This window comes from Ranitomeya variabilis, chromosome 2, assembly GCF_051348905.1.
Source record: "Ranitomeya variabilis isolate aRanVar5 chromosome 2, aRanVar5.hap1, whole genome shotgun sequence".
NCBI lineage: Eukaryota > Metazoa > Chordata > Amphibia > Anura > Dendrobatidae > Ranitomeya > Ranitomeya variabilis.
This window is the reverse complement of record NC_135233.1, coordinates 683,696,416-683,840,594: the sequence shown is the minus strand read 5'-3', so window position 1 is coordinate 683,840,594 and position 144,179 is coordinate 683,696,416. Positions and strand designations below refer to the sequence as shown.

Sequence of the window (144,179 nt, the reverse complement as noted above, 5' to 3'; positions counted from 1 at the left end):
TTTTATAGAATTGCAGGTAAATCTAACTTTTATATTAATGAGATGAGTTATCTTTCTCATAAGGCTAAGAAGAAACAGTACAATGATAAATATAGCTTTGCTACAGTACATCACAACTTCTGCATTTATGCATAAAGTTGATTGATCACTACGGATTTCCAATGGCACAAATGTAGGCTATTTCCTGCAAACTGTTGAGGCTGTATGACACAAGCAAGTATTTAATATTTCTATTGAAGGCAAGATGTCTATTTGCCATGAAGTGAATCTGTTATATTCTATTGTTCTTATGCAGCCATTGATAATGGTGGAGAAGACCCTGGTGGACCTATCTAGGCTTGTCCGAGATGAATCTTCCTACAAAGCATTCATCCAACAAGTTGCCATGGCTCGAGATCAAGATGAAGACCACTAAATATTGATAATAGAAATGTTGGAAACAAGAATTAGTAGGTGTCAAACATAATCTTATGCACCACCTTAGAAGAATCCTTGGTCACTATTAGGAAAGAAACAGAGCTCAGGTCAGAAATCAATGGAAAGATTTGCTGGCATAGTTGTCTAGCACCTCCAAACATCAGCAGATCATCTGCAATACCAAGTGCCCAATGTAAAGTACAATTACCTGACAGTAGCATGTAGTCTGGTTGGGTACAGTAAGCACCACAGATCTCTACACCATTATTTTATATGATAGTGTTGGATGTCAGGAGACATGTGACTGGGAAATACAAATTATTTACTTGTGATAATGACTTTTCCCCATGGACTAAAAAAGCTGATAAACAGGGAATAGAATTGCAATAACATAATTATTAGTGTGAACAACTACAATTATCAGTTAAAGTCAACTCGGGCTGTTAAACAAGCATTATATTAACCATACGATTGTCAAAAAGAAAATCTGTGTTTTAGGCTAAGTGCACATGTTGCAGAATTGCCGCGGAAATTTCCACTGCAATTCCGCATGCGATATACATTCGACAGGATTTGCGGAATTGCAGTGGAAATTTCCGCGGCAATTCTGCAACATTTGCACTTAGCCTAAAACACAGATTTTCTTTTTGACAATCGTATGGTTAATATAATGCTTGTTTAACAGCACAGTTGACTTTCACTGATAATTGTAGCTGTTCACACTAATAATTATGTTATTGCAATTCTATTCCCTGTTTATCATGTGCATTCCCGCTAAACACTAGCATTTTGCAAGCGTAATTAGCTTGCAGAATGCTAGCGTTTTCCAAACGATCTGAAGCATCGCTTGGAAAGGTGATTGACAGGTTGGTCACACTTGTCAAACATTGTGTTTGACAAGTGTGACCAACTTTTTACTATTGATGCTGCCTATGCAGCATCAATAGTAAAAAGATCTAATGTTAAAAATAATGAAAAAAATAAAAAAAATGGTTATTCTCACCTTCCGGCGTCCCGATCTCCTCAGCGGTGCACGCGGCAGCTTCCGTTCCCAGGGATGCTGTGTGCGAAGGACCTGGGATGACATCACGGTCACGTGACCGTGACATCATCGCAGGTCCTTCGCACACAGCATCCCTAGGAATGGAAGCCGCCTCGAGCACCGCTGAGAGGCGGGAGGACTCCGAGGGCCATCAGAAGGTGAGTATATCACTGTTTTTTATTTTAATTTTTTTTTTACAGTGATATGGTGCCCAGTCCATTGAGGAGAGTCTCCTCTCCTCCACCCTGGGTACCAACCGCACTTGATCCGCTTACTTCCTGCATGGTGGGCATAGCCCCATACGGGAAGTAAGCGGATCAATGCATTCCTATGTGTGCGGAATCCCCGCGATTCCGCAAATTAATGAACATGCTGCATTTTTTTCCGGAATGCGTTTCTGCTCAGGAAAAAAGCCCAGCATGTGCATACAAAATGTGGATTGCATTCTTTTCACAGGATGCTTAATGTATGCTTTTTTCGCGGTTTTATCGCATTTTTATAGCGAAAATATGCAAAAAATCCGGAACATGTGCACACAGCCTTAAAGGAAAGGTGCCGCAATTTTGTTTTTGTATTAAAAATGATTGTTTATAGAAACAATTATCTTTAATACAAAATTATTTTTTTTAACCTTAATATCTTTTTTATTATTAATAATTTTTGCAGCCACTGGGCGCCGCCATTTTGCTTTGCAGGAGTGTAAGAGTCCCAGCACGACAGTTTCTCTCTGCACTTACGGCAGCTCTGTGCATAGGACTCAGCAGTCGGGAGCCGACCTCATTATCTCCTGCTCTGATCTGGCCACGCCCCCTGGGCTGTCTCCACATCACAGCAGAGGCAGGAGGTCGGCGCCATGTTTCTTCAGCCCACAGTGTGTGAGCTCCACTGTGACTGAGAGCTGTGCTGTTGGAGGGGCAGCTCCAGCTGCCTCTCCTCTCACACTGTCAGCAGTCGGCTGTTCCCTGTCCTCTGGTGCCTGGTGCCCTGGCTCTAATCTCTAGAATCGCTAGAGAGGGTGAAGTGCTGGGGTCTGATGTCCTCTATCAGGAGCTGCAGAGAGGTAACAGGGGGGGAGGGGGAGGCTCTGTGCTGCTCCGACCCTGACTCACTGCAGCCACTGATCAAGGACATCAGACCGTGTATCTATCACTACACTGTGCTGAGCCATGTATCTAATCCTCTCCTGTATGATACTGTCTGCTGTGCCCTGTACCTAATCCTCTCCTGTGTGATACTATGCTGAGCCATGCATCAAATCCTATACTGTACTGAATGCTGAGCCGTGTATCTAATCCTGTATTGTGTGATACTGTCTGCTGAGCCGTGTATCTAATCCTATCCTGTGTGATACTGTGCTGAGCCGTGTATCTAATCCTATCCTGTGTGATACTGTGCTGAGCCGTGTATCTAATCCTATCCTGTGTGATACTGTGCTGAGCCGTGTATCTAATCCTATCCTGTGTGATACTGTGCTGAGCCGTGTATCTAATCCTATCCTGTGTGATACTGAATGCTGAGCCGTGTATCTAATCCTATACTGTGTGATACTGAATGCTGAGCCGTGTATCTAATCCTATCCTGTGTGATACTGTGCTGAGCTGTGTATCTAATCCTATCCTGTGTGATACTGTGCTGAGTCGTGTATCTAATCCTCTCCTGTGTGATACTGACTGCTGAGCCGTGTATCTAATCCTCTCCTGTGTGATACTGTGCTGAGCCGTGTATCTAATCCTATCCTGTGTGATACTGTGCTGAGCCGTGTATCTAATCCTATCCTGTGTGATACTGTGCTGAGCCGTGTATCTAATCCTATCCTGTGTGATACTGTGCTGAGCCGTGTATCTAATCCTATCCTGTGTGATACTGTGCTGAGCCGTGTATCTAATCCTATCCTGTGTGATACTGTGCTGAGCCGTGTATCTAATCCTATCCTGTGTGATACTGTGCTGAGCCGTGTATCTAATCCTATCCTGTGTGATACTGTGCTGAGCCGTGTATCTAATCCTATCCTGTGTGATACTGTGCTGAGCCGTGTATCTAATCCTATCCTGTGTGATACTGTGCTGAGCCGTGTATCTAATCCTATCCTGTGTGATACTGTGCTGAGCCGTGTATCTAATCCTATCCTGTGTGATACTGTGCTGAGCCGTGTATCTAATCCTATCCTGTGTGATACTGTGCTGAGCCGTGTATCTAATCCTATCCTGTGTGATACTGTGCTGAGCCGTGTATCTAATCCTATCCTGTGTGATACTGTGCTGAGCCGTGTATCTAATCCTATCCTGTGTGATACTGTGCTGAGCCGTGTATCTAATCCTATCCTGTGTGATACTGTGCTGAGCCGTGTATCTAATCCTATCCTGTGTGATACTGTGCTGAGCCGTGTATCTAATCCTATCCTGTGTGATACTGTGCTGAGCCGTGTATCTAATCCTATCCTGTGTGATACTGTGCTGAGCCGTGTATCTAATCCTATCCTGTGTGATACTGTGCTGAGCCGTGTATCTAATCCTATCCTGTGTGATACTGTGCTGAGCCGTGTATCTAATCCTCTCCTGTGTGATACTGTCTGGTGAACCGTGTATCTAATCCTCTCCTGTGTGATACTGTCTGGTGAACCGTGTATCTAATCCTCTCCTATGCACTCCTCTCCCCCCTGCATATCTTTCCCCATTGCACACACAACTCAATGCGTGCGATAACAGGAGCTGCAGGGGTCATGCTGTATTATGGCATTATGTGAGATCTATATGACGGTATTATGTGATCTGTATGGTGGTGATTATGCTTGATCAGTATTGTGAGAATTATACGGTGGTATTGTGTGTGATCTATATGGCGGTATTATGTGAACACTGGCAGTATTGTGTGATCTATATGGTGGTATTATGTGAGAACACTGGCAGTATTATGTGTGATCTATATGGCGGTAAGTGAGAACACTGGCGGTATTGTGTGATCTATATGGTGGTATGTGAGAACTGTATGACAGTATTGTGTGATCTATTTGATGGTATTGTGTGTGATCTATATGGCGGTATTATGTGTGATCTATATGGTGGTATGTGAGAACTGTATGACAGTATTGTGTGATCTATTTGATGGTATTGTGTGTGATCTATATGGCGGTATTATGTGTGATCTATATGGTGGTATGTGAGAACTGTATGACAGTATTGTGTGATCTATTTGATGGTATTGTGTGTGATCTATATGGCGGTATTATGTGTGATCTATATGGTGGTATGTGAGAACTGTATGACAGTATTGTGTGATCTATTTGATGGTATTGTGTGTGATCTATATGGCGGTATTATGTGTGATCTATATGGTGGTATGTGAGAACTGTATGACAGTATTGTGTGATCTATTTGATGGTATTGTGTGTGATCTATATGGCGGTATTATGTGAGAACACTATGGCAGTATTATCTTCAGAAAGCAGACCCATTCTATGGTGGTTCTGGCTGAGCACCTGCACACGGGTCTGGGGTAATAGAGGGGCAGCATGACCTTCAGTTAGGTGCAGTCAGGGGAAGGCTGGTGAGGCAGCTGAAGAGAGGGGTCTCATTTTTATCGTTACTATATGGCTACATTTCCTTCCCAGCGTCACCCCGTACTTCGCCTGTCGCCTCACTTTCACACATCGCCAGGACAGGATGGAGAAGACAGGATCTAAGGAGGGGAATGGGGTCTGCATGCAAAGTCTGGATCAGAACAGGCCATCAATCCACAGAAATGTTTCCTGGATTTCTGTGGAGCAGACGGTCCATCCACGTGTATAAAAGACAGTGCTCTATGTACAATCCCTGGCTGCTCCGCACACTGAACATGGTGCCTTCCCATAGACCAGCACACTGCTCTCCTGAAATACTCTGTGCTGCTGTCACCCTGCTCCCTCCACCACATATCTCCCAGAATCCTTGCTGCCTGCCATCCTCGGTGACTGTCTACTTGTCAGTGTAAGGCTGCTTTCACACTATCATCGGTACGGGCCCATCGCAGTGCGTCGGGCCGACATACCGACGCATGCTGTGAAATAAATGCCCGACGTGGTAGCGGATGTAGTCTTACGACGCTTCCGCTGCCCCATTGTAAGGTCCGGGGAGGAGGGGGCGGAGTTTCGGCTGCGCATGCACGATCGAAAATGGCGGACTCGACGCACAAAAAAAGTTACATGTAATGTTTTATTTGTGGCGGTGGTCCGCCAAAACAGGACGCAACCATCGCACAATGGTTGCGACGTGTGGCAATACGTCACAACGCGTCGGAAATGTAAGTCTATGGGGAAAAAACGCATCCTGCAGACAACTTTGCAGGATGTGTTTTTTCTCCTAAACGACGAATTGCGATGTACAGCCAACAACGCTAGTGTGCAAGTAGCCTAAGGCTGCCGTCACACTAGCAGTATTTGGTCAGTATTTTACCTCAGTATTTGTAAGCCAAAACCAGGAGTGGGTGATAAATACAGAAGTGGTGCATATGTTTCTGTTATATACTTCTCCTCTAATTGTTCGACTCCTGGTTTTGGCTTACAAATACTGAGGTAAAATACTGACCAAATACTGCTAGTGTGACGGCAGCCTTACTCTGCAGTCACCAACAAAATGGCTGCTCACTGGGTTCCTGAATATCATCCTCTCTTATCCCTTAGCAGACACCCAGAAGGGAAGGAGAGGAGACATCACACAGGTCAGCAGACTCCGCCCATAATTACTGCAGTGCAGTAATGTGAGCTAGTTGTACACGAGGTTTTTCTGAAATTTCAGCAGCTGCTCCCCCTAGTGTTTAAAAGTGGAAATTCCAAAACTTTTCAAATTATTTTTCATATTTTACTAAATTATAAACAAATGATAATATTTTTTAAGAAAATGTAAACATTAATTCTCTACATTTTTACAATTTCTGTAAAAAAAAATTTTTTGATGGCACCTTCCCTTTAAAGGAACTGACCTTTTGCTCAGCAGTTTGGTGAACTTACAGTTTATCTAGACTCATAGTTACATTACCATTTCTTTAATCTTTTGACATCACAGCCAGTTTTGGTCTTTATGACACTTGTTTTTCACTTTTCTATTATTGCTTTCCAGGAGCCATAATTTTTTTTTGTTTTTTGCAACATAGTCATATAAGGATTTGATTTTTGGGGAAGGGCTGTGTTTGTCAATGGCATAATTTTTAGGCACATTGACAAACTTTTAATAACTTTTTTTGTGTGTTTAAATTTTGCGCTATTCGCCGTGCTGCACAAATAATGTTATCTTAATTCTGTAGAGTCAATACTAATATGACAGTCCACAATACAGTAAAAGACTGAAAGATGCAGCACTCACCCAATTGATGCTGTGTGATTCGTGAATTTTATTGAAGACAAGCTTTAAACATCCATCAGGACAACAGGTGCATACGGAGGGTGCGGTATTGGAGTACGGACGACGGCCGTTTCGCACGAGTAGTGCTTCGACGGGTCCAGGTGCTGCACAAATAATGTTATCTTAATTCTGTAGAGTCAATACTAATATGACAGTATCAAATTTTTAGTGGAGATGTATGAGAGATTTTTTTTGCGAGAAAAGCAATAGTTTTCTTTTGTGCTATTTTGTGGTACATGTGAATTTTTAATAATTTTTTATTAACTCCAGGAATCAGGGCACCAGAGGTCCTCTTTTGTTAACTTTATTGGTACATAAAAATCACAACGTTATAGCCCTGCTGGGCCTTTATCAAGCCATTAAAATTAGAGATATGCAGACATTTTTTATTGCTACATAAAGGCCCTGCAGGGCTGAAACGTTGTGATTTTTTTTTGTACCAATAAAGTTACCAAAGGAAGATGTCTGGTGTCATGGTTCTTGGATTTCTCTGTACTGCCAAAATCTTGTGGAGGGTTGCACCAAGTGTGCATGGACAACAGAGTGGTGTACAAGACTCATCTATTGCAAGTATAAAAAAAACAGTAATTCTATTTTTTTTTTTTTTAACACCATACACAATTCTTTCTAGTAGTTACGGTAACGTTACGCTGTTGGTTGACACAATCATGGTGATATCAGATTTATAAACCTAAAATTTCTTTATGTGTTGTTACTTTTGCACAAGAAGTGACTTTAAAAAAAAATCCATGATTTTTTTGACACCATATTCTGACACCCCTAACTTTATTAATTTTCAGTAGATGAGTTGTATGCAGGCTTGTTTTTTTGCAGGACAAACTGTGATTTTTAATGGTTACTTTTTTGGGTATACCTTTCGCTTTCATCACTGTTTAATCCTTTTTTTTTTAGAAAGGGCTAACAAAAAAACATTAAATCTTGAATCTAATATATAAAGCTGAATGTATGTGTGTATGTGTGTGTGTGTATGTCCGGGATTGGCATCTGCACCGTTGCAGCTAGAGCCACAAAATTTTGAACAGTCACACATCTGGACCCCGAGAGCGTCATAGGCTATGTTGTGAGGCAAAATTTTAACCCCGCGTGTTCCAATTCACCAAACAATCTTGCCCCTATCTACATAATGGGGAAAAAGTGAAAGGAAAAGTGTTGGAGGCAAATTGACAGCCAGGAGGAGATGGCATACAGGTATATACTATATACAGGGAAGATGATATACAGCTATATATTATATACAGGAGGAGATGACATACAGGTATATACTATATACAGGGGAGATGACATACACGTATATACTATATACAGGCGGAGATGACATGCAGCAATATATTATATACAGGAGGAGATGACATACAGGTATATACTATATACAGGGGAGATGACATACAGGTATATACTACATACAGGTGAGATGACTTACAGGTATATCTAATATATAAAGCTGAGTGTGTGTGTGTATGTGTGTATGTGTGTATGTCCGGGATTGGCATCTGCACCGTCGCAGCTACAGCCACAAAATTTTGCACAGTCACACGTCTGGACCCTGAGAGCGTTATAGGCTATGTTGTGAGGTGAAATTTTAACCCCGCGCATTCCAATTCACCAAACAATTTTACCCCTATCTACATAATGGGGAAAAAGTGAAAGGAAAAGTGTTGGAGGCAAATTGACAGCTGCCAGATGTGAACAAGGGGGACTTAAAGAGTGAGAGCGATGGCGCCAAAGAGAATATACCGTACATTTGCTAAGGTGGGGCCCCAACATGGGATACTCAACACACATGGGGATATGAACACACACACAAAATGCGCCACACACTACCACGTGCTTGAACACATATCACCCTCAGCACACATTTCACCACACATACACCAACTTCGCCACATAAAAGTCGAAACACAAAAGTCGCTGCTCAAAACTTGCCACGTGCAAAACTCGCAACATGCAAAACTAGGGTCACGCAAAACTTGCCACGCGTGCAAAACTCACCTCATGGAAAACTCGCCACATGCAAAACTTGCACACGTGGAAAAATTGCAAAATAAAAATCTGATTAATAAGCAGACAAACTACAAGAGCAACAACTGTACCATATAGGAAATACGGCAGCTGTCAGTCACATGACCTGTCTATTATGTGTATGTGTGAGCTAATACTGTATATACTGCCAGGGGGGAGGGCTTCCTGTTGGCTGGGGATTTATGAGGCTGCCAATTTAGCTTACAAATACTGAGGTAAAAATACTGAGCAAATAACATGTGAATGAGGTCTAATACAGGAGGAGATGACACACAGATATATACTATATACAGGAGGAGATGACACACAGGTATATACTATATACAGGGGAGATGACACACACATATATACTATATACAGGGGAGATGACACACAGGTATATACTATATACAGGAGGAGATGACATACAGGTATATACTATATACAGGAGGAGATGACACACACATACACTCACCGGCCACTTTATTATGTACACCATGCTAGTAACGGGTTGGACCCCCTTTTGCCTTCAGAACTGCCTCAATTCTTCGTGGCATAGATTCAACAAGGTGCTGGAAGCATTCCTCAGAGATTTTGGTCCATATTGACATGATGGCATCACACAGTTGCCGCAGATTTGTCGGCTGCACATCCCAAAGATGCTCCATACAAGGCAGGATGGATCCATGCTTTCATGTTGTTTACGCCAAATTCTGACCCTACCATCCGAATGTCGCAGCAGAAATCGAGACTCATCAGACCAAGCAACGTTTTTCCAATCTTCTACTGTCCAATTTCGATGAGCTTGTACAAATTGTAGCCTCAGTTTCCTGTTCTTAGCTGAAAGGAGTGGTACCCGGTGTGGTCTTCTGCTGCTGTAGCCCATCTGCCTCAAAGTTCGACGCACTGTGCGTTCAGAGATGCTCTTAGGCCTACCTTGGTTGTAACGGGTGGCGATTTGAGTCACTGTTGCCTTTCTATCAGCTCGAACCAGTCTGCCCATTCTCCTCTGACCTCTGGCATCAACAAGGCATTTCCGCCCACAGAACTGCCGCTCACTGGATTTTTTTTCTTTTTCGGACCATTCTCTATAAACCCTAGAGATGGTTGTGCATGAAAATCCCAGTAGATCAGCAGTTTCTGAAATACTCAGACCAGCCCTTCTGGCACCAACAACCATGCCACGTTCAAAGGCACTCAAATCACCTTTCTTCCCCATACTGATGCTCGGTTTGAACTGCAGGAGATTGTCTTGACCATGTCTACATGCCTAAATGCACTGAGTTGCCGCCATGTGATTGGCTGATTAGAAATTAAGTGTTAACAAGAAGTTGGACAGGTGTACCTAATAAAGTGGCCGGTGAGTGTATATACTATATACAGGGGAGATGACACACAAGTATATACTATATACAGGAGGAGATGACACACTGGTATATACTATATACAGGGGAGATGACATACAGGTACATACTATATACAGGGGAGATAACACACAGGTATATACTATATACAGGGGAGATGACACACAGGTATATACTATATACAGGAGGAGAACACACACAGGTATATACAGGTCCTTCTCAAAAAATTAGCATATAGTGTTAAATTTCATTATTTACCATAATGTAATGATTACAATTAAACTTTCATATATTATAGATTCATTATCCACCAACTGAAATTTGTCAGGTCTTTTATTGTTTTAATACTGATGATTTTGGCCTACAACTCCTGATAACCCAAAAAACCTGTCTCAATAAATTAGCATATTTCAACCGTCCAATCAAATAAAAGTGTTTTTTAATAACAAACAAAAAAACTATCAAATAATAATGTTCAGTTATGCACTCAATACTTGGTCGGGAATCCTTTGGCAGAAATGACTGCTTCAATGCGGCGTGGCATGGAGGCAATCAGCCTGTGACACTGCTGAGATGTTATGGAGGCCCAGGATGCTTCAATAGTGGCCTTAAGCTCATCCAGAGTGTTGGGTCTTGCGTCTCTCAACTGTCTCTTCACAATATCCCACAGATTCTCTATGGGGTTCAGGTCAGGAGAGTTGGCAGGCCAATTGAGCACAGTAATACCATGGTCAGTAAACCATTTACCAGTGGTTTTGGCACTGTGAGCAGGTGCCAGGAAGCATGAAGTGCTCCAAAATCTCCTGATAGCTAGCTGCATTGACCCTGCCCTTGATGAAACACAGTGGACCAACACCAGCAGCTGACATGGCACCCCACACCATCACTGACTGGGTACTTGACACTGGACTTCAGGCATTTTGGCATTTCCTTCTCCCCAGTCTTCCTCCAGACTCTGGCACCTTGATTTCCGAATGACATGCAAAATTTGCTTTCATCAGAAAAAAGTACTTGGGACCACTTAGCAACAGTCCAGTGCTGCTTCTCTGTAGCCCAGGTCAGGCGCTTCTGCCGCTGTTTATGGTTCAAAAGTGGCTTTACCTGGGGAATGCGGCACCTGTAGCCCATTTCCTGCACACGCCTGTGCACGGTGGCTCTGGATGTTTCCACACCAGACTCAGTCCACTGCTTCCTCAGGTTCCCCAAGGTCTGGAATCGGTCCTTCTCCACAATCTTCCTCAGGTGTCCGGTCACCTCTTCTCGTTGTACAGCGTTTTCTGCCACATTGTTTCCTTCCAACAGACTTACCATTGAAGTGCCTTGATACAGCACTCTGGGAACAGCCTATTTGTTGAGAAATTTCTTTCTGGGTCTTACCCTCTTGCTTGAGGGTGTCAATGATGGCCTTCTTGACATCTGTCAGGTCGCTAGTCTTACCCATGATGGGGGTTTTGAGTAATGAACCAGGCAGGGAGTTTTTAAAAGCCTCAGGTATCTTTTGCATGTGTTTAGAGTTAATTAGTTGATTCAGAAGATTAGGGTAATAGGTCGTTTAGAGAACCTTTTCTTGATATGCTAATTTATTGAGACAGGTTTTTTGGGTTATCAGGAGTTGTAGGCCAAAATCATCAGTATTAAAACAATAAAAGACCTGACAAATTTCAGTTGGTAGATAATGAATCTATAATATATGAAAGTTTAATTGTAATCATTACATTATGGTAAATAATGAAATTTAACACTATATGCTAATTTTTTGAGAAGGACCTGTACTATATACAGGAGGAGATGATATACAGGTACATACTATATACAGGAGATGACATACAGGGACATACTATATACAGGGGAGATGACTCACAGATATATACTATATACAGGAGGAGATGACACACAGGTATATACTATATACAGGAGGAGATGACACACTGGTATATACTATATACAGGGGAGATGACACACACATATATACTATATACAGGGGAGATGACACACAGGTATATACTATATACAGGAGGAGATGACATACAGGTATATACTATATACAGGAGGAGATGACACACATATATACTATATACAGGGGAGATGACACACAGGTATATACTATATACAGGAGGAGATGACACACTGGTATATACTATATACAGGGGAGATGACATACAGGTACATACTATATAAAGGGGAGATGACACACAGGTATATACTATATACAGGGGAGATTGTTGTGAATTCTGTTTTTGGGCTCCCTCTGGTGGTTACTGGTGGTACTGGCTGACTTTTGTCTTGCACCTGTTCCCATCAGGAAACTGGGAGTTTCCTATTTAGTCTGGCTTCTCAGTCATTCTAGTGCCGGCAATCAATGTTACCAGAGCACCTCTGTTGCTTGCTACCTGCTCCAAGTCTGCAATTCAGCTAAGTTGGATCTTTGGCATTTTTTGTGTTTGTTTGTCCAGCATGCATTTATATTTCTCTTGCTGCTGGAAGCTCTAGTGATCTGAAATTACTACTCCGGTGTCATGAGTTGATAACGGAGTTAAAGTAATTTCAGGATGGCTGTTTAGGGTTTTGAGGTGACCGCGAAGTCCTCTTTTGTATTTTCTGCTATCTAGTCAGAGGGCCTCTCTTTGCTGAATCTATATTCATACTGCGTATGTGTTTTCCTCTTACCTAACCGTTATTATATGTGGGGGGCTACTATCACTTTTGGGGTTTCCCTGGAGGCAAGCCAGGTCTGTGTATTCCTCTACTAGGGGGTAACTAGATCTCCGGCTAGTGCGAGGTGTCTAGGGATAATCGTAGGCACACCCCCTGGCTACTATTAGTTGCGTGTTAGGTTCAGCGTCGCGGTCATCAGAGATTCCATCATTCCTAGAGCTAGTCCGTTTTTGCCTGAGTCCCTGCCATTGGGAACCATGACAGTATTGCCGGCCGCAAATGTATTAAAGGTATTGGCTTAAGAAAGAGAGAAAAGAAGAAGTTTCTGACACTTTTTTTTTTTTTTTTTTTTTTTTTAACTTTACTCAGAAGTTCTGTCTAGCCATAATTGCAATCTGCTGCTTTTTTCTCTCCTCTTAACCCCTGAATGGCTCAGATCTCAGCTGTTGAGAAATGGATATCCAGAGTTTAGCTACAGGCCTGAGTGCTCTTGCTTCTAAGGTTCAAAATATCCAAGACTATGTTATACATGCTCCTATGTCAGAACCCAAGATTCCTATACCTGAGTTCTTTTCTGGAGATAGATCTCGTTTTTTGAATTTTAAGCACAATTGTAAATTGTATCTTTCTCTGAGATCTCGCTCCGCTGGAGACTCCGCTCAGCAGGTTAAAATTGTGATTTCCTTGTTGCGGGGTGACCCCCAGAATTGGGCATTTGCATTGGCACCAGGGGATCCTGCGCTGCTCAATGTGGATGCGTTTTTTCTGGCACTGGGGTTGCTCTATGAGGAACCTAATTTGGAGATTCAGGCTGAAAAGGCCTTGATAGCCCTCTCTCAAGGGCATGATGAAGCTGAAATATATTGTCAAAAATTTCGAAAATGGTCTGTGCTTACTCAGTGGAATGAGTGCGCCCTGGCGGCGAATTTCAGAGAAGGTCTCTCTGACGCCGTTAAAGATGTCATGGTGGGGTTTCCTACGCCCACAGGTCTGAATGAATCCATGACTATGGCTATTCAGATTGATCGGCGTTTACGGGAGCGCAAACCTGTGCACCATTTGGCGGTGTCTTCTGAGCAGACACCGGAGATTATGCAATGTGATAGAATTCTGTCCAGAAGTGAACAACAGAATTATAGGCGTAAAAATGGGTTGTGCTTCTACTGTGGTGATTCTGCTCATGTTATATCAGCATGCTCTAAACGCACAAAAAAGGTTGATAAGTCTTTTGCAATTGGCACTTTACAGTCTAAGTTTATTTTGTCTGTAACTTTGATCTGTTCATTATCATCTATTACTGTGGATGCCTATGTGGATTCTGGCGCTTCCTTGAGTCTTATGGATTTGTCCTTTGCCAGACGCTGTGGGTTTAGCCTAGAGCCTTTGGAAGTTCCTATCCCTCTGAAGGGTATCGACTCCACACCATTGGCTAGGAATAAACCACAATACTGGACACAAGTGACTATGTGTATGACTCCTGGCCATCGGGAGGTGATTCGCTTCCTTGTGTTGCATAACTTGCATGATGTCTTAGTGCTTGGATTGCCATGGTTGCAAACTCATAATCCAGTCCTTGACTGGAAAACAATGTCTGTGTTAAGCTGGGGATGTCAGGGGGCTCATGGGGAAGTACCTTTGGTTTCCATTGCTTCATCTACTCCCTCTGAAATTCCGGCATTTTTGTCTGACTATTGTGATGTTTTTGAGGAGCCCAAACTTAGTTCTCTCCCCCCTCACAGGGATTGTGATTGTGCTATAGACTTGATTCCGGGCAGCAAGTTTCCCAAGGGTCGTTTGTTTCATCTGTCTGTGCCTGAGCATGCTGCTATGCGGGAGTATATTAAGGAGTCCTTGGAAAAGGGACATATCCGTCCATCCTCATCCCCTTTAGGAGCAGGTTTTTTTTTCGTGGGTAAAAAAGATGGCTCCCTGAGGCCCTGTATTGATTATCGCCTGTTGAATAAGATTACAGTCAAATACCAGTATCCTTTGCCACTATTGACTGATTTATTTGCTCGTATTAAAGGGGCAAAGTGGTTCTCTAAGATTGATCTTCGGGGTGCGTATAATTTGGTGCGGATTAAGCAGGGAGATGAGTGGAAAACTGCATTTAATACGCCCGAGGGCCATTTTGAGTATTTGGTAATGCCTTTTGGTCTTTCTAATGCTCCTTCAGTCTTTCAGTCTTTTATGCACGATATTTTCCGTAAATACCTGGATAAATTTATGATTGTGTATTTGGATGATATTTTGATTTTTTCGGATGACTGGGAGTCGCATGTTCAACAGGTTAGGAAGGTTTTTCAGGTTTTGCGGGCCAATTCTTTGTTTGGAAAGGGTTCAAAGTGTATTTTTGGGGTTCAGAAGATCTCCTTTTTGGGGTATATTTTTTCCCCTTCTTCTGTTGAGATGGATCCTGTCAAGGTTCGGGCTATTTGTGATTGGACGCAGCCTACTTCCCTGAAGAGTCTTCAGAAGTTCTTGGGCTTTGCTAATTTCTATCGTCGATTTATAACTGGGTTTTCAAGTGTTGCTAAACCTCTGACTGATTTGACAAAGAAGGGTGCTGATGTTGCCAATTGGTCCTCTGCGGCTGTGGAGGCCTTTCGGGAGCTTAAGCGCCGCTTTTCTTCCGCCCCTGTGTTGCGCCAGCCTGATGTTTCGCTCCCTTTTCAGGTCGAGGTTGATGCTTCCGAGATTGGAGCGGGGGTGGTTTTGTCGCAGAGAAGTCCCGATTGCTCAGTGATGAGACCATGTGCATTCTTCTCTCGAAAGTTTTCGCCCGCCGAGCAAAATTATGATGTCGGTAATCGGGAGCTCTTGGCTATGAAGTGGGCATTTGAGGAGTGGCGTCATTGGCTTGAGGGTGCTAGACATCAGGTGGTGGTCTTGACTGATCACAAGAATCTGATTTACCTTGAGTCTGCCAGGCGTCTGAATCCTAGACAGGCGCGCTGGTCGTTGTATTTCTCCCGGTTTAATTTTGTGGTTTCATACTTGCCGGGTTCAAAAAATGTGAAGGCAGATGCCCTTTCTAGGAGTTTTGAGCCTGTCTCCTCTGGTGATTCTGAGCCTACGGGTATCCTTAAGGATGGGGTGATTTTGTCTGCTGTCTCCCCAGACTTGCGACGTGCTTTGCAGGAGTTTCAGACTGATAGGCCTGATCGTTGTCCGCCTGGGAGACTGTTTGTTCCAGATGAATGGACCAGTAGAGTCATCTCAGAGGTTCATTCTTCTGTGTTGGCAGGTCACCCTGGAATTTTTGGTACCAGAGAACTGGTGGCCAGGTCCTTCTGGTGGCCTTCCCTGTCTCGGGATGTGCGTGCCTTTGTACAGTCTTGTGATGTTTGTGCTCGGGCCAAGCCTTGCTGTTCTCGGGCTAGTGGATTGTTGTTGTCCTTGCCTATTCCGAAGAGGCCGTGGACGCACATCTCTATGGACTTTATCTCGGACCTCCCGGTTTCTCAGAAAATGTCCATCATTTGGGTGGTGTGTGACCGTTTTTCTAAGATGGTTCATTTGGTACCCTTGCCCAAATTGCCTTCTTCATCTGAGTTGGTTCCTTTATTTTTTCAGAATGTGGTTCGTTTACATGGTATCCCGGAAAACATCGTTTCTGACAGGGGGTCTCAATTTGTGTCTAGGTTCTGGCGAGCGTTCTGTGCCAGGATGGGCATTGATTTGTCTTTTTCGTCTGCATTCCATCCTCAGACTAATGGCCAGACGGAGCGAACTAATCAGACCTTGGAGACTTATTTGAGGTGTTTTGTGTCTGCTGATCAGGATGATTGGGTTGCCTTTTTGCCGTTGGCAGAGTTTGCCCTCAATAATCGGGCCAGTTCTGCCACTCTGGTTTCTCCTTTCTTTTGCAATTCAGGGTTTCACCCTCGTTTTTCATCTGGCCAGGTGGAATCTTCGGATTGCCCTGGAGTGGACACGGTGGTGGATAGACTGCACCGGATTTGGAGTCATGTGGTGGACAATTTGAAGTTGTCTCAGGAGAAGACTCAGCAGTTTGCTAATCGTCATCGTCGTGTGGGTCATCATCTCCGCGTTGGGGACTTGGTGTGGTTATCTTCTCGTTTTGTCCCTATGAAGGTCTCTTCTCCTAAGTTTAAACCTCGGTTCATAGGTCCTTATAAGATTTTGGAGATTCTTAATCCTGTATCTTTTCGTTTGGACCTACCAGCATCTTTCACCATTCATAATGTCTTCCATCGGTCGTTGTTGCGGAGGTACGAGGTACCGGTTGTTCCTTCTGTTGAGCCTCCTGCTCCTGTGCTGGTGGAGGGTGAATTGGAGTATGTTGTGGAGAAGATTTTGGACTCTCGCGTTTCCAGACGGAGACTTCAATATTTGGTTAAATGGAAGGGATACGGTCAGGAGGATAATTCTTGGGTGACTGCCTCCGATGTTCATGCCTCTGATTTGGTTCGCGCCTTTCATAGGGCGCATCCAGATCGCCCTGGTGGTTCTCATGAGGGTTCGGTGCCCCCTCCTTAAGGGGGGGGTACTGTTGTGAATTCTGTTTTTGGGCTCCCTCTGGTGGTTACTGGTGGTACTGGCTGACTTTTGTCTTGCACCTGTTCCCATCAGGAAACTGGGAGTTTCCTATTTAGTCTGGCTTCTCAGTCATTCTAGTGCCGGCAATCAATGTTACCAGAGCACCTCTGTTGCTTGCTACCTGCTCCAAGTCTGCAATTCAGCTAAGTTGGATCTTTGGCATTTTTTGTGTTTGTTTGTCCAGCATGCATTTATATTTCTCTTGCTGCTGGAAGCTCTAGTGATCTGAAATTACTACTCCGGTGTCATGAGTTGATAACGGAGTTAAAGCAATTTCAGGATGGCTGTTTAGGGTTTTGAGGTGACCGCGAAGTCCTCTTTTGTATTTTCTGCTATCTAGTCAGAGGGCCTCTCTTTGCTGAATCTATATTCATACTGCGTATGTGTTTTCCTCTTACCTAACCGTTATTATATGTGGGGGGCTACTATCACTTTTGGCGTTTCCCTGGAGGCAAGCCAGGTCTGTGTATTCCTCTACTAGGGGGTAACTAGATCTCCAGCTGGTGCGAGGTGTCTAGGGATAATTGTAGGCACACCCCCTGGCTACTATTAGTTGCGTGTTAGGTTCAGCGTCGCGGTCATCTGAGATTCCATCATTCCTAGAGCTAGTCCGTTTTTGCCTGAGTCCCTGCCATTGGGAACCATGACAGGAGATGACACACAGGTATATACTATATACAGGAGGAGATGACACACAGGTATATACTATATACAGGAGGAGATGATATACAGGTACATACTATATACAGGAGATGACATACAAGTACATACTATATACAGGTATATATACTATATACAGGAGGAGATGACACACAGGTATATACTATATACAGGAGGAGATGACACACAGGTATATACTATACACAGGGGAGATGACATACAGATATATACTATATACAGGAGGAGATGACACACATATATATACTATATACAGGAGCAGATGACACACAGGTATATACTATGTACAGGAGGAGATGACACACAGGTATATACTATATACAGGAGGAGATGACATACAGGTACATACTATATACAGGAGGAGATGACACACAGGTATATACTATATACAGGAGCAGATGACACACAGGTATATACTATATACAGGAGGAGATGACTTACAGGTTATACTATATACAGAGGAGATGACACACGTATATACTATATACAGGAGGAGATGACATACAGATATATACTATATAAAAGAGGAGATGACACATATATAGAGGAGGAGATGACATACAGCAGGTATAAAATATATACAGGAGATGACATACAGGTATATAGTATACACAGAAGAGATGACATACAGGTATATACTATATACAGGAGGAGATAACACATAGGTATATACAATATACAGGAGGAGATGACATACAGCAGGTATATACTAGTTACAGGGGAGATGACATACAAGTATATACTATATACAGGAGATGACATACAGGTGTATACTAAATATAAGGGAGATGGTAAACATGTATATACTGAGGGGAAAATGAGAGGTGTCAGGGGAAAATGAGGGGTGTGAGGTGAAAATGAAAAGGTGTGAGTGCAAAATGAGATGAGTGAGGGAAAATAGTGGAGTGATCGGAAAATGACAGATGTGAGGTCGAAATGACAAGTGTTAGGGGGAAAATAAGAGGAGCGAGGGGGAAAATTAGAGGTGTAAGGGAGAAAATGAGAGATGTGAGGGGGAAAATGAGAGGCGTGATGAGAAAATAAGAGAAGTGAGGTGCTATAACTAACCACAGATATTTACTATGCCCAGGCAACGCCGGGCTCTTCAACTAGTTGGTTATAAATTGTCTACAGAGTTCACTGCGCAGTATATTTGACATTTTAACTTTTGACATTTTGTGATTTGATACGATTATTGTGATACTCAGATTGTATACTTTTTTATATTTTACTGCTTTTTCACAAGAAAAATCACTAACGCATAAAATGATAACCTTTTACTCCTGATCTCAAAACCTAAAACTGCCTTCCCTAATCTCTAAGATTTATTTAATGAGTTCGGTATTATCTCAAACTTTAAAATCAATATGAGCAAATTTGAAGTCCTAAACATCTCGGTAGCGGAGGCAGAAGTCGAGAATCTTAAACAAACTACCCCTTTCAAGTGACCTTCTGAGAAATTAACCCCTTATACGCCTTTTAACGGCGGCCGCTAAGGGTACGTTAATTAACGGCGCTGTGGAAAAAGTGAATAGCGCCCCCCAGAGTCGGATTTTCTCTGGGGTCTCGGTTGCCGAGGGTAGCCGAGACCCCAGAGAACATGATTCGGGGGGTTTTTACCGACCCCCAAGTTGCGATCGCCGGTAATTAACCGTTTACCGGCGGTCGCAACAAAAAAAACGCGATTTGCCATTTAATTTCTCTGTCCTCCGATGTGATCGCACATCGGAGGACAGAGAAATAGGGTCCCCGATGGCCCACGATAGCCCCCCAATACTCACCTATCTCCCCCGGTGCTCCTCGTGGCTCCCGATGGGCGCCGCCATCTTTTTCCGGGGAAAAAATGGCGGGCGCATGTGCAGTGCGCCCGCCGCCCGGCCCCCGGACCCGACCCCAAAGAACATGATCGGGTCGGTTTTTACCGACCCCTGTTTTGCGATCGCCGTTAATTAACTATTTACCAGCGACCGCAAAAAAAAAAAAAAGCGATCTGTAATTCTATGTCCTCTGATGTGATCGCACATCAGAGGACAGAGAAATAGGGGGATTCGGGGACCCTATCATACTTACCGGTGTCCCTGGGTCCTCCTGCGTCTCCTCCTGCTGGCCGGCTTCTTCCTCGGGAAAGAAAATGGTGGGCGCATGCGCAGTGCGCCCGCCATCTGCTGCCATCTGCCGGCCGGCAGGAGAGATGAGTTGGGGCTAAAATTAGGGTTAGGGTTAGGGCTAGGGTTAGGGTTGGGGTTGGGGCTAAATTTAGGGTTAGGGTTGGGGCTAAATTTAGGGTTAGGGCTAGGGTTAGGCTACTTTCACACTAGCGTTTTTTGGCTTCCGTCGCAATGCGCCGTTTTGGAGAAAAAACGCATCCTGCAAAAGTGCTTGCAGGATGCGTTTTTTCTCCATTGACTTGCATTGGTGACACATTGCGACGGATTGCCACACGTCGCATCCGTCGTGCGACGGACGTGTCGTGCTTTGGCGGACCGTCGGCACAAAAAACCGCTACATGTAACGTTTTTTTGTGCGACGTGTCCGCCATTTCCGACCACGCATGCGCGGCCGGAACGCCACCCCCGCCTCCCCGCACCTCACAATGGGGCAGCCGATGTGTTGAAAAACAGCATCCGCTGCACCCGTTGTGCGACGCTTACAAACAACGCTAGCGTCGGTACGTCGGCCCGACACACTGCGACGGGCCGAGTACGACGCTAGTGTGAAAGTAGCCTTAGGCTTCTTTCACACATGCGTCGGTATGGGGCGGTCGCAATGCGTCGGCCCGACGTACCAACGCACGTTGTGAAAATTGTGCACAACGTGGGCAGCAGATGCAGTTTTTCAACGCATCCGCTGCCAAGTCTATGTCCTGGGGAGGAGGGGGCAGAGTTACGGCCACGCATGCGCGGAAATGGCGGACGCGACGTACACAAAAAAGGTTACATTGAACTTTTTTGTGACGACGGTCCGCCAAAACACAACGGATCCAGTGCACGATGGACACGACGTGTGGCCATCCGTCGGCAATAGAAGTCTATGGGCAAAAAAGGCATCCTGTGGGCACATTTTCTGGATCCGTTTTTTGTCCAAAACAACGGATTGCGACGGATGCCACACGACGCAAGTGTGAAAGTAGCCTTAGGGCTAGGGTTAGGGTTGGGGCTAAAGTTAGGGCTAGGGTTAGGGTTAAATTTAGGGTTAGGGTTGGGGCTAAATTTAGGGTTAGGGTTAGGGCTAAAGTTAGGGTTAGGGCTAGGGTTGGGGCTAAAATTAGGGTTAGGGTTGGGGCTAAAGTTAGGGTTAGGGTTGGGGCTAAAGTTAGGGTTAGAGTTGGGATTAGGGTTAGGGTTTGGATTAGGGTTGGTATTAGGGTTACGTTTGGGATTAGGGTTGGGATTAGGGTTACGTTTGGGATTAGGGTTAGGGTTGGGATTTGGGTTAAGGTTAGGGTTGGGATTAGGGTTAAGGTTAGGGTTGGGATTAGGGTTAGGGGTGTATTGGGATTAGGGTTAGGTTTGAGGTTAGGGTTGAGATTAGGCTTAGGGGTGTGTTGGATTTAGGGTTTTGATTAGGGTTATGGTTATGGTTGAGATTAGGGCTGTTTTGGGGTTAGGGTTGTGATTATCGTTAGGGTTGTGATTAGGATTATGGATCGGGTTGAGATTAGAATTAGGGGTGTGTTGGGGTTAGGGTTGGAGTTAGAATTGGGGGGTTTCCACTGTTTAGGTACATCAGGGGGTCTCCAAACACGACAGCCAATTTTGCGCTAAAAAAGTCAAATGGTGCTCCCTCCCTTCTGAGCTCTGCCGTGTGCCCAAACAGTGGTTTACCCCCACATATGGGGTACCAGCATACTCAGGACAAATTGGAGAACAAATATTGGCATCCAATTTCTCTTGCTACCCTTGTGAAAATAAAAACTTGGGGGCTAAAAAATCTTTTTTGTGGAAAAAATTTTTTTTTTCTATTTTCACTACTCTGCATTATAAACTTCTGTGAAGCACTTGGGCATTCAAAGTTCTCACCACATATCTAGATAAGTTCCTTGGGGGGTCTATTTTCCAAAATGGGGTCACTTGTGGGGGGTTTCTACTGTTTAGGTACATTAGGGGTCTGCAAACGCAACATAACGCCTGCAGACAATTCTATCAAAGTCTGCATTCCAAAACGGTGCTCCTTCCCTTCCGAGCTCAGCCATGCGCCCAAACAGTGGTTTACCCCCACATATGGGGTACCAGCATACTCAAGACAAATTGGACAACTTTTGGGTCCAATTTCTCTTGTTGCCCTCGTGACAATAAAAACTTGGGGGCTAAAAAATCTTTTTTGTGGAAAAAAAAATATTTTTTATTTTCACGACTCTGCATTATAAACTTCTGTGAAGCACTTGGGCATTCAAAGTTCTCACCACACATCTAGATAAGTTCCATGGGGGTCTAGTTTCCAAAATTGGGTCACTTGTGGGGGGTTTCTACTGTTTAGGCACATCAGGGGCTCACCAAACGCGACATGGCGTCCGATCTCAATTCCAGTTAATTTTGCATTGAAAAGTCAAATGGCGCTCCTTTGCTTCCGAGCTCAGCCATGCGCCCAAACAGTGGTTTACCCCCACATATGGGGTGTCGGCGTACTCAGGACAAATTGTACAACAACTTCTGGGGTCCATTTTCTCCTGTTACCCTTGGTAAAATAAAAATTTGGAGGCAAAAAGATCATTTTTGTAGAAAAAATGCGATTTTTTTATTTTCACGGCTCTACGTTATAAACTTCTGTGAAGCACTTGGGGGTTCAAAGTGCTCACCACACATCTAGATAAGTTCCTTAAGGGGTCTAGTTTCCAAAATGGTATCACTTGTGGGGGGTTTCCACTGTTTAGGCACATCAGGGGCTCTCCAAACGCGACATGACGTCCGATCTCAATTCCAGCCAATTCTACATTGAAAAAGTAAAACGGCACTCCTTCTCTTCCAACCTCTTCGGTGCGCCCAAACAGTGGTTTACCCCCACATATGGGGTATCGACGTACTCAGGACAAATTGTACAACAACTTCTGGGGTACATTTTCTCCTGTTACCCTTGGTAAAATAAAAATTTGGAGGCAAAAAGATCATTTTTGTAGAAAAAATGCGATTTTTTTATTTTCACGGCTCTACGTTATAAACTTTTGTGAAGCACCTGGGGGTTTAAAGTGCTCACCACACATCTAGATTCCAGCCAATTCTACATTGAAAAAGTAAAACTACACTCCTTCTCTTCCAAGCTCTGCGGTGCGCCCAAACAGTGGTTTACCCCCACATATGGGGTATCAACATACTCAGGAGAAATTAGACAACAACTTTTGTGGTCTAATTTCTCCTGTTACCCTTGTGAAAATAAAAATTTTGGGGCAAAAAGATCATTTTTGTCGAAAAAATGCGATTTTTTATTTTCACGGCTCTACGTTATAAACTTCTGTGAAGCACTTGGGGGTTCAAAGTGCTCACCACACATCTAGATAAGTTCCTTAAGGGGTCTAGTTTCCAAAATGGTATCACTTGTGGGGGGTTTCCACTGTTTAGGCACATCAGGGGCTCTCCAAACGCGACATGACGTCCGATCTCAATTCCAGCCAATTCTACATTGAAAAAGTAAAACGGCACTCCTTCTCTTCCAACCTCTTCGGTGCGCCCAAACAGTGGTTTACCCCCACATATGGGGTATCGACGTACTCAGGAGAAATTGCACAACAACTTTTGTGGTCTAATTTCTCCTGTTACCCTTGTGAAAATAAGAATTTGTGGGCGAAAAGATCATTTTTGTGTAAACAAATACGATTTATTATTTTCACGGCTGTACGTTATAAACTTCTGTGAAGCACTTGGGGGATCAAAGTGCTCACCACACATCTACATAAGTTCCTTGAGGGGTCTAGTTTCCAAAATGGTATCACTTGTGGGGGGTTTCCACTGTTTAGGCACATCAGGGGCTCTCCAAACGCGACATGGCGTCCGATCTCAATTCCAGCCTATTCTGCATTGAAAAAGTCAAACGGTGCTCCTTCACTTCCATGCTCTGCGGTGCGCCCAAACAGTGGTTTACCTCCACATATTGGGTATCTGCGTACTCAGGAGAAATTGCACAACAAAATTTGTGGTTAAATCTCTGTTTTTACACTTGTAAAAATTAAAAAAAATGGTTCTGAATTAAAATGTTTGCAAAAAAAGTTAAATGTTCATTTTTTTCTTCCACATTGTTTCAGTTCCTGTGAAGCACGTAAAGGGTTAATAAACTTCTTGAATGTGGTTTTGAGCAGCTTGAGGGGTGCAGTTTTTAGAATGGTGTCACACTTGGTTATTTTCTATCATATAGACCCCTCAAAATGACTTCAAAGATGATGTGGTCCCTAAAAAAAAGATGGTGTTGTAAAAATGAGAAATTGCTGGCCAAATTTAACCCTTATAACTCCCTAACAAAAAAAATTTTGTTTCCAAAATTGTGCTGATGTAAAGTAGACATGTGGGAAATGTTATTTATTAACTATTTTTCGTGACATATCTCTCTGATTTAAGGGCATAAAAATACAAAGTTTGAAAATTGCAAAATTTAAAAAATTTTCGCCATATTTCCATTTTTTTCATAAATAATCGCAAGTAATATCAAAGAAATGTTACCACTAACTTGAAGTACAATATGTCACGAAAAAACAGTCTCAGAATCAGCGGGATCCGATAAAGCGTTCCAGAGTTATAACCTCTTCAAGTGACAGTGGTCAGAATTGTAAAAATTGGCTCGGTCATTAAGTACCAAATTGGCTCTGTCACTAAGGGGTTAAAGTTCCTAGCGATCTATCTGTCTGCTGATCCAAACGCACTCTATAAATTTAACTTTCTCCCTTTATTGACCAAGATTCAAACTTTGCTCAAATCTTACGATCTACCTTATCTCTCCTGGATAGGCAGGATTAATGTAATAAAATCCTATATTCTCCCCAAAAAATTTAATGTAATGAATATGGTCCCCATCCCTCTCCCTAGTTCCTTCTTTACTTTCGCAAATAAATTAGGTGCAAATTTTGTGTGGAGAACTAAAAGAGCTAGACTCCCCCCTAAAATCCTTTCCTTACCAAAAATTAAGGGTGGACTTGGCCTTCCCAACTTCAAGACTTACTACTGTGCAATCCACCTCGCTGGATGGTTGCATTTGGCTAAAACTAACTCAGATCACAAAGCTTCAAATCTCGAATTTACCCTGTTGGGAAATAAGGCAGAGATTTTTCTCTGGTCGTCTTATGCGCCCCCCACTCACTCACTCGATGTAATAACTCACAACACCTTAGCTGTTTGGTGCTCTCTGGTCCCTAATAAATTACCTCACTGTCTTTTCTTAGACAATATTCCATTGAAAATCATCCCTTGGCTTATCGACCCCAATTACGTTGATGCTTTTGATCTGTGGGAATTCTTACCCAACTTACCAATTTCACACCTTCTTTCTAACCGAATCCCCTGCATAGATGCTTGGCCAAAGGAAGCCAAGAAACGTCTCCGTGACCTGCTTCAAAAGCTCCATGTAAATTTTATTATGTCCAAATTTAGGTCAGGACTAAAACATTCCTCTGATTGGCGTTGGCTAGAATTTCTGGTAGGCGTTAAATCCCCACCCCCCAAAACTAATATCTAAACTGTATGCTAATCTCATTAATCCACCCACTCAATTCAAACCACTCTACTTATCCTCTTGGGAATCGGAATTAAATCTGTCCTCGTCTCCCCAAGAATCGAAGCAAATTTTGTGTAATTCCCACAGCTTCTCAAGATGTATTTTACTTCAGCAAAATTCCTTTAAAATCCTCTCACGTTGGTACAGAACACCAGAAAGATTATTCCATATGGGTTTAACTTCCTCTCCTCTCTGTTGGAGGTGTTCAGGTTCGGTAGGCTCCCTAGCTCATATATTTTGGTTGTGTCCTATTATCTCTAAATACTGGTCAGATATTAATAAATATCTTCGTCGCTTAGAACTGATCAAACAGGACCTAACACCCCAAGAAATTTTGCTTTCACTTCCTACTAATGTGTTTAAACCTAAAAACATGATTTATTCCCCCTTTTGTTAGCAGCGGCAAAGCATTTGGTTTCAGCTCATTGGAGACAACCCTCCCCCCCCACACTTGGCAGCCTTGGGTAAAAAAACTCCCACCCCCTCCCATGATGTTTCTTGAATCTGCCTCTGTTGCTGAGATCCTGGTGTATCACTACAGCCGAAGTGGAGGAGCCCGACCTCAACTAAAAGAATCATTCTAATTCAGTTACAGCTCACCACCCACTTGTATGTTTTCTCACCTGTTTGTTCTCTTGCTTTTAGTTGTCTTTGGTGTCCTGCTGACTCACTTTTACAGGTTTCTGGAAGATGCGGTTTCGTTCTTTTGAATCCGTTACTATAATTACTTGTTTACCTTGTGATTAGCAGTTGTGGACCATCAGCCTTGTTTATTGTTATGTTTTGTTATGAAAAATGACTTAAATAAAGAATTTTTTTTAAAAAATGCAATTATGCCATAGTGTATCTTTCTTTTTTTTAACAGCATTCACCAAACAGGATCGAAAATTATTTTAAGAGTCTGGGCCGCTACAAACTCCACAATTCCAAATATTTGTTGCCTTTGCAAGCAGTTGTGTTTTAGACTAATAAAGCAATTTTTTTTCATAAAAATTGCGATTTTGGGTTTTTTTGTACATTTTTACCTATAATACAATTTTTTTATATTTCTTTTTACAATGCTTACTACTCCCTAAAAAAGAAATTGGACATGCAATCCTTTGATCGCATTGATAATACACATTAGTTTTTATGCATTACAGTGCATTATCTAATTTTTTAGGGTTTAACTGACAGCCACCTATCAGAGCCCTCCCCATTGGGGATCTAATAAAATGAGTGATAGGGATGAGCCAAGGCTTGCATTCCTCTGCATTAAATACAATTCCACCTCTGCCCCTAGTCCATCATCTTTACAATTATAACATCATACATTCTTCCATTATTGATAATTGTAAAGTAAAAATGTCGAAAAAACGCATCAACAATGTGCAGCTACAGTAAACAGGTTTCTTTAACTAGTGCCTCAGCATAGGAGAAGCAGATGTAAGACTTACGGTCATGGTAATTTTATATATCAAAATGTGGATTGTTTTTAATATTCATCTTGCGCAACACACAGTATTCTATATCTCTCAACATCTGAATACTTACTGTATTTGGGGTATTTAACATCCCACCATTGAACCACTAATACCCAAAGCATTTTGAAATATTTACTTTCTCGGTTTCATAAACCTTGTCACTTTGAGTTGTATTTTACAGCATAATCCCGTAAAAACAGTACAGTTTGGAGCACTGGTAAACTGCAATAATATGCATCAGTCATACAGTGACTGGAGATTGTTACACTAGTAAAGCACAGTACATGGTACATTAATTTTTGCAATTTAATTAACATTATAATGCGACAAGCAACATATCACTGTAAAGAATATTTAATGGATGTACTTTAATAAATGCATATCAGTGTACATACTGAGATGAAAATATAATGTTTTTTTTCTTTTAGTGGACCTTTTCTGCAGAAAGTGCTAGAATCTAGACCCCCAAGGAAGCAATGTGTGAGCATACACACTCTCTTTATTTCCTTATCATTTTTCATAATATGTTTGCAGCTTCTAAACTCTTTTTATTCCCTAAAGAAATGATAACAATAAAATACAATTTCTATTATTATTTCCAAGATATAGAAAATCACAGACCAAATATAATTAAATACACTTTAAGCTATGCAGTATATGTTATGGTGTTTTTCAGATCACTGTCACATATTTCACACAGTTTTTTATGTTGAGATTTGCTAAGACTCCTAAACTATTCATAGAATTGTCTGTAATAACCTTGCATGTAAATTGTGCATTGTAACAGTCAGATAAGTCTACCATAAAGTCCAACATGGAAGTTATTTTTTTATGTGAAAATTAAGTGCTGATTAATTTCATGAATTATCTTTATTATAATTGCTGCTCCACACTTTTGGGCGCATTCAGACCTCCATACAAATTGGTCTGAGATCACAATGCATGGACTTGCCTTGGGTTTCCCAACTCGAGCATGACAGCTTCATATATTTCTGTGAATCTTTCACTTTCTGGTTGGGAGACCGGCAGTCAGTTCGTGCATTGCGTTCCGATCTCGGACCAATGTATGGATGTAAGAATGCACTTTTACTGATATAAAGGCTCCAAATTTCTTGCATAGACATGTCAGGTATTTTTCTGCCTTGCATCTCCCCACACCTATCATGAAGTTGTTCGTCAGGGCACTGTAAAACAGTGCCCATGTGTTGACCCATGTTTGAGAAAATTTTTTTAAAGAAATGTTATGACAGTGCAGCGCCCCAGGGTCCTGGTCATTGCAATAATGTCGCTTTCCTTTAGGGGAGAGTGATATGTTTGGAGGCAAAGAAGGACAACTGCATCCAGGTATCACAAACATGCAACACATTTCATACTCCAGGCCACCAGGGGGAGCCCTGCTCCTATTTATTAGGTCACACTCCACATTTAGGTAAAACTGGTAGCCTGGAGAGGAAGTGAGTTAGTTGCTGAGCTTTGCTCAGGTAGTTGGTCCCTGACAGGGGTGGGATCCTGTCAGAGATAGAGAAGGACACGGAGCTGTGCCTGCCCTAAGTGCGGCAGCTCCTAGAAGGAGACCCTAAAGGAGAACTGTATTGCAGAAAGGGTGAGAAGAAGTCGTGGCAAAGGAGTGGATACCAGGAGGGGAACAGCCCTACACAGGCTGCCTCCTTCTGAGGCGCAGGATCCCTGTAGCCAGACCACCAAGGGAGCAACAACCCTTTATGCCTTGCTCCAGAGACTGGCAGGAGAGCTAATTTCACATTACCTGCCCGCCCCTACACCCAGGAGGCAAGGTAGCACCCCTTAGAGGCTGGGGCATGATAGAGTCCCTGTAAAACGCCTCAAGCCACCAGTCATACGGGTTTGTCCTATCCATCTGGGGGACAGAGAGAGAGACATAACATCTACAACATCTGTGAGAACCTTATGAGAAGCTTAGCAGTAATGGACTACAACACTATGGCGCTAGAGGAAGGCTACTGATTTCCAACTGGATAAGGGGACTCTGGACTTGCCTCCAAACCGGCCGGACTCTGCCTACCCTGTGGTCTGGTGCTCTGGACTGTGGATGCTGAAGCCACCAGTAAAGGTAAATATACTGCAACTTTGTGTCCTCGTTCCTCACTGCGCCTCTCACCATCTACCATCTACACACTGGGAAGCCCTGGGGATACACTTCACCTGTGGGAAGGTATTCCATCTAGCTGCAATAACATCACCTCAGTGGACCCCTTAAAGCAGCGTTGGTCACCCTGACCGAATACCACAGGTGGTGTCACGAACACTTCCCCTTTAAAGACCTTTCCTGTTTCCACGGATGTCCCTAGGGCCACGGACCGGGTCAGCCACCGTGACATCCCCCTGTGAACCGAGGCACCCGGTACCGAGTACCCCACTGCCCTTGGGGGCGCTCCAACAGCTTGTCTCTTATACATGTACTGTATGCATATGTTAAGAATTCACATTGACTGTTCACTTAACCAACCTAACCTGTATTGACTGAAATCCCAAAGGGCAGGATTTGAGGAAGCCTTGAAATAATGCACCAGGGTCATCAATCAGGCAAAATTTGGAAGATCAAGGTGCAGCCAGCTTGAGTTTGAGGCACATTTCCACTTCCTTGATTGCAAATTAACAATTTACATATGATGCAAAACATCTTTAAAGTACTTGTTTCATCTTGTTAAATGAGAACTATTACATAGGGCTTGTAAAAAGCAGCAACGTTGCAATTTACCTCTTATTAAAAATCCTCTCCATTCTCAAGAATTAAGGGATTTTTCTTTTTAAAGACTGCAGCTTGTTTATCAGAGTTGTCCTAGCAAGCACTGCACTGAAATTTATGGGATCAGTGGATCTGTCCAGCTTCAGTCACGCTGTACCTCTCCAGTGCCAAAGTGGCAAAGCTGCCTCTGCTTGCAGCATGGAAGGTCGCACATTTGGGTCCAGCAGTGCAACTAGGTTGTAGGTCCGAACTGTCAAACTTTAGGAACACACCTCACCCTCAAGAAGCAGGAAACCAGGAGGCAGACGAGTGGTGTTCTCCTGAAGAAAGAACATGAGAATAACCATTCAAAGTTCACAAATAGTGATGAGCGAGCATGCTCGGATAAGGTGTCGAGTCATAATCGAGTATTTTCGGCATGCTTGGAAAAAAATGCTTGAGTCGCCGCGACTGCATGTCCCACGGCTTATCCGAGCTCATCACTATTCGTAAACCACAACTCTGAATTTGATGTAAAACTATAAAAAGTTTTTATAAAAAAATACTTTATAAATCAAAGAAAGTCATTATCTCATTATATCTTATGTATATTTTAGAAAAATGTGTCTCGTAATACAGAATCCCAAAGTGCAAAGAAGGTCTTCTGGAAGTGCAGTATTACTTATTTATCATGCATAGTCAGTCTCATTCTATTTTTCAGTGTTCACTCTTTTATTATTGTTTATCTTTTTGCTTGATGAATTACTCATAATATAAAATAGTTCTAGAAGACTCAAACTGAAAAACTTTTCCAAACAAAATCATTTTTAGTGCTTTTCGGAACCACAAATAAAAGAAAGCATAGACCATTGGGTTGAAAGTTGAATTTAAATATCCAATCCATACAAATGCATCAATGACAATGGACGGAATTCTATAGTTCATAAAAGGACCAATAGCCGTGGAGAAAAAGAAGGGAGACCAGCAAATAAGGAAAACTCCCATAATTGTTCCCAGGGTTTTAGCAGCTTTCCTCTCTCTACATCGGGATTGGTGTTTTCCATCTAGATCAATCTGGAATTGAATCTGATTGGTAGTGTCTTTAATTAATCGTGCCTGTCTTCTTGCAATTAAATATATTTTGCCATAAATACAAATCATAACAAATCCAGGAATAAAGAAGGACAACATCGAAGCCACTATGCCTGATGTTTCACTGAAAAATACAAAGCAGCCTCCGATACAACTGACTTGATTATAGAAATATGATTCAGATCCTTTTATATTAAGCTCAAGAAAGATCATACCAAAGGCAAAAATGCCAGGTAGCACCCAACTGGCAATGATCATTATGAGCACAGTAAAGCGATTTATTCTTGACTTATATCTGAGTGGATCGCATACTGCATAGTATCTATCCACGGAGATGAACGAGAGGTGGAAGATGGAAGCTGTACTTAGCATTATATCCGTTCCCGTATGGATTTTACAGAAGAGGTCTCCAAAATACCAAGAGTTCTCCACTGATCTCACCATACTATATGGCATCACAAGGCAGCCTAATAGAAAGTCCACAGTGGCCATGGAAAGGATCAGATAATTTGTTGGAGTGTGAAGCTGTTTGAAATGAGCTATGGAAATGATCACAGCAAGATTTCCTGCCATTGTGGCCAAAATGGTGCATACCATAAACACATACATGGGAATCCTTATGTTGATTGGCCAGTTATGCTTTTCACATGACTTGTTCATTGTCTCAAGACAGTTCTGTAGCTGCATTGTACTTTCAGATGCCATGTTTCACCTTGACACATTGGTTGCAGCGGCTAAGGGTACAATAGCGAGGCATCCGATGTATAACTTTGCTTTCTTCTGCTGTTGTCTGTTGTCAAAAACTATAAAACAAATAATGCATTGATTGTTAATATGGTTAAACAGTAGTAAAAGTTATGCTGCTGTGTTAATAACCTCTGTATTATTGTGAGTCCAGTATGTATACTTTCTGCTATTTATTACTAGAGCTGAGTGGATTGTTTGACATTTGAATTCGTCCCCTTCAAAAAATTTTTGATTTACGACAGATATACTTGACCATAGAATAGCAATGCTCATAGCCTTTAATTGCCTGGATGCCTGTATAACACCCTAATATCTTCTAGGACTGTACTGAATCCTTTCTAAGCACTTTAGTCCAAACACATTACTAATGCTCACGTGACCGCAAACCATCCAGTAATGAAAAAACAGATGGTTCCTGGCCGTAACCATCAGTGGCATTTGGGTGATGTATATGGGCTTAGTAAAGGTATTACAACAAGGAAGTGTGCAAAGTAATATATATTTTTTACAACATGCACACTTCGTGAGGTAAACACTTGTGTTTAACATGTTGAATTATGGATACTTTTCTTTTGTCCTTAAAAATAATATATATGTCAGAGTAACAGCCAGGAGATCAAGCAGATATCCCACCACTTCCACCAGCTGGTAACAAACAAGCACCTCACTGCATCCAACAGTCAGAACAATTACACAATTTAATGACAATTGATGAAAAAGGCCGTGGCTGCTTTCGCTACTAGTCCAGCTATTGTACACTTCCCAATGAGCTGATAGCATATATACATATATATACAGTACAGACCAAAAGTTTGGACACACCTTCTCATTTAAAGATTTTTCTGTATTTTCATGACTATGAAAATTGTACATTCACACTGAAGGCATCAAAACTATGAATTAACACATGTGGAATTATATACTTAACAAAAAAGTGTGAAACAACTGAAATTATGTCTTATATTCTAGGTTCTTCAAAGTAGCCACCTTTTGCTTTGATGACTGCTTTGCACACATATGATCTCACGAGCCTTCAGGGATGCGGCTTATAGAGCAAGAGGAAAAAAGCTGTTACATTTTATATATTTAATCTGACAAGTAGGTAGTGCTTATAAAAATATACAAAACCAAAGACAAAAAATTGGGTCACAGCATATGTTGGTATATGTGCAATGCATAGTCGTGCATTTACACTGTGGCCATTTAGCAAACCGGAGCTATGTTAAAATAAGTTGAGAAAATACCATGCAGAAAGCAAATAAATAGTAATAGTACATCTAAATAACATAGGGTCTTTTGTTAACATTGTTTTGATAAAAAAAAGTGAAAGTTATACCACCACGACAAGGTGTGCCTTAACTCCTTTCTGACATCGGACGTACTATCCCGTCGAGGTGGTATGGGCCCGTATGACCACCGACGGGATAGTACGTCATCACCGATCTGACGCGCTCATGGGGGGAGCGTGGCCGATCGGGGCCGGGTGTCAGCTGACTATCGCAGCTGACATCCGGCACTATGTGCCTCCCTGCTGTGCCTGTGCGATCATTGATCTGACACAGTGCACAGCAAAGTATCAGATCAGCGATCTGACCCTATATAGTCATGTTCCCCCCTGGGACAAAGTAAAAAAAAAAAAATACATGTGTAAAAAAAAAAATTCCTAAGTACAGAAAAAAAAAATATGTTGTTCCAATAAATACATTTCTCTATCTGAATAAAATAAAGCAATAAAAGTACACATATTTAGCATCACCGCGTCCGTAAAGACACACGTACAAAACTGTCCCCCTAGTTAACCCCTTCAGTGAACACCGTAAAAAAAAAACAAAAAAAAACAGGCAACAAAACAACGCTTTATTATCATACCGCCAAACAAAAAGTGGAGTAACACATGATCAAAAAGAAGGATATAAATAACCATGGTACCGATGAAAACGTAATCTTGTCCGGCAAAAAACGAGCTGCCATACAGCATCATCAACGAAAAAAATAAAAAAGATATAGTTAGTGACAGTGAAAGTTATACCACCACGACAAGGTGTGTCTTAACTCCTTTCTGACATCGGACGTACTATCCCGTCGAGGTGGTATGGGCCCGTATGACCACAGACGGGATAGTACGTCATCACCGATCTGACGCGCTCATGGGGGGAGCGCGGCCGATCGGGGCCGGGTGTCAGCTGACTATCGCAGCTGACATCCGGCACTATGTGCCTCCCTGCTGTGCCTGTGCGATCATTGATCTGACACAGTGCACAGCAAAGTATCAGATCAGCGATCTGACCCTATATAGTCATGTTCCCCCCTGGGACAAAGTAAAAAAAAAAAAATTCCTAAGTAAAGAAAAAAAAATATGTTGTTCCAATAAATACATTTCTCTATCTGAATAAAATAAAGCAATAAAAGTACACATATTTAGCATCACCGTGTCCGTAAAGACACACGTACAAAACTGTCCCCCTAGTTAACCCCTTCAGTGAACACCGTAAAAAAAAAAAAAACAGGCAACAAAACAACGCTTTATTATCATACCGCCAAACAAAAAGTGGAGAAACACATGATCAAAAAGAAGGATATAAATAACCATGGTACCGATGAAAACGTAATCTTGTCCGGCAAAAAACGAGCTGCCATACAGCATCATCAACGAAAAAAATAAAAAAGATATAGTCCTTAGAAAAAAGCGATGCAAAAATAATTATTTTACATATAAAATAGTTTTTATCATATAAATGCGCCAAAACATAAAAAAATGATATAAATGAGGTATCGCTGTAATCGTACTGACCCGGAGAATAAAACTGCTTTATCAATTTTACCAAACGTGGAACGGTATAAGCGCCGTCCCCCCCAAAAGTAATTCATGAATAGCTGGTTTTTGTTCATTCTACCTCAGAAAAATTGGAATAAAAAGCGATCAAAAAATGTCACATGCCCGAAAATGGTACCAATAAAAACGTCAACTCGTCCCGCAAAAAACAAGACCTCAAATGACTATGTGAATGAAAATATGGAAAAATTATAGCTCTCAAAATGTGGAGACACAAAAACTATTTTTTGCAATAAAAAGCGTCTTTTAGTGTGTGACGGCTGCCAATCATAAAAATCCACCAAAAAAATGCTATAAAAGTAAATCAAACCCCCCTTCATCACCACCTTAGTTAGGGAAAAATAATAACATTTTAAACAATTTATTTATTTCCATATTCCCATTAGGGTTAGGGTTGGGGCTAAAGTTAGGGTTAGGGTTGGGGCTAAAGTTAGGGTTAGGGTTAGGGTTGGGGCTAAAGTTAGTGTTTGGGTTGGGGCTAAAGTTAGGGTTAGGGTTGGGGCTAAAGTTAGGGTTAGGGTTGGTGCTAAAGTTAGGGTTGGGGCTAAAGTTAGGGTTGCGGTTAGGGTTAGGGTTGGGGCTAAAGTTAGGGTTAGGGTTGGGGCTAAAGTTAGGGTTTGGAATACATTTATAGTTGGTATTAGGGTTAGGGGTGTGGTTAGGGTTATGATTGGTATTAGGGTTAGGGGTGTGTTTGTGTTAGGGTTTCAGTTAGAATTGGGGGGTTTCCACTGTTTAGGCACATCAGGGGCTCTCTAAACGTGACATGGTGTCCGATCTCAATTCCAGCCAATTCTGCGTTTAAAAAGTAAAACAGTGCTCCTTCCCTTCCGAGCTCTCTCCAATGCCCCAAACAGTGGTTTACCCCCAAATATGGGGTGTCAGCATGCTCAGGACAAAATGGACAACAACTTTTGGGGTCCAATTTCTCCTGTTATCCTTGGGAAAAAACAAAACTGGGAGCTAAAAATAATTTTTGTGGAAAAAAATAATTTTTATTTTCACGGCTCTGCGTTATAAACTGTAGTGAAACACTTGGGTTGCAAAGTTCTCACAACAGATCTAGATAAGTTCCTTGGGGGTCTAGTATCCAATATGGGGTCACTTGTGGGGGGTTTCTACTGTTTAGGTACATCAGGGGCTCTGTAAATGCAAAGTGACGCCTGCAGACCAATCCATCTAAGTCTGCATTCCAAACAGCGCGCCTTCCCTTCTGAGCTCTGCCATGCGCCCAAACGGTGGTTCCCCCCCACATATGGGGTATCAGCGTACTCAGGACAAATTGTACAACAACTTTTGGGTCCAATTTCTCCTGTTACCCTTGGTAAAATAAAACAAATTGGAGCTGAAGTACATTTTTTGTGAAAAAAAGTGAAATGTTCATTTTTTTTTAAACATTCCAAAAATTCCTGTGAAACACCTGAAGGGTTAATAAACTTCTTGAATGTGTTTTTGAGTACCTTGAGATGTGCAGATTTTAGAATGGTGTCACACTTGGGTATTTTCTGTTATATAGATCCCTCAAAGTGACTTCAAATGTGATGTGGTCCCTAAAAAAAATGGTGTTGTAAAAATGAGAAATTGCTGGTCAACTTCTAACACTTATAACTCGATAACTCCCTAACCAAAAAACATTTTGGTTCCAAAATTGTGCTGATGTAAAGTAGACATGTGGGAAATGTTACTTATTAAGTATTTTGTGTGACATATCTCTGTAATTTAAGGGCATAAAAATTCAAAGTTGGAAAATTTCTAAATTTTCTAAATTTTCTCCAAATTTCCATTTTTTTCACAAGTAAACACAGGTAATATCAAATAAATGTTACCATTATCATGAAGTACAATATGTCTCGAGAAAACAATGTCAGAATCATCAGGATCCGTTGAAGCATTCCAGAGTTATAACCTCATAAAAGGACAGTGGTCAAAATTGTAAAAATTGGCCCGGTCATTAACGTGCAAACCACTCTTTTGGGTAAAAGGGGTTAATCGGGATGGTACCTAACTCTTAAAAATGCAGGAGGTAAGAGCAATCAGCTCAACTATCAGTGCTCGGCAAAAGTACTCTAACAAACGACAATCCAAGAGAAAAAGCTGGAACTCTCTTCTTCATAAAAGCTTCTTTATTCAGTTCAAATTAAAAGCAATTATGGTTGATACAAGCAGTAGACAAAAAAATGTAAGGAGGGTAGCACATACAAGCCTGCAGGCAACGTGTTTTTGACCTACATGGTCCTTTGTTCAACTCTTGTAGTTCACCTCACTATGTGTCAGCAGATGTAAAAATAGATAACGGTAGAGCAGGACTGGGACCTGGCTGTGTTTATGAAAAGATGTAACAAAAAGTGACAAAATACAGTATATGCTATCACATAAAATAAAACGGGAAAACAAAGGAACATTACTAGACCTGATGTCATGGAAATTGCCCAAACCTTTATGGAGGGGAAGTGCTGCCCTTGAAATATGGTACAGTCCTACAGCAAGCTGTATCGCTCAGCATTGAAGATTATAGTGCAGCGCCCCAGAGCCCTGGTCGTTGCAGTACTGTGGCTCCGCCACTATGGGGAGCTATGGTACGTCTGATGGCACTGAAGGAGTTCATCTGACCAGGTATCACAGACACCAATACATTTCACAGCCGGGCCTCCGGGGGGAGCTAAGGGTTCTATTCACTAGGCCACTCCCCACCATAGTGGGTAAACTGGGGGTCAGGCAGGAAGTTAGATTAGAAGCTGACTGGGTTGGAACCAGGCAACACCTTGTGGCAGAGGGTGTTGTGGGGGACGATGCAGTGGGGTCTCTGTCAGGGGTGGGATCCTGACAGAGGCTTGGCAACTTGAACGAACGTAACGGGACCGCGCCTGCTCAGGATAGCGGCGGTGCCCAAGGAGGGACCAGAAGCGAGATAGATTGTGCTGAGTGAGAAACGAGATCAAAGCGATAGGAGAATACCAGTAGGAGTCGTGCTGTAAGACCGAGGCAACATTCTACTGAGGTGCACAACCGGTGGCCGGAACGCCGAGAGAGTATTATAACATTCAGCTTCAAGCAATACTCTAAACAGCGGCAGGACAGTCAGTCTCAGGCGGGCTGTCTAACTCAAATCACCTATGAAGTCTTGGGGGGCAACTTGTGGAGAGGGGCGTCTCTAGGGTCCCGGAAGAGCTCCGAGCCTACCCGTCAAACGGGTGCCGTTCCTACCCGAACCTCAGGGAGGGACGGAGGATTAGCAGAACATCATCTAGTCGAGTTGTGAGGGAACTTAAGAAACAGACACAACAGTTGTGGGGACTTTCCGTAAGCACAGCAGGGAAGGACCACAGCGCATAGCGCAGGCGGGAAGGCACAGATTTCCACCTGTGCAGAGAACTCTGGAGGTGCCATTGGACCGGCCGGACTTGCGCAGCCTGGTGAACCGTATTCTGGACTGAGGACCCAGAGATCTTCAGTAAAGAGGTAAAGAGACTGCAACCTGGTGTCCTCGTTATTTACCGCGACCTGCACCCCACAACTGCACCATCATCACCACTTATTGCACTGGACGCTCCCCACTGACAGACAGGGCCACGGACCGGGTCTAGCCACCGTGACAACCCCAGAACTGAGACTAAGAGGCCCGGCTCCGGGTTCCCCTCGGCCCTGTGGCGGTGTGGGGGCGCTCCAACTTGGCGTCACGAACAGGATTCTACTTAAGCCTGAAGAATCAGGTCATGTGTGCCTTGGAACTGTGATTTGTTGTGTTTGGACTGTACTTTATTGCAAGAACTGTGCTGCGCCATTTGCCACCAAAATCCGCCGCCATTACAGCGCTGAGGAGAGCGCAGGAAGAGAAGAGGGGCGTGGACTGGGCGTAGGTAAGCTGGAGAGCGCGAACAACAATGGCCGCCCAGTCTAAGTATTTCTGTGTCCTGCGGACGTGTCCGTCAACAGCCGAGGTCCGCCTCCTGATCCTGTTTGGAGGGTGGAGACCATGGCGACGGGGCCGCCCACGAAAGAGACCGCGGGAAGAGGACATTGGAGAAGGAGAAAAGATGGCGACACCGAGAGCACCGCGTGGGACTGACCCGATCCAGCCTGAGGCTGCGCCACTTGACATAGCCCCAGACGCGCCAATGTTGCGGGGATTGACCCTCACGGGGCCACCGATGGGCCGACCCCCCTTGCTACCGTCCGAGGAGTGTGTCGCGGCAGCCGAGGCCCGACAAATAGCACGCCGCTTGGAGGCTGATGCCCGCGTGCTCGCTCGGCTGGGTCAGCCCACGGAGATCCGTCTGTCTCCAGTGTCCCCGACTCCTCCCAACCAGGCTGCGGCTGGAGGTACGCTGCAGGCAGAGGGCATGAGGATCTTGCCGGAGGCCGAACACCTGCGGCACCTGATGACGGCGTGGCGGAGCCGGCCCCAGCCTGCAGTTCAGATTGATCTGACCAGCGTTGTGGAGATCCCATCGTCCCGCTGGGGTGTAGTGGTCTCCTTTAACCCCCGATATGGAAGAGGGGTTATACAGGAGATCGGAGAGCCGCTACAAGTTCACGTGGACCGAGAGGAGGTGGAACATTGCGGTGGAAGGTTCGCTCGCGACCTGGAGCCAGGTGATGCCGTAACTTATACCAGGTGGAGGAGAGCAACAGGTGAAGCTGGCTGGATGGCGCGGGGCGTCCAGCGGTGTGTCGCGCTCCAGGCCGCCGCTGCAAACCCCGAAGATGAACCTCCCGCTGAAAAGACAACGGAACCTGACCTTGCGGAGCAGCGGGGGACCCGGACCCACCATGTACCCTGGGGGCGTGCCGGACCCTCGGTGAAAAGAACATCCCGGCGAGGGATCCTGTCGTTGGTGGGGCGGGACCCGATCCTTGAACCAGCAGGACGACCCGTTGGTCTGGTGAGGCCCGGGAGGAAACCACCTTCCTCCCCGAAGAACGAGTAAGCATGACCGCTTTAAATATGTAAATAGTTATTGTTTCCTGATTTCTGCTAAAACCCGTCCAGGGTTAACTTTTTAAAGGGATCCCTTTGTTGACCCGGGATCCCTATTGTTGTTTTGTTTATTTTTTCTGAGTTTTGCACAAGTTTTAAAAACTGCCGCAATCATGAACAGTGCATGATACAAACTTCTTGTACATAGTTTGCACCTTATTAAAGGCGCTCCCTACTGGTTTTACTTAAAGAAGGACTCTTTGTGAAGATACCACACTGGAACCTTTGTTGAGTATGGACTGGTAGCTTGAGAAGACACGCTACCTCATAGAGACTTGATCCCCTCTTAAAGGGGATGTTCATCTACGTACCTATGAGTAATACTGCCTTAAAACAGTAAAGTGATGATGATTAGTGTTGAGCATTCCGATGCTGCAAGTATCGGGTATCGGCCGATACTTGCTGTATCGGAATTCCGATACCGGGATTCCGATACTCTTGTGGTATCGGGTATCGGGTATCGGAACAACATTAATGTTAAAATGTGTAAAATAGAGAATTAAAATAAAAAATATCGCTATACTCACCTGTCCGACGCAGCCGGGACTTCAGCGCAGGAACCGGCAGCGTTGTTTGTTTAAAATTCCCGCTTTTACATGGTTACGCGAAGTCCCGGCTTGTGATTGGTCAGGGCGGCCATGTTGCCGGGCCGCGGACCAATCACAGCAAGCCGTGACGAAAATACGTCACGGCTTGCTGTGATTGGTCCGCGTCCCGGCAACATGGCCGCCATTAACCAATCACAAGCCGTGACGTCACGGGAGGCTGGAAACGCGCTCATTTTAAAAAGGGCGCGTGTCCAGCCTCCCGTGACGTCACGGCTTGTGATTGGTTGCGTCGCGGTCAACCAATCACAAGCCGGGAGGCTGGACACGCGCCCATTTCAAAATGAGCGCGTCCAGCCTCCCGGCTTGTGATTGGTTGATCGCGGCGCAACCAATCACAAGCCGTGACGTCACGGGAGGCTGGACACGCGCCCATTTCAAAATGAGCGCGTCCAGCCTCCCGGCTTGTGATTGGTTGATCGCGGCGCAACCAATCACAAGCCGTGACGTCACGGGAGGCTGGACACGCGCCCATTTCAAAATGAGCGCGTCCAGCCTCCCGGCTTGTGATTGGTTGATCGCGGCGCAACCAATCACAAGCCGTGACGTCACGGGAGGCTGGACACGCGCCCATTTTAAAATGAGCGCGTGTCCAGCCTCCCGTGACGTCCCGGCTTGTGATTGGTCAGGGCGGCCATATTGCCGGGACGCGGACCAATCACAGCAAGCCGTGACGTAATTTCGTCACGGCTTGCTGTGATTGGTCCGCGTCCCGGCAACATGGCCGACCTGACCAATCACAAGCCGGGAATTCACGTAACCAAGTAATAGCGCGATTTTTAAACAAACAACGCTGCCGGTTCCCTCGCTGAAGTCCCGGCTGCGTCGGACAGGTGAGTATAGCAATATTTTTTATTTTAATTCTTTCTTTTACACATTTATATGGTTCCCAGGGCCTGAAGGAGAGTTTCCTCTCCTTCAGACCCTGGGAACCATCAGGGATACCGTCCGATACTTGAATCCCATTGACTTGTATTGGTATCGGGTATCGGTATCGGATTGGATCCGATATTTTGCCGGTATCGGCCGATACTTTCCGATACCGATACTTTCAAGTATCGGACGGTATCGCTCAACACTAATGATGATGCTTTGAAAGAAAATGACACTGTTTACATGTAAAAGTTATATGTATTGAACTGGTTAACTGTAGGAGAAATGTTGATAATGTTGATAGAAAATGGGGATAGAAGGTAAACCCTGAGTCCTCCGTGAAAAGCTAGTTTATTGAAAGAAAGAGTTAATAATGTGTTACCGAGGACAAAAAGTGAACCCGTAGGGGTTAGGTAGTGAGTCCTCCTAGGAGCCATCTGAAGAAGGCTCAGTAGTCCTAAACGGAAAGTATGTTATGTTCTATACTATGTATAGTAGTAGAAAAGACAGAAGGCTCGGGCTGAAAGGAGCGGTCCTGTAAGAAAGGAGAGGCAGTAGGTCTGGTGCCGATAGGACAGGCGGTCCTGCAGATTTAAAGAAGGAGAATGAAAAAGTTAAATTACCTTATAATGTGATTATAGGAAGGTCTTTAGTGGATTTAGAGTGTATGTCCTTAAAGGCAATGTTAAATTATTGTTCAACAATTTTGCACTAAGTAGAATACCCGGTTGGGTAAGAAGAGTTATTTATAGCATGTTGCTATGATATTTAACCATGTTTGTAACGTTCAAGTGTCCTTACCTCTCATAAAGGGAAGCCTGTTCAAGTATACTTACTGTTATTGCACTCAACAAAACTGTATGTCTTTTTGCTAACTTGTATTGTTGTTTTCTTCCCAGTCCCGGAGTACTGTGTTTAACCAGGGGGGAGTGCAGCGCCCCAGAGCCCTGGTCGTTGCAGTACTGTGGCTCCGCCACTATGGGGAGCTATGGTACGTCTGATGGCACTGAAGGAGTTCATCTGACCAGGTATCACAGACACCAATACATTTCACAGCCGGGCCTCCGGGGGGAGCTAAGGGTTCTATTCACTAGGCCACTCCCCACCATAGTGGGTAAACTGGGGGTCAGGCAGGAAGTTAGATTAGAAGCTGACTGGGTTGGAACCAGGCAACACCTTGTGGCAGAGGGTGTTGTGGGGGACGATGCAGTGGGGTCTCTGTCATGGGTGGGATCCTGACAGAGGCTTGGCAACTTGAACGAACGTAACGGGACCGCGCCTGCTCAGGATAGCGGCGGTGCCCAAGGAGGGACCAGAAGCGAGATAGATTGTGCTGAGTGAGAAACGAGATCAAAGCGATAGGAGAATACCAGTAGGAGTCGTGCTGTAAGACCGAGGCAACATTCTACTGAGGCGCACAACCGGTGGCCGGAACGCCGAGAGAGTATTATAACATTCAGCTTCAAGCAATACTCTAAACAGCGGCAGGACAGTCAGTCTCAGGCGGGCTGTCTAACTCAAATCACCTATGAAGTCTTGGGGGGCAACTTGTGGAGAGGGGCGTCTCTAGGGTCCCGGAAGAGCTCCGAGCCTACCCGTCAAACGGGTGCCGTTCCTACCCGAACCTCAGGGAGGGACGGAGGATTAGCAGAACATCATCTAGTCGAGTTGTGAGGGAACTTAAGAAACAGACACAACAGTTGTGGGGACTTTCCGTAAGCACAGCAGGGAAGGACCACAGCGCATAGCGCAGGCGGGAAGGCACAGATTTCCACCTGTGCAGAGAACTCTGGAGGTGCCATTGGACCGGCCAGACTTTCGCAGCCTGGTGAACCGTATTCTGGACTGAGGACCCAGAGATCTTCAGTAAAGAGGTAAAGAGACTGCAACCTGGTGTCCTCGTTATTTACCGCGACCTGCACCCCACAACTGCACCATCATCACCACTTATTGCACTGGACGCTCCCCACTGACAGACAGGGCCACGGACCGGGTCTAGCCACCGTGACAACCCCAGAACTGAGACTAAGAGACCCGGCTCCGGGTTCCCCTCGGCCCTGTGGCGGTGTGGAGGCGCTCCAACTGTAATTCAGAATCTGAATTTATTAGATAAGAGTCACACCCACATACATCCTCTTGGTAACCTCAGTTGCAGGCAAGTAGATGGGATGCAGATAGGTCTCAAAAAATTAGATGATTCCCAACCTTCAGGATATCTCACCCCCTGGAATTCGCAACCAGTAGATATTAATACCATATTTCCCATGATTTTAGCTTTCGATAGAAACTTGGCATATATAACATTATCCAACTTGGCAATATTAATTTGGAGCTAATATGTAGACCGCACAGCGATGTGAGTAAATGCGTTATGTTTGCCACTTCATCACGACACAAAAAATGATTTTAAAATCCAAAAGGTTGGCATACTGAAATGTATGTACAGTAAATGCACTCAATACTTGGTCGGTGCTCCTTTGGCATCAATTACTGCATCAATGTGGCGTGGCATGGAGGCGATCAGCCTGTGGCACTGCTGAGGTGTTATGGAAGCCCAGGTTGCTTTGATAGCAGCTTTCAACTTGTCTGCATTGTTGGGTCTGATGTTTCTCATCTTCCTCTTGACAATAACCCATAGATTCTCTAAGGGGTTAAGGTCAGGTGAGTTTGATGGCCAATCAAGCACAGTGATACTGTTATTTTTAAACCAGATATTGGTAGTTTTGGCAGTGTGGACAGGTGCCAAGTCCTGCTGGAGAATGAAATTTCCATTTCAAAAAGTTTGTCGGCAGAGGGAAACATGAAGTGCTGTAAAATTTCCTGGTAGACGGCTGCGCTGACTTTGGTCTTCATAAAACACAGTGAATCTACACCTGCATATGACATGGCTCCCCAAACTATCACTGATTGTGGAAACTTCACACTAGACCTCAAGCAGCTTGTATTGTGGCATCTCCACTCTTCCTCCTGACTCTGAGACCTTGATTTCCAAATGAAATGCAAAATTTACTTTTATCTGAATACAACACCTTGGTATGAGCAACTGTCCAGTTATTTTTCTCCTTGGCAGAGGTGAGACGCTTCTGGCCTTATCTATTGGTCATCAGTGGCTTGACACAAGGAATGTGACACTTGTAGCCCATGTCCTGGATACGTCTGTGTGTGGTGGCTCTTGAAGCAATGACTCCAGCAGCAGGTTAGTCCTTGTGAATCTCCCCAAAAATTTTTGACCGGTTGCTTGTGCACCTTTCTTTTCCACACCTTTTCCTCCAACTCAACTTTCCATTAATATGCTTGGATACAGCACTCTGTGAACAGCCATCTTCTTTAGCAATGACCTTTTGTGGCTTACCCTCCTTGTGGAGTGTGTCAGTGACTGCCTTCTGGCATCTGTCAAGTCAGAAGTCTTACCCATGACTGTGGAGCCCACTGAAACAGACTAAGGAACAATTTTAAACACTCAGGAAGCCTTTGCAGGTTTTTTTTGCTAATTATTCTAATTTACTGAGATAATTACTTCTGGATTTTCATTGGCTGTAAGCCATAATCATTAACATTGACAGAAATTAACACTTGAAATAGATCACTCTGTAAAGACTCCATATAATATATGAGTTTCACTTTTTGCATTGAAGAACTGAAATAAATTAACGTTTTGGTGATATTCTAATTTTGTGAGAAGCACCTGTATATAGTGCTGGACAGCCCCCCTGATCTAATAGTATGGGCATCATCAACAGGCTGTAAGCCAGACACTGAGCATCACATGTATCTGTGTAACTAGCGTTCAATGCAAGTGTGAGGTGATGGGGACTATGCCGCTGACCATCACCTACCATTAACCATTTGCATGTAATTTGCAGCTGCTATCTGTTTTGTTAATAATATAGAATTGACAATATTATTGCCTGCAGTACTAATCACTTGCCACAGGAGGTCACTGTTTCCACTGCAACTGCCTGATGACTCTGGCTTAACGGAAATCTGTCACCACATTTGTTCTATCTAATCTATTAATATAGACTATATAGACTATATTATTATAGATTATATAGGCTATAGAATGCTGAACACAGCCCTATCTGTATGCCTAATATCAGATACTGTATGTTGTTGCTGAAAAATCATCTTTTATTGCTTTATATAAGTGACCTCCTCCAGGCTCCAGGCTCAGCAACAACAAATCTTATATTTTACACACAGGTATGACTGTCTTCAGCATTCTATAACCTGAATTCCCATATTAATAGATTAGATAGGTCAAATGTGGTAACAGATTTTCTTTAAGCTGGTTTGTGCAGGTGTCATGTCGGACGCTATTCACACTAGGGCGTCCAACAGACAGCGGTAATTCCACATTCGTCCCCTATACGCTCAGTGGCACCTACTAGATTTTATCTAGGTTGTCCAGGGTTAATTTAGCTGGTACTCGGGTTGGAGGCTGGGTCATGCCCACTGCCTTTAAATAGTTCTGCTGGACTTTAGGCGTCGCCGATTATAGCTTGTGCCTTGTGCCTAGTGATTCCGGTCTGGAGTGGTGGTCTTGAAGTAGAAATATCGTATCTGGTGGTGTATTATCCTTTGTCATATTTCTCCTTCCTATATTTGTATTTGTTTTGCCCTGTGCACGTTATAGTGTTTTCCTGTGTCTGTGGCGTGGTGCGTTTTTAGTTTTCCCTGTCTGTGCTTTCTGTTGAGGTTGGTGTGTGGTCTAATCACTGGGTGGCGGGTGGAGGTTTCAGCATAGGGCTGAAACAGGAGTCAGGGTCAGGCCTGGTGGCCCAGACAAGCACACCATTAGTGTAAATTCTGGGAGAGGGACAGACAGGGCTTTCCCTAGCCTGAGGGATATCGCAGGGGCCCGGGTAACCAACCTTAGTCTACCCAGTACCCCCGTGACATTATAATCGGCCCCAAAATTTTGTATTCCATGGATCCCATGACTTCCATAACCTGCCAGTTGGAGGCGCTGTCCTTACAGGTCACTGAGTTGAAGGGGGCGGTTCAGCAACAGGGTCTAGTAGTATCTAATGTGCAAGCTGAAACAGCAGGTAGAGTTGCAGAGCCAAAGATCCCTTTACCTGAGAGGTTTGCTGGGGAATGCAGTAAATTTGTTGTTTTTCATGAAGCTTGCAAATTATTTTTTCGTATGCGCCCGATTTCCTCAGGTAATGAGGCTCAGCGTGTGGGTCTGGTATTGTCCTTACTGAACGGAGACCCCCAAGCTTGGGCATTTTCTTTACCATCTGATTCAGCTGCATTTAACTCAGTGGAGAGTTTTTTTTCTGCTCTTGGGCTCATTTATGATGATCCTGACAGAATGGCTCTAGCAGAATCTAAAATTTGCGCTCTCCACCAAGGGGAGCGAATGGCGGAGGATTACAGTTCTGAATTTCGCCGCTGAGCGGTGGACACACAATGGAATGACCCCGCGCTGCAGAGTCAGTTTGTTCATGGGGTTTCGAGAAGGGTTAAACAAGTCCTCCTGATGTATGAGACTCCTGCTTCTCTAGATTCTGCTATGAGTCTTGTTGTCCGCATTGATCGCCGTTTGTGTCAGGGGTGCAAGAGACGCTGCCTATGGGGGAGGGCGTAGGTGCACGTGAGGTTGCTGCAGGTGAGCCCACGGAGTCTATGCAAATCGCAGGGGTGTCACATCATCGAGCCCCCTCGCTCAGGAAGCAGGGAGCCTGTTTTTGCTGTGGTAAAAATGGGCATTATGTAAATGCTTGTCGTCTGTTATCTAAGAAAAGCGCAACGGCGGAAAACTACTAAGCTCAGAGGGTGTGGAAGAGGCTAATCTGAGCTTATGCATATCTTCCATTGTGGTCTCTCAATGTTAGCTTCCTGCCAAAGTTATGGTCACTGGCAGAGAGCTGCCAATCACTGTTTTTTTGGATAGTGGTTCGGCCACTAATCTCATTGATGAGGAGTTTGCGTGCATGGCCAGGTTCACGGTCGAAAAATTGCCTCATCCTATCCGGGTGGTCACCATCAATTCTGCTCCTCTCCCACAGGGGGAGATTACTGAGTTTGTGGCTGAGGTGAAACTCCATATTGGGGTCCTACATTTCGAGCAGGTTACATGTACAGTAGGGTACTCAGTAATCTTCCTGCACAAATGGTTTTGGGTTTTCCATGATTATCTATGCACAACCCGGTGATTGACTGGAAAACTCAGGACATAATCCAGTGGAGCGGATTCTGCCAGGAGAATTGCCTGGCCACGTGTGTGTCCGCTGTGACTCCTAGCATTCCTGAGTCACTGCTGGATTTCACGGATGTGTTCTCAGAGAAGGGTTGCTCAGAATTGCCACCACATCGCACCTATGACTGTACTATTAGGTTTAAACCAGGGGCCAAATTGCCGAAAACAAGGATGTTTAACATCTCTGGTCCTGAGAGGCAAGCTTTAAAAGACTACATTGCTGAGAGTTTGAGCAAAGGGCACATCAGGCCTTCTTCCTCGCCTGTGGCAGCTGGGTTCTTCTTTGTTAAGAAGAAAGATGGCGGACTACGCCCATGTCTGGATTTCAGGGAGTTAAACCAGATTACGGTTCGTGATCCATACCCTATGCCGCTGATACCTGATTTGTTCAACCAGGTGGCTGGTGCTAAGTGGTTTTCCAAGCTTGACCTCAGGGGGCGTACAAACTCATAAGAGTCCATCAAGGTGATGAGTGGAAGACGGCTTTTAATACTCATGAGGGTCATTTTGAAAATTTGGTGATGCCATTTGGGTTGACAAACGCGCCTGCAGTATTTCAACATTTCATAAATGATGTGTTCTTGCATGTCCTGGGGAAATTAATTATTGCGTACCTAGATGACATTCTCATTTATTCATGTGACCGTGATACTCATTTAGAGCATGTGAGGCAGGTGTTACAGCTACTCAGAGAAAATAAGCTCTATGCAAAACTTGAGAAATGTGTATTTTCGGTTCAGGAGTTGCCTTTCTTGGGTTATATTGTGTCTGCTTCAGGGTTTAAAATGGACGCCGCTAAGGTGCAAGCGGTGCTGCGTTGGGAACAGCCTGATAACCTAAAAGTGCTTTAGCGGTTCCTTGGGTTTTCTAACTATTATAGAAAGTTTATCAAAGATTTTTCTACCATTGCTAAACCGCTTACTGACATGACGAAAAAGGGTACCAATTTCTCCGCCTGGTCTGAGGCTGCTGTGAGCGCATTCGAATTTCTGAAGAACAGTTTTGCTTCGGCCCCCATTCTGGTGCAACTGGACGTGTCAAAACCATTTACCATGGAAGTTGATGCATCTGAGGTTGGAGTGGGGCCGGTGCTGTCACAAGGCTCATCCTTGGGCGAGTTGCGTCCATGCACCTACTTTTCCAAGAAGCTGTCGCCCGCCGAACGTAACTACGATATCGGCAACAGGGAGTTGTTGGCTATCAAGTTGGCTTTTGAGGAATGGCGACGCTTCTTGGAGGGGTCGGTCCACCAGGTTACAGTTATCACCGACCATAAAAATCTGCTATATTTAGAGTCAGCCAAGCGTCTGTCCCCAAGGCAGGCTCGCTGGGCGTTGTTTTTCACGCGATTCAACTTTTTTGTTACTTACCGACCGGGGTCTAAGAACACTAAGGCAGATGTTTTATCCAGGTGTTTTCGGGGGGGGGAGAACCTCAGGAAGATCCGGTACCTGTCCTCCAAAAGGGTGTAGTGGTCCCGGCTCTCATGACAGAGGTTGAGGCTCAGATTGCCGAGGCTCAGGGGGAGGTACCACCAGAGCTTCCCATTAACAAATCATTTGTACCTCTCCATCTTCGCCTAAAGGTGTTGGGTGAGCATCATGATACTGTTCTGGCTGGCCATCCAGGGGTTAGGGGTACCTTGGAGTTGGTGTCGCGTCGGTTTTGGTGGCCCAAAATCCGACAGGACGTGGTCTCGTACGTATCAGCATGTACCACGTGTGCTAGGGCTAAGACACCTCGCTCCCATCCTGCTGGCACATTACATCCTCTAAGGGTACCAAGTAGGCCATGGACGGAGATCTCCATGGATTTTATTACAGACCTGCCCTCCTCAGCTGGGAACACGGTCATCTTGGTGATTGTTGATCGGTTCTCAAAGATGTCGCACTTTGTGTCCTTGCCTTTGTTGCCTAACGCGAAGACTCTGGCTCAGGTATTTGTGCAGGAGGTCATCAGACTTCACGAGGTTCCGTCTGACATCGTGTCTGATAGAGGTACTCAGTTTGTGGCTAAATTTTGGAAAGCATTTTGCTCACGGTTGGGGATCAAGTTATCGCATTCTTCGGCATTTCATCCTCAGTCAAATGGTCAGACCGAGCGTATGAACCAGAATTTGGAGCAGTATTTACGCTGCTTTGTTTCTGACAATCAGGAGGAGTGGTCGACGTTCCTTCCTTTGGCAGAGTTTGCCATAAATAATCACCACCAGGAATCGTCTGGGGAGTCCCCGTTCTTTTGTGTTTACGGGCATCATCCTCAATTTTGTACTCTGCGTCAGGGGGGCTCTGCTGGCGTCCCGGAGGTGGACCAGTTAGGAGCACAACTGTCATCTGTCTGGAGGAGAGTGAAACAGCGCTTGCTGAGTGTGGGTGCTAGGTACAAACGTGTGGCTGACAGTAGACGGGTGCCAGGTCCGGACCTGAGTGTGGGTGACTGGGTGTGGTTGTCCACAAAAAACATAAAACTCAAAATACCATCCCTGAAATTAGGTCCTAGGTTCATTGGTCCGTTTAGGGTCGCCACCATCATTAACCCGGTAGCCTACCGATTGGAGCTTCCTACGGTTTATAAGATACCCAACGTGTTCCACAGATCGTTATTAAAAAAGGTGGTAGGTTCCGTGGACGCGACCCCGATGCCATCTCCAGTTTTGGTGGATGGCAATTTGGAATTTGACGTCTCCAAGGTGGTTGACTCTCGTATAGTGCGCCGCACATTACAGTACCTGGTACACTGGCGTGGTTATGGGCCGGAGGAGAGGTCTTGGGTACCAGCCTTGGACATTCATGCGGACCGGCTGGTCAGTATGTTTCACCGCCGCCATCCAAACAAGCCGGGTCCTATAAGTCGTGAGGGCCCTGGGGTCCCTCGTAGAAGGCGGGGTACTGTCATGTCAGACGCTATTCACACTAGGGCGTCCGACAGACAGCGGTAATTCCGCATTCGTCCACTATACGCTTAGTGGCGCCTACTAGATTTTATATAGGTTGTCTGGGGTTAATTTAGCTGGTACTCGGGTTGGAGGCTGGGTCACGCCCACTGCCTTTAAATAGTTCTGCTGGACTTTAGGCGTCGCCTATTATAGCTTGTGCCTCGTGCCTAGTGATTCCGGTCTGGAGTGGTGGTCTTGAAGTAGAAATATCGTATCTGGTGGTGTATTCTCCTTTGTCATATTTCTCCTTCCTATATTTGTATTTGTTTTGCCCTGTGCACGTTATAGTGTTTTCCTGTGTGTCTGCGGCATGGTGTGTTTTTAGTTTTCCCTATCTGTGCTTTCTGTTGAGGTTGGTGTGTGGTATAATCACTGGGTGGCGGGGGAGGTTTCAGCATAGGGCTGAAACAGGAGTCAGGGTCAGGCCTAGTGGCCCAAACAAGCACACCATTAGTGTAAATTCTGGGAGAGGGACAGACAGGGTTTTCCCTAGTCTGAGGGATATCGCAGGGGCCCAGGTAACCAGCCTTAGTCTACCCAGTACCCCCGTGAAAGCAGGATTTTGATTCTGAGGCGGTGACCCCAGTTCTGGGAGGAGAAATAAAAACAGTGATTATGTTGGCAGAGACTGGTGTTATGATAAATGGACTTTGTTCTTCAGGTTTGAACTGCAGTTTGGACAGAACCAGGCAGAGCCCCAGGCCAGGAGGCAGTACAAGAAATTGGGAAGATGTTCCTGACAGGAAGGGGTTGTTTCAGTAGCCATTTTGTAAAAGCTTGGTGTAATCTGGATGTAGGAGAATGTGTGACATCTCCATGGAGCACCAGCCGCTGACCTGAAATCCCCAGGATCCAATATCCGTGACACACCCAAAGGACCCTCCAGCAAGTCAGCTGTTTTAACATGCACCAGTTTTAAATACGTCATTCCTTGTTAAAACAGCCACTCACAGGTGGGATCATCTGTGCAATGACAGAGCAACTAGACACAGGTCGGTAAATCCTGAGCTCAGGCCCACTGCAAGGATTATGGTGGTAGCATGCACACACATAGTTTGTCGCTAAACTCAGACAGGCAGATACGGGCACTTGAATGAATCAGTGGCCATCAGACTCAGTTGCTGAACCACAAGTGATTTACAGAGACTACAGTATAACAGGGGATCTACCGAAGTATACAGAGGTGATCCGAGGAGAGGCCCATTGCACTCACATGATCCTACTGAGTGATGCAGGCAGAGTTGGTCTTAGACAAAGTGGAGCCCTGGGCACAAGTTTAAAGTGGGGCCTCAAATGCTAACATATTGGACCATCATAGAGAAACATTTAGTTTGTATTTTCATGTGCTGAGTTCAGGCCGTTAACCGAGCGTGATCGATAATAATGAAGTCATTCAAAGCTTGCGTCTTCTTTACACTGGCTGAGGAAGACTCATGGGCACTGAATGATCACTATTAGATCAATCTGTCCCCATACAGTATCATGCTATCAACAGCACATTTGCAGCTTTTACCATGTGATGTCCCCTCATAGAGTACAATGCGGCCCCCCTCCTAGAGTATAATCCAGCCCCCTCATAGAGTATAGTGCAGCCCCCACACACACAGTATAATGCAGCTTCCTCACAAACATAGTATAATGCAGCCCCCCACAGGACAATGTACCCCATAGTCCTCCATATAGTATAATACACCCCATGGTCCTCCACATAGTATAAAGCTCCCCATAATCCTCCTCATAGTATAATGTGCCCCATAGTCCTCCATATGGTATAATGCAGCCCAAAGGCCTCCATGTAGTATAATGCACCCCATAGTCCTCTATATAGGACAATGCACCCCATAATCCTTCATACAATATAATGCATTCCCCATAGTCCTTGATACAGTATAATGCAGGGCCGGACTGGCCATCGGGCAGTTCTGGCAAATGCCAGAAGGGCCAGTGGCAGTAGTGGGCCGCTTGATCCGTTATTGGTGTCAGGGAAGTCGGTACTATAAATCGTTACAACTTGCGATAAAGGTAAAGGACCTTCGGTGATGTCACTACTCACGAGCATGTGATCAATCACATGCGTGAGTAGGCGGGATTAGAATACCAGCAGCCGGGCTGGAGCCTGGCTGGAGGTCACATGATCAATTCCTGACAGAGAATAGAACGATGTGTCTGCACTCTGCACTCACTGCAGTGTCTTCCGGGATGGGGCACCGCAGGACAGTGAAAATGTGTGCGGGTGCTGCGGTCACCTGACCAGGATGGGGGCAGCGCCAGACAGGAGTGTAAAGGTGTCGCAATAGTGGCTGCAGCAAGACCTAATAGGAGCCAGCATCGGGTGTGCAGTGCGAGGAGCTGTGGTGGTGAACTACAGGTACGTACCACGGTAACAGGGACAGGGAGGGAGCCTCTGCATGCCAAGCACAAGCAGTGTAGAAGTGTGTGGGACAGGGAGGGGGTGAGGAAAAACACAGCAGAAAAAGGGCAGCTGTGCCATCACCAGGGCTTAATACTAAGGCATTGCAGCAGCTGCCATGATAAAAGGGGCAATGAACTGGTGAGAGATGAGTAACCACCATGGAGGGGGTCTGCCTAGTAATATAACTGCACTTGGAGGAAGCGTGTATAGGGTGCTTGTCACATGCTGCGACACTGTCAGCGGCGCAATCCTGCAGAATTCTGCATCGTCACTAGTCCGCCTCCTACAGCTATGGGTATATTCTGTGGTTACTTTACTTGAAGTACCTTTGATTTGTTTTGATAACATCTGTACTCCTGTTTTTCATGATATATTGAGTTGATTTATCTACTATATACGTGGCAAAACGGCCACGACCAATCAGCGACGGGCACAGTCCGGCGGCAAAGTGGCTGCTCCTTACTCCTCTGCAGTCAGTGCCCGCTCCATAATCCCCTCCAGTCAGCGCTCACACAGGGTTAATGGTAGCGTTAACGGACCGCGTTATACCGTGGTGTAACGCAGTCCGTTAACGCTGCTATTAACCCTGTGTGAGCAACTTTTTACTATTGATGCTGCCTATGCAGCATGAATAGTAAAAAAATGTAATGTTAAAAATTTTTAAAAAAAAATCATTATATACTCACCTTCAGGTGCCTTTCCTGCTACGTCATCATCTTGCGAGACCGCAATGCACTCTTGGAACCGGGGCGTTACGAGGAGCATCGGTAAACGCTTGGGTTGGATCCGGGGGGCCGACGGAAGGTGAGTATATAACTATTTTTTATTTTAATTATTTTTTTTAACAGGTATATGGCGCCCACATTGCTATATAGTACGTGGGCTGTGTTAGATACTGCGTGGGCTGTGCTATATACTACAAGAGAACAAAGAAAGAGAGAGATATTGTCCCAAATAAAATCCAAATAATTTATTATATAAATACAATTTTACTTTTGACATACATCAGTATACAATACCACATATAAACAAGGTGAAAAGATATAACTTCACAGGTGTAACACCCAGGGCCAGCAATTGTAAATGGATGGGCGGGCCAGGCAGAAATTTAAACCCACACTATTACTCACAAACGTGGTGGCACAACCGCTAAATGGATTATATAGTAAATAGATATCAATCTTTAAAGTGCCAAGTACAAAGGAATAGATCCATATAAATAAAGTGTCTGTCTTACCAAAAGCGGCTAAGCCATACCACATGTCCTACACAAATCATTAATTTGGAGGGGACCAAAGTCCTCTCAAGGGGTAATGCCAGGCAAACTCACCCATAATTCTCCACGCTGGAACCTGAGCGAAGCAGCCCCAACGCGCATTTCGCGTTTGGCTTCCTCGAGGGGAAACGCGCGTGTGTGTGTGTGTTATATCTGTAGTGTGTGTGTGTGATATCTGTAGTGTGTGTGTGTCATATCTGTAGTATGTGTGATATCTGTAGTATGTGTGTGACATCTGTGGTGTGTGTGTGTGTGATATCTGTAGTGTGTGTGATATCTGTAGTGTGTGTGTGTGTGTGTGTGTGTGATATCTGTAGTGTGTGTGTGATATCTGTAGTATGTGTGTGTGTGATATCTGTAGTATGTGTGTGTGTGATATCTGTAGTGTGTGTGTGTGTGTGTGTGTGATATCTTTAGTATGTGTGTGATATTATTATTATTATTTATTGTTATAGCGCCATTTATTCCATGGCGCTTTACATGTGAGGAGGGGTATACATAATAAAAACAAGTACAATAATCTTAAACAATACAAGTCATAACTGGTACAGGAGGAGTGAGTACTCTGCCCGCGAAGGCTCACAATCTACAAGGGATGGGTGAGAATACAGTAGGTGAGGATAGAGCTGGTCATGCAGCGGTTTGGTCGATCGGTGGTTACTGCAGGTTGTAGGCTTGTCGGAAGAGGTGGGTCTTCAGATTCTTTTTGAAGATTTCGATGGTAGGCGAGAGTCTGATGTGTTGTGGTAGAGAGTTCCAGAGTAGGGGTGATACGCGAGAGAAATCTTGTATACGATTGTGGGAAGAGGAGATAAGAGGGGAGTAGAGAAGGAGATCTTGTGAGGATCGGAGTTTGCGTGTAGGTAAGTACCGGGAGACGAGGTCACAGATGTATGGAGGAGACAGGTTGTGGATGGCTTTGTACGTCATGGTTAGGGTTTTGTAGTGGAGTCTTTGGGCAATGGGGAGCCAGTGAAGGGATTGACAGAGGGGAGAGGCCGGGGAATAGCGGGGGGACAGGTGGATTAGTCGGGCAGCAGAGTTTAGAATTGATTGGAGGGGTGCGAGAGTGTTCGAGGGGAGGCCACAGAGCAGGAGGTTGCAGTAGTCAAGGCGAGAGATGATGAGGGCATGGCCTAGGGTTTTTGCAGATTCTTGGTTGAGGAATGAACGGATTCGTGAAATATTTTTGAGTTGAAGTCGGCAGGAAGTGGAAAGGGCTTGGATATGTGGTTTGAAGGAGAGATCAGCATCAAGGATTACCTTGAGGCAGCGAGCTTGTGGGACTGGGGAGAGTGGGCAGCCATTTACTGTAATGGTTAGGTTCGTTGGGGGGGTCGCATGAGATGGGGGAAAGATGATGAATTCTGTTTTGTCCATGTTAAGTTTCAGAAATCTAGCGGAGAAGAAAGATGAAATAGTGGACAGACATTGAGGGATTCTGGTTAGTAGGGAGTTGATATCTGGTCCAGAGATGTAGATCTGTGTGTCATCAGCATAGAGGTGATACTGAAAGCCATGAGATTCTATGAGCTGTCCCAGGCCAAAGGTGTAAATGGAGAAGAGCAGGGGCCCAAGGACTGAACCTTGTGGGACTCCGACAGATAGGGGGTGAGGTGAGGAGGTGGTGTGTGAGTGGGGGACGCTGAATGTCCGGTCTGTTAGGTATGATGAGATCCAGGATAGGGCCAAGTCTGTGATGCCAAGGGATGAGAGGGTCTGTAATAATACGGAATGGTCCACTGTGTCAAAGGCAGCCGACAGGTCGAGGAGGAGGAGGACAGAGTAGAGTCGCTTGCTCTTGGCGGTTAAGAGGTCGTTGGTGACCTTAGTTAGGGCAGTTTCAGTGGAATGGTATGACCGGAAGCCAGATTGTAAGCGGTCAAAGAGGGAGCAAGAAGAGAGATGGGAGGACAGTTCAAGGTAAATGTGTTGTTCCAGTAGTTTGGAGGCATAAGGGAGAAGTGATATAGGGTGATGGCTAGATACAGAGGATGGGTCAAGAGAGGCCTTTTTGAGGATAGGTGTGATAAAGGCATGTTTAAAGCTTGAGGGGAAAACACCAGTTGTTAGTGATAGGTTGAAGAGATGAGTTAGGGTTGGGATGAAGACTGTGGTGAGGTTTGGGATGAGGTGGGATGGGAGTGGGTCAAGTGCACAGGTGGTGAGATGCGATCTTGAGAGTAGAGTGGAGAGTTGATCTTCTGTAATAGTGGAGAAGTTGGTTTTGGAGGTGGAGGGCTGGGAAGTCGGGAGGAAGGGCTCTGGGGGTTGTTGACCAAAACTGTCTCAGATGCTATCAATCTTCTGCTTGAAAAATGAGGCAAAGTCTTCAGCGGAGATAAGTGGGGATGGAGGAGGTGCTGGGGGACGGAGGAGAGAAATGAAGGTGTTGAATAACTGTTTAGGGTTGTAAGACAGGGAGGATATGAGAGATGAGAAGTAGGTTTGTTTAGCTGTGGCGAGTGTGGTCTTGAAAGTAGTGAGGGACTGTTTGAATACGATGAAGTGCTCGTTGTAGTGGGATCTTTTCCATCTGCGCTCAGCAGCCCTGGAAGCTCGCCTCAGTTCTTTGGTCAGGCTGGTGTGCCAGGGCTGTCTGATGATTTTGCGAGCTTTGGTATGTGTAAGTGGGGCAGCAGATTCCAAAGCTACAGCTATTGTGGTGTTATATAGAGCGGCAGCGTCATCTGCATTGTGTATTGAACTTATGTCTGTGAGAGGGAGGAGGGATTCAGAGAATGAATGTAGGTCAAGATGTTTAAGATTTCTGCGAGGGTGTGAAAGTTTGTGTGGTGGGGATTGTAGACATGGAGTGGAGAGAGATGAGAATGTGAGAAGGTTGTGGTCAGAGAGAGGAAGAGGTGAGTTAGAGAGGTTAGATAGGGAGCAGAGGCGGGTGAAGATGAGGTCCAGTGTGTGACCATCTTTGTGAGTGGCTGCAGAAGACCATTGAGTGAGGCCGAAGGAGGAAGTGAGATGGAAGTTTAGTGGCAGCTGAGAGGGAAGTGTCAATGGGGATGTTGAAATCGCCCATGATGATAGTGGGGATGTCCGCAGAAAGGAAATGAAGTAGCCAGGTGGTGAAGTGGTCAAAGAAGGTGGTGGCTGGCCCTGGGGGGCGGTAAATGGTAGCCAGTTGGAGGTTGGAGGTTGAATAGATGCGCACAGAGTGCACCTCAAAGGAAGGGAGGGTAACAGAGGGTGGCAGTGGGATTGGGGTGAAGGAGCAGTTATCTGACAGGAGAAAACCAACTCCTCCGCCATGCTTGCTGCTGGGGCGGGATGTGTGAGAAAGGTGGAAGCCACCATAAGAGAGTGCAGCAGGGGAGGCTGTGTCAGAAGGGGTGAGCCAGGTTTCGGTGATGGCGAGGAAGGAAAGTTTGGTAGTAACAAAAAGATCATGGATGTAGGAAAGCTTGTTACAGACAGAGCGAGCGTTCCACAGAGCTCCTGTTAGTGGGACAGGGGAAGCGGTGGCTGGGCGAATGGGTATAAGGTTAGAGAGGTTACGGAAGTTTGTGATGGAGCGTGGATGGGAGGTAGAAATGACTGTGGGAATATGGTGAGGAGGACCAGGATTTGGAGAGATATCACCAGTAGTGAGAAGGAGCAGAGATAGTGTTAGCAGGTGGGAGCAGGAGATGGCATGAGGGGGCTGCCTGTGCTTTGAGACAGAGGATTGTATGTTAAGGAACAGTTCTGAGGAGGAGGTGAGATGGATGGGGAGGATTGAAGAAGAGATGAACAGTTCCTTACTTGGTGTGGGGATTGGGGGAGGTAGCAGAAAGTGAAAGATTATAGGGGTAAAAGTGAAAACAAACTGAAACATTGTTTGCAGTGACTGGCCAGTTCCCTTCAGGTTCAATTCAGGTTTTAATTCTAATGTAATCCACACTTTTAGGACACACTTCTAGGGATCACACTGCAGACTAAAGTCTTTGCAGACTTTTGCTATGCAATATATGGAAAACTAAGTGCGTTCAGGTATGAAGCAGAGAGGAGTGGTCTCTGCTCATCTTGGTCAGAGAATTAAGAGTGGACCAGATGCATACAATCAAGCCTGAGTAAACAAGGTCATAAATATCACAGGGTAAGCTGGGGTTAGCTGAAAGGCATACCATGTGAAAGCAAGGAGCAGGGGGAAGTCTATGTGCAAAGCTGGGTGATGTACTATGTGCACTTCATAGACAGACAGCATGAGAGCTGGGTGGATGAACATACCATGTGAAAGCAAGGAGCAGGGGGAAGTCTATGTGCAAAGCTGGGTGATGTACGATGTGCACTTCATAGACAGACAGCAGGAGAGCTGGGTGGATGAACATACCATGTGAAAGCAAGGAGCAGGGGGATGTCTATGTGCAAAGCTGGGTGATGTGCACTTCATAGACAGACAGCGGGAGAGCTGGGTGGATGAACATACCTGTTGGAAGAATAGAGATGCTTGTTAGAGTGCGATGGTGGTAGGTAGCAGGGCACAGTCTGTATACATCTTTCAGGTTTTAATTCTAATGTAATCCACACTTTTAGGACACACTTCCAGGGATCACACATCCCTGTAGTGTGTGTGTGATATCTGTAGTATGTGTGTGTGTGATATCTGTAGTGTGTGTGTGTGATATCTGTAGTATGTGTGTGTGTGATATCTGTAGTGTGTGTGTGTGTGTGATATCTGTAGTGTGTGTGATATCTGTAATATGTGTGTGTGATACATGTAGTGTGTAATATCTGTAGTATGTGAGTGTGTGATATCTGTAGTGTGTGTGTGATATATGTAGTATGTGTGTGTGTGATATCTGTAGTATATGTGTGTGTGTGCGATATCTGTAGTATGTGTGTGTGACATCTGTGGTGTGTGTGATATCTGTAGTATGTGTGTGTGATATCTGTAGTATGTGTGTGTGATATCTGTAGTGTGTGTGTGATATCTGTAGTGTGTGTGTGTGTGTGATATCTGTAGTGTGTGAGTGATATCTGTAGTGTGTGTGTGATATCTGTAGTATGTGTGTGTGATATCTGTAGTGTGTGTGTGTGATATCTGTAGTGTGTGTGTGTGATATCTGTAGTGTGTGTGATATCTGTAGTATGTGTGTGTGTGTGATATCTGCAGTGTGTGTGTGATATCTGTAGTATGTGTGTGTGTGTGTGATATCTGTAGTGTGTGTGTGTGAGGCAGGGGCGTAACTACCACGGTCGCAGCGGTCACCGCTGCAACCGGCTCTGGCAGGTCAGGGGCTCGACAGGTCAGAGGCACACGACTCACCCCGTCGCAGCCACCACAGTGAACTATATCGGCGTCTATGATGACGGTACAGTTCAAAGCAATGATGGAGGAGAGAGCGTCAGCTAATGCTCCCTCTCCCATCATTCCCCTCTGCCTCTGACACTGCGGGTGCGTGATGACATCACTTCATCGCGCACCCGCTGTGTGCAGGGCCCAGGAAGTACAGCATCTGCACAGGTGATGGTGGCTGCCATATTGGCAAAGCCTGTGGCGGCTGCTAGGACCAGGAACAGGTGGCTCCGGAGCTGGTGGGGGGCACGTGGACCGAGCCGCCCAGGAGGGGGATGCCGCTGTGGCTCAGCCATGTGGAGGATCCGGGGATGAACATGGAGGTGTACCGGACCGGCGGAAGTGAGGTGTGTCTGCTGCCCGTGTTTCGCTGTCCTTGGCCCCCAGCGTCCCCGGCCCCCTGTGACACCAGCCCCGTTTCCTCCCTGCTCTCCCGTGCCCCATGTCCTAGTAGGTCCCCAGGTTCAGGTTATGTTATGATCTGGTGGCCTAAGAGCAACATGAGACGTACTCTGGAGAAGGTGGTACCTGTACTGACCGCAGACCCTGAACTTAACACCGCAACTAGAAGTAGCCGTGGAATGTACCTAGCGCTCCCTAGACATCTCGACACAGCCGGAGGACTAATTACCCCTAGAGATAGAAAAGGGAAAACTATCTTGCCTCAGAGAAAATCCCCAAAGGATAGACAGCCCCCCACAAATATTGACTGTGAGAGGAGAGGGAAAAAACATACACAGACTGAAATGAGAATTTAGCAAAGGAGGCCAATTCTAGCTAAATAGAAAGGATAGGACAGAGTACTATGCGGTCAGTATTAAAACACTAGAAAATATCCACCACAGAAAATACAAAATCTCCACAGCTAACTAAAGATATGGAGGGTATATCTGCATCTCCAGAGATACCAGCTTGGCTAAACAAATCCTTATACAGACCAAGCTGGACAAGACAAAAACATGGAAAAGAACTGAACAATAAGGCCACAGCATGTGGACAGCAAAAATCAAGGCCAGAACTTATCTTGTTGAAATGAACTGCAAGCAGAAGAGACCAGGCAGGGATGTGAATCCTCCAGGAACAATGGACAACTGGCACTGACTAAAGGGTGAAGCAAGACTAAATAACCCAGTCAAAATTGCAAAAAGTGAACACACCTGATAAATGCTGCGATTCAGAAACAGCAGCGCTACCACCTACAACCACCGGAGGGAGCCCAAGAGCAGAATTCACAACAGTACCCCCCCCCCTTGAGGAGGGGTCACCGAACCCTCACCAGAGCCCCCAGGCCGATTCGGACGAGCCAAATGAAAGGCACGAACCAAATCATCAGCATGAACATCGGAGGCAACAACCCAAGAATTATCCTCCTGGCCATAACCCTTCCATTTGACAAGATACTGAAGCTTCCGCCTCGAAAAACGAGAATCCAAAATCTTCTCAACCACATACTCCAACTCCCCATCAATCAACACTGGGGCAGGAGGATCAACAGAGGGAACAACGGGCACCACATATTTCCGCAACAAAGATCTATGAAAAACATTATGGATGGAAAAAGAGGCTGGAAGGGCCAAACGAAAAGACACTGGATTGATAATCTCAGAAATCCTATAAGGTCCAATAAACCGAGGCTTAAACTTAGGGGAAGAAACCTTCATAGGGACATGACGGGAAGACAACCAGACCAAATCCCCAACCCGAAGCCGGGAACCAACACACTGACGACGGTTAGCAAAACGCTGAGCCCCCTCCTGAGACAACACCAAATTGTCAACAACATGAGCCCAAATTTGCTGCAACCTGTCAACCACAGAGTCCACCCCAGGACAATCAGAAGGCTCAACCTGCCCCGAAGAAAAACGAGGATGAAAACCAGAGTTACAAAAGAAGGGTGAAACCAAGGTAGCAGAACTAGCCCGATTATTAAGGGCAAACTCGGCCAATGGCAAGAAAGCCACCCAATCATCCTGATCAGCAGACACAAAGCATCTCAAATAAGTTTCCAAAGTCTGATTAGTTCGCTCGGTTTGGCCATTTGTCTGAGGATGAAATGCGGAAGAAAAAGACAAATCAATGCCCAGCCTAGCACAAAAGGCCCGCCAAAACCTAGAAACAAACTGGGAACCTCTATCGGACACAATATTCTCCGGAATGCCATGCAAACGAACCACATGCTGAAAAAACAACGGAACCAAATCAGAAGAGGAAGGCAACTTAGGCAAAGGTACCAAATGAACCATCTTAGAAAAACAGTCACAAACCAACCAGATAACTGACATCCTCTGGGAAACCGGAAGATCCGAAATAAAATCCATAGAAATATGCGTCCAAGGCCTCTTAGGGACCGGCAAAGGCAAAAGCAACCCACTAGCGCGGGAACAGCAAGGCTTGGCCCGTGCACAAGTCCCACAGGAGTGCACAAAAGAACGCACATCCCGTGACAAAGAAGGCCACCAAAAGGACCTACCAACCAAATCTCTGGTACCAAAAATCCCCGGATGACCAGCTAACACAGAACAATGAACCTCCGAAATCACTTTACTAGTCCATCTGTCAGGAACAAACAATTTCCCCACTGGACAGCGGTCAGGTTTATCAGCCTGAAATTCCTGAAGAACCCGTCGTAAATCAGGGGAGATGGCAGAAAGAATCACCCCTTCCTTCAGAATACCGACCGGCTCAAGGACCCCAGGAGAATCAGGCAAAAAGCTCCTAGAGAGGGCATCAGCCTTAACATTCTTAGAACCCAGAAGATACGAGACCACAAAATCAAAACGGGAGAAAAACAGGGACCATGGGGTCTGTCTGGGATTCAGCCGTTTGGCAGACTCGAGATAAATCAGATTCTTATGATCGGTCAAGACCACAATACGGTGCTTGGCCCCCTTAAGCCAATGTCGCCACTCCTCAAATGCCCACTTCATAGCCAACAACTCATGATTGCCGACTGTTGTGAATTAGACTTCTTGGCTCCCTCTGGTGGTTATTAGTGATATGACTCTGGGATTTTCTTTCCTCAGTTTGCACCCACCTGGGTCGTTAGTCCAGGGGTGTTGCTATATAAACCTCCTGGATCCTTAGTCCAGTGCCTGGCATCGTTGTAATCAGATCCTTTTTGTTTGCTCCTATCTGCTGGTCCTGGTTCGTGCAAAATTAAGCTAAGTCCTGCTTCTTTGTTTTTTGGGTTATTTGCTTGCTCTCATTTTTGTCCAGCTTGTACTATATGTGATTCCTGACCTTGCTGGAAGCTATAGGGGGCTGGTGTTCTCCCCCCGGGCCGTTAGACGGTTCGGCGGTTCTTGAATATCCAGCGTGGATATTTTTGATAGGGTTTTTGCTGACCATATAAGTTATCTTACTATATTCTGCTATTAGCTAGTGGGCCTCTCTTTGCTAAATACCTAACTCATCCTTACGTTTGTCTTTTCCTCTTACCTCACCGTTATTATTTGTTGGGGGCTTGTATCCAACTTTTGAGGTTTTTTCTCTGGAGGCAAGAAAGGTCTTTCTTTTCCCTTCTAGGGTTAGTTAGTTCTCCGGCTGGCGCGAGACGTCTAGAATCAACGTAGGCACGTTCCCCGGCTGCTGGTATTTGTGGTGCTAGGATTAGATATATGGTCAGATCAGTTACCACTGCCCTATGAGCTGGTTTTTGTGTTTGCAGACTTAGAAACTATTTCTGAGACCCTCTGCCATTGGGGTCATAACAGTATGCCAGGCCAACATTGAATGTTTATTGCATTGCAGAAGTGGGATAATAAGAAAGGAAATTCTGAGTTGTTTTTTTTTTTTTTTTCCTCTCTTCCTCCCCTTTACCTTTGAGTGGCTTGTGCTTGCTACAGACATGAATGTCCAGACCTTGATTACAAGTGTAGACCAGCTTGCTGCTCGTGTGCAGGGCATACAAGATTTTGTTACCAGTAGTCCAATGTCTGAACCTAAAATACCTATTCCTGAACTGTTTTCTGGAGACCGATTTAGGTTTAGGAATTTCAGGAACAATTGTAAATTGTTTCTTTCTCTGAGACCCCGTTCATCTGGAGATCCAGCTCAGCAAGTGAAAATTGTTATCTCTTTTTTACGGGGCGACCCTCAGGATTGGGCTTTTTCGCTAGCGCCAGGAGATCCGGCATTGGCAAATATTGATGCGTTTTTTCTGGCGCTCGGATTGCTTTACGAGGAACCCAAGCTTGAAGTTCAGGCAGAAAAAGCCTTGCTGGCTATTTCTCAGGGCCAGGATGAAGCTGAAGTGTATTGCCAAAAATTTCGGAAATGGTCCATTTGGTGCCTTTGCCTAAGCTGCCCTCCTCTTCCGATCTGGTTCCTGTGTTCTTTCAGAATGTGGTTCGTTTACACGGCATTCCTGAGAATATTGTGTCTGACAGAGGATCCCAGTTTGTTTCCAGGTTCTGGCGATCCTTTTGTGCTAGGATGGGCATTGAGTTGTCGTTTTCGTCTGCCTTTCATCCTCAGACTAATGGACAAACGGAGCGAACTAATCAGACTCTGGAGGCTTATTTGAGGTGTTTTGTTTCGGCAGATCAGGATGATTGGGTGACCTTCTTGCCGTTGGCTGAGTTTGCCCTTAATAACCGGGCTAGTTCCGCTACTTTGGTTTCGCCATTTTTCTGCAACTCTGGTTTCCATCCTCGTTTTTCCTCGGGACATGTGGAGCCTTCTGACTGTCCTGGGGTAGATTCTGTGGTGGATAGGTTGCAGCAGATCTGGAATCATGTGGTGGACAACTTAAAGCTGTCACAGGAGAAGGCTCAGCGTTTTGCCAACCGCCGCCGCGGTGTGGGTCCCCGACTTCGTGTTGGGGATTTGGTATGGCTGTCTTCTCGATTTGTTCCTATGAAGGTCTCCTCTCCTAAATTTAAGCCTCGCTTCATCGGTCCTTACAAGATATTGGAAATCCTTAATCCTGTGTCCTTTCGCTTGGATCTTCCGGTGTCGTTTGCCATTCACAACGTGTTCCATAGGTCCTTGTTGCGGCGGTACGTTGTACCTGTGGTTCCTTCTGTTGAGCCTCCTGCTCCGGTGTTGGTTGGGGGCGAGTTGGAGTACGTGGTGGAGAAGATCTTGGATTCTCGTCTCTCCAGACGGAGGCTTCAGTATCTGGTCAAGTGGAAGGGCTATGGTCAGGAGGATAATTCCTGGGTGGTTGCCTCTGATGTGCATGCGGCCAATTTAGTTCGTGCCTTTCACGCTGCTCATCCTGATCGCCCTGGTGGTCTTGGTGAGGGTTTGGTGACCCCTCCTTAAGGGGGGGTTACTGTTGTGAATTAGACTTCTTGGCTCCCTCTGGTGGTTATTAGTGATATGACTCTGGGATTTTCTTTCCTCAGTTTGCACCCACCTGGGTCGTTAGTCCAGGGGTGTTGCTATATAAACCTCCTGGATCCTTAGTCCAGTGCCTGGCATCATTGTAATCAGATCCTTTTTGTTTGCTCCTATCTGCTGGTCCTGGTTCGTGCAAAATTAAGCTAAGTCCTGCTTCTTTGTTTTTTGGGTTATTTGCTTGCTCTCATTTTTGTCCAGCTTGTACTATATGTGATTCCTGACCTTGCTGGAAGCTCTAGGGGGCTGGTGTTCTCCCCCCGGGCCGTTAGACGGTTCGGGGGTTCTTGAATATCCAGCGTGGATATTTTTGATAGGGTTTTTGCTGACCATATAAGTTATCTTACTATATTCTGCTATTAGCTAGTGGGCCTCTCTTTGCTAAATACCTAACTCATCCTTACGTTTGTCTTTTCCTCTTACCTCACCGTTATTATTTGTTGGGGGCTTGTATCCAACTTTTGGGGTTTTTTCTCTGGAGGCAAGAAAGGTCTTTCTTTTCCCTTCTAGGGTTAGTTAGTTCTCCGGCTGGCGCGAGACGTCTAGAATCAACGTAGGCACGTTCCCCGGCTGCTGGTATTTGTAGTGCTAGGATTAGATATATGGTCAGATCAGTTACCACTGCCCTATGAGCTGGTTTTTGTGTTTGCAGACTTAGAAACTATTTCTGAGACCCTCTGCCATTGGGGTCATAACAGTATGCCAGGCCAACATTGAATGTTTATTGCATTGCAGAAGTGGGATAATAAGAAAGGAAATTCTGAGGTTTTTTTTTTTTTTTTTTCCTCTCTTCCTCCCCTTTACCTTTGAGTGGCTTGTGCTTGCTACAGACATGAATGTCCAGACCTTGATTACAAGTGTAGACCAGCTTGCTGCTCGTGTGCAGGGCATACAAGATTTTGTTACCAGTAGTCCAATGTCTGAACCTAAAATACCTATTCCTGAACTGTTTTCTGGAGACCGATTTAGGTTTAGGAATTTCAGGAACAATTGTAAATTGTTTCTTTCTCTGAGACCCCGTTCATCTGGAGATCCAGCTCAGCAAGTGAAAATTGTTATCTCTTTTTTACGGGGCGACCCTCAGGATTGGGCTTTTTCGCTAGCGCCAGGAGATCCGGCATTGGCAAATATTGATGCGTTTTTTCTGGCGCTCGGATTGCTTTACGAGGAACCCAAGCTTGAAGTTCAGGCAGAAAAAGCCTTGCTGGCTATTTCTCAGGGCCAGGATGAAGCTAAAGTGTATTGCCAAAAATTTCGGAAATGGTCCATTTGGTGCCTTTGCCTAAGCTGCCCTCCTCTTCCGATCTGGTTCCTGTTTTCTTTCAGAATGTGGTTCGTTTACACGGCATTCCTGAGAATATTGTGTCTGACAGAGGATCCCAGTTTGTTTCCAGGTTCTGGCGATCATTTTGTGCTAGGATGGGCATTAAGTTGTCGTTTTCGTCTGCCTTTCATCCTCAGACTAATGGACAAACGGAGCGAACTAATCAGACTCTGGAGGCTTATTTGAGGTGTTTTGTTTCGGCAGATCAGGATGATTGGGTGACCTTCTTGCCGTTGGCTGAGTTTGCCCTTAATAACCGGGCTAGTTCCGCTACTTTGGTTTCGCCATTTTTCTGCAACTCTGGTTTCCATCCTCGTTTTTCCTCGGGACATGTGGAGCCTTCTGACTGTCCTGGGGTAGATTCTGTGGTGGATAGGTTGCAGCAGATCTGGAATCATGTGGTGGACAACTTAAAGCTGTCACAGGAGAAGGCTCAGCGTTTTGCCAACCGCCGCCGCGGTGTGGGTCCCCGACTTCGTGTTGGGGATTTGGTATGGCTGTCTTCTCGATTTGTTCCTATGAAGGTCTCCTCTCCTAAATTTAAGCCTCGCTTCATCGGTCCTTACAAGATATTGGAAATCCTTAATCCTGTGTCCTTTCGCTTGGATCTTCCGGTGTCGTTTGCCATTCACAACGTGTTCCATAGGTCCTTGTTGCGGCGGTACGTTGTACCTGTGGTTCCTTCTGTTGAGCCTCCTGCTCCGGTGTTGGTTGGGGGCGAGTTGGAGTACGTGGTGGAGAAGATCTTGGATTCTCGTCTCTCCAGACGGAGGCTTCAGTATCTGGTCAAGTGGCAGGGCTATGGTCAGGAGGATAATTCCTGGGTGGTTGCCTCTGATGTGCATGCGGCCGATTTAGTTCGTGCCTTTCACGCTGCTCATCCTGATCGCCCTGGTGGTCTTGGTGAGGGTTCGGTGACCCCTCCTTAAGGGGGGGGTACTGTTGTGAATTAGACTTCTTGGCTCTCTCTGGTGGTTATTAGTGATATGACTCTGGGATTTTCTTTCCTCAGTTTGCACCCACCTGGGTCGTTAGTCCAGGGGTGTTGCTATATAAACCTCCTGGATCCTTAGTCCAGTGCCTGGCATCGTTGTAATCAGATCCTTTTTGTTTGCTCCTATCTGCTGGTCCTGGTTCGTGCAAAATTAAGCTAAGTCCTGCTTCTTTGTTTTTTGGGTTATTTGCTTGCTCTCATTTTTGTCCAGCTTGTACTATATGTGATTCCTGACCTTGCTGGAAGCTCTAGGGGGCTGGTGTTCTCCCCCCGGGCCGTTAGACGGTCCGGGGGTTCTTGAATATCCAGCGTGGATATTTTTGATAGGGTTTTTGCTGACCATATAAGTTATCTTACTATATTCTGCTATTAGCTAGTGGGCCTCTCTTTGCTAAATACCTAACTCATCCTTACGTTTGTCTTTTCCTCTTACCTCACCGTTATTATTTGTTGGGGGCTTGTATCCAACTTTTGGGTTTTTTTCTCTGGAGGCAAGAAAGGTCTTTCTTTTCCCTTCTAGGGTTAGTTAGTTCTCCGGCTGGCGCGAGACGTCTAGAATCAACGTAGGCACGTTCCCCGGCTGCTGGTATTTGTGGTGCTAGGATTAGATATATGGTCAGATCAGTTACCACTGCCCTATGAGCTGGTTTTTGTGTTTGCAGACTTAGAAACTATTTCTGAGACCCTCTGCCATTGGGGTCATAACAGCCGACATCATAATTGCGTTCCGCAGGCGAAAACTTTCGAGAAAAGAAGGCACAAGAAAACTTTCGAGAAAAGAAGGCACACGGTTTCATCAAGGAACCATCAGAATTCCTCTGAGACAAAACGGCCCCTGCCCCAATCTCAGAAGCATCAACCTCAACCTGAAAAGGAAGAGAAACATCTGGCTGACGCAACACAGGGGCAGAAGTAAATCGGCGTTTAAGCTCCTGAAAGGCAGAAACAGCCGCAGAGGACCAATTCGTCACATCAGCGCCTTTCTTCGTCAAATCGGTCAGGGGTTTAACCACACTGGAGAAGTTGGCAATGAAACGGCGATAAAAATTAGCAAAGCCCAAAAATTTCTGAAGACTCTTCACGGATGTGGGCTGGATCCAATCATGAATGGCCTGAACCTTAACCGGATCCATTTCTATAGATGAGGGAGAAAAAATGAAGCCCAAAAAAGAAATCTTCTGTACTCCAAAGAGGCACTTAGACCCCTTCACAAACAAGGCATTATCACGAAGGATCTGAAATACCATCCTGACTTGTTTCACATGAGCCTCCCAATCATCTGAAAAAATCAAAATATCATCCAAATATACAATCATGAATTTATCAAGATAATTCCGAAATATATCATGCATGAAGGACTGAAACACAGATGGAGCATTAGAGAGTCCGAATGGCATCACAAGGTATTCAAAATGGCCTTCGGGCGTATTAAACGCAGTTTTCCATTTGTCACCCTGCTTAATACAAACAAGATTATATGCCCCTCGAAGGTCAATCTTAGTAAACCAACTACCCCCCTTAATCCTAGCAAACAGATCAGAAAGCAAAGGCAAAGGGTATTGGAATTTGACCGTGATCTTATTCAAGAGGCGATAATCAATACAGGGTCTCAAGGAGCCATCTTTTTTGGCAACAAAAAAAAACCTGCTCCCAATGGTGAAGAAGATGGCCGAATATGCCCCTTCTCCAAGGACTCCTTAACATAGCTCCGCATGGCGGTATGTTCTGGCACAGACAGGTTGAAAAGTCGGCCCTTAGGGAACTTACAGCCTGGAATCAAGTCAATAGCACAATCACAGTCCCTATGCGGTGGAAGGGAACTGTACTTGGGCTCATTGAATACATCCTGGAAATCTGACACTGTACTCAGGAATTTCAGAAGAGGGGGAGGAGGCAATTGACATCACAGGAATGTCACCATGAACCCCCTGACAACCCCAACTAGTCACAGACATAGATTTCCAATCTAATACCGGATTATGCACCTGTAACCATGGGAAACCCAGCACAATAGCATCATGCAAATTATGCAACACCAGAAAACGACAATCTTCCTGATGGGCTTTGCACTTTCCTTCCCTTCTTCTGAGATGCGGTTAACTCATTGTTGGCCAGTTGTACTGTTATGATCTGGTGGCCTAAGAGCAGCATGAGATGTACTCTGGAGAAGGTGGTACCTGTACTGACCGCAGACCCTGAACTTAACACCGCAACTAGAAGTAGCCGTGGAATGTACCTAGCGCTCCCTAGACATCTCGACACAGCCGGAGGACTAATTACCCCTAGAGATAGAAAAGGGAAAACTATCTTGCCTCAGAGAAAATCCCCAAAGGATAGACAGCCCCCCACAAATATTGACTGTGAGAGGAGAGGGAAAAAACATACACAGACTGAAATGAGAATTTAGCAAAGGAGGCCACTTCTAGCTAAATAGAAAGGATAGGACAGAGTACTATGCGGTCAGTATTAAAACACTAGAAAATATCCACCACAGAAAATACAAAATCTCCACAGCTAACTAAAGATATGGAGGGTATATCTGCATCTCCAGAGATACCAGCTTGGCTAAACAAATCCTTATACAGACCAAGCTGGACAAGACAAAAACATGGAAAAGAACTGAACAATAAGGCCACAGCATGTGGACAGCAAAAATCAAGGCCAGAACTTATCTTGTTGAAATGAACTGCAAGCAGAAGAGACCAGGCAGGGATGTGAATCCTCCAGGAACAATGGACAACTGGCACTGACTAAAGGGTGAAGCAAGACTAAATAGCCCAGTCAAAATTGCAAAAAGTGAACACACCTGATAAATGCTGCGATTCAGAGACAGCAGCGCTACCACTTACAACCACCGGAGGGAGCCCAAGAGCAGAATTCACAACAGGTTATTGTGTTCCTCCGGGCCCCCCGTACACACCTTGTTCCTCCTCCCCTGGTCCCCCAATGCTCCCCATCTCCCATGCCCTGAGTCCTCCTGCACCCCCATGCATTCCCTGCCCCTTGTCCCCTTGTGACTCGTCTGCCCTGCTCTCAAGTCTCCCCTATCCCCTTTCTCACCGTGTGTTCCCCACCTACCCTGTCCTCGTAATCCCTGTACCCCCTTCTTCTCTCCTCCCAATTCTCCCCCCCGTCTTCCCCGTCCCCTTGCAGCCCTGTCTCCCCGTGCATTCCTATCTACTCTGCACTCGGAGTCCCCTTGTGTCCTCCTGTGCCCTTCTCCCCTTCCTCCTAGTCCCCATGAGTCCCCTTGTGCGTGTGTCCCTTGATCCGTGTGTAGCCTTGTGTCAGTCTCCCTTGCCCACTAGTCCCTGTGTGTACCCTTGAGCCTGTCTCTCTTGTCACCTTAGGCTTGTGTCCCTTGTCCCCGTGTGCCAGTCTCCCTTGCCCATTAGTCCCTGTGTGTCCCCATGTGCCTGTCTCCTTTGTCCCCTTGTGCTTGTGTCAGTCTCCTTTGTCCCCTTGTGCTTGTGTCAGTCTCCTTTGCCCACTAGTCCTTGTGTGTCCCCTTGTGCTTGTATCCCTTGTCCCCGTGTGTCCCCTTGTGTCAGTTTCTCTTGCCCACTAGTCCCTGTGTGTCCCATTGTGCCTGTCTCCCTTGTGCTTGTCCCTTGTCCCCGTGTGTCCCCTTGTGTCAGTCTCCATTGCCCACTAGTCCCCTTGTATCAGTCTCCCTTACCCACTAGTCCCCTTGTGCCAGTCTCCCGTGTCCACTAGTCCCCGTGTGCCCCTTGTGTCAGTCTCCCTTGCCCACTAGTCCCCGTGTGCCCATTGTGTCAGTCTCCCTTGTCTCCTTGAGTCAGTCTCCCTTGCCTACTAGTCCCCTTGTAACCTTCTGCCCTGCCTCCTAGCCCCCATGTGTCCCTTTGTGCCTGTCTTCCTTGTTCCCTAGCCCCCCTATGTTATCCTTGTGCCTGTTCTCCCTAGCCCCCTTGTGCCCTCCCCCCTGCCCCCTCATCATCATTTGCTCGTGTCTTTCTCTGTGCCCCTGTATGGAGGGGCTGCATTATACTATGAGGGGGGTTGCATTATATTCTATGGGGGTTAGATTGAATTGTATGGCAGGGCTGCAGTATACTCTGTGGGGTGGCTGCATTATACTCTGTGGAGTGGCTGCATTATACTCTGGGGTGGCTGCATTATACTATTTGTGGGCTGCATTATACTGAATTGAGGACTATGGGGAATATATTATACTATATGAAGAACTATGGGGTACATTATACTGTGGGAAGTGAATTGTGCGACGTGGATGATGATGACGTTGCATTATACTAAATGGAGCACTATGAGGAGTGTATTATACTATATGGAGGACTGAGCAGTGTATTTTAAGATATGGAGGACTATGTGAAATGTATAATACTAAATGGAGGACTGAGGAGTGTATTATACTATATGGAGGATTATGAGGGGTGCATTATACAATATGGAGCACTATGAACCGTGTATTATACTATATGGAGGACTGAGCAGTGTATTATACTATATGGAGCACAATGAGGAGTGTATTATGCTGTATGGAGCACTATGAGGAGTGTATTTTAACACTAGAACTACCGCAGGTTTAATACCTATAACTACCACTAGGGGTCATTTTGACCCCATTCAAAAGTACTGACTCTGGAGTAAAAATAACTTTTTTGTTGCCTAACAAATTAAAGAACATTTATTTTAACTTGGTAGGAACAGTGTTAAGATCAAGTACAGCACGCATTTTCCTTTTACATGGTTATAGCATGAAGCTGAAGAATGAACTCCCGTCTGCTAATTTTACTCCCAGTTGCTGTTTTATAGAGTATAGTTGCGTTTATAGCTGCTAAATCAAGTACATTACAAAACACCTGAACAGGCCATCGGCGGCTTCCAGATTTTGTGGTGTACTTTCGAGCCATCTAGTCTACTGTGTCCACTCCAACCTTTGTTTTATTGTAAAATTGTACCGTTTCCGGGTTTTTTTTCTTGTTGTTTCCAACTGCTACATGTGGGTGAAGACTACTGAGCAAAATTACATTCTTATTTGGCTTACCTTGGTAAACTGTAAGAGTGATGTCACCATTCTTCATCAGAGTAGTCTCATATGTATTTGTTATTAGGAGACTTGCCACTACTACTTTTATGTATGGGGTCAAATTGACCCCTTCAGTACTTATAGGCATGAATTGTAAAATCCGGACCCCTGAAAAACTTTCAATTCATTTTTGTGTCCTAAAATATACACTACCATGAATAAATAAAAGTCACAAAAACTCAGAACTCATTTGTTAAAATTTTAGAAATTATAGGAAAAAGAAATAGCAAAAGGGTCAAAATGACCCCTCCGGTAGTTCTAGTGTTAATATATGGAGGACTATGAGGAGTGTATTATACTATATGGAGGACTGAGGAGTGTACAATACTATATGGAGGACAATGGGGAGTGTATTATACTATAAGGAGGACTATGGGGAGTGTATTATTCTATAAGGAGGACTATGGGGGTGCATTATACTTCTTATATGGATCCCCATGACTTCTATGTTAGCCCCTGATGAGTATAATGGTTTCTTTTCTTTTATACATTACATAACAATGGTAGTACAGGGGACAAATATACCCCAGGATGGGGCACCGGATAGTTATGCAACTGAGGTCACACTATACAACTTTGCAATAAAGCTATAGTGTGCGAAATGAATAGGGAAAATGTGAATTTGGGAGGAAAATATTTTGGCATGGTGGGGGGGGCCCATTTGAAAGTTCGCACCGGGGCCCATAACTTTGTAGTTACGCCACTGAGTGCTGGGTATTGCAAGTGTGACCCTGGACTTACCGAGAGATACCTAATATGTACGGTCATGCTTAGTGCCTGACAATTTATTGTTGGTTACTTGTTAGCAAATTAGGGTTGATGTGGTGATTGACAGAAGGATCTCCAGAACAATAAAACACAGAAGGTTCTGTTGCAATCTGTAGAGACACTCTGATCTGCATAAAAGATATATACATATATATATATATATATATATATATATATATATATATATATATATATATATATATACTAGATGGTGGCCCGATTCTAACGCATCGGGTATTCTAGAATATGCATATCCACATAGTATATTGTCCAGCCACGTAGTATATTGCCCAGCCACGTAGTATATTGCACAGTGACATAGTATATTGGCCAGCCACGTAGTATATTGCACAGTCTGGTCACAAAAGCATCAGACAGGCACAAATGTGTCAAAGGGGGATGAGAAAAACAGCCACATTGATGCCAACTGCTGCTATAGTCACAGATCAGTTCTCCTAGAGCCTATCATGTAGGACCATCAGGAGATGAGATCCTCGTGAGATGGCACACAGTACCCTGCCCACCGCACCTTGCCCATCGTACCCTGCACACCATACCCTGCACAAAACACATTGCCCACCGTACCCTGCCCATCGCACCATGCCCATCGTACCCTGCACACCATACCCTGCACACAGCACATTGCCCACCGTACCATGCCCATCGCACGTTGCCCACCGTACTCTGCACACCATACCCTGCATACAGTACCTTGCCCACCATACCCTGCACACCGAAATTTGCCCATCGTACCCTGCACACCATACCCTGCACACAGCACATTGCCCACCGTACCATGCCCATCACACCTTGCCCACCGTACTCTGCAAACCATACCCTGCACACAGCACCTTGCCCACCATACCCTGCACACCGAAATTTGCTCATCATACCCTGCACACCGTACCCTGCCCTCGCCCATCAGCCACTTGGACCTCCTGGAGTCTGTGCCTCGCTGTGTTTCCAGCCTCAGCTCAGACACTGGGTCGCAGCAGAGACCTGCAGTACAGTTACAGAGCCTCAGTGTCTTCTGCAGGGAGAAGGGAAGACACCTGCTCAACATGACGAACACCCGGTCCACGTCCGGATAGGTGAGCGGGTCTTGGGGTCTCAGCCACACGTTACACGGCAGCTTCACCTGCAGGCTGCTCAGCGGGTACACAATGAGGGTCCACTGTTTCAGGGGCTTATTCCAGGACTCCGCTGCCCAGTTACATCAGTTCCAGCTGCCAAAGACCACCACAAATGGCTGTGACAGCTTCCGGTCTCAGGGTTGGTATAAGGCGAGCGCAGGACCTGTGATGACGTTGCGGTCCTCATGGAAGGTCCTCGCACCGGAACCTGCCGCTTGCATTGATGAGGACACTGCGCGATGTCGGAGGGTGAGAATAACCTTTTATTTATTATTATTATTTGTAACATTAGATCTTTTTACTATTGATGCTGCATACGGAGCATCAACAGTAAAAAGTTGGTCACACAGGGTTAATAGCTGCGTAACCGGAGTGCGTTACACTGCGCTCCGGTAACGCTGCCATTAACCCTGTGTGAGGGCTGACTGGAGGGGAATGTGGAGCGGGCACTCACTGCGGGGAGGAAAGAGCGGCCATTTTTCCGCCGGACTGTGCATGCCGCTGATTGGTCGTGGGCGTTTTGCCACCACCAATCAGCGACTTGGATTTCCATGACAGACAGAGGCCGCGACCAATGAATATCCGGGACAGACAGACAGACAGACGGAAGTGACCCTTAGACAATTATATATATAGATATGTCTATATAAAATTCTTTACCATGCAGTCTGTTATTCTTTGTCCACAGCTACGCATTAATTTAATCTAACGCATCGGGTATTCTAGAATATGCATGTCCCCGTAGTATATGGACAATGATGATTCCAGAATTCGCGGCAGACTGTGCCCGTCGCTGATTGGTTGAGGCAACCTTTATGACATCATCGTCGCCATGGCAACCATTATGACATCTACGTCGATACTGTGCCCGTCGCTGATTGGTCGAGGCGAATTCGCGGCAGACTGTGCCCGTCGCTGATTGGCCGAGGCAACCTTTATGACATCATCGTCGCCATGCTGTGCCTCGACCAATCAGAGACGCGGGTTCCAGGACAGACAGACAGACAAACCCTTAGACAATTATATATATAGATATATATATATATATATATATATATATACATATATATATATATATATACTGTATATATGAAATATTAGATTTTTTTTACTCAAATCTATTTGTAGCATTGTCTTTTTTCCGCTGACTTTTATGGTTTTGTTTTTTTAATCGCATATTGCTAATACATAATAAAATTAATAAAATCTCATTCCATGATCAAAATCTGCACGTCAAAACAATATTACAATTCAATGCAAAGTCAAACATTTATTTTTGCAGTCTATTATTCTTATTGTATTACAAACATTATTAAATTACTAATTATAAGCAAATCTAACGTATTACTACTAGATATAAATGTATTCTACGTCATTTAAAACAATGGGTTGATAATATGTATTCATTTCAATTCATTTCAGCTTCGCTACTTACCACACAAAAGCTGTTAATTATTAATATATTCACCAGCACACACAATGTTTCATTTTCTATGATACATAAATTCATGTATTTCATTATACACAATTAATATCTGCTGAAAAGCATGCTATAAATCCCTTAAACATACCACCTATATTAGTCTTGTGATGCATCCTCATTTTTAAAATTTTGCAGATAACATTTTATGTTATAATAACTTTCAGTAGTTCTTTTTATCCAAACAATTCTCGTTTTTTAAATAATATTGCACTTTACCATACAAATAATCAAATATAACGACACATAATGCACTATGATACATGTGAACATTGAAAAATGCATTTTGAACAGCATTGTGTAAACATAGACTATAATTAAAAACTATATATACTTGAGAAGCTTAGATACTTAGGAGAGATGAATTTTGAAATCTGAATTCGCAAGTAGTGATGAGCGAACCCATGGATGTTCGTGTTTTTAAAAAGTCTGGTTTGAAACCAGAATTTGACCAAAATTTGGCTCCAAACCCCATATAAGTCAATGGGGATTCGAACTTCAGGGATGTAAAATGGTTAACGTAAAGGCTAGGAGGCTGCAAGAGGAAGAAAAATGGGGGTAAGAACAGGACAATTGCCCTGCAAACAAATATGGATAGGAAAATGACTTAAAGGAGTTCTGTCACCATAGCAATCGTGGTAAAATTGGAAGTAAATGAATAACATAAAAATTTTAATAGTGCCCCCACAAAGACTGAGGATTGCTACCACCAGTCCAGTTAATAAAGTCACACACAGAGCATGGGAGAGAATACCCCCTCAGAAGCAGCTTACAAACTTCATCCCACAGACCATGGGGCAGAGTACCCCCTACAGAAGCTGATTCAAGTTTCACCCACAGAGCATGGGAAACAATATCCTGACATAAGATTCTTAAAAATTTCAGTCACAGAGCATGGTGCACAATACCCACACAGAAGAAGTTAAAAAATTTCAGCCTCAGCGCATGGGGAACAATACCTCCTCATAAGATTACACTAAATCCCAGCCACAGATCATGGGGCATGATACCCAAATGTTCTAAAATGTATGCTACAGTACTATGTGTACTGCAAATGCACCTGAGGAAAACTTAGTAGGTCCAGAATCCCAAAGAGTTTACCTTGAAAAAGTTACTGTCCAAAGCAGGTAACTACTCCAGAATTAGGGCCGTTAACACCAGTCTGGATTAGATGATCATTAATTTTTTGAGGTGGCCTTTAACATTTAACCTATAGAGCATGTTGCATGATACCCCTACAGAAGAAGTTTAAAAATGTTAAGTGCAGCGCCCCAGAGTCCTGGTCGTTGCAGTACTGATGCTCCGCCGCTAAAGGGGGCTATGGTACGTCTGATGGCACTGAAGGAGTTCACCTGACCAGGTATCACAGACACCAATACACTTCACAGTCTGGCCTCCAGGGGGAGCTAAGGGCGCTACGTATTAGGCCACTCCTCACAGTCTGGTAAAACTGGGGGTTGGATAGGAAGTTAGACAGAAAGCTGACTGGGTTGGAACCAGGCAACATCCTGTGGCAGAGGGTGTTGCAGGGGAAGATTCAGGGGGTCCCTGTTGGGGGTGGGATCCTGACAGAGGCCTAGCGAACAGAGAGAACGTTACGGGACCGCGCCTGCACCTGATCGCGGCGGTACCCTAAGAAAGGACAAGAAGCGAAGTTTATTGTGCTGAGTGAGAAACGAGATCAACGCAACAAGGAGAAACACCAGTAGGAGTCGTGCTGTAAGGCGAGGCAACATCCTACTGAGGCGTGCAGCCGGTGGCCGGAACGCCGAGGAAGTGTAGAGCTCCAGGCCTAACTTCAAACCTACGGCAGGACAGTCAGTTATAGGCGGGCTGTCTCACCCAAATCACCTAAGAAGACATAGGGGGCAACAACAGGAGAGGGGCGACACTAGGGTCCAGGAAGAGCTCCGAGCCTACCCGTCATACGGGTATCTCCTAGCCATATCATCTGGGGGACGAAGAAGAACATCATAATCGAGTTGTGAGGGAACTTCAGAAACAGACACAACAGTTGTGGGGACTATCCCGTAAGCACAGCAGGGGAGGACCACAACACACAAGCGCTAGAAGGTAGGCACAGATTTCCACCTGCAAAGGGAACTCTGGAGGTGCCATCGGACCGGCCGGACTTGCGCAGCCCGGTTAACCGTATTCCGGACTGAGGATCCTGAAGCCTTCAGTAAAGAGGTAAAGAGACTGCAACCTGGTGTCCTCGTTATTTACTGCAACCTGCACCGCACCATAACATCACCACCACCAACACCTTTCATTGGGCTCCCCTCAGCAGGGTCACGGACCGGGTCTAGCCACCGTGACAACCCCAGGACAGAGACTCAGAGGCCCGGTACCGGGTACCCCTCGGCCCTGCGGCAGTGGGGGCGCTACAACTTGGCGTCCCCGAACAGGATCTACTTAAGCCTGAAGAATCAGGTCATGTGTGCCTTGGAACTGTGATTTATTATACTTGGACTGTGACTTATTGCAAAGACTGTGCATTGCCACTTGCCGCCAAAAGTTCCCGCCAAAACCACCGCCATTACAGCGCTAAGGAGAGCGCGGGAGAAGAAGGGCGTGGAGTGGGCGTAGACAAACTGGAGAGCGCAAAAGACAATGGCCGCCCAGTCTAAATATTTCTGCCCCTTGAGGACGTGCCCGTCAGCAGCTGAGATCCGCCTACTGATCCTCAATGGGGGGCGGAGACAACGAAAGCGAAACCGCCCACGAAGGAGAGAGCGGGAAAAGGACCAGGAAGAAGAAGTCAGCGACATGGAGGACGCCATGGCCAGCCACCCGGAGCCGGAGCGTGGGGTAGGAGCAGAGGACTCCCCCAGCTACCCGGAGGGGCACCGCAACCAGGCCTCCTCCACTGATATTGACATCCTGCAGGCCGGAGTAGATGAGCTCAGCGACCAACTCCGGCGGACGCAGCTGAGCACTGAGGCCGGGTGGAAGAAGACCTTCATCGGGAGCCTCATCAGACGTCTGTCGGCAGCCTCGTCTGGTCCGAAGCAAGAAAGAAGTTCCAGCGCTCCGAAGCCAGAAAGCAAGGCCCTGACGGAAAGTGAGATGCTGCAAACGGAGATGACAATGCCGCAGCGCAAGGCCCTGCAACCATCGTTCCAGATCCCAACGGAGACGGAGCAAATCGGCACCGGAGGGACCGCATCTGAAACAGGTATGAGGAACGACCCTGCCCCGCCAGCAGAGGACCTGCTGATAGGCCCCGTCGCGGCACCCCCTCTCCCTGGGACCTATAGACTCCGGCGCCTTACACCCTGGGATCGGGCCACGGGTATGGAGCACTTCTTAAAGGCCCCGATCTCGCCGATCACCTTGCCGAGCAAGGTCTATGCGGAGCTATGGCCGCCAGAGCGAGAGTAAACCTCGATGCCATGGATTTGTAAATAGTTAACTGTTTGTTTCCCCGCTTTTTGCTGCTTTAAACCCGACTAGGGTTAACTCTTAAAGGGATCCCTTTGTTTACCCGGGATCCCTTCTGCTGCTTTTGTTTTTGTTTCTCGTTTTATCATTGTTGAAAGAACTGCTGGATCATGAACACTGCATGATTACAAACTCATTGTAAATAGTTTGCACCTTCTTAAAGGTGCCCTCTACTGGTTTTACAAAAGAAAGGACTCTTTGCGAAGAAACTGTTCCTGGAAACAGCACCAGAGTCCTTACTGCATACGGACTTGCAGCTTGAGAAGTTGCACGACCTCATAGAGACTTGGTCCCTTCTTAAAGGGGACGTTCAACGATAGCACTTAGAGAATGATGATACTTTAACAGAAGAAGTAATAATGCTGACATGTAGCAGTTATATGTAGTTAGCTAGTTAATTGTAAGGAATGTTTAATAATGTGTTAGAGAATGAGGACAGGAAGTGAACCCTGTAGGGGGTTAGTCGGTGAGTCCTCCCAGGAGCCATACAGAGATGGCTCGGTGATCCTGAACTGAGAGATGGATGATACGTTCTATACTGTGTATAGTAGCAGAAAGGCAGAAGGCCAGGGTGGAAAGGGGCGGTCCTGCAACAAAACAAGAGAGGCAGTAGGCCTGGGGCAGATAGACAGGCGGTCCTGCAGATGTAAGGATGGAAAATGAAGGAAAAGTTGATTAGCCTTATAGTGTTTTATAAGAAGGTCTTTAGTGGATTCAGTGTGTACGTCCTTAAAGGCAATGTTAAATTATTGTTCAAAAATTTGCACTTAGTAGAATACCCGGTTGGGTCAGAAAAGTTATTTATAGTATGTTATTTAAGGTAATTCACCATGTTTGTAACGTTCAAGTGTCCTTACCTCCCATAAAGGGAAGCTCTGTTCAAATTTGCTTACTGTTACTGCATTTCAAAATTGTATGTCTTTTTGCTGACATGTATTGTTGTTTTCTTCCCAGTCCAGGAGTACTGGATTTAACCTGGGGGAAGTGCAGCGCCCCAGAGTCCTGGTCGTTGCAGTACTGATGCTCCGCCGCTAAGGAGGGCTATGGTACGTCTGATGGCACTGAAGGAGTTCACCTGACCAGGTATCACAGACACCAATACACTTCACAGTCTGGTCTCCAGGGGGAGCTAAGGGCGCTATGTATTAGGCCACTCCTCGCAGTCTGGTAAAACTGGGGGTTGGATAGGAAGTTAGACAGAAAGCTGACTGGGTTGGAACCAGGCAACATCCTGTGGCAGAGGTTGTTGCAGGGGAAGATTCAGGGGGGTCCCTGTCAGGGGTGGGATCCTGACAGAGGCCTAGCGAACAGAGAGAACGTTACGGGACCGCGCCTGCACCTGATCGCGGCGGTACCCTAAGAAAGGACAAGAAGCGAGGTTTATTGTGCTGAGTGAGAAACGAGATCAACGCAACAAGGAGAAACACCAGTAGGAGTCGTGCTGTAAGACGAGGCAACATCCTACTGAGGCGCGCAGCCGGTGGCCGGAATGCTGACGAAGTATAGAGCTCCAGGCCTAACTTCAAACCTACGGCAGGACAGTCAGTTATAGGCGGGCTGTCTCACCCAAATCACCTAAGAAGACATAGGGGGCAACAACAGGAGAGGGGCGACACTAGCGTCCAGGAAGAGCTCCGAGCCTACCCGTCATACGGGTGCGTCCTAGCCATATCATCTGGGGGACGAAGAAGAACATCATAATCGAGTTGTGAGGGAACTTCAGAAACAGACACAACAGTTGTGGGGACTATCCCGTAAGCACAGCAGGGGAGGACCACAACACACAAGCGCTAGAAGGTAGGCACAGATTTCCACCTGCAAAGGGAACTCTGGAGGTGCCATCGGACCGGCCGGACTTGCGCAGCCCGGTTAACCGTATTCCGGACTGAGGATCCTGAAGCCTTCAGTAAAGAGGTAAAGAGACTGCAACCTGGTGTCCTCGTTATTTACTGCAACCTGCACCGCACCATAACATCACCACCACCAACACCTTTCATTGGGCGCCCCTCAGCAGGGTCACGGACCGGGTCTAGCCACCGTGGCAACCCCAGGACAGAGACTCAGAGGCCCGGTACTGGGTACCCCTCGGCCCTGCGGCAGTGGGAGCGCTACATAACCTAAGAGCATGTGGAAAAATACTCCCATATAAGATTACAGTAAATTTCACCCACAAAGCATGTATTCCCTGAGAAAGCTGATTAAAAATGTTACACTCAGACAATGGGGACAGTACCCCCACAGCGCAAAAATGTCTGCTCCAGTAGCATATGTTACAAATGTCTCTTTGCACTGGTAGGCCTCTTCAATGCTCTTACCCTATGGTACCTGGGGCCTAAAGTGTTTCCCTTAAAGATATAAGTATTCAAAGCAGGCAATCACAGTACTCCATTTCTATTTTCTTGTTTGTTCAAACTGGGACCATGATTTAGAGGGGACCCTGTGAAACACAAAGTGAAGGAACTGGAGGCACTATCAGCCATCCAATCTCAAACCCCCACTGTAAGCTCAGGCCATGTGTCCAATTTGGAGACTCAGAAGTAAAATGGGGCAGATCCATTTGTTAGTACGTATGCTGTGGTGTGCTCATAAAGATTTGCCACATTTCAGCCATGCTATCCCTGCCTTCTGAGGTGCTGGCAGTGCCCCAGCTGCATTGGCAACATCCTCCTCAACCTCTGCATTGTTGTTCCACTGAGCCCCCGCTGTCAGATGGGAAAACCATTAGTAGTTTTTCTAACAGCGTGTGCCAGTATTCACGCATTTTGCGATCTCACTGCAGTGACAGAAGTAATGATGGTACATTTTCCTTGTAGCGGGGATCCAGCGGGAAGGCAAGGCTAGCTGTACAGTTGGGTACCTGGTCAATGTTGGGAAAATAATCCACCTTCCGTGCGATGTGTGGAGGACAGGCCTGATAATGGTGTCATTTGAGTCTGCTCCTCTTCCTCCTGTGCCCCCACCTCATCCATCACGTCCTGAATTGTTTTTTTCAGCAGGCAAATAAGTAGTATAATAGCGTTTTTGATGGCAATAGCAGTGCTGGCTGTATTGGTGGAATATTTGAAGCAGCGCCACACGGCACACACATCCCTCATGGAGGTCCACTCATTGGCGGTGAATTGGTGTTGTCTTGCAGAGAAACTCGTGCGTACGTGCTGCAGCTGATACTCCCCTATTGTCTGCAACTGAGAGCACAGTTTCTCCAGCATATGCAAGGTGGAATTCCACCTTGTTGGTACATTGCATATCAGCCGGTGTTCTGCTCATCTGAGAATAGGGCAATAGGTTTGTATTTATGTGCTGGTTTGTTGGTTATAGCACCATCTCATGGAGGCTGAATTTATAGCCTGTGTCTTTAACAGCAGATAAGAGTGTTGCATTGTGGGATTGAAGCAAGATATGCTGGGGAGAATAAAACTCCATTTTCTTCTGTGTACTTTGTGGGACACACGTGTTCATGTGCCCTCCTGCAACTGCTCCAACTTGAGTTTGATATCTGGTAAAGCATATCTGGTAAGATTAGTATCTCTTTCTTGCAATACAGGATTGTACAGAATTGTGATTAACTGTATAGCAGCCAGTACATAGGAGATGTGAGATCTGTGTATTTCCATGTTAAAGTTTGCATCATACTGTATACTTTCCTGTTATTTGTAAAGTGTCAGCTGTGTGATTATTTGCCCAATACTTACTGTACCTATGTTGTTTGTATTCTTATAGTTTTACAGCATGTTCCATACCTGTTAACCAATAAACAAGTTAGATTACAGAGAGCGGTCTGCTTATTTTGGAAGACAGAAGTTGTTTATGCTGTATGTCAGATTGCACATCGTGTCAATTTGTATGAAGACAGAACAGTAAAATAGATGCTAGGTGCCAGTGATAGCGAATACGACTTACGGAGCCGCTTGTACCCACACCGCTCTGCCTGCGGATACTGCAGCGGCTGCCATACAGTCACAAGTACCGAGAATGCAGCCCTCGAACAAGCATGACTCATCTCAGACTGAACTTTGCTTTTATCCGCTCTGAGACTCCCTACAGTCTGCAAACAGACTCATGATGTCCACAAGCCAGACATCTTCACTCAGGATGAGGTCCCATACAAGCCGCTCTAGCAAGTCTTTATCAAAGAATTCCGCAGAAGCTGAGGTGGCAAAAGTACGATCCTCCTTCGCTGCGCAAGAGATGCAGTTAAAGCTAAGACAAGCAGATCAAGAAGCAGAACGAGCATGCCTGCAAGCAGATCGAGAAGCAGATCAAGCATGCCTGCAAGAAGATCAAGAAGCGGATCGAGCACGCCTACAAGCGACTTTGGAAATACTTACTGCAGAAAAAGAGGCAGAAGCCACGATAGCCAAGGCTGAGATTTTAGAAGCTGTGAAGTTTCCTGAATCTGAGAGAGACAGCGATGTACTTGGAACAGACCTAGATCGACAGAATTCAGTACAACGTGTCTCAGAATATGTCTACCAACATCCCAGAATAGATGACAACCTTGATCTATTACACCAACCAGCCTATACAGATTACCAGAGATCCTTACTTGAACCACAGTACTGGAAGCAAGAAAATATGCAACAAAATGACCACATCTACCACTCTACAGAACAGAAGGTACAGCCTCCACCCAGACTGAAAGGGACACCCTTCGCATCAGAATAGTATTATACAGACTATCATAAGCCAGAAGCTCCTATTAGGTATGAGGATGCACCACACACACCGCATGACAACAGCACACCAGCTCATGTTGGTGCTGACCTAGACACTATGAACTTTGCAAAGTTCTTTGCTCGCTAGGAGCTGGTGACCAAGGGACTTGTAAAATTCACCAATCGAGCTGAGAGATATAGAGCATGGCGAGCATCCTTCCAGAATGCCATCAGAGACTTGGATCTTTCCAGTAGTGAAGAGTTAGATTTAATGGTAAAGTGGCTTGGGAACGAGTCTGCCGAACATGCCAAAAGAATCAGAAACATTAACATAAAGTAACCACACACAGGCCTCCATATGGTGTGGGAGAGATGTGATGAATGTTATGGGTCAGTAGAAACTATAGAAAATGCTTTGTATAAAAGAATTGATGATTTTCCCAGAATAGTGAATAAGGGTTATTAAAGGCTCAGGGAACTGAGTGACTTGTTAATGGAGGTAAAGGTTGCTCAGGCAGAAGGAGACCTGCCAGGGTTGGCATTCCTAGATTCTGCCAGAGGTGTGAACCCAATTTTTCAAATACTCACTTACAACCTACAAGAGAAGTGGGTCAGTCATGGTTCCCATTACAAACAGACTCATATGGTCTCATTTCCTCCGTTCAAGGTGTTCTTAGAATTTGTTGCTCCACAGGCAAGAGTTAGAAATTACCGTAGTTTTGATTTCACTATGTCATGTATCACTGCCCTTGGTGTCAAACCCTGTAAAACACTAGTGACAGTCCGCAAAACTGAAGTTACCTCTACAGGATTTCCTTACAGGGCAAGCAAGACCTCTCCAGAGGAAGACAAACCTCAGGATCTCAGCAAACACAGCCCCCTACACAAGAAATCACATCCTCTGATAAAATGCAGAGAATTCAGGGAGAAGTCTCTAGAAGACCGCAAAGGTTTCCTCAAAGAAAACAAGATATGTTTCAGATGCTGCGCAATGACCTCGCACTTCACCAAGAACTGTAAAACCAGTGTAAAATGCAAAGAATGTGGTAGCGTGGAGCATAACACAGCCTTACACCCTGGACCACCCTCAGGGATATAGTCGCAAGTAGAAGAGTATGGCAAAAAGCTGATAGACACCGACATAGACACCCCAGTAATCACTTCTCAGTGTACAGAGATCTGTAAAGAACTGGTAACAGGAAGATCCTGCTCGAAGATTTGCCTTGTCAGAGTCTACCCAACGAGCCACCGGGATAAGGCAATCAAGGTATATGCAATCTTGGATGATCAGAGCAACAGGTCTTTAGCGAAGTCAATTCTCTTCGACACCTTCAACATTGCTGGCCCCGGTTGTCCCTACTACTTGAAGACATGTGGGGATACTGTCGAGACGGAGGGGAGAAAAGCAACCGGATTAAAGGTAGAGTCTATAGATGGTCAAAACTGTTTAGCCTTGCCATCAATACTGGAGTGCAGCCAGATTCCTGACAATAGGTCCGAGCTACCTATGCCAGAGGTAGCAGCTCACCGCTCCCATTTGTAGTGTATAGCTCACCTGATACTAGAACTGTACCAAGAAGCTCCGATTGTCTTACTCCTTGGAAGAGAGATACTACAAGTCTATAAAGCTAGAGGACAGATTAATGGCCTACAGAATGCCCCATATGCACAGAGACTTGACCTGGGATGGATCATTGTAGGAGATGTCTGTTTAGATGGGGCACACAAGCCGACCTCAGTCAACAGTATGATCACCAATATTCTTGAAAATTGATGTCTGTCTATCTTCTAGCCATGTAAGAGTAGCTTCCTGATAAAAGAGTTGCCACGCAATGCTCTTCTACCATGTCCGTTAGCTGATCCTTCCTGTGAAGACCACGCATGTGACAGCAAGCAAGATCATATAGAGTGCAGTTTTTCACAGAACAAGAGAAGACAGCTCCCCTTATTCCCAAAGCCCATAACTTCCCAGAGCCATAACTTTTTTATTTTTTGGTCAAAATGGCCATGTGAGAGCTTGCTTTTTGTGAGACAAGTTGTACTTTTGAACGTCACCATTGGTTTTACCATGTTGTATACTTGAAAATGAAAAAAATTGAAATTGCAAAAAATGTGCAATCCCACACTTGTTTTTTGTTTGCTTTGTTACTAGGTTCACTAAATGCTATTCCTGACCTGCTATTATGATTCTCCAGGTCATTGTGAGTTCATAGAATCCAAACATGTATATGTTCTTTTTTATCCAAGTGGTGAAAAAATCCAAACTTTGTTAAAAAAAAATGTGCCATTTTCTGATACCAGTAGAGTCTCCATTTTTTGTGATTTCGGGTTGGGTGAGGGTTTCTTTTTTGGGCGCCAAGCTGACATTTTTGAGTATACCATTTTGGCACAGATATGATCTTTTGATCGACCGTTATTGCATTGTAGTGCAATGTCACGATGACCAATAAAAGGTAATTCTGGCGTTTTGACAGGTTAATCCTTTTTTTATTGATAGATCGGGCTATTCTGAATGGGGTGATACCAAAGATGTGTATATTTGATTTTTTTATTGTTTTATTTTGAATGGGGGGGTGATTTGAACTCATATTTTTTTATTTTTTTTAGATTTTTAAAAACTTTTTTTTAACTTTTGGTATGGGTCAATAGTCTCCATGGTAGCCTAGAAGCTGCCATTTACCAATCGGCTCTGCTACATACAGGCGATGATCAGGAGCACCGACCACCAGGCGGAGCTCATAGCAATCCAGCAGTGACAACCATAAAGATCCCCAGGAGACCTCTGGTTGTCATGCCAACCCATCAGTGACCCACGATCATATGATGGGGGTCACTGATGGGTGGGTTTCTGGTACGATTGCTGGAAGTGCATATTAAATGTCGCTGTCAGAGTTTGACAGTGGCATTTAATGGGTTAATAGCCACGGGTGGATTTCAATTCCATCCGCAGCTATTCCGGGCACATGTCAGCTGTTCAAAACAGCTGACATGTGGTGGGAAAGATGTGGGCTCACCGCCTGAGCCCACATCAAAGGGATGGAGTCTGACATCAGAATAAATTTAAGCCCGTTGTCGGAAAGTGGTTAACTATGCCTGTCCCTACAGCATGTGACTGGGCAGATCTTCCTTACAAACACTATTCATTACATTGCATAACAAAATATTATACCAGATTATACATATCCCACATTATACATAACAAAATATATCTAAAACTGCATGACACTATTCACATTATAATATAATAATAATTTTATTTCTATAGCGCCAACATATTCTGCAGCACTTTACATTTTAGAGGGGACTTGCACATACAATAGACATTACAGCATAACACATAGATCAAAACAGACACCAAGAGGAATGAGGGCCCTGCTCGCAAGCTTACAATGTAGGAGGAAAAGGGAAGGCACAATGGATGGTAACAATTGCTTTCGTTGTTCAGATCAGCCAAAGTGTAAGAGTCGAGTGTTCATGTAATGTGGCATGAAATGGTTATCAGCCTAAGTATGTAACAGTACAGACCCAGAGGGCTATTAAATGCATAAACCATGTGAGAACATGATGCGAGGAACCTGGTTATGGTAAAAATTTTTAATTGGCAACACAGGGATAGTTAGGATAATGCATTGAGACGGTAGGCCAGTCTGAACGAATGCGTTTTTAGGGCATGCTAAAAACTGAGAGGATTGGGGATTAATCGTATTAACCTGGGTAGTGCATTCCAAAGAATTAGTGCAGCACATGAAAAGTCTTGGAGACGGGAGTGGGAGGTTCTGATTATTGAGGATGCTAACCTCAGGTCATTAGCAGAACGGAGGACACGGCACGGGTAGGGTGGTAAATTGAGACGAGGGAGATGTAGATGCTGAGTCATGGAGTGCTTTGTGGGTGAGTGTAATAAGATTGTACTAGATTCTGGATTAGATGGTTAACCAGTGTAATGACTGGCACAAGGTAGAGGCATTGGTGAGGAATACTGTAAGATCCTGGCTGCAGCATTCAAGACAGATTGGAGAGGAGAGAGTTTGGTAAGAGGGAGACCAATTAGTAGAGAGTTACAATAGTCCAGATGAGAATGAATAATAGACACAGTGAGAGTTTTTGCAGAGTCGAAAATAAGAAAGGGTCAAATTCTAGAAATGTTTTTGGATGTGCAGATAACAAGAGCGAGCCAGTGATTGGATGTGGGGGGTGAATGAAAGCTCAGAATCAAGTATGACCCCAAGACAGTGGGTGTGTTGCTGGGGAGTAATGGAGGAACCACACGCAGAAATGGCAATGTCGGGCATAGGTATATTAGTAGAGGGAGGAAACACAAGGAGTTCAGTTTTTGACAGGTTTAGTTTCAGATAGAGGGAGGACATGATGTTAGAGACAGCGGTAAGACAATCACTGGTGTTATCTAAAAAGGCAGGCGAAGAAGTGTATAATTGGGTGTCATCAGCATAGAGATGGTACTGGAAGCCAAATCTACTGATTGTTTGACCAATAGGGGCAGTATACAAAGAGAAGAGGAGGGGGCCTAGAACCGATCCTTGACGAACTCCAACAGTAAGGGGAGGATGATAGTTGGAGCCAGCAAAAGATACAGTGAAAGAGCGGTCAGAGAGATAGAAGGAGAATCAGGAGAGAATGGTGTCCTTGAGGCTGATGGAGCAGAGCATAGTGAGGAGGAGCTGATGATCAACAGTGTCGAATGCTGCAGAGAGATCCTGTAATGACTCTGCCTGGTGAAGCAGAGTGGCAGTCTAAGGGGGCGCTAGTGGGAGCGCAGGGAGAGGAAGGAATGAGGCATGCAGTGCATACAGGACCTGAACTAGGCAGGTCACATGATTACTGAAGGGAAGATGGGGGCGGAGCTACAGTGTGAAAACAGAGGGTCTACAAAAAAACGCAGGACACAGAGTACTAAGACAGAGACGTAGTGAAAGGGCAAGCCGAGGGTCGGGAGCCAGACGAGAGCGAGGTATCAAAGGGTAAAACAGCAGATTAGTCAGAGACAAGCCAAGGGGTCAGAAAGCCAGGACAGACAGAGAAGTACCAATCAGAAAACAGGGGCAGTAGTCAGGGGGCAAACTGGGTCATACACAGCAAGACACACACGCAAAGAAGCACAGCGATCACAGATGAATAACCTGGGTCAGCTATCTCAAACCGAGTAGACGGAAGTATAACCGTCTCAGAACCAAGGAACTACCATAATTAAATAGCCACCCCAGAACCAAAGAGAGGTGGACTAATTTAACCCAGACCTGACTAAGAAGGAGCCAGAACCAGCCCATCCAGGGTCATGACAGTACTCCCCTCTCAAGAAGAACGATCTTCAGGACCATACCCTTTCCAGTGCACCAGATACTGGAGAGTGCGACAGACCATCCAAGAATCCATGATGCGCTCCACCTCATACTCCTCCTGACTAGGGTTGAGCGAAACGGGTCGATCATTTTCAAAAGTCGCCGACTTTTGGCTAAGTCGGCGTCTCATGAAACCCGATCCGACCCCTGTGCTTGTCGGCCATGCGGTACGCGACTTTCGCGCCAAAGTCGCGTTTCAATGACGCGAAAAGCGCCATTTCTCAGCCAATGAAGGTGAACGCAGAGTGTGGGCAGCGTGATGACATAGATCCTGGTCCCCACCATCTTAGAGAAGGGCATTGCAGTGATTGGCTTGCTGTCTGCGGCGTCACAGGGGCTATAAAGGGGCGTTCCCGCCGACCGCCATCTTACTGCTGCTGATCTGAGCTTAGGGACAGGTTGCTGCCGCTTCGTCAGAAGCAGGGAGAGCGTTAGGCAGGGTCCACTAACCACCAAACCGCTTGTGCTGCAGCGATTTCCACTGTCCAACACCACCTTCGGTGTGCAGGGACTGTGGAAGCTATTTTTTTTTTTTTTTCCCCTCAGCGCTGTAGCTCATTGGGCTGCCCTAGAAGGCTCCGTGATAGCTGTATTGCTGTGTGTACGCCACTGTGGAAACCAACTGCTTTTTTCAAAGCACATATCCTCTTGTTCCTTCCTTTCTGCACAGCTATCTTTTTTGTTTGTCCACACTTTTTATTTAATTTGTGCATCAGTCCACTCCTATTGCTGCCTGCCATACCTGGCTTACATTACTGCAGGGAGATAGTAATTGTAGGACAGTTTTTTTTTTTTTTTTTTGTTTTTTTTTTGTGGGAGATTAAGATTGGCATTTCTGCTACAGTGCCATCCCTGTGTGTGCCATCTCTCACTGAGTGGGCCATAGAAAGCCTATTTATTTTTTCCGTGATTTGTGTTCTAAAATCTACCTCAACACAAAAACACTACATCAATCAGTGGGAGAAAAATATTGGCCTCAGTCAGGGCTTGTGTGCCACTGCTGTGTGTGCTATCTCTCATTCAGTGGGCTATAGCAAGCCTATTTTTTTTTTTTTTTTTTAATATTATTTGGTTTCTAAAGTCTCCCTGAAAAAAAAAAAAAACCTAAAAAAACAGTGGGAGAGTAATATTGCCCTTTCAGCTTGTGTGCCAGTCTTGACTCCTGGGTGTGCCACCTCTCTCCCTCTCATTCAGTGGGCCATAGAAAGCCTATTTATTTTTTTTTTTAAATATTATTGGGTTTCTAAAGTCTCCCTGAAAAAACAAAAAATACATAAAAAAACAGTGGGAGAGTAATATTGCCCTTTCAGCTTGTGTGCCAGTCTTGACTCCTGGGTGTGCCACCTCTCTCCCTTTCATTCAGTGGGCCATAGAAAGCCTATTTATTTTTTCCGTGATTTGTGTTCTAAATTCTACCTCAACACAAAAACACTACATCAATCAGTGGGAGAAAAATATTGGCCTCAGTCAGGGCTTGTGTGCCACTGCTGTGTGTGCTATCTCTCATTCAGTGGGCTATAGCAAGCCTATTTTTTTTTTTTTTTTTTTTTTTAATATTATTTGGTTTCTAAAGTCTCCCTGAAAAAAAAAAAAAACCCTAAAAAAACAGTGGGAGAGTAATATTGCCCTTTCAGCTTGTGTGCCAGTCTTGACTCCTGGGTGTGCCACCTCTCTCCCTCTCATTCAGTGGGCCATAGAAAGCCTATTTATTTTTTTTTTTTAATATTATTTGGTTTCTAATTCTCCCTGAAAAAAAAAAAAAAACCTAAAAAAACAGTGGGAGAATAATATTGCCCTTTCAGCTTGTGTGCCAGTCTTGACTCCTGGGTGTGCCACCTCTCTCCCTCTCATTCAGTGGGCCATAGAAAGCCTATTTATTTTTTTTTTAAAATATTATTGGGTTTCTAAAGTCTCCCTGAAAAAACAAAAAATACATAAAAAAACAGTGGGAGAGTAATATTGCCCTTTCAGCTTGTGTGCCAGTCTTGACTCCTGGGTGTGCCACCTCTCTCCCTTTCATTCAGTGGGCCATAGAAAGCCTATTTATTTTTTCCGTGATTTGTGTTCTAAATTCTACCTCAACACAAAAACACTACATCAATCAGTGGGAGAAAAATATTGGCCTCAGTCAGGGCTTGTGTGCCACTGCTGTGTGTGCTATCTCTCATTCAGTGGGCTATAGCAAGCCTATTTTTTTTTTTTTTTTTTTTTTTTTTTTAATATTATTTGGTTTCTAAAGTCTCCCTGAAAAAAAAAAAAAAAACCTAAAAAAACAGTGGGAGAGTAATATTGCCCTTTCAGCTTGTGTGCCAGTCTTGACTCCTGGGTGTGCCACCTCTCTCCCTCTCATTCAGTGGGCCATAGAAAGCCTATTTATTTTTTTTTTTTTAATATTATTTGGTTTCTAATTCTCCCTGAAAAAAAAAAAAAAAACCTAAAAAAACAGTGGGAGAATAATATTGCCCTTTCAGCTTGTGTGCCAGTCTTGACTCCTGGGTGTGCCACCTCTCTCCCTCTCATTCAGTGGGCCATAGAAAGCCTATTTATTTTTTTTTAAAAATATTATTGGGTTTCTAAAGTCTCCCTGAAAAAACAAAAAATACATAAAAAAACAGTGGGAGAGTAATATTGCCCTTTCAGCTTGTGTGCCAGTCTTGACTCCTGGGTGTGCCACCTCTCTCCCTTTCATTCAGTGGGCCATAGAAAGCCTATTTATTTTTTCCGTGATTTGTGTTCTAAATTCTACCTCAACACAAAAACACTACATCAATCAGTGGGAGAAAAATATTGGCCTCAGTCAGGGCTTGTGTGCCACTGCTGTGTGTGCTATCTCTCATTCAGTGGGCTATAGCAAGCCTATTTTTTTTTTTTTTTTTTTTTTTTTTAATATTATTTGGTTTCTAAAGTCTCCCTGAAAAAAAAAAAAAAACCTAAAAAAACAGTGGGAGAGTAATATTGCCCTTTCAGCTTGTGTGCCAGTCTTGACTCCTGGGTGTGCCACCTCTCTCCCTCTCATTCAGTGGGCCATAGAAAGCCTATTTATTTTTTTTTTTTAATATTATTTGGTTTCTAATTCTCCCTGAAAAAAAAAAAAAAAACCTAAAAAAACAGTGGGAGAATAATATTGCCCTTTCAGCTTGTGTGCCAGTCTTGACTCCTGGGTGTGCCACCTCTCTCCCTCTCATTCAGTGGGCCATAGAAAGCCTATTTATTTTTTTTAAAAAATATTATTGGGTTTCTAAAGTCTCCCTGAAAAAACAAAAAATACATAAAAAAACAGTGGGAGAGTAATATTGCCCTTTCAGCTTGTGTGCCAGTCTTGACTCCTGGGTGTGCCACCTCTCTCCCTTTCATTCAGTGGGCCATAGAAAGCCTATTTATTTTTTCCGTGATTTGTGTTCTAAATTCTACCTCAACACAAAAACACTACATCAATCAGTGGGAGAAAAATATTGGCCTCAGTCAGGGCTTGTGTGCCACTGCTGTGTGTGCTATCTCTCATTCAGTGGGCTATAGCAAGCCTATTTTTTTTTTTTTTTTTTTTTTTTTTAATATTATTTGGTTTCTAAAGTCTCCCTGAAAAAAAAAAAAAAACCTAAAAAAACAGTGGGAGAGTAATATTGCCCTTTCAGCTTGTGTGCCAGTCTTGACTCCTGGGTGTGCCACCTCTCTCCCTCTCATTCAGTGGGCCATAGAAAGCCTTTTTTTTTTTTGGTTTTTTTAATATTATTTGGCTTCTAAAGTCTCCCTGAAAAAAACAAAAAAAACATAAAAAACAGTGGGAGAGTAATATTGCCCTTTCAGCTTGTGCGCCAGTCTTGACTCCTGGTTGTGCCACCTCTCTCTCTCTAATTGTGGGCCATAGAAAGCCTTTTTTTTTTTTTTTTTTTAATATTATTTGGTTTCTAAAGTCTCCCTGAGAAAAAAAAAAAAATAAATTAGGTGGGAGATTAATATTGACATTAGTGCTTGAGTGACAGTCCTGCGTGTGTGTCATCTCTGTGATTTTGTGCCACAGAAAACAGAGTGTGTAACATTGTGCCTGATTTTCCTTGTGGTCTCACCAACCTGTTAAGGGATATTGAAATCATACTGAAGTTATAGCTCACCGTGTAAGTTGTTTGACAGCAACAAATAAAGTTACTTTGGTTAAGATTTTAAAACAATGAGGAAGTCTGGTGCAAGAGGTCGTCGTGGGCGTTCATTGTCAGCTGGTAATGATGGTAGTGGTAGTGGAGCATCAGGTGGTCGTGGGGATAAAAATATTCCACCTAAGTCTGGAGCTGTGGAGCCAGTTTCGTCGTCAGGCTACACAAGGCCTCGAACGCTCTCTTTTCTGGGAGTAGGAAAACCGCTTTTAAAGGCGGAGCAGCAACAGCAAGTTTTGGCTTACATTGCAGACTCAGCCTCTAGCTCTTTTGCCTCCTCTTCCGAAACTGGTAAATGTAAAAGCAGCGCGTCGCTTGTGGATGTTCACGGTCAGGGACAAGTCGCTTCCTTGTCCTCCTCAGCAAAAACTACAACAAGAGAGAAGGATGCAGCAGGCGACACAACGGGTCACTCCATGGAGCTCTTTACACATACCGTCCCTGGCTTAGAAAGTGAAACATTTAACAGGCCATGCCCATTACAAGTATATTCTGACATGGAGTGCACTGATGCACAGCCACAGCCAGAGTACTATGCTGCTCCTTTGACTCAGACCACCACATTGCCCTCTCAGGGTACAGATCCACAATCAGACCCTGATGAGACTATGTTGCCCCGCCACGAACGCTATACCACCGACCGACACAGTGACACAGACGAAGTTGCACACGAGCTCGAAGAGGAGGTAATAGATGACCCAGTTATTGACCCCGATTGGCAGCCATTGGGGGAACAGGGTGCAGGCGGCAGTAGTTCAGAAGCGGAGGTGGAGGAGGGGCCGCAGCAGGCATCAACATCGCAACAGGTTCCATCTGCCGGGCCCGTATCTGGACCAAAACGCGTGTCAAAGCCAAAACCTGTTGGAGCACAGCGTTGCCATCCGGTTAAAGCTCAGTCTGCAATCCCTGAAAAGGGATCCGAGTCTAGGAAGAGTGCAGTCTGGCATTTTTTTAAACAACATCCAACTGATCAGCGCAAAGTCATCTGTCAAAAATGTTCAACTAGCTTAAGCAGAGGTCAGAATCTGAAAAGTCTAAATACTAGTTGCATGCATAGACACTTAACCACCATGCATTTTCAAGCCTGGACTAACTACCAAACGTCCCTCAAGGTTGTAGCACCCTCGGCCAATGAAGCTAGTCAGCAACGCAACATGTTGTGAATTTGGATTCTGGGCTCCCCCGGTGGCCGCTTGTGGAATTGGACTTGTCATCCTCTTTCCTGTTTCACCTGGTTCCATCAGTAGTGGGTGTCGCTATTTAAGCTCATTTCTCTGGTGGTTTCTTGCCGGTCAACAATGTTATCTGATGCCTCTCAGTGCTTGTTCCTGCTTCTAGACAACTACTAGATAAGTTGGACTTTTGTCCATGTTTTGTTTTGCCTATTTGTTCCAGTTCACAGCTGAAGTTTTGTTACTGTGTCTGGAAAGCTCTCGTTGATCAGGGATTGCTACTCTGGCGTTATGAGTTAATGCCAGAGTTTAAGGTAATCTCTGGATGGTGTTTTGTTAGTGTTTTTCTGCTGACCATGAAAGTATACTATCTGTCTTCTGCTATCTAGTAAGCGGACCTCAAATTTGCTAAGACTATTTTCCTGCTGCGTTTGTTGTTTCATCTGAACTCACCGTCATTATATGTGGGGGGCTACTGTCTTCTTTGGAATATTTCTCTAGAGGTGAGCCAGGTCTTATATTTCCCTCTGCTAGCTATTTAGGTCTTAGGCCAGAGCTGGGCATCTAGCGATAAATAGGAAATGCTACCTGGCTATTTCTAGTTGCGCGGCAGGCTTAGTTCATGGTCAGTATAGTTCCATCTTCCGAGAGCTTGTCCCTCTATAGGCTTGCTATGATCTCTGCCTGCAGAGATCATGACAGTTTGACCGGCCAATAAAGTGTTAAAGACCCAGGTTGAGAAAGGAGAGTTATAAGAAGTCTGCTGGAATTTTTTTTTTTTTTTTTTTTTTTTTTTTTTCCTCCAGTCTGCCTTGCTGCAGTCTTTTTTCTCTCTCTCCTCCTAATCTCTGTATGCTCTGTGTGCACCTGACAATAATGGATCTCCAGAGTGTAACTGCGGGTTTGAATAATCTCATCACGAAAGTACAAAATTTACAAGATTTTGTGGTACATGCTCCGGTATCTGAGCCGAGAATTCCTTTGCCGGAGTTCTTCACAGGGAATAGAGCTAGCTTCCAGAATTTCCGAAATAATTGTAAGCTTTATTTGTCCCTGAAGTCTCGTTCAGCTGGAGACCCTGCTCAGCAGGTTAGGATTGTGATTTCCTTGCTCAGGGGTGACCCTCAAGATTGGGCCTTCTCATTGCCAGCAGGGGATCCTGCGTTACGCGATGTGGATGCGTTTTTTCTGGCCTTGGGCTTGCTTTATGAGGAACCTCATTTGGAACTTCAGGCAGAAAAAACTTTGATGGCACTATCTCAGGGGCAAGACGAAGCTGAAGTTTTCTGCCAAAAATTCCGTAAATGGTCTGTGCTTACTCAGTGGAATGAGTGCGCTTTGGCGGCAACTTTCAGAGAAGGTCTCTCTGATGCCGTTAAGGATGTTATGGTGGGGTTCCCTTTGCCTGCAGGTCTGAATGAGTCCATGACAATGGCTATTCAGATTGATAGGCGTCTGCGGGAGCGCAAACCGGTGCACCATCTGGCGGTGTCTATGGAAAAGACGCCAGAAAGTATGCAGTGTGATAGAATTCTGTCCAGGAGCGAGCGACAGAATTTTAGACGGAAGAATGGATTGTGTTTCTATTGTGGGGATTCTACTCATGTTATATCAGCATGCTCTAGGCGTACAAAGAAGCTTGATAAGTCTGTTTCCATTGGCACCATTCAGTCTAAGTTTATTTTGTCTGTAACCCTGATTTGTTCTTTGTCATCCATTGCCACGGACGCCTATGTTGACTCTGGCGCCGCTCTGAGTCTTATGGATTGGTCCTTTGCCAATCGTTGTGGTTTTGATTTAGAGCCTTTGGAGACTCTTATTCCTCTGAAGGGGATTGACTCCACCCCATTGGCTAATAATAAACCACAATACTGGACACAAGTAACCATGCGTATCAATCCGGATCACCAGGAGATTATTCGTTTCCTGGTGCTGTATAATTTACATGACGATTTGGTACTGGGATTGCCATGGTTGCAGTCTCACAACCCAGTCTTGGACTGGAGAGCAATGTCTGTGTTGAGCTGGGGATGTAAGGGTATTCATGGGGACGTACCTTTGGTTTCTATTTCGTCGTCCATTCCCTCTGAAGTCCCTGAGTTCCTCTCTGATTATCAAGACGTCTTTGACGAACCCAAGCTTGGGTCGTTACCTCCGCACCGTGAGTGCGATTGTGCCATAGATTTGATACCGGGTTGTAAATATCCAAAGGGTCGTTTGTTTAATTTGTCTGTGCCGGAACATGCTGCTATGCGGGAATATATAAAGGAGTCTTTGGAAAAGGGACATATTCGTCCATCTTCTTCTCCCTTGGGAGCTGGGTTTTTCTTTGTCTCAAAAAAAGACGGCTCTTTGAGACCATGTATTGATTATCGGCTTCTGAATAAGATCACTGTTAAGTATCAATACCCATTGCCATTGCTTACTGATTTGTTTGCTCGTATAGAGGGTGCTAAGTGGTTCTCTAAAATTGATCTTCGTGGGGCGTATAATTTGGTGCGGATCAGGCAGGGGGATGAGTGGAAGACCGCATTTAATACGCCCGAGGGCCACTTTGAGTATTTGGTCATGCCTTTTGGTCTTTCTAATGCCCCTTCAGTTTTCCAGTCTTTTATGCATGATATTTTCCGCGATTTTCTGGATAAATTTATGATAATATATCTGGATGATATTCTGATTTTTTCTGATGACTGGGACTCTCATGTCCAGCAGGTCAGGAGAGTTTTTCAGGTTCTGCGGTCTAATTCTTTATGTGTGAAGGGGTCTAAGTGCGTTTTTGGGGTCCAGAAAATTTCCTTTTTGGGGTATATTTTTTCTCCCTCTTCCATTGAGATGGATCCCGTCAAGGTGCAAGCTATTTGTGACTGGACTCAGCCCTCCTCTCTTAAGGGTCTTCAGAGATTTTTGGGCTTTGCCAACTTTTACCGCCGATTTATTGCTGGTTTTTCGGATGTCGTTAAACCACTGACTGATTTGACCAGACAAGGCGCTGATGTTGCTAATTGGTCCCCTCATGCTGTAGAGGCCTTTCAGGAGCTTAAGCGCCGTTTTGCCTCTGCCCCTGTGTTGCGTCAGCCTGATGTGAATCTGCCTTTTCAGGTTGAGGTTGACGCTTCGGAGATCGGAGCTGGGGCAGTGTTGTCGCAGAAAGGTTCCGACTGCTCCGTCATTAGGCCTTGTGCCTTCTTTTCTCGCAAATTTTCGCCCGCAGAGCGGAATTATGATGTTGGGAATCGGGAGCTTTTGGCCATGAAGTGGGCGTTTGAGGAGTGGCGCCATTGGCTCGAGGGGGCTAGGCATCAGGTGGTGGTATTGACTGACCACAAAAATTTGATTTATCTTGAGACTGCCAGACGCCTGAATCCTAGACAGGCGCGCTGGTCTTTATTTTTTTCTCGCTTTAATTTTGTGGTGTCATACCTACCGGGTTCTAAGAATGTTAAGGCAGATGCCCTTTCTAGGAGTTTTGACCCGGACTCTCCTGGTAATTCTGAACCCACAGGTATCCTTAGGGAGGGAGTAATTTTGTCGGCCGTTTCTCCTGATCTGCGGCGGTCCTTGCAAGAGTTTCAGGCGGATAGACCGGATCGTTGTCCGCCTGATAGACTGTTTGTTCCGGATGATTGGACCAGCAGAGTCATCTCTGAGGTACATTCTTCTGCATTGGCAGGTCATCCCGGAATTTTTGGTACCAGGGATTTGGTGGCAAGATCCTTCTGGTGGCCTTCCCTGTCACGAGATGTGCGAGTCTTTGTGCAGTCATGTGACGTTTGTGCTCGGGCCAAGTCTTGTAGTTCTCGGGCTAGCGGACTGCTGTTGCCCTTGCCTATTCCTAAGAGGCCTTGGACACACATCTCGATGGATTTTATTTCAGATCTGCCTGTTTCCCAGAAGATGTCTGTCATCTGGGTGGTCTGTGACCGTTTCTCTAAAATGGTCCATTTGGTTCCTCTGCCCAAGTTGCCTTCTTCTTCTGAGTTGGTTCCTCTGTTTTTTCAGAATGTTGTCCGATTGCACGGTATTCCTGAGAATATTGTTTCTGACAGAGGTACCCAATTTGTGTCTAGATTTTGGCGGGCATTCTGTGCTAGGATGGGCATAGATTTGTCTTTTTCATCTGCTTTTCACCCTCAGACTAATGGCCAGACCGAGCGGACTAATCAGACACTTGAGACATATCTGAGGTGTTTTGTCTCTGCTGACCAGGATGATTGGGTTGCTTTTTTGCCATTGGCAGAGTTCGCCCTCAATAATCGGGCCAGTTCTTCCACCTTGGTGTCCCCGTTTTTCTGTAATTCGGGGTTTCACCCTCGATTTTCCTCCGGTCAGGTGGAATCCTCGGATTGTCCTGGAGTGGATGCGGTGGTGGAGAGATTGCATCACATCTGGGGGCAGGTTATGGACAATTTGAAGTTGTCCCAGGAGAAGACTCAGCGTTTTGCCAACCGTCATCGTCGTGTTGGTTCTCGGCTTTGTGTTGGAGATTTAGTGTGGTTGTCTTCTCGTTTTGTCCCTATGAGGGTCTCTTCTCCTAAGTTTAAACCTCGGTTCATCGGCCCTTATAGAATATTGGAGATTCTTAATCCTGTTTCTTTCCGTTTGGACCTCCCTGCGTCCTTTTCCATTCATAACGTTTTTCATCGGTCGTTATTGCGCAGGTATGAGGTACCTGTTGTACCTTCAGTTGAGCCTCCTGCTCCGGTGTTGGTTGAGGGTGAGTTGGAGTACGTTGTGGAGAAAATTTTGGACTCTCGTGTTTCCAGACGGAAACTCCAGTATCTGGTCAACTGGAAGGGTTACGGCCAGGAGGATAATTCTTGGGTCAATGCATCTGATGTTCATGCTTCTGATCTTGTTCGTGCCTTCCATAGGGCTCATCCTGGTCGCCCTGGTGGATCTGGTGAGGGTTCGGTGCCCCCTCCTTGAGGGGGGGGTACTGTTGTGAATTTGGATTCTGGGCTCCCCCGGTGGCCGCTTGTGGAATTGGACTTGTCATCCTCTTTCCTGTTTCACCTGGTTCCATCAGTAGTGGGTGTCGCTATTTAAGCTCATTTCTCTGGTGGTTTCTTGCCGGTCAACAATGTTATCTGATGCCTCTCAGTGCTTGTTCCTGCTTCTAGACAACTACTAGATAAGTTGGACTTTTGTCCATGTTTTGTTTTGCCTATTTGTTCCAGTTCACAGCTGAAGTTTTGTTACTGTGTCTGGAAAGCTCTCGTTGATCAGGGATTGCTACTCTGGCGTTATGAGTTAATGCCAGAGTTTAAGGTAATCTCTGGATGGTGTTTTGTTAGTGTTTTTCTGCTGACCATGAAAGTATACTATCTGTCTTCTGCTATCTAGTAAGCGGACCTCAAATTTGCTAAGACTATTTTCCTGCTGCGTTTGTTGTTTCATCTGAACTCACCGTCATTATATGTGGGGGGCTACTGTCTTCTTTGGAATATTTCTCTAGAGGTGAGCCAGGTCTTATATTTCCCTCTGCTAGCTATTTAGGTCTTAGGCCAGAGCTGGGCATCTAGCGATAAATAGGAAATGCTACCTGGCTATTTCTAGTTGCGCGGCAGGCTTAGTTCATGGTCAGTATAGTTCCATCTTCCGAGAGCTTGTCCCTCTATAGGCTTGCTATGATCTCTGCCTGCAGAGATCATGACAGCAACATCCCTTCCGTCACTGTAAGGCCACCATTTTCCGCACCACCGGCAGTATCTGTGCAGGTTTCTTTGCCAGCCAAAAGCAGTCAGGGTCAGGGAATCACCAGTTTTGTAGGAGGAAATATTGCATCTAGGGCACCGGCGGAAACAATACCGTCTCCAACCGTCTCTCAGTCTGCCATGTACACCGGCACACCCGAAAGTTCCACGATCTCCAGCTCTCCAGTCCAGCTCACCCTACATGAGACTCTGGTTAGAAAAAGGAAGTACTTATCCTCGCATCCGCGTACACAGGGTTTTAACGCCCACATAGCTAGACTAATCTCGTTAGAGATGATGCCCTACCGGTTAGTTGAAAGCGAAGCTTTCAAAGCCCTGATGGAGTACGCTGAACCACGATACGAGCTACCCAGTCGACACTTTTTTTCCAGAAAAGCCATCCCAGCCCTGCACCAGCATGTTAAACAGCGCATCGTCCATGCACTCAGGCAATCTGTGAGTACAAAGGTGCACCTGACTACAGATGCATGGACCAGTAGGCATGGCCAGGGACGTTATGTGTCCATCACGGCACACTGGGTGAATGTGGTGGATGCAGGGTCCACAGGCGACATCAATTTAGGGACAGTTGTGCCTAGCCCACGGTCTAGGAAACAGTTGGCTGTAGGCGTTCGCACCCCCTCCTCCTCCTCCTCCTCGTCCTCCTGCAGAAGCTACAGCTCTTCCACAGAACGCAGTCTGCCAACCACTCCATCGGCAGATGACACTGTTGCACACCAGTTGTCCCATTATGGGCCAGCTACTGCCAAGCGTCAGCAGGCTGTATTGGCTATGAAGTGCTTGGGCGACAATAGACACACCGCGGAAGTTCTGTCCGAGTTCTTGCAACAAGAAACGCAGTCGTGGCTGGGCACAGTAGATCTTGAGGCAGGCAAGGTAGTGAGTGATAACGGAAGGAATTTCATGGCTGCCATCTCCCTTTCCCAACTGAAACACATTCCTTGCCTGGCTCACACCTTAAACCTGGTGGTGCAGTGCTTATTGAAAACTTATCCTGGGTTCTCCGACCTGCTCCTCAAAGTGCGTGCACTTTGCTCACATATCCGACGTTCGCCTGTACACGCCAGCCGTATGCAGACCTATCAGCGGTCTTTGAACCTTCCCCAGCATCGCCTAATCATAGACGTTGCAACAAGGTGGAACTCAACACTGCACATGCTTCAGAGACTGTGCGAACAGAGGCGTGCTGTTATTTATTTGTGGGAGGATACACGGGCAGGCAGTAGGATGGCAGACATGGAGTTGTCAGGTGTGCAGTGGTCTAAGATACAAGACATGTGTCAAGTCCTTCAGTGCTTTGAGGAATGCACACGGCTGGTTAGTGCAGACAACGCCGTAATAAGCATGAGCATCCCCCTAATGCGTCTGCTGATGCAAAGTTTGACGCACATAAAGGAGCAGGCGTCTGCACCAGAGGAAGAGGAAAGCCTTGATGACAGTCAGCCATTGTCTGGTCAGGGCAGTGTACAGGACGAGGTAGCGGGCGAAGAGGAGGTGGAGGACGAGGAGGATGATGGGGATGAGTATATTTTTAATGCCGAACCTTTCCCGGGGGCACAGGAATTTGGTTGCGTGTCACGGCCGGGTTCTGGTTTTTTGAGGGACACAAGTGACGTAGATTTGCCTGCAACTGCCCCTCAACCAATCACAACCGGAGATTTGACAACTGGAACTTTGGCCCACATGGCGGATTATGCCTTACGTATCCTAAAAAGGGACACACGCATTACGAAAATGATGAACGATGACGATTACTGGTTGGCCTGCCTCCTTGATCCACGCTATAAAGGCAAATTGCAAAATATTATGCCACATGAGAACTTGGAACTAATATTAGCAACCAAACAATCAACTCTTGTTGACCGTTTGCTTCAGGCATTCCCAGCACACAGCGCACGTGATCGTTCTCACACGAGCTCCAGGGGGCAGCAGACTAGGAGTGTTAGGGGTGCACACATCAGAAGTGGCGTTGGACAGAGGGGTTTTCTGACCAGGTTGTGGAGTGATTTTGCTATGACCGCAGACAGGACAGGTACTGCTGCATCAATTGAAAGTGACAGGAGACAACATTTGTCCAGTATGGTTACTAACTATTTTTCATCCCTTATCGATGTTCTCCCTCAACCGTCATTCCCATTTGATTACTGGGCCTCCAAATTAGACACCTGGCCAGAATTGGCAGAATATGCATTGCAGGAGCTTGCTTGCCCGGCAGCAAGTGTCCTATCAGAAAGAGTATTCAGTGCTGCAGGTTCAATATTAACCGAAAAAAGGACTCGTCTGGCTACCCAAAATGTTGACGATCTAACATTCATTAAAATGAACCACAACTGGATTTCGAAATCTTTTGCCCCACCTTGCCCGGCCGACACCTAGCTTTCCTATGAAAAGCTCTTGCCTGTGAATTACTTTTCTAATGTCTAATTTGCTGCAGCTGATTGTACAGCATACGACATGTTTACACCTCCCTAAATGGCAAAACTCCCCACACGGGGCCGTGGTATCGCGACTTGGCGCAAGCACCCGTGAGACTGCTGTTTGTCTGAAGAGGTGGGTGTGCTCGCTTTTGGTTGACGGCATTGCTACTGGGTCCCTCATAGTACAATGTAGTGTCTCTGGCGGTGGTGGTGCGCACCCAACGTCAGACACACCGTTGTAACATGAGGGGCCCTGGGGCGGTCCCGCCGGCCTCAAGAGAGTTCCCCCCTACCCCAGCTCAAAATGTGCTCTACCACGTGCAAAATTATGTCGCACAGCTCCACCAATCTTTAGTCTATTCGCTGACATCATTCAATGTCTGGCACTGACAATACAAATTTGTAGACATCTATGATGCAACTTAAAGTAGTCTGTGTCTGTGTCCTATATTGGCACCATTAAATAGTTACTGCCAAATTACTATGTCAGAAACTCAGTAGATGAGCCCACCCCTGTACCTAAGTATGCCACCTTTTTTTTTTGTTTTGGTTGTTTTGCGAGACATTAACATCTATTTATATTTTGGGAGTACTGGGACAGACACTCCTTGCACTACTCCTCCACTCACCACCAAGCTGCCTGTGTATCCATGTAACCGCTGTAAAACTGCCATGAGCCTATTGTTTGTTATTTTAGGCCTTTGATAGCCTGTCTGCGGCCCCTACTTGCAATACTCCTCCACTGACCACCAAGCTGCCTGCCCGTGTATCCATGTAACCGCTGTAAAACTGCCATGAGCCTATTGTTTGTTATTTTAGGCCTTTGATAGCCTGTCTGCGGTCCCTACTTTAAATACTCCTCCACTGACCACCAAGCTGCCTGCCCGTGTATCCATGTAACCGCTGTAAAACTGCCATGAGCCTATTGTTTGTTATTTTAGGCCTTTGATAGCCTGTCTGCGGTCCCTACTTTAAATACTCCTCCACTGACCACCAAGCTGCCTGCCCGTGTATCCATGTAACCGCTGTAAAACTGCCATGAGCCTATTGTTTGTTATTTTAGGCCTTTGATAGCCTGTCTGCGGCCCCAACTTGCAATACTCCTCCACTGACCACCAAGCTGCCTGCCCGTGTATCCATGTAACCGCTGTAAAACTGCCATGAGCCTATTGTTTGTTATTTTAGGCCTTTGATAGCCTGTCTGCGGTCCCTACTTTAAATACTCCTCCACTGACCACCAAGCTGCCTGCCCGTGTATCCATGTAACCGCTGTGAAACTGCCATGAGCCTATTGTTTGTTATGTTAGGCCTTTGATAGCCTGTCTGCGGTCCCTACTTTAAATACTCCTCCACTGACCAGACCACTGCTGCCCGTGTACCCCTGGAACCAATTATAAAGTGCCTACAGCCAGCCCATTTTCTTATGTTAGGCCTTTGAAGCCTGTCTGCGGTCCCTACTTTAAATACTCCTCCACTGACCACCAAGCTGCCTGCCCGTGTATCCATGTAACCGCTGTAAAACTGCCATGAGCCTATTGTTTGTTATTTTAGGCCTTTGATAGCCTGTCTGCGGTCCCTACTTTAAATACTCCTCCACTGACCACCAAGCTGCCTGCCCGTGTATCCATGTAACCGCTGTGAAACTGCCATGAGCCTATTGTTTGTTATGTTAGGCCTTTGATAGCCTGTCTGCGGTCCCTACTTTTAATACTCCTCCACTGACCAGACCACTGCTGCCCGTGTACCCCTGGAACCAATTATAAAGTGCCTACAGCCAGCCCATTTTCTTATGTTAGGCCTTTGAAGCCTGTCTGCGGTCCCTACTTTAAATACTCCTCCACTGACCAGACCACTGCTGCCCGTGTACCCCTGGAACCAATTATAAAGTGCCTACAGCCAGCCCATTTTCTTATGTTAGGCCTTTGAAGCCTGTCTGCGGTCCCTACTTTAAATACTCCTCCACTCACCACCACCAAGCTGCCTGCCCGTGTATCCATGTAACCGCTGTGAAACTGCCATGAGCCTATTGTTTGTTATTTTAGGCCTTTGATAGCCTGTCTGCGGCCCCTACTTGCAATACTCCTCCACTGACCACAATGCTGCCTGGAGTGCCTGCCTGTGTATCCATGTAACCGATGTAAAACTGCCATGACTGCCTACTGTTTGTTATTTTAGGCCTTTGATAGCCTGTCTGCAGCCCCTACTTGCAATACTCCTCCACTGACCACACCAATGCTGCCCGTGTACCCCTGGAACCTATTTAAAAGTTCATAGAGCCTAGTTATATATTTTATTTACTATTAATAAGGCCATGATGGACTACGCTGTACCACGCTACAAGCTAACCAGTCGACACTTCTTTTGCGAGAAAAGCCATCCCAACCCTCCACCAGCATGTAGAAGACCGCATTGTCCAAGCACTCTGGCAATCTGTGAGTACAAAGGTGCACCTGACAACAGACGCATGGACCTGTAGGCATGGCCACGGAAGATTACGTGTCCATTACGGCGCAATGGGTTAATGTGGTGGATGCATGGTCCACAGGGGACAGCCTACTAAGTCTGTCTGCAGTCCCTAATTCAAATTGTCCTCCACTGTCTAAATCGGAACTTCCACCTTCTGGCTTTCGGCCTATAGTATCAGAAATTAAACTGCATTTGGCCTTCAACTTTGGTTAGGGCCTACTAACGGCTTCTGCCCCTCCCTGGTGTTGCCCTCAACTAAATAAAGCTGAGCTTCAACCTTCTGCTCCAAATTACCATTTTGAAAAATGCAATAGGCTTTTCAGGCCTACTAAAGGTGTCTGTCTGTGTGCCCCTGCCTGGTGTTGTCCTCAACTAAATAAAGCTGAGCTTCAACCTTCCGGCTCTCATTAAGTGGTTTTAAAAAAAAAAATGGTGGTTAGGGCCTACTAACGGCTTCTGCCCCTCCCTGGTGTTGTCCTCAACTAAATAAAGCTGAGCTTCAACCTTCCGGCTCTCATTATGTGGTTTTAAAAAAAAAAAATGGTGGTTAGGGCCTACTAACGGCTTCTGCCCCTCCCTGGTGTTGCCCTCAACTAAATAAAGCTGAGCTTCAACCTTCTGCTCCAAATTACCATTTTGAAAAATGCAATAGGCTTTTCAGGCCTACAAAAGGTGTCTGTCTGTGTGCCCCTCCCTGGTGTTGCCCTCAACTAAATAAAGCTGAGCTTCAACCTTCTGCTCCAAATTACCATTTTGAAAAATGCAATAGGCTTTTCAGGCCTACAAAAGGTGTCTGTCTGTGTGCCCCTCCCTGGTGTTGTCCTCAACTAAATAAAGCTGAGCTTCAACCTTCCGGCTCTCATTATGTGGTTTTAAAAAAAAAAATGGTGGTTAGGGCCTACTAACGGCTTCTGCCCCTCCCTGGTGTTGTCCTCAACTAAATAAAGCTGAGCTTCAACCTTCCGGCTCTCATTATGTGGTTTTAAAAAAAAAAATGGTGGTTAGGGCCTACTAACGGCTTCTGCCCCTCCCTGGTGTTGTCCTCAACTAAATAAAGCTGAGCTTCAACCTTCCGGCTCTCATTATGTGGTTTTAAAAAAAAAAATGGTGGTTAGGGCCTACTAACGGCTTCTGCCCCTCCCTGGTGTTGTCCTCAACTAAATAAAGCTGAGCTTCAACCTTCCGGCTCTCATTATGTGGTTTTAAAAAAAAAAATGGTGGTTAGGGCCTACTAACGGCTTCTGCCCCTCCCTGGTGTTGCCCTCAACTAAATAAAGCTGAGCTTCAACCTTCTGCTCCAAATTACCATTTTGAAAAATGCAATAGGCTTTTCAGGCCTACAAAAGGTGTCTGTCTGTGTGCCCCTCCCTGGTGTTGTCCTCAACTAAATAAAGCTGAGCTTCAACCTTCCGGCTCTCATTATGTGGTTTTAAAAAAAAAAATGGTGGTTAGGGCCTACTAACGGCTTCTGCCCCTCCCTGGTGTTGTCCTCAACTAAATAAAGCTGAGCTTCAACCTTCCGGCTCTCATTATGTGGTTTTAAAAAAAAAAATGGTGGTTAGGGCCTACTAACGGCTTCTGCCCCTCCCTGGTGTTGTCCTCAACTAAATAAAGCTGAGCTTCAACCTTCCGGCTCTCATTATGTGGTTTTAAAAAAAAAAATTGTGGTTAGGGCCTACTAACGGCTTCTGCCCCTCCCTGGTGTTGTCCTCAACTAAATAAAGCTGAGCTTCAACCTTCCGGCTCTCATTATGTGGTTTTAAAAAAAAAAATGGTGGTTAGGGCCTACTAACGGCTTCTGCCCCTCCCTGGTGTTGCCCTCAACTAAATAAAGCTGAGCTTCAACCTTCTGCTCCAAATTACCATTTTGAAAAATGCAATAGGCTTTTCAGGCCTACAAAAGGTGTCTGTCTGTGTGCCCCTCCCTGGTGTTGTCCTCAACTAAATAAAGCTGAGCTTCAACCTTCCGGCTCTCATTATGTGGTTTTAAAAAAAAAAATGGTGGTTAGGGCCTACTAACGGCTTCTGCCCCTCCCTGGTGTTGTCCTCAACTAAATAAAGCTGAGCTTCAACCTTCCGGCTCTCATTATGTGGTTTTAAAAAAAAAAATGGTGGTTAGGGCCTACTAACGGCTTCTGCCCCTCCCTGGTGTTGTCCTCAACTAAATAAAGCTGAGCTTCAACCTTCCGGCTCTCATTATGTGGTTTTAAAAAAAAAAATGGTGGTTAGGGCCTACTAACGGCTTCTGCCCCTCCCTGGTGTTGCCCTCAACTAAATAAAGCTGAGCTTCAACCTTCTGCTCCAAATTACCATTTTGAAAAATGCAATAGGCTTTTCAGGCCTACAAAAGGTGTCTGTCTGTGTGCCCCTCCCTGGTGTTGTCCTCAACTAAATAAAGCTGAGCTTCAACCTTCCGGCTCTCATTATGTGGTTTTAAAAAAAAAAATGGTGGTTAGGGCCTACTAACGGCTTCTGCCCCTCCCTGGTGTTGTCCTCAACTAAATAAAGCTGAGCTTCAACCTTCCGGCTCTCATTATGTGGTTTTAAAAAAAAAAATGGTGGTTAGGGCCTACTAACGGCTTCTGCCCCTCCCTGGTGTTGTCCTCAACTAAATAAAGCTGAGCTTCAACCTTCCGGCTCTCATTATGTGGTTTTAAAAAAAAAAATGGTGGTTAGGGCCTACTAACGGCTTCTGCCCCTCCCTGGTGTTGCCCTCAACTAAATAAAGCTGAGCTTCAACCTTCTGCTCCAAATTACCATTTTGAAAAATGCAATAGGCTTTTCAGGCCTACAAAAGGTGTCTGTCTGTGTGCCCCTCCCTGGTGTTGTCCTCAACTAAATAAAGCTGAGCTTCAACCTTCCGGCTCTCATTATGTGGTTTTAAAAAAAAAAATGGTGGTTAGGGCCTACTAACGGCTTCTGCCCCTCCCTGGTGTTGTCCTCAACTAAATAAAGCTGAGCTTCAACCTTCCGGCTCTCATTATGTGGTTTTAAAAAAAAAAATGGTGGTTAGGGCCTACTAACGGCTTCTGCCCCTCCCTGGTGTTGCCCTCAACTAAATAAAGCTGAGCTTCAACCTTCTGCTCCAAATTACCATTTTGAAAAATGCAATAGGCTTTTCAGGCCTACTAAAGGTGTCTGTCTGTGTGCCCCTCCCTGGTGTTGTCCTCAACTAAATAAAGCTGAGCTTCAACCTTCCGGCTCTCATTATGTGGTTTTAAAAAAAAAAATGGTGGTTAGGGCCTACTAACGGCTTCTGCCCCTCCCTGGTGTTGCCCTCAACTAAATAAAGCTGAGCTTCAACCTTCTGCTCCAAATTACCATTTTGAAAAATGCAATAGGCTTTTCAGGCCTACTAAAGGTGTCTGTCTGTGTGCCCCTCCCTGGTGTTGTCCTCAACTAAATAAAGCTGAGCTTCAACCTTCCGGCTCTCATTATGTGGTTTTAAAAAAAAAAATGGTGGTTAGGGCCTACTAACGGCTTCTGCCCCTCCCTGGTGTTGTCCTCAACTAAATAAAGCTGAGCTTCAACCTTCCGGCTCTCATTATGTGGTTTTAAAAAAAAAAATGGTGGTTAGGGCCTACTAACGGCTTCTGCCCCTCCCTGGTGTTGCCCTCAACTAAATAAAGCTGAGCTTCAACCTTCTGCTCCAAATTACCATTTTGAAAAATGCAATAGGCTTTTCAGGCCTACTAAAGGTGTCTGTCTGTGTGCCCCTCCCTGGTGTTGTCCTCAACTAAATAAAGCTGAGCTTCAACCTTCCGGCTCTCATTATGTGGTTTTAAAAAAAAAAAATGGTGGTTAGGGCCTACTAACGGCTTCTGCCCCTCCCTGGTGTTGCCCTCAACTAAATAAAGCTGAGCTTCAACCTTCTGCTCCAAATTACCATTTTGAAAAATGCAATAGGCTTTTCAGGCCTACTAAAGGTGTCTGTCTGTGTGCCCCTCCCTGGTGTTGTCCTCAACTAAATAAAGCTGAGCTTCAACCTTCCGGCTCTCATTATGTGGTTTTAAAAAAAAAAATGGTGGTTAGGGCCTACTAACGGCTTCTGCCCCTCCCTGGTGTTGCCCTCAACTAAATAAAGCTGAGCTTCAACCTTCCGGCTCTCATTATGTGGTTTTAAAAAAAAAAATGGTGGTTAGGGCCTACTAACGGCTTCTGCCCCTCCCTGGTGTTGTCCTCAACTAAATAAAGCTGAGCTTCAACCTTCCGGCTCTCATTATGTGGTTTTAAAAAAAAAAATGGTGGTTAGGGCCTACTAACGGCTTCTGCCCCTCCCTGGTGTTGTCCTCAACTAAATAAAGCTGAGCTTCAACCTTCCGGCTCTCATTATGTGGTTTTAAAAAAAAAAATGGTGGTTAGGGCCTACTAACGGCTTCTGCCCCTCCCTGGTGTTGCCCTCAACTAAATAAAGCTGAGCTTCAACCTTCTGCTCCAAATTACCATTTTGAAAAATGCAATAGGCTTTTCAGGCCTACAAAAGGTGTCTGTCTGTGTGCCCCTCCCTGGTGTTGTCCTCAACTAAATAAAGCTGAGCTTCAACCTTCCGGCTCTCATTATGTGGTTTTAAAAAAAAAAATGGTGGTTAGGGCCTACTAACGGCTTCTGCCCCTCCCTGGTGTTGTCCTCAACTAAATAAAGCTGAGCTTCAACCTTCCGGCTCTCATTATGTGGTTTTAAAAAAAAAAATGGTGGTTAGGGCCTACTAACGGCTTCTGCCCCTCCCTGGTGTTGTCCTCAACTAAATAAAGCTGAGCTTCAACCTTCCGGCTCTCATTATGTGGTTTTAAAAAAAAAAATTGTGGTTAGGGCCTACTAACGGCTTCTGCCCCTCCCTGGTGTTGTCCTCAACTAAATAAAGCTGAGCTTCAACCTTCCGGCTCTCATTATGTGGTTTTAAAAAAAAAAATGGTGGTTAGGGCCTACTAACGGCTTCTGCCCCTCCCTGGTGTTGCCCTCAACTAAATAAAGCTGAGCTTCAACCTTCTGCTCCAAATTACCATTTTGAAAAATGCAATAGGCTTTTCAGGCCTACAAAAGGTGTCTGTCTGTGTGCCCCTCCCTGGTGTTGTCCTCAACTAAATAAAGCTGAGCTTCAACCTTCCGGCTCTCATTATGTGGTTTTAAAAAAAAAAATGGTGGTTAGGGCCTACTAACGGCTTCTGCCCCTCCCTGGTGTTGTCCTCAACTAAATAAAGCTGAGCTTCAACCTTCCGGCTCTCATTATGTGGTTTTAAAAAAAAAAATGGTGGTTAGGGCCTACTAACGGCTTCTGCCCCTCCCTGGTGTTGTCCTCAACTAAATAAAGCTGAGCTTCAACCTTCCGGCTCTCATTATGTGGTTTTAAAAAAAAAAATGGTGGTTAGGGCCTACTAACGGCTTCTGCCCCTCCCTGGTGTTGCCCTCAACTAAATAAAGCTGAGCTTCAACCTTCTGCTCCAAATTACCATTTTGAAAAATGCAATAGGCTTTTCAGGCCTACAAAAGGTGTCTGTCTGTGTGCCCCTCCCTGGTGTTGTCCTCAACTAAATAAAGCTGAGCTTCAACCTTCCGGCTCTCATTATGTGGTTTTAAAAAAAAAAATGGTGGTTAGGGCCTACTAACGGCTTCTGCCCCTCCCTGGTGTTGTCCTCAACTAAATAAAGCTGAGCTTCAACCTTCCGGCTCTCATTATGTGGTTTTAAAAAAAAAAATGGTGGTTAGGGCCTACTAACGGCTTCTGCCCCTCCCTGGTGTTGTCCTCAACTAAATAAAGCTGAGCTTCAACCTTCCGGCTCTCATTATGTGGTTTTAAAAAAAAAAATGGTGGTTAGGGCCTACTAACGGCTTCTGCCCCTCCCTGGTGTTGCCCTCAACTAAATAAAGCTGAGCTTCAACCTTCTGCTCCAAATTACCATTTTGAAAAATGCAATAGGCTTTTCAGGCCTACAAAAGGTGTCTGTCTGTGTGCCCCTCCCTGGTGTTGTCCTCAACTAAATAAAGCTGAGCTTCAACCTTCCGGCTCTCATTATGTGGTTTTAAAAAAAAAAATGGTGGTTAGGGCCTACTAACGGCTTCTGCCCCTCCCTGGTGTTGTCCTCAACTAAATAAAGCTGAGCTTCAACCTTCCGGCTCTCATTATGTGGTTTTAAAAAAAAAAATGGTGGTTAGGGCCTACTAACGGCTTCTGCCCCTCCCTGGTGTTGCCCTCAACTAAATAAAGCTGAGCTTCAACCTTCTGCTCCAAATTACCATTTTGAAAAATGCAATAGGCTTTTCAGGCCTACTAAAGGTGTCTGTCTGTGTGCCCCTCCCTGGTGTTGTCCTCAACTAAATAAAGCTGAGCTTCAACCTTCCGGCTCTCATTATGTGGTTTTAAAAAAAAAAATGGTGGTTAGGGCCTACTAACGGCTTCTGCCCCTCCCTGGTGTTGCCCTCAACTAAATAAAGCTGAGCTTCAACCTTCTGCTCCAAATTACCATTTTGAAAAATGCAATAGGCTTTTCAGGCCTACTAAAGGTGTCTGTCTGTGTGCCCCTCCCTGGTGTTGTCCTCAACTAAATAAAGCTGAGCTTCAACCTTCCGGCTCTCATTATGTGGTTTTAAAAAAAAAAATGGTGGTTAGGGCCTACTAACGGCTTCTGCCCCTCCCTGGTGTTGTCCTCAACTAAATAAAGCTGAGCTTCAACCTTCCGGCTCTCATTATGTGGTTTTAAAAAAAAAAATGGTGGTTAGGGCCTACTAACGGCTTCTGCCCCTCCCTGGTGTTGCCCTCAACTAAATAAAGCTGAGCTTCAACCTTCTGCTCCAAATTACCATTTTGAAAAATGCAATAGGCTTTTCAGGCCTACTAAAGGTGTCTGTCTGTGTGCCCCTCCCTGGTGTTGTCCTCAACTAAATAAAGCTGAGCTTCAACCTTCCGGCTCTCATTATGTGGTTTTAAAAAAAAAAAATGGTGGTTAGGGCCTACTAACGGCTTCTGCCCCTCCCTGGTGTTGCCCTCAACTAAATAAAGCTGAGCTTCAACCTTCTGCTCCAAATTACCATTTTGAAAAATGCAATAGGCTTTTCAGGCCTACTAAAGGTGTCTGTCTGTGTGCCCCTCCCTGGTGTTGTCCTCAACTAAATAAAGCTGAGCTTCAACCTTCCGGCTCTCATTATGTGGTTTTAAAAAAAAAAATGGTGGTTAGGGCCTACTAACGGCTTCTGCCCCTCCCTGGTGTTGCCCTCAACTAAATAAAGCTGAGCTTCAACCTTCCGGCTCTCATTATGTGGTTTTAAAAAAAAAAATGGTGGTTAGGGCCTACTAACGGCTTCTGCCCCTCCCTGGTGTTGCCCTCAACTAAATAAAGCTGAGCTTCAACCTTCTGCTCCAAATTACCATTTTGAAAAATGCAATAGGCTTTTCAGGCCTACTAAAGGTGTCTGTCTGTGTGCCCCTCCCTGGTGTTGTCCTCAACTAAATAAAGCTGAGCTTCAACCTTCTGGCTCTCATTAAGTGGTTTTAAAAAAAAAATGGTGGTTAGGGCCTACTAACGGCTTCTGCCCCTCCCTGGTGTTGCCCTCAACTAAATAAAGCTGAGCTTCAACCTTCTGCTCCAAATTACCATTTTGAAAAATGCAATAGGCTTTTCCGGCCTACTAAAGGTGTCTGTCTGTGTGCCCCTGCCTGGTGTTGCCCTCAACTAAATAAAGCTGAGCTTCAACCTTCTGCTCCAAATTACCATTTTAAAAAATGCAATAGGCTTTTCCGGCCTACTAAAGGTGTCTGCCCCTCCCTGGTGTTGTCCTCAACTGAACAAAGCTGAGCTTCCACATTCTGGCTTTCGCCCTATACTATCAGATATTAAACTGCATTTGGCCTACTAGTGTGGTTAGGCCCTTGAAACAGTGTCTGCTGCTCTTGGGTTTGCTACTCCACTGAACAAAGCAATGCCGCCTGTTTAGTCCTGTTACCAATTTTGAACTGCATGTAGCCTACTTTATTCTTTGGCCCTATATCTGTTTCCTCCTCATCCTGCCCATTGCCCAGCCACTGCTAAATGAGTCTGCTGGTACATTGACCTAGACCACTACATTCCCCTTGTACTCTACACAGCCAGAATCTGTCCCTGCTGAAAGTAAGGTTCCCCTTCCCGCATGTTATACCACCTTACACAGGGACAAAGAGGAAGGTGCAGATGAAAGTGCAGGTTCCTTCATCAGGTGGGGGGGCATACTCGTTGGCGACGTCACTGGCACAGGGCCCCTCAGAGTACGCAAAAGTGTCGCTGCTGGTGGGAGGCGCCCCCGCCATGCAAACACACCGCCGTACTTTGAGGGGCCCTGTGCCAGTGGCAATGCGAACGAGTGGCCCCCCCCCCCCTGCTTGCTCAGGATCACAGCACTTGCAACTTTTAAATACTTACCTTTCCCTGCAACACCGCCGTGACGTAGTCCGCATTTCCTGGGCCCACGAAAAACTTGAGCCAGCCCTACTCCCCCCACAACTTTCCCCCAATTCCCTATGCCCAACTATTATTATACAGTTAATTAAGATTGGCAAGCTTCAGAAACAAGAATGGATGTTTTTGGCATTAAAATGGGCACTGTAGGTGTTTTCCTGGCCTCCACTCACTGCCGACTATGCTTCCCCATTGACTTGCATTGGGTTTCGTGTTTCGGTCGATCCCCGACTTTTAGCGATAATCGGCCGACTGCACTCGACTCGACTCTGGACAAAATCGGGTTTCCCAAAACCCTACTCGATTTTAAAAAAATGAAAGTCGCTCAACCCTACTCCTGACCATCGACCAACAAGGGTGGTGCGGGACCCAATGGTCCCTCATCCACGGTCCCCAATGGTTTCAGCAGGGACCTATGGAACACATTGGAGATTTTAAAGGATGAGATGGAAGACACAAACAAAAAGCCACAGGGTTGACCACTTCCATGATTTCATAGGGGCCAATAAACTTAGGTCCCAATTTTACCAAAGGAACCCTAAGCTTAATATTACTGGTGGACAACCACACTTTATCCCCAATCAGGAGAGAATGCCCCGCAGTCCGTCTCCTGTCTGCAAAATCCTTAAACTGATTCTCCTCAATGTACCTTTGGACCTCTCGCCATAAATCCCTCAATCGCTGTACAGCATCATCAGCCCCATGGCACCCGGAGTCCAAATGAGAGAACTCCCCAAAGTGTGGACTGAACCCGTAATTGCAGAGGAAAGGGGAGATGCCTGTGGAGTGATTCACATGGTTATTAAAAGCGAACTCCGCTAACGGTACGGCATCACACCAATCCTCCTGTCTGGAAGTGGAAAGACAGCGCAAAATTTGTTCCAACGACTGGTGGGTCCGATCCATCTGACTGTTGGTCTCGGGATGGTATGCGGATGGAAAAGACAACGCAATATCCAATTTTTTGCAAAACGCCCTCCAAAACCTGGACACAAACTGCACTCTTTGATCAGACACCACACTCAAGGGCCCACCATGCAAACGAACCACATGTTGTACAAACAACCTAGATAGGGTTCCTGCAGAAGGTAAAGCCACCAAGGGTATAAAGTGTGCTTGTTTAGAAAACCTGTCCACCACTACCCATATGACAGTATTACTCTTAGAAGAGGGAAGATTGGAGATAAAATCCATGGACAAATGTGTCCAAGATCTATCAGGAAATGGCAAAGGCATCAATTCCCCGGCGGGCCGATTATGAGAGCTCTTAGAGCGGGCACAAACTTCACATGCAGACACAAACTTCTTCACATCAGATGAAAGTGAGGACCACCAGAACACCCTCGCGATGGCCCCACGAGTGGCCGAGATACCACGATGTCAACCCAATGCCGAGTCATAAAACTCCTGAAGAATCCTGAGACGAAATTGAATTGGGACAAACAGCTTATCAACTGGTTTGGATGGGGGACATGAGATTGGGCCTCCAGAATCTCCAGTTCCAAACCAGATGACACATTAGCCACCACCCCAGGATGAAGAATGGAGGATGGGGGTTTTGGAGGAGAAACCGTATCCAGGCTCCAGGACAAGGCATCGGCCGTCACATTTTTGGATCAAGGATGAAAAGTGATAGAAAACTGGAACCGGGAGAAAAACAGAGACCATCTAGCCTGCCTAGGGATCAACCTCTTAGCCGATTCAATCTACACCAGGTTTTTGTGATCAGTAAGCAACGTAATTGGATGAGCCACCCCTCCAAACAATGCCTCTATTCCTCAAAAGCTAATTTTACTGCAAGAAGTTCCCGATTGAACTTCTTGGAGAAGAAGGTGTATAGTCTAAGATTGGTCAATGTGGCGGGCCCCTGGACAACACCGCCTCCACCCCCACTTCTGAGGCATCAACTTCTACTATAAAAGGCTCAGATGGATCTGGCTGTACCAGAACAGGGGTAGTCATGAAGCATTTTTTAAAACAATAAAAATGCTGCTACCGCTGAGGCAGGCCAGTTCTTAATGTCAGCCCCCTTCTGTGTCAAATCGGTGAGGGGCTAGACTACCTGTGAGAAACCCTTAATAAACCTCCGGTAGTAATTGGCGAATCCCAAAAAATGTTGCAGACCTTTCAGGTCATGAGGCTAAACCTAATCTACAATGGCATGAACCTTCTTGGGATCCATGCGAAACCCCTCCCTGAAGACAATGAACCCCAAGAAAGAGTTCCTGGACAAAAAATGAGCATTTTTCCAATTTAGCAAAAAGCAGGTTCTACCTAAGTCTCAGGAGAACTGCCCGAAGAAGATTAACATGGGCCTCCTTATCCGATAAATAAACCAGAATGTCATCTAAGTAGATAATCACAGACCGCCCAATAAAATCAGAGCACACAAAAGTGATTAAGTTTTGGAAGACCTCAGGAGCATTGGTCAAACTAAATGGCAAAACTAAATTTTTGAATAAACCTTCATAAGTGAGGAACGCAGTCTTCCACTCATCCCCGTCCCGTACCCAAATCAGGTTATATGCCCCCCACAAATCCAGCTTAGAAAAAAAATTTGGCCCTAGACAATTGATTACACAAATCAGGAATGAGTGGAAGGAGATAAGTGTTTCTCACGGTAATCTTAGTAAATTCCTGAAAGTCAAGGCATGGGCGGAGGCCACTGTTTTTTTGGGGTTTTTTTACAAAAAAGAATCCTGTGGCAACAGGGAGATACGTACTCCTTCATGGCGTGCCACTCAGGACCACAACTGGGCCTTAGGCAACTTAGCCCCAGGAATAAGACCGATGGCACAATCAAAACGGCGGTGCGTTGGCAACCCCTTGGCCTGACTTTCAGCCAATACCCTCCAGACCGACGGATGACACAGTTATTTTTAAATTTAGGCCCCCATTTAACAATCTCCTGGGCATCCCAGTCAATGACTAGATTATAACATTGCAACCAGGGGAACTCCAAGACCAAGCCAGCACAGAGGTTGTCCAAAACAAAACAGGCTATATACTCCGTATGAACAGGGCTAACCTAAGAGATGAACTCCTCTGTAACGGAGAGGATCCCGCCCTTTGGTAAAAGGTGTAGAGTCAATAGCCACGACCTTCTTGGTTTTCCCAACCAGACTGTCCCTATCTCACAACCACCAACTTAGAGTCAATCAGATTCACAGTAGAACCACAATCCACAAAAGTAGAAGAGAGAATAAAACAATTGTTCACACCAAGTTCAACTTTTAATAATAATTTTAAGATTGAGAAAGACAGTACCTGGGGGTCTGGGCAGCCTCCTCAGCAGCTACCCAGACCTAGTTGTTTCCCGAGACCTTGGAAACCGGCAGACAGGAGGGGCAGTCTCTTCTCCAATGGACAAGAGCTCCACAATAAAAACAGAGATTTTTCTCCCTTCGGCGTCTCCTCTCCCTTTCCTTTGTGGAGACAGCCCCCACCTACATGGGTTCAAATGATAATAGGGGTTCAGGCTTAATAGGTAACAACAGAGCCTCACGATGCACCACTCCCCTCTCTCGCAGCCTACAGTCCATATGGACGGCCTGTGTCATAGCTTCCTCCAAAGAATCAGGTGGTGGATGCAGGGCTAGCGCATCCTTTAAATGCTCTGACAGCCCCCTTTAGAATAGCCCTCTGAGTGCCGACTCATTGCAAGACACTTTTGGTGCCCACCGCCTGGACTGTACCACTCGGCAGAGAGCTTCCCCTGAGTGAGACCCATAATCATGTCCTCTTCCAATCTCACTTGATCAGGTTCATCATAAATGAGACCCACAGACATTCTCTCAGAGGAGGTAGGGGGCAGGGAGAAAGCTCAGGACTGCAGGCCCTCGCATAACAAAGATCTATACTACTACTACACCCACCCTTAACTCTTGTCCCCTGAAGACCTAGGACGTAGGGAAAACAATAACTTGCAACTCTCCCTAAAGACCCGGAATTTACTTTTATCCCCAGAGAAGGTATCCAATAGTTTTACAGAGGGTTCAGGAGAAAAAAGGGAAACATCTGAGACAGCCCCATCCACACTGCCAGAAGGAGAGGAGGCACCCCAAACTGCATTAACCATATCTGCCAACTCACTTTGCATCTGTCGGTGGGAAGCAACCAAAGCTCTTTGCTCCACCAATAGATTCAGCATCATTTTGGTCAGGTTAGCTACCTGATCTGACCACGCTTGGAGCGGGTCCAAATCAGAGAGAAAAAGGGAAAAAAAGGTGCAGAATCTCCTTTAATGCTTTGGGTCAGTTATATTGTAATGATGCTGCCTGGTGTAGCAGAGAAGCAGCACAAGGGGGCACTAGTGGGAGCACAGGGAGAGGAAGGAATGTGGCATGCAGTGCACACAGGGCCTGAACTAAGCAGGTCATTGTTGTGAATTCTGCTCTTGGGCTCCCTCTGGTGGTTGTAAGTGGTAGCGCTGCTGTCTCTGAATCGCAGCATTTATCAGGTGTGTTCACTTTCTGCAAATCTGACTGGGCTATTTAGTCTTGCTTCACCCTTTAGTCAGTGCCAGTTGTCCATTGTTCCTGGAGGATTCACATCTCTGCCTGGTCTCTCCTGCTTTGCAATTCTTTTCAACAAAGATAAGTTCTGGCTTTGATTTTTTTGCTGTCCACATGCTGTGGCCTTATTGTTCAGTTCTTTTCCATGTTTTTTGTCTTGTCCAGCTTGGTCTGTATAAGGATTTGTTTAGCCAAGCTGGTATCTCTGGAGATGCAGATATACCCTCCATATCTTTAGTTAGCTGTGGAGTTTTTGTATTTTCTGTGGTGGATATTTTCTAGTGTTTTAATACTGACCGCATAGTACTCTGTCCTATCCTTTCTATTTAGCTAGAAGTGGCCTCCTTTGCTAAATTCTCATTTCAGTCTGTGTATGTTTTTTCCCTCTCCTCTCACAGTCAATATTTGTGGGGGGCTGCCTATCCTTTGGGAATTTTCTCTGAGGCAAGATAGTTTTCCCTTTTCTATCTTTAGGGGTAATTAGTCCTCCGGCTGTGTCGAGATGTCCAGGGAGTGCTAGGTACATTCCACGGCTATTTCTAGTTGCGGTGTTAAGTTCAGGGTCTGCGGTCAGTACAGGTACCACCTTCTCCAGAGTACGTCTCATGCTGCTCTTAGGCCACCAGATCATAACAGGTCATGTGATCACTGCAGGGACCATGGGGACCGAGCTACTGCATGAGAATGGAGGGTCTACAAAAAACACAGGACACAGAGTACTAAGGCAGAGACATAATGAAAGGCCAAGCCGAGGGTCGGGATCCAGATGGGAGTGAGGTACCATGGGCAAAACAGTGGATTAGTCAGAGACAAGCCAATGGGTCAGAAAGCCAGGACAGACAGAGAATTACCAAGCAGAAAACAGGAGCAGTAGTCAGGGGGCAAACCGGGTCATACACAGCAAAACACACACGGACAGAGAGGCACAGCGACCACAGACGAATAACCTGGGTCAGCTATCTCAAACAAAGTAGACAGAAGTATAACCAACTCAGAACCCAGGAACTACCAGCATTAAATAGCTGCCCCAGAACCAAAGAGAGGCAGACTAATTTAACCAAGACCTGACCAAGAAGGAGCCAGAACCAGCCCATCCAGAGTCATGACAGATCCAAGAGAATTAGCAGGAAACAGTGACAATTAGATTTAGCTGTTAGTAGATCATTAGAGACTTTAGTAAGGGCAGTTTCAGTAGAGTGTAAAAAGCGGAAACCTTATTGTAGAGGATCAAGAAGAGCATTATCTGAGAGATAACGGATAAGACAGGAGTGGACCAGGCGTTCCAGGAGTTTAGAGATGAAGGGACGATTAGAGGCAGGTCTAGAGTTAGCGGCACAGTTTTGGATGAGGGATGTTTTTTTAAGTAATGGATGTATAATGGCATGCTTAAATGAGGAGGAAAAGATACCAGAAGAGAGAGAGAGAGGTTGACCATTTTTGTTAGGTGAGTGGTGACAGCAGAGGAAAGAGACTGGAGGAGATGTGATGGAATGGGTCACTGGTGCAAGTGGTTGGGCGAGAAGATGCATGGAGCCTGATCACTTCTTCTGTTACTGGTTCAAAGTCAGAGAGTGAATTATATTAAGTGCGGGAGGGAGGACAGTGTAGGGTATGATGGGATTGGGAGTTAATTTTCTGTCGGATATGGTCAATTTTTTCTTTGAAATAATTGGCCAGGCCATCAGTGTTGAGATCTGTGGTTGGGGTCTACACTACACTCTTGGGTTGTGTAGGGAATGAAATGTGTCAAAGAGACATTTCGGGTTATTGGTAGTGTTGAGCGATACCGTCCGATACTTGAAAGTATCGGTATCGGAAAGTATCGGCCGATACCGGCAAAGTATCGGATCTAATCCGATACCGATACCCGATACCAATACAAGTCAATGGGACTCAAGTATCGGACGGTATTCCTGATGGTTCCCAGGGTCTGAAGGAGAGGAAACTCTCCTTCAGGCCCTGGGATCCATATTAATGTGTAAAATAAAGAATTAAAATAAAAAATATTGCTATACTCACCTCTCCGACGCAGCCTGGACCTCACCGAGGGAACCAGCAGCGTTGTTTGCTTAAAATCCGCGCGTTTCCTGCCTCCCGCGACGTCACGGCTTCTGATTGGTCGCGTGCCACCCATGTGGCCGCGACACAACCAATCACAGCAAGCCGTGACGTAATTTTAAGGTCCTGGATGCCTAATTCTAGGCATTCAGGATTTTAAAATTACGTTCCGGCTTGTGATTGGTCGCGTCGCGGTCACATGGGCGACGCGACCAATCACAAGCCGTGACGTCACGGGAGGCAGGACACGCGCGCATTTTAAAATTACGTCACGGCTTGCTGTGATTGGTCGCGTTGCGGCCACATGGGCGGCACGCGACCAATCAGAAGCCGTGACGTCGCGGGAGGCAGGAAACGCGCGGATTTTAAGCAAACAACGCTGCCGGTTCCCTCGGTGAGGTCCAGGCTGCATCGGAGAGGTGAGTATAGCAATATTTTTTATTTTAATTCTTTATTTTACACATTAATGTTGTATTTTACACATTAATGTTGTTTCGATACCGATACCCGATACCACAAAAGTATCGGATCTCGGTATCGGAATTCCGATACCCGCAAGTATCGGCCGATACCCGATACTTGCGGTATCGGAATGCTCAACACTAGTTATTGGATAGTGAGGTGATGAGGGTGTTGAAATAGGTTTGTTTGGAGAGGTGAAGGGCAGTGTTGTATATTTTAAGCATAAACTTATAATTAGTGTTGAGCGATACCTTCAGATATTTGAAAGTATCGGTATCGGATTGGATCGGCCGATATCCAAAAAATATCGGATATCGCCGATACCGATACCCGATACCAATACAAGTCAATGGGACACAAATATCGGAAGTGATCCTGGATGGTTCCCGGGGTCTGAAGGAGAGGAAACTCTCCTTCAGGCCCTGGGATCCATATTTATGTAAAAAATAAAGAATAAAAATAAAAAATATGGATATACTCACCCTCGGACGGGCCCTGGCTGTCACCGCTGCAAGCGTCTGCCTCCGTTCCTAAGAATACAGAGTGAAGGACCTTCGATGATGTCGCGGCTTGTGATTGGTCGCGTGACCGCTCATGTGACCGCTCACGTGACCAATCACAAGCCGCGACGTCATCGCAGGTCCTACACTCACTGCATTCTTAGGAACGGAGGCTGCCCGTTGCACCGGTGAGTATATCCATATTTTTCATTTTTATTCTTTATTTTTTACATGAATATGGATCCCAGGGCCTGAAGGAGAGTCTCCTCTCCTCCAGACCCTGGGAACCATACGCACCGCACACGCCTGGGAACTTATAGGAACTTCCGATTCCGATTTCCGATATCACAAAAATATCAGAACTCGGTATCGGAATTCCGATACAGCGAATATTGGCCGATACCCGATATTTGCAGTATCAGAATGCTCAACACTACTTATAACCGATGAGATCTTCGGGTAGATTGGATTTTCTTCACAGGTGTTCGGTGCACCTGGATCACCGCTATAGGAAACGTGTTTGCAGCGTGTGCCAGGGTTGTCACCATAATATACAGCACAGCCTGATCAGGGTCTTCATGGGCAAAAATGCAACAGTACAGTCCACCACTCTTACACTTGCCTGGACAAAAAGAATGAGGTTGTTGTGTTTAATCAAGGCTGTGTCTTATGGATTTTGGGGATGAGTCACATGTGTTTAATGAGGTGCAGAGGAGGTGTAGGAGGAGACCAAAAACTGCTGCCTGGCAGTGGAAACAGATGTAGTTCCAGTCATGGATGCTTCACTGCCTGTCTCTGTTGTGATGGTGCATCACTGCTGTTCAAATCATTCACACAAGGGGCTATAAAACTTATATATTATCCCTGTCCATGGTTGCTCCAGGTGTGTAATGTGCAATATACTTTGCAGCACAAAAACAAGTAAAGAGAGCAGCCTATATTCTCCTTCATGTAAGCATACAGAGCGGGTACCCCTTTCTGAGAGAATTTATGGTGGTTTTGTATCAAGCAAGGCTGAACACAATCCATTATTTATTAAAATATTGCCAATTCCAAAAGGTGGTATGGAAACGACTACACCATTGGCAATTTGACCATGTGAGAGTTTATTTGGCACACAAGTGGATGACAGGTAGTTTATGTCTGGTTCCTCAGCACACAATCAGGGATGCATACCTGCCAATGCAACTGAGAGGGAAGAGGAGGCATACACGCAGTATGTCAAGCAGCAGTAATGGATAGCAATGTTGCTGATAATTACACCAAGCAGGCGAGAAGGGATAGGAGAACTACTTGAGGCTTGTTTTGATTGTTGGATGACTTGCTTTTCCAAATTGGTATGTGATGTTGCTTAATGTGCTGATGGACAGCTGTAGTTTCTACTTTATAAGTCAGAATGTCCATGGTTTACTTTCCTATTGCAGAGCGTTCATGCTGCCTAAGAATCATCTGGCAGCAAGGTGCAGAAGAACTTCCACACATGAGATTCCAGTATGTACGAATCACCACTACCCCGACCAGACTTTCCATGTGTTGTAGGGCTTCTTTCACTAACCATTTGTGCAGCATCACTTGCACCAGAGATGACCACAGAGCAGACTTACTTTGTCTCAGATGATCTTTTAGACATCACCTTTTTGGCACCCTTCGTCTACTTCAGAAAACATCATCATCATCCCTGATTCAGATGATTATTTCTTCTGTGTAAGAAAAGTCACTAATTCCTTCTCCTGGTGGTGGGGGTTAGAAGTTTAAAAGTTAAGAGGCAGAACAGAAACAGGTCTTATTGACAAAATAGACATTCCGCTCTCTACATAATATTAACTGTTATGGCAGCAGAAAAGGTGGAGTGAGCAGATAACTGACTCTTGCTGATGGTGTCACTGTCAGAGGCTACATCATCCTGCTGTGAATGAAACAAGTGATAAGACACATATTCCATTATGCTTTCCTCTTCCTCCTCATTGATACAATGGCCAAAGATGAAGCAGGCCAAATAGGTCTGTGTTTGGTACTACTTCTGCTGAGACGGTTGCTGGATACATTTTGGACACAGGTATAATACTTACATTGTTTACAAAAATATTTTCCACACAGCAAACCCTGAAATGATATCGAATTAATCAGAAATGCTAAATGAGCATCACATGATGGCCAAAAAGGCTAATGCACCAGCTGTCTGCTTATAATATCTGTTTGGCATGTATGTGTTTCCATTTTGACAGTCTAAATATGTGTTCAATCATAGGCCTGCATGGTTAAATGTCACAATATAGTGTAATAATTTGTTTTCAGATTTTTGGTTAAAATAGATTAACTTCCCTTGCTCAAAAAGGGCCACCTATCAACAATGTTTCATGCACTTTGTCAGGGTGTTGGAGGTCCTGAAGAGAAGCTGTATTACATGAATTGGAAATATGCTTTTTTTACAACATTTATATACAGCTGATGGAATAAACCATTTTCTTTTTATGTCTTTTTGAGTGCTGTGAAATTTCTGCTGTATGTATAATTGTGGATTAAGGACTTTCACTTTTGCCATTAAGCACTAGCTGAAGAAAAGACAGTTCAGTCAATAGTATGTGGTGTGACTTTGTGAAGGCAAAATTGGGTGAAATCAATGGTGGCGCCATGTCACATTTGGAGACGCCCTGATGTACCTAAACAGTGGAACCCCCCCAATTCTAACTCCAACCCTAACCCCAACACACCCCTAACTCTAATCCCAACCCTAACCATAATCCTAACCACAAACCTAACACTAACACACCCCTAACCCTAATCCCAACCCTAACCATAATCCCAACCATAAACAAAACCCTAACCCTAGCCCAAATCTAACTTTAGACTAACCCTAACTTTAGCCCCACCTGAACCCTAGCCCCAACCCTAACTTTAGCCCAACTCTAACCCTAATGGAAAAATGGAAACAAATACATTTTTTTATTTTATTATTTTTACATAACTAAGGGAGTGATAAAGGGGGTTTGATTTACCATTTTTTTAATTTCTATCACTGTGATAGGGTCTATAACAGTGGTCAAAATGAACTAATAGGAAAAATTTCCTATTGTTGCCAGGTGGCGGCCGGCAGATCTCGGCGGGCACACTGAGCATGTGCCCACGATTGTCTTCCCAGAAAATTCTGACTCTGGGGGTGCTATACCCTTATTTCTTAGCCTCATTAAAAAGTGGCACTTAGGAATAAGTACCCTTAATTACCACTGTTAAAAGGCGTACCGGCAGTCGTTAAGGGGTTAAAAAACTAAATATAATAGTAATAAAAACAAAGCAAAAAAATATTATTAATAATAATAATACTATCAACATTATTAACCTCTATTAATATGTAATACTGTATAGTGAATTCTTCCTTCAGGTTGTACCCTGTGAAGTACATACATTTCATTCTAAATTTTGGCACACCTTGTTCACACATACACTACCGTTCAAAAGTTTAGGGTCACTCAGAAATGTCCTTATTATTTAAAAAAAAGCACAGTTTTTTACAATGAAGCTAACATTAAATGATTCAGAAATACACTCTATACATTGTTAATGTGGTAAATGACTATTTTAGCTGCAAACGTCTATCTTGTAATGCAATATCTTCATAGGTGTACAGAGGCCCATTTCCAACAACCATCACTCCAGTGTTCCTATGGTACTTTGTGCTTGCTAACTGTGTAAGAAGGCTAATGGATGGTTAGAATACCCTTGAAAACCCTTGTGCAAGTATGATAGCATAGCTGAAAACAGTTTGGCTGATTAAAGAAGCTATAAACCAGACCTTCCTTTGAGCTAGTTGAGAATCTGGAGCATTACATTTGTTGGTTCCATTAAGCTTTCAAAATTGCCAGAAAAAGAGAACTTTCATGTGAAACTCAACAGTCTAGTCTTGTTCTTGGAAATGAAGGCTATTCCATTCGAGAAATTGCCAAGAAACTGAAGACTTCCTACAATGGTGTGTACTACTCCCTTCAGAGGAGAACACAAACAGGCTCTAAACAGAGTAGAAAGAGAAGTGGGAGGCTCCGCTGCACAAAAGTGCAGCAAGAAAAGTACATTACAGTCTGTAGTTTGAGAAATCGATGCCTCACAGGTCCTCAACTGGCAGCTTCATTAAATAGTACACGCAAAACACCAGTGTCAACATCTACAGTGAAGAGGCAACTCCGGGATGCTGGCCTTCAGGGCAGAGTGGCAAAGAAAAAGCCATATCTGAGACTGGCTAATAAAAGGAAAAGATTAATATGGGTAAAAGAACACAGACATTGGACAGAGGAAGATTTGAAAAAAGTTTTATGGACAGACGATTCCAAGTTTGAGGTGTTTGGATCACACAGAAGGACTGAAAAGATGCTGGAAAAGTGTGTGACGCCATCTGTCAAGCATAATGGAGGTAATGTGATGTCTGGGGTTGCTTTGGTGCTGGTAAAGTGGGAGATTTGTGCAAGGTAAAAGGGATAATGAATAAGGAAGGCTATCACTCCATTTTCCAACGCCATGCCATACCCTGTGGACAGCACTTGATTGGAGCCAATTTCATCCTACAACAGGACGATGACCCAAAGCACACCTCCAAATTATGCAATAACTATTTAGGGAAGAAGCAGGCAGCTGGTATTCTATCTATAATGGAGTGGCCAGCACAGTCACCAGGTCTCAACCCCATTGAGCTGTTGTGGGAGCAGCTTGACCATATGGTATGCAAAAAGTGCCCATCAAGCCAAACAAACTTGTGGAAGGGCTTCTGGATGCATGGGTTGAAATTTCTCCAGATTACCTCAGCAAATTAATGGCTAGAATGTCAAAGGTCTGCAATGGTGTAATTGCTGCAAAGGGAACATTCTTTGACAAAAGCAAAGTTTGAAGGAGAAAATTATTATTTGAAATAAAAATCTTTTTTTCGAAACTTGTCAATGTCTGGACTAGATTTTTAATTCATTTGGCAACTCATTTGATTAATAAAGTATGAGTTATCATGGAAAACACAAAATTGTCTGGTTGACCATAAACTTTTGAAAGGTAGTGTACATTTTACACATCCTTCCAGGATTGTTATGTTTTCTGACAACAAGAATAGTATTTTCTACAGCACTATTCTTGCACTAAAAATGCTAGAGCTGTAATGGACCTTTTTGTAAGTCATTAGGATCTGTCAGCATTCATTGGGATTTGTCTTAAAACTGATCTGAGTCAAACAAGGCCCAGTTAAGATGGTTATATGAATAGAGCCATAAAAGAAGAAAAAATAGAATCATACAAAAGATCATAATCCACAATAATCACATGATGCAAATCCAACCTATAGTATCAAAGATGGAATCAAAATCAGAAATATTCACATGAACAATTGCTTGATTCATTACAGTCACAATAGAATATTGAATAGTTATAATTATAGCAAAAAAGGATACTTGACAAAAAAAATATTTTTTGTATTTGTTACTGTTCAGGAGTATGATATCCAGAAAGGTGTCTAAACACCAAATTCAATTCTTTTAAACATGAATTATGTATATGTTATTATTCAAGACAAGAAAAATGAACTAAAACTATGTAAAATTTTTCGATAAAGAATGAAAATGCCAAGCTAGTATTCTAATTCTATGTAACTATTACTTTGTAACAAGCTGTAACAAGCTGCATCTCGTCACTCATTTATTTTTAGCATTATAAAACCTAGCATCCATCCACCTCTATTGCCACTCAGGATATAGAGAGATTAGAAAAGGTTTTATTCATTAGGTAATAAATCTGCATGCCTACCTTGTGAAATAGTGAGGTCATACAGAATAGTTTGCTAGCGAATACATATGTATCATCAGGAGCAGCAGGTAATCCACATAGACCGTCATCATCGGCTGAATGGAATGTTTCCTATTTGGAGACTGTAGAATTCTCATGACAGTCATTGATGACGTGCACATGAAATGCATAAGGACAGATAAGCAGGATATGTCTTTACTCCGGAACCCTGACAGAATAAAATGATAATTTTTTTGGCTATACTAGTTCCTATTTGGTCACAGATCACAGTTATACAAATATAGACATTATTATGGTGCTAAAGGATTATCTAAATTGCATTATTTTATATTGTCAGTTCTTTGTTCTCACTGTTTCCTTTCTCTCTGCTTTTTCTTTTACAGTGTAGCTACTTAACTGCTTGGTGGCTGTTATTCCGCTGAACTTTAGCAATGAATAATACTTAAGTCTAAATTCAGCTATTCTGTTTATAGCATGAGAAAAATTTTCCATTGGTAACGAAAATTGTAAACATAGTTGAGCAATGAGTATACGGTACATGAGAACGTCATATGCATTCTTCTAAATGCATTAATCCAAATTCTCCCAGTTAATGGTTTATTTCTATGCCACAGAAATACAAGCCAAGCCATTGTATTAATGTGAGCCTAATCTCCCAGTAGTCAAAGTGGTTATAACTGTACAATGGCATTTAAAGGTTAATGCTTCTCTGGTCAACATTATTGTTATTGTGAACAGTTAAGTAACTTGAAGATGAATGATCTCTAAAAGTCCTAAAGTTAAAAATGACACATTTCCTTTGTATTGTAGGTAATATATATATATATATATATATATATATATATATATATATATATATATATATATATATATATATATATACACTCACCGGCCACTTTATTAGGTACACCATGCTAGTAACGGGTTGGACCCCCTTTTGCCTTCAGAACTGCCTCAATTCTTCGTGGCATAGATTCAACAAGGTGCTGGAAGCATTCCTCAGTGATTTTGGTCCATATTGACATGATGGCATCACACAGTTGCCGCAGATTTGTCGGCTGCACATCCCAAAGATGCTCCATACAAGGCAGGATGGATCCATGCTTTCATGTTGTTTACGCCAAATTCTGACCCTACCATCCGAATGTCGCAGCAGAAATCGAGACTCATCAGACCAAGCAACGTTTTTCCAATCTTCTACTGTCCAATTTCGATGAGCTTGTACAAATTGTAGCCTCAGTTTCCTGTTCTTAGCTGAAAGGAGTGGTACCCGGTGTGGTCTTCTGCTGCTGTAGCCCATCTGCCTCAAAGTTCGACGCACTGTGCGTTCAGAGATGCTCTTAGGCCTACCTTGGTTGTAACGGGTGGCGATTTGAGTCACTGTTGCCTTTCTATCAGCTCGAACCAGTCTGCCCATTCTCCTCTGACCTCTGGCATCAACAAGGCATTTCCGCCCACAGAACTGCCGCTCACTGGATTTTTTTTCTTTTTCGGACCATTCTCTGTAAACCCTAGAGATGGTTGTGCGTGAAAATCCCAGTAGATCAGCAGTTTCTGAACTACTCAGACCAGCCCTTCTGGCACCAACAACCATGCCACGTTCAAAGGCACTCAAATCACCTTTCTTCCCCATGCTGATGCTCGGTTTGAACTGCAGGAGATTGTCTTGACCATGTCTACATGCCTAAATGCACTGAGTTGCCGCCATGTGATTGGCTGATTAGAAATTAAGTGTTAACAAGAAGTTGGACAGGTGTACCTAATAAAGTGGCCGGTGAGTGTATATATATATATATATATATATATATATTTATTTATACACTGCTCAAAAAAATAAAGGAAACACTAGAATCCCACATCCTAGATATCACTGAATGAAATATTCCAGTTGTAAATCTTTATTCATTACATATTGGAATGTGTTGAGAACAATAAAACCTAAAAATTATCAACATAAATCACAACTAATATCCCACGGAGGTCTGAAGTTGGAATGATGCTCAAAATCAAAGTGGAAAATGAAGTTACAGGCTTATCCAACTTCAGTGGAAATGCCTCAAGACAAAGAAATGATGCTCAGTAATGTGTTTGGCCTCCACGTGCCTGTATGACCTCCCTACAATGCCTGGGCATGCTCCTGATGAGGAGGAGGAGGGTCTCCTGAGGGTTCTCCTCCCAGACCTAGACTAAAGCATCCACCAACTCCTGAACAGTCTATGGTGCAACGTGACATTGGTGGATAGTGCGAGACATGATGTCCCAGATGTGTTCAATCGGATTCAGGTCTGGGGAACGGGCGGGCCAGTCCATAAATTCAATGCCTTCATCTTGAAGTAACTGCTAACACACTCCTGCCACATGAGGTCTGGCATTATCCTGCATTAGGAGGAACCCAGGGCCAACCGCACCAGCATATGGTCTCACAAGGGGTCTGAGGATCTTATCTCGGTACCTAATGGCAGTTAAGGTACCGTCACACTAGGCGATATTGCCAGCGATCCATGACGTTGCAGCGACCTGGATAGCGATATCGCTGTATTTGACACGCAGCAGCGATCTGGATCCCGCTGTGAAATTGCTGGTCGCTGCTAGAAGGTCTGCACTTTATTTGGTCGCTAGGTCGCCGTGTATCGCCGTGTTTGACAGCAAAAGCAAGGATACCAGCGATATTTTACACTGGTAACCAGGGTAAACATCGGGTTACTAAGCGCAGGGCCGCGCTTAGTAACCCGATGTTTACCCTGGTTACCAGCGTAAAAGTTAAAAAAACAAACAGCACATACTCACCAGTGCGTCCCCCAGCCTCTGCTTCCTGACACTGAGCGCCGGCCCTAAACTGAAAGTGAAAGCACAGCGGTGACGTCACCGCTGTGCTGTTAGGGCCGGAGCTCAGTCAGTGTTAGGAAGCAGAGGCTGGGGGACGCGCTGGTGAGTATGTGCTGTTTGTTTTTTTAACTTTTACGCTGGTAACCAGGGTAAACATCGGGTTACTAAGCGCGGCCCTGCGCTTAGCAACCCGATGCTTACCCTGGTTACCCGGGGACCTCGGCATCGTTGGTCGCTGGAGAGCGGTCTGTGTGACAGCTCTCCAGCGACCAAACAGCGACGCTGCAGCGATCGGCATCGCTGTCGCTATCGCTGCAGCGTCGCTTAATGTGACGGTACCTTTAGGCTACCTCTAAGCCAAAGGTGGCTACTTTGAAGAACCTAGAATATAAGACATATTTTCAGTTGTTTCACAATTTTTTGTTAAGTATATAATTCCACATGTGTTAATTCATAGTTTTGATGCCTTCAGTGTGAATTTACAATTTTCATAGTCATGAAATTACAGAAAAATCTTTAAATGGGAAGGTGTGTCCAAACTTACTGTACTGTATATATATACATTGCTCAAAAAAATAAAGGGAACAAAACAACAGAAAATAACTCCAAATAAATCAAACCTCTGTGAAAGCACACTGTCCACTTACGAAGCAGCACTGTTTGACAATCAATTTCACATGCTGTTGTACAAATGGAATAGACAATAGATGGAAATTATTGGCAATTATCAAGACACACTCAATACAGCAGTAGTTCTGCAGGTGGGGACCACAGACCACATCTCAGTACCAATGCTTTTTGGCTGATATTTTGGTCACTTTGGAATGTTGGTTGTGCTTTCACACTCATGGCAGCATGAGACAGACCCTACAACCCACACAAGAGGCTCAGGTAGTGCAGCTCATCCAGGATGGCACATGAATATGAACTGTGGCAAGAAGGTTTGCAGTGTCAGTCAACGTAGTGTCCAGAGGCTGCAGGTGCTACAAGGAGACAGATGAGTACACTAGGAGATGTGGAGGGGGCCATAGGAGGGCAACAACCCAGCAGCAGGACCGCTGCCTCAGCCTTTGTGTAAGGAGGAACAGGAGGAGCACTGCCAGAGCCCTGTAAAATTACCTCTAACAGGCCACAAATGTGCATATGTCTGCACAAACGGTTATAAACCGACTCCATGAGGATGGTCTGAGTGCCCGATGTCCTCAGATGGAGTTGTGCTCACAGCCCAACACCATGCAGGAGGATTGGTATTTGCCAAAGAACATGAGGATTGGCAAATTCACCACTGGCGCCCTGTGCTCTTCACAGATGAAAGTAGGTTCACATTGAGCACATGTGGCAGACGTGACAGAGTCTGGAAACGCCGTGGAGAGCGATCTGCTGCCTGCAACACCCTTCAGCATGACCGGTTTGGCAGTGGGTCAGTAATGGTGTGGGGTGACATTTCTTTGGAGGGCTGCACAGCCCTCCATGTGCTTGCCAGAGGTAGCCTGACTACCATTAGGTACCAAGATGAGATCCTCAGATCCCTTGTGAGACCATATGCTGGTGCGGTTGGCCCTGGTTCCTCCTAATGCAGGACAATGCCAGACCTCATGTGGCTGGAGTGTGTCAGCAGTTCCTGCAAGATGAAGGCATTGACTGGCCCGCCCATTCCCCAGACCAGAATCCAATTGAACACATCTAGGTCATGATGTCTCGCACCATCAACCAACGTCACATTCCACCACAGACTGTCCAGGAATTGGCGGATGCTTTAGTCTAGGTCTGGGAGGAGATCCCTCAGGAGGCCATCCGCTGCCTCATCAGGAGCATGTCCAGGCATTGTAGGGTGGTCATTCAGGCACATGGAGGCAAAACACAGACAATTGAACATCATTTCATTGTCTTGAGGCGTTTCCACTGAAGTTGGATCAGCCTGAAATTTGATTTTCCACTTTGATTTTGAGGATCATTCCAAATACAGACCTCCATAGGATATTCATTTTGATTTACATTGATCATTTTTATGTTTTATTGTTCTCAACACATTCCACTATATAATGAATAAAGAAAGATTTGCAACTGAAATATTTCATTCAGTGATATCCAGAATGTGGTATTTTAGTGATCCCTTTATTTTTTTGAGAAGTGTATATGGATGTATTTTAACCCTTTGACGACATGTGCCGTACTAGTACAGCGCATGTCGTGTCTCCCCCTTAGATGTGGGCTCCAGCGGCAAGCCTACATCTGTCCCGGAACATGTCAGCTGTTCAAAGCAGTTGACATGCTCCGGGATAGACGTAGGCTTGCCGCTGGAGCCCACATCTAAGGGGGAACAGCCGAGGGTGGAATCGCTATTAAGCCATTAAATGCCACTGTGAAACTCTGACAGCGGCATTTAACGTGCGGAAAACAATCGCGGGTCACCTGCAGACCTCTATGGTTGTGAATGCTGGATTGCTATGACCACCGCAACCGGGTGCATCGCTCCTTCAAGCAAGAATCGCCACTCCTCCAGAGACAGTTTTATCACTAACACTTCTTGATCAATTGCCTATCAAGTAGTTGCATTCTGGAGCTGAGAAGATTTTGCAACATGAAGCAGAAGGTCTCCATAAAGGAGACTTCTGGGAAAGAACAGCTCTGGCAAATGAGGAGGAAGCTTCCACCTCTAAAAAGAACTGCCTATTATTGTCCTGTCAATACAGTACCAGAGCTGAGGAGAAGACATTTTAAAAACACAAAGCATTCTTTGCCTCATGAGTCCATATCTTAGGTATAGCCCCTTACATATCAGGGCAGAAATAGGAGCAGTCTGAGAGGAAAAATGTGAAATGAACTGGTGGTAGTAATTTGTGAATCCGAGAAACAGCGGGGTAGCTTTCCGACCATTAATCCCCAACTTGATGGTCTGAAAACTATCCAGCAGTTACTCAGATTTGCAAATTACTTCAAGGTGGCAGACACTTTCTCAGGATCTATCTTCAGGTCAGTTTCTGAGATGATGTACCCAAGAAATGGAAGAGAGGCCACCTCGAAGATGCACTTTTCATACTTGGCGTACGTACGGTTCTTTCTTAATCTCTGCAGAACCTGGCAAACATCCCTCTGGTGTGAAGGCACAACTGGATAGAATACCAAGATATTGTCTAAGTAAACACTACACATATGTAGAAAAGATCCCAGAACATGTTCACCAGTTTTTGAAAAACTGCAGGGGCATTACAGAGTCCAAACAGCATTACTCATAATAGCCATCGTGGGTATTAAAGGCAGTCTTCCACTCCAGAGGTTGAGTTTCTTGAAGACTCTGGAACCTTTAAGACAATCAAACAGTGCAGAGATAAGAGGCAGGGGATATTTATTCTTGATCGTTATTTGGCTGAGTCCCCTATAATCAATACAGGGTCAAAGTAAAACGTCCTTTTTCTTTAAAAAGAAGAATCCTGCTCCAGCCAGGGAGGAAGACTTCCAGATAAATCCCCTGACAAGATCCTCTTTAATTTACTCGAACATGGCTCTGGTCTCAGCCTGTGACAGGGGGTAGATTTGACCTCATGGAGGAGATGCGACTGGAAGATGATTGATAGGGCAGTCATATGGCCTATGAGGTGGTAGCTTCTCAGCCCCCTTTTTGTTGAAGACGTCAGTGCAGCGCCCCAGAGTCCTGGTCGTTGCAGTAATGTCGCTCTCCTACCAGGGGGAGTGATATTACGTCTGATGGTACTAAAGGAGTTCATCTGATTAGGTATCACAAATCACACACTACACTTCACACTCCAGTCCACCAGGGGGAGCCTTGCTTCTATCTATTAGGGCACTCCTCACACACGGGTAAAACTGGTGGGTTGGATAGGAAGAGAGGGAGAAGCTACCTGGGTTCGACCCAGAGAGGACCTGTCAGGCAGACAGGGGGAGAAGGAGGAACATCTGAGCTGCAGACAGAGGGTCCCTGTCAGGGGTGGGATCCTGACAGAGGCCAAGCACGAGATAGAGCATTACGGAGCTACGCCTGCACCCATTGCGGCAGCATCTTAAGAAAGGACACGAAGCGAAGGGTATTGTGGAGAGTGAGAAACAAAGTCATAGCACAAGGAGATAATACCGGGAGGAGACCTGCCCCAAGATCAGCAGCCTCCTTCTGAGGCGCGTAGCCAGTGGCCGGAACACCGAGGGAGTAATAACTCTACGTATTACTTCAGAAATCAGCAGGACAGTTAATTCCAAGTTGGCTGCCCAACCTTAATACCTAAGAAGACACGGAGGCAAAATTGTGGGAGAGGGGCGACGCTAGCGTCCCTATAAAATAGCTCCAGGCCTACCCCATCATACGGGTTGTCCTATCCATACCATCTGGGGGACAGAGAGAAAAGATCAGAAACATCCACGAAGGTTGTGAGGACTATCCCGTGGTGCTCAGCAGGGAGGTACTACAACACACAGGCGCTAGTAGGAAGGCTACTGATTTCCACCTGATTCAGGGAACTCTGGATGTGCCTTCGGACCGGCCAGATTTCACCTGCCCTGTGAACGGTACTCTGGACTGTGGACTCCGAAGTCTTCAGTAAAAGGTAAAGAAACTGCAACCTTTGTGTCCTCGTTATTTACTGCGCCTTACATTGTCCACCATCACCACCTACACATCTGGGAAGCCCTGGGGACCTACTTCACCTGTGGGAAGGTACACCATCTAGCTGCCATTCCATCACCCCAGCGGACCCCTAAGCAGCGTCGGTCACCCTGACCGAGTACCACAGGTGGCGTCACGAACACCAGACAAACTACACCTTTAATTTTGGGCGCCCCTCAAAGGGCCATGGACCGGGTCGGGCCACCGTGACAACTCCAGGATCCAGAGAGAGAGATAGACCCGGTACCGAGTACCCCATTGCCAAACTCCGTGGGGGGGCTACAAAATCTTGGCATCACGAACAGGATCTACTTAAGCCTGAAGATCAGGTCATGTGTGCCTAAGAACTGTGTCAGAACTGTATTGGAACTGTGATTTGCTTAAAGACTGTGTATTGCCATTTGCCGCCAAAATTCCCACCAAAACCGCCGCCATTACCGCGCCACGAGGAGCGCAGGAGAAGAAGAAGGGCGTGGAGTTGTGGGGGTGAACAAATTGAGAAGCGCGAAAGACAATGGCCGCCCAGTCTAAATATCTCTGTACCTTGAGGACGTGTCCGTCAGCAGCTGAGATCTGCCTCCTGATCCTCAATGGTGGGCGGAGACAACAAAAGCGAAACCACCCCAGGAGGAGAGAGCGGGAAAGAGACCAGGAAGATGCGAGCCACGTGAAGGACACCATGGAGAGCTGCCCAGAACCAGAGCGTGGGGTCGGAGCAGAGGACTCCCCCAGCTACCTGGAGGGGCGGCATGACCAGGCCTCCACTGCTGATGCTGATGTTCTGCAGGCTGGAGTGGACGAGCTAATTGACCAGCTTTTGCAGCTGTGGATAAAAACCAAAGCCCCGCACTGGACCACGCCTGTGGAGGATCTACTGGGACCGCCACCGCTCCCTATCCTGCTGCAATAGCCGTTGTCAGCACCGCCACAGATGCTGCCGCCATCGGACCCAGCCAACACCGAGGATACCGCTGCGGCAGGTAGGAACATTGACCCTGCCCCAGTGACGGAAGACCACCTGATAGGCCCTGTCACAGCGCCACCTCCTCCCGGCACTCACCGCCTGCAGCGTCTCGAACCTTGGGACCGGGCCACGGGGATGGAACAGTTCATGCCGGCCCCAATCGTGCCCACCACCCTGCTGGGCGAAATATACGCAGAGCGGACTGTGTGCCGCTGGGTGAGTCCCGGCCCAGACTTCATGGGGTTTCCAAGGGCGGACACACAAAGCGGGGAGACAGTTGAGGTTCTGAGTTGGGAGGACTACAAGGCCCAGCTTGCTCGCTGGTAGGAGGAGAAGGTAGAGAGACACCAGGCCCAATGCAAGGCCCATAACAAACGTGATCTAACAGTCAAGGCCCAGGCCCGCAAGGACCGCGCCACTCACCAGGCCCCGCGCAGACAGGGCACAGTTGTCACCTTCAAACTCCGAGGGGGGTGGGGCTTCATCAAGGAGCCAGGCCTGTACGCAGAGGTTTTTGTGAACCGGAGGGACGTGGAGTCCCACCTCTGGGAAGGCCACCCAGACCGAGACCTTTACCCGGGAGACACTGTTACCTATACTAGACATTTCGGTGAAAAGGGCTGGTTCGCCTTAAATGTGCACAAAAAGAGGGACATTGTGGCACATCCTACTAAGGCACCGGTTAAACTGTCTCCTGTAGCAGCGGTGCCACCTTGTGCCCAGTTCACTGCTACCACCAAGACCACGACTGTCACTCCGACCTGTACCATCATTCGGACCACCACATGAACAGTTGCAACTACTACTGTCGTGGAAACTAAAGAAGTGTCCCCAGTAATGGCTTGTGCTTCAGTTGTTGCCGAACAGAGAACTATTGGTACTCAGACACCCGTATGGAGTGAGGGAGCCCCTTATGTAGCACCTGGTAGCAGCCAGTATCCAAGTGGGCTACCTCGACCATTGCTACCTGCGGGGCTACAGTTATTAAAATAAACCTCGGAGAACCGAAAACTGTATATAGTTCCGTTAACTGTTTGTTTTGCTGCTAAACCCGTCCAGGGTTATTCTTCTTAAAGGGATCCCTTAGTTTACCCGGGATCCCTGTTGTTTCTAATTTTGCACAAGTTCATCATTGTTTTACCAAAAGAACTGCTGAATCATGGACGGTGAATGATTCACAAACTGTTGCTGTAAATAGTTTGCACCTTCTTAAAGGTGCTCTCTACTGGTTTTACATAAGAGGCTTTTACAGAGACTGCCTCTCTACAGAAACTGCTGTTAATTATGCTGTGAAACTAATTGCTTTGCCTTACAGACCTGAAGAAAAACCCGTTGGTGCGGCAGAATTCCGGGTCAGGATTACACGTCTTGTAGCTCACCCAAGTCCAACGTTCGGGGGTTCATAACGGGTCCCTCATCTTGCATCACATCACCTTTAAACTGACTCGCATATTGCTGATGTGATTGTTTTGCGCTACCTCAAAAAAAAAAAAAAAGACTTGGGTTTTCCCTTAAAGGGAATGTTATTAAACAATGTTGCCTTAAGAAGTTAAAAAGTAATAATGTTTATACATAGCTGATAGTATGTAGCCAAGAATAGGAGATGTTAATAAATAAAATTGAAGTAAACTGAGGAAAAATGCAGTGAGCCCGTAGAGGTGGATAGATAGTCCTGCATGTGAAAGGAAAAATGTTAATTATAGTATACCCTTAGAGAGTACGTGCACTTGAATAGGAAAGACACCGTTTATACTTGCACTTAATAGATAGTATACCTGTATGGGTAATGGTCATTCATAGTTAGTTAATAATTGTTATTTAAAGTAATACGCACAATGTAAATATGTTTTTGTTTGCAACGTTCAAGTGTTCTCACCTCCCATAAAGGGAAGCACTGTTAAATTAATTTGTTTAAAGCATTCTAAAAATTTTGTATGTCTTTTGCTAACATGTATTGTTGTTCTTCTTTTCCCAGTCCCGGAGTACTGGATTTAACGGGGGGGGAGTTGTTATGAACTATACTTTTTGGCTCCCTCTTGTGGTCACTAGCGGTATGGCTCTTGGATACTCTTTCCCCAGGTTGGTAGTCACCTGGTTCGTTAAGACTCTGGGTGTTTCTATTTAAACTTCCTGGAGTCTTAGTCCATTGCCTGGCATCCATGTAATCAGTCCTTCTTTGGTTGCTCTTGTCTACTGGTCCTGATTTTTGCAACATAAGCTAAGTCCTGCTTTCATGTTTTTTTGTTATTTGTATTATTCTGTTTTTTGTCCAGCTTGTTCATAATGTGATTCCTGATTTTGCTGGAAGCTCTAAGGGGGCTGATATTCTCCCCCCATACCGTTAGTCGGTACGGGGGTTCTTGGATATTCAGCGTGGATATTTTTGTAGGGTTTTTCGCTGACCACATAAGTCCGCTGTCTATATTTCTGCTATTATTTAGTGGGCCTCTCTTTGCTGAATCTAGTTCATGCTTACATTTGTCCTTTCCTCTTACCTCACCGTTATTATTTGTTGGGGGCCTGTATCTACTTTGGGGTACCTTTCTCTGGAGGCAAGTGAGGTCTGTATTTTCTTTGAAAGGGTTAGTTAGATCTCCGGCTGGCGCGAGAAGTCTAGAACCAACGTAGGTACGTTCCCCGGCTGCTATTAGTTGTGGGCTAGGATCAGGTATGTGGTCAGCTCAGTTACCACCTCCCTAAGAGCTAGTTTTTATGTTTGCAGACTTTGCTGAAGACCCTGAGATCCTCTGCCATTAGGATCACAACAGTATGCCAGGCCAGTGAATAGTTAATGCATTGCAGAAGTGGGATTAAAATAAAAAGTTCTGAGTTTGTTTTTTTTTCTTCCTTCCCCTTTATCTCTGAATGGCTTGAAACTCTGCTGCATACATGAATGTGCAAACTCTGATTACTAGTGTGGATCAGCTTGCTGCTCGTGTGCAGGGCATTCAGGATTTTGTTACTAGCAGTCCTATGTCAGAACCTAAGATTCCTATTCCTGAGCTGTTCTCTGGAGATCGATTTAAATTTAGGAATTTTAGGAATAATTGTAAATTGTTTCTATCTTTGAGACCTCGTTCATCTGGAGACTCAGCTCAGCAAGTTAAAATTGTTATCTCCTTCTTGCGGGGCGACCCTCAGGATTGGGCTTTCTTATTGGCGCCAGGAGATCCGGCATTGGCGAATATTGATGCGTTTTTTCTGGCGCTCGGATTGCTTTATGAAGAGCCCAATCTTGAAATTCAGGCAGAGAAGGCTTTGCTGGCTATTTCTCAGGGCCAGGATGAAGCCGAAGTGTATTGCCAAAAATTTCGTAAATGGTCCGTGCTTACTCAGAGGAATGAGTGTGCTCTGGCCGCAAATTTCAGAAATGGCCTTTCTGAAGCCATTAAGAATGTGATGGTGGGCTTTCCCATTCCTACAAGTCTGAATGATTCTATGACGCTGGCCATTCAGATTGATCGGCGTTTGTGGGAGCGCAAATCCGCTAATCCTTTGGCGGTGTTGTCTGAACAGACGCCTGATTTAATGCAATGTGATAGAATAAAGACTAGAACTGAACGGCAAAATCATAGACGTCAGAATGGGTTGTGTTTTTACTGTGGTGATTCTACACATGTTATATCAGCATGCTCTAAACGCCTAACAAAGTTTGTTAGTCCTGTCACCGTTGGTAACTTGCAGCCTAAATTTATTTTGTCTGTGACTTTAATTTGCTCATTGTCTTCCTACCCTGTTATGGCGTTTGTGGATTCAGGCGCTGCCCTGAGTCTTATGGACCTGTCGTTTGCCAGGCGCTGTGGTTTTGTCCTGGAGCCTTTGGAAAATCCTATTCCTCTTAGAGGAATTGATGCTACGCCATTGGCGGAGAATAAACCGCAGTATTGGACACAAGTGACCATGTGCATGACTCCTGAACATCGGGAGGTGATTCGTTTTCTTGTTCTGCATAAGATGCATGATTTGGTCGTTTTGGGTCTGCCATGGTTACAGGCTCATAATCCTGTTCTGGATTGGAGGGCTATGTCTGTGTCAAGTTGGGGTTGTCAGGGAATTCATTGCGATTCCCCGTCGGTGTCTATTGCTTCCTCCACTCCTTCAGAAGTTCCTGAGTATTTGCTTGACTATCAGGATGTGTTCAGTGAGTCCAGGTCCAGTGCTCTTCCTCCTCATAGGGACTGTGACTGCACTATAGATTTGATTCCTGGTAGTAAGTTTCCTAAGGGACGATTATTTAATCTGTCGGTACCTGAGCATGCCACGATGCGTTCTTATATAAAGGAGTCTTTGGAGAAAGGACATATTCGTCCATCCTCTTCCCCTCTTGGTGCGGGATTCTTTTTTGTGGCCAAGAAAGACGGATCTTTGAGACCTTGTATAGACTATCGGCTTCTGAATAAAATCACGGTTAAATTTCAATACCCTCTGCCACTATTGTCGGACTTGTTTGCTCGGATTAAGGGTGCCTGTTGGTTCACCAAGATAGATCTTCGTGGTGCGTACAACCTTGTGCGCATTAGGCAGGGAGATGAATGGAAAACTACATTTAATACGCCCGAAGGTCATTTTGAGTACTTGGTGATGCCTTTTGGGCTCTCTAATGCTCCTTCAGTGTTTCAATCCTTTATGCATGACATCTTCCGGAAGTATCTAGATAAATTTGTGATTGTTTATCTGGATGACATTTTAGTTTTTTCTGATGATTGGGATTCTCATGTAAAGCAGGTCAGGATGGTGTTTCAGGTTTTGCGTGATAATGCTTTGTTTGTGAAGGGCTCAAAGTGTCTCTTTGGAGTGCAGAAGGTTTCTTTTTTGGGTTTTATTTTTTCCCCTTCTGCTGTGGAGATGGACCCAGTCAAGGTCCGAGCTATTCATGATTGGACTCAACCCACGTCTGTTAAGAGTCTTCAGAAGTTTTTGGGTTTTGCTAATTTCTACCGTCGTTTTATTGCTAACTTTTCTAGCGTTGTTAAACCTCTGACGGATATGACCAAGAAAGGTTCTGATGTCGCTAATTGGGCTCCTGCGGCCATTGAGGCCTTCTGGGAGCTGAAGCGCCGGTTTACTTCGGCGCCTGTTCTGTGCCAGCCTGATGTCTCACTTCCCTTTCAGGTTGAAGTGGATGCTTCTGAGATCGGTGCAGGAGCTGTTTTGTCGCAGAGAGGCTCTGGTTGCTCTGTGATGAAACCATGTGCTTTCTTTTCCAGGAAGTTTTCGCCGGCTGAGCGGAACTATGATGTTGGTAATCGGGAGTTGTTGGCCATGAAGTGGGCACTTGAGGAGTGGCGTCATTGGCTCAAGGGAGCTAAGCATCGTGTGGTGGTCTTGACTGATCACAAAAATCTGATGTACCTCGAGTCTGCTAAACGCCTGAATCCTAGACAGGCTCGTTGGTCATTGTTTTTCTCCCGTTTTGACTTTGTGGTCTCATACCTGCCTGGTTCAAAAAATGTGAAGGCTGATGCTCTCTCTAGGAGCTTTGTGCCTGACTCTCCTGGAGTCTCAGAGCCGGCTGGTATTCTTAAAGAGGGAGTGATTTTGTCGGCCATTTCTCCTGATTTGCGATGTGTGTTGCAGAGATTTCAGGCTGGTAGACCTGACTCTTGTCCACCTGATAGACTGTTTGTTCCTGATAAATGGACCAGCAGAGTTATTTCCGAGGTTCATTCCTTGGTGTTGGCAGGGCATCCTGGGATTTTTGGTACCAGAGATTTGGTGGCTAGGTCCTTTTGGTGGCCTTTCTTGTCATGGGATGTGCGTTCTTTTGTGCAGTCCTGTGGGACTTGTGCTCGGGCTAAGCCTTGCTGTTCTCGTGCCAGCGGGTTGCTTTTGCCCTTGCCCATCCCGAAGAGGCCTTGGACACACATTTCCATGGATTTCATTTCAGATCTTCCGGTGTCTCAGGGAATGTCTGTCATCTGGGTGGTGTGTGATCGTTTGGTGTGTGATGGTCCATTTGGTGCCCTTGCCTAAGTTGCCTTCCTCTTCCGATCTGGTTCCTTTGTTTTTTCAGAATGTGGTTCGTTTGCACGGCATTCCTGAGAATATCGTGTCTGACAGAGGATCCCAGTTTGTGTCCAGATTCTGGCGATCTTTTTGTGCTAAGATGGGCATTGATCTGTCGTTCTCGTCTGCCTTTCATCCTCAGACTAATGGCCAAACGGAGCGAACTAATCAGACGCTGGAGGCTTATTTGAGATGTTTTGTTTCTGCGGATCAGGATGATTGGGTGACCTTCTTGCCATTGGCTGAGTTTGCCCTCAATAATCGGGCTAGTTCCGCTACTTTGGTTTCGCCATTTTTCTGCAACTCTGGTTTTCATCCTCGTTTCTCCTCGGGTCATGTTGAGCCTTCTGACTGTCCTGGGGTGGATTCCGTGGTTGATAGGTTGCAGCGGACTTGGAATCATGTGGTGGACAACTTGAAGTTGTCACAGGAGAAGGCTCAGCGTTTTGCCAACCGCCGCCGCGGTGTGGGTCCCCGACTTCGTGTTGGGGATTTGGTTTGGTTGTCTTCTCGGTTTGTCCCTCTGAAGGTTTCCTCTCCTAAGTTTAAGCCTCGCTTTATTGGTCCTTATAGAATTTTGGAGGTCCTTAATCCGGTGTCTTTTCGTTTGGATCTTCCTGTGTCGTTTGCCATTCACAATGTGTTCCATAGGTCTTTGTTGTGGCAGTACATTGTGCCTGTGGTTCCTGCTGTTGACCCTCCTGCTCCGGTCTTGGTTGAGGGCGAGTTGGAGTATGTGGTGGAGAAGATCTTAGATTCTCGTCTCTCTAGACGGAGGCTTCAGTATCTGGTCAAATGGAAGGGCTATGGTCAGGAGGATAATTCCTGGGTGGTCGCCTCTGATGTTCATGCGGCCGATTTGGTTCGTGCCTTTCACGCTGCCCATCCTGATCGCCCTGGTGGTCGTAGTGAGGGTTCGGTGACCCCTCCTTAAAGGGGGGTACTGTTATGAACTATACTTTTTGGCTCCCTCTTGTGGTCACTAGCGGTATGGCTCTTGGATACTCTTTCCCCAGGTTGGTAGTCACCTGGTTCGTTAAGACTCTGGGTGTTTCTATTTAAACTTCCTGGAGTCTTAGTCCATTGCCTGGCATCCATGTAATCAGTCCTTCTTTGGTTGCTCTTGTCTACTGGTCCTGATTTTTGCAACATAAGCTAAGTCCTGCTTTCTTGTTTTTTTGTTATTTGTATTATTCTGTTTTTTGTCCAGCTTGTTCATAATGTGATTCCTGATTTTGCTGGAAGCTCTAAGGGGGCTGATATTCTCCCCCCATACCGTTAGTCGGTACGGGGGTTCTTGGATATTCAGCGTGGATATTTTTGTAGGGTTTTTCGCTGACCACATAAGTCCGCTTTCTATATTTCTGCTATTATTTAGTGGGCCTCTCTTTGCTGAGTCTAGTTCATACTTACATTTGTCCTTTCCTCTTACCTCACCGTTATTATTTGTTGGGGGCCTGTATCTACTTTGGGGTACCTTTCTCTGGAGGCAAGTGAGGTCTGTATTTTCTCTGAAAGGGTTAGTTAGATCTCTGGCTGGCGCGAGACGTCTAGAACCAACGTAGGTACGTTCCCCGGCTGCTATTAGTTGTGGGCTAGGATCAGGTATGTGGTCAGCTCAGTTACCACCTCCCTAAGAGCTAGTTTTTATGTTTGCAGACTTTGCTGAAGACCCTGAGATCCTCTGCCATTAGGATCACAACAGGGAGTGCAGCGCCCCAGAGTCCTGGTCGTTGCTGTAATGTTGCCCTCCCACCAGGGGGAGTGATATTACATCTGATGGTACTAAAGGAGTTCATCTGATCAGGTATCACAAGTCACACACTACACTTCACACTGCAGTCCACCAGGGGGAGCCTTGCTTCTATCTATTAGGGCACTCCTCACACACGGGTAAAACTGGTGGGTTGGATAGGAAGAGAGGGAGAAGCTCCCTGGGTTCGACCCAGAGAGGACCTGTCAGGCAGACAGGGGGAGAAGGAGGAACATCTGAGCTGCAGACAGAGGGTCCCTGTCAGGGGTGGGATCCTGACAGAGGCCAAGCACGAGATAGAGCATTACGGAGCTGCGCCTGCACCCATTGCGGCAGCATCCTAAGAAAGGACACGAAGCGAAGGGTATTGTGGAGAGTGAGAAACGAAGTCACAGCACGAGGAGATAATACCGGGAGGAGACCTGCCCCAAGATCGGCAGCCTCCTTCTGAGGCGCGTAGCCGATGGCCAGAACACCAAGGGAGTAATTATCTCTACGTATTACTTCAGAAATCGGCAGGACAGTTAATTCCAAGTTGGCTGCCCAACCTTAATACCTAAGAAGACACGGAGGCAAAATTGTGGGAGAGGGGCTACGCTAGGGTCCCTATAAAATAGCTCCAGGCCTACCCCATCATACGGGTTGTCCTATCCATACCATCTGGGGGACAGAGAGAAAAAATCAGAAACATCCACGAAGGTTGTGAGGACTATCCCGTGGTGCTTAGCAGGGAGGTACTGCAACACACAGGCGCTAGTAGGAAGGCTACTGATTTCCACCTGATTCAGGGAACTCTGGATGTGCCTTCGGACCGGCCGGATTTCACCTGCCCTGTGAACGGTACTCTGGACTGTGGACTCCGAAGTCTTAAGTAAAAGGTAAAGAGACTGCAACCTTTGTGTCCTCGTTATTTACTGCGCCTTACATCATCCACCATCACCACCTACACATCTGGGAAGCTCTGGGGACCTACTTCACCTGTGGGAAGGTATACCATCTAGCTGCCATTCCATCACCCCAGCGGACCCCTAAGCAGCATCGGTCATCCTGACCGAGTACCACAGGTGGTGTCACGAACACCAGACAAACTACACCTTTAATTTTGGGCGCCCCTCAAAGGGCCACGGACCGGGTCGGGCCACCGTGACAACCCCAGGATCCAGAGAGAGAGATAGACCCGGTAACTAGTACCCCATTGCCCTACTCCATGGGGGCGCTACATCAGCATACGTCCAATATGTAGCAGACATGCCAGGTAAATTATGTGGAGGAGTCAGAGGTCAAGCTGGACGAATAGGAATTAGACAACTTTTATGGCACTTATATCCCCAACGGAGTAATTCTCCTAATTTCCAATCCAAGACAGGCTTGTGTTTTTGCAGTCATGGCAGACCTAGAACCAGAGACTGAGACAGACCCAACTGCAAAGAGAGAGGAATCTTCTCTGAGTGTAGCATTCCTACCCAAAGTTCCACAGGCTCAGTAATGAATAGAATGGTCTCGCAAAGAGGTTTAACATCCACCGATTAAACCACCAATGCATCTTGGACTGTGGATTGAATTATATACCACTTCACA

The 144,179-nt window shown here is 45.3% G+C and overlaps 1 protein-coding gene across 1 annotated transcript; it reads right to left on the bottom strand.

Annotated features, from left to right (window-relative positions):
* Positions 1-30,665: 30,665 nt before the first annotated feature.
* On the bottom strand, positions 30,666-126,620 carry TAAR1 (trace amine associated receptor 1). The gene is made up of 2 exons (XM_077292822.1): positions 126,438-126,620; positions 30,666-31,864 (listed from the first exon to the last, which is right to left on the bottom strand). The coding sequence occupies exon 2, from the start codon at positions 31,764-31,766 to the stop codon at positions 30,732-30,734; it is 1,035 nt and encodes a 344-aa protein (XP_077148937.1). The 5' UTR covers positions 31,767-31,864; positions 126,438-126,620; the 3' UTR covers positions 30,666-30,731.
* Between the last annotated feature and the right edge of the window lie 17,559 nt (positions 126,621-144,179).

What these genes read in the sequence shown, in the direction of transcription:
- TAAR1 (XM_077292822.1), bottom strand. Translation starts at nt 31,766, where the DNA reads ATGGCATCTGAAAGTACAATGCAGCTACAGAACTGTCTTGAGACAATG.